At 46.0% G+C, this 126,448-nt stretch overlaps 1 protein-coding gene and 1 long non-coding RNA gene across 4 annotated transcripts; one reads left to right on the forward strand and one right to left on the reverse strand.

The window, feature by feature from the left end:
* Positions 1–50,300: 50,300 nt before the first annotated feature.
* hhipl1 (HHIP-like 1) lies at positions 50,301–113,779 on the forward strand (the record flags this gene model as incomplete). Of its 3 annotated transcripts, none has more annotated exons than XM_083791136.1 (17): positions 50,301–51,057; positions 58,779–58,940; positions 59,330–59,476; positions 71,969–72,115; positions 72,628–72,818; positions 73,178–73,321; positions 80,156–80,339; positions 80,714–80,906; positions 82,042–82,168; positions 102,868–102,922; positions 105,459–105,549; positions 108,746–108,827; positions 109,548–109,630; positions 110,916–111,084; positions 111,510–111,604; positions 112,495–112,637; positions 113,591–113,779. In XM_083791136.1, exons 1-17 carry the CDS (start codon positions 50,665–50,667, stop codon positions 113,777–113,779), a joined length of 2,595 nt encoding a protein of 864 aa, XP_083647262.1. In that variant the 5' UTR covers positions 50,301–50,664. The 3 variants fall into 3 exon arrangements, with proteins under 3 accessions (XP_083647262.1, XP_083647263.1, XP_083647264.1); XM_083791137.1 differs by having other exon boundaries at positions 80,762–80,906; XM_083791138.1 differs by lacking the exon at positions 58,779–58,940.
* On the reverse strand, positions 113,663–114,692 carry LOC310877319. Its single transcript, XR_014570799.1, has 3 exons — positions 114,645–114,692; positions 114,300–114,331; positions 113,663–113,761 (listed from the first exon to the last, which is right to left on the reverse strand). It is a non-coding gene; the product is annotated as an uncharacterized lncRNA (long non-coding RNA).
* Between the last annotated feature and the right edge of the window lie 11,756 nt (positions 114,693–126,448).

The raw sequence follows: 126,448 nt of genomic DNA on the forward strand, positions 1-126,448 counted from the left end.
TGTTTGATCCTTCCTCTTCGATGTCTCCCTTCTGACTGATTCCTGTCCAGTCTGCCGTCACCCAGGCGGATGCGTGCACACCACCTCGCCCTAGGATGGGGCCCAGGGCAGCAAGGTTTCTCCCAGACAACATACCCTAAGTATACAGTAGTGTTAAGTATCAGTAGGTGAAGTCTAAGTAGGTACAAGACGTGGACCGAAGCAGTTCTGACTGGGACAAAACACACAAGGCTATGCGATCCACTTTCATTTTTATTTTTGTATATGATGAAGTATAAAATTGTAGCACGTCAGGTCGCCTAAGGCTATTTTTATTTACAGATGTGCTTCACGGAATGAGGGGGACAGAAATTACAATAGGAATTAAAATAAGAATAAGGGGTAGATGACAGCATTAATAACAGTAAAACACTTCTCCCCTGTGTCTCCCAAACAATAATAAACAATAAGCAATAAACTCCCCATTGATGTCAGAACTGCAGACTCACTCAATCTCACCAACTATCACTTCACTTTATAGCCCCCTTTTGCTGTACAGGGAGCTGAGGGAGGGGACTCCTGTCTTTGTTCTATGACGTCGCACACAAATGCAGATCTACAAGCTCACTAGCTGCTTATGTCTTGCTCATTCTTGATCCTTCTGATGCAATTCAAATCCTAAATGGCATGTGTATATTAATGCTGTCGTTTGTCATTTGTTTGGTTTTGCACACAAATGGCCTTGAACACTGACTTTAGACATATTTGACCTGCATTTCAAGTTGTATTTAGTAATAATAATAATAATAATAATAATACACTTTATTTGTATAGCACCTTTCATACATAAATGCAGCTCAAAGTGCTTCACAGGGCAGGACACAACAATAGAATACAATAAAACACAAGACACAAGTTGTATTTAGTAAATGTTCTGTAATCTGTGGACTGTGGAAGCATGACGTCACACCAACATGTCACTTCATAAACCTTTGTATTGTGAGTCAGTGAGTGACGTCACTTCATAGACCTTTGTATTGTGAGTCAGTGAGTGACGTCACTTCATAGACCTTTGTATTGTGAGTCAGTGAGTGACGTCACTTCATAGACCTTTGTATTGTGAGTCAGTGAGTGACGTCACTTCATAGACCTTTTGTATTGTGAGTCAGTGAGTGACAAAGAAAATCTATTCTACAGATGTACTGAATCTGATGTCCACACACCAGGCCAGTAGGTGGCGCCATTGCACCATTCATTCACTTGGGTTCTAAGCATAGGACCGTCGTATCTGGATGATGTTACCGGCGCGGAGCAAAGTCTGTTGATAGATTTTACATCACAAAGTAGATCAATACTTCACCAATAACTTCACGGATCAATCGAATTCAACAGGATAATTGATTGCGTCTGGTTTAAGAAGGTACGTGATTTGATTTGACGAGATGAGATCAGTATAGATTAGCCCCGCTTGGAACCCTACGTACAGTTTGTTTACACTACACCACGAGCTTCTGATAGCAAGCTATAGCTAGCTGTAGGTGCTGCTAACATAACTCTGCTAGCTTTGTTACTGCTCTTGCTGCCGGAGCTAATGGACCAGAGCTAGCTGCTAAGCTTATAACTCATGGTTAGCTGCCTGCTAGCTATGCCTGTGTGTGTGTGTGTGTGTGTGTGTGTGTGTGTGTGTGTGTGTGTGTGTGTGTGTGTGTGTGTGTGTGTGTGTGTGTGTGTGTGTGTGTGTGTGTGTGGACTTTGCTGTTTAAACCTGTGGTTCTCCATCATTCTCTTGTCAAGGACCCCCAATTTAGGTATTTGTCCACAGACCCCCAACCCATATATTATGCCAGGGACCCCCATACACAAATCCATGTTTTTCCTTGTAATGAAGATGTTTTTTAAATTAGCATATCTACAAGCTCACAACACGTCACATCGCAACACTTTGTGAGTTTGTAGATCTGCTATTTCCAAATAGCCGATGTATTCAGACCTTTTCAGACCTATTCAGACCCTATCTATGGAACCATGTTCACGTGCCGAAAATAGACGATCTACAAGCATGACAGCGCTTGTAGATCGGCTATTATTATACTAATTATTATTATTGTGACCGAAGGTCGCGTTTACTAGTCACCCACGTCTTCATATATGGTATCGCGCCTCATGACATCATGGAGACACTTAGAACCATGTGGCTCAAGTTGTGTAGAGACGGCGCCCCTCCGTCATTGTCTATGGGAGGTGTTTCAGTGACTATGGGAGGTATTTCAGTGTCTATGGGAGATATTTCAGTGTCTATGGGAGGTATTTCAGTGTCTATGGGAGGTATTTCAGTGTCTATGGGAGATATTTCAGTGTCTATGGGAGGTGTTTCAGTGATTATGGAGTATTTTAGGGTCTATGGGAGGTATTTCAGTGTCTATGGGAGGTGTTTCAGTGACTATGGAGTATTTCAGTGTCTATGGGAGGTATTTCAGTGTCTATGGGAGGTATTTCAGTGACTATGGAGTATTTCAGGGTCTATAGGAGGTATTTCAGTGTCTATGGGAGGTATTTCAGTGACTATGGAGTATTTCAGGGTCTATGGGAGGTATTTCAGTGTCTATGGGAGGTGTTTCAGTGACTATGGAGTATTTCAGGGTCTATGGGAGGTATTTCAGTGTCTATGGGAGGTGTTTCAGTGACTATGGGAGGTGTTTCAGTGTCTATGGGAGGTGTTTCAGTGTCTATGGGAGGTGTTTCAGTGTCTATGGGAGGTATATCAGCTTCTATGGGAGGTATTTCAGTGTCTATGGGAGGTGTTTCAGTGTCTATGGGAGGTGTTTCAGTGTCTATGGGAGGTATATCAGCTTCTATGGGAGGTATTTCAGTGTCTATGGGAGGTGTTTCAGTGTCTATGGGAGGTATTTCAGTGTCTATGGGAGGTGTTTCAGTGACTATGTAGTATTTCAGGGTCTATGGGAGGTATTTCAGTGTCTATGGGAGGTGTTTCAGTGACTATGGAGTATTTCAGGGTCTATGGGAGGTATTTCAGTGTCTATAGATTCTCTATGGACATTATAGCTATAATAGCGTATATTTATTTGGGACTGTCACTCCAATATTGTGTGTGTGAGGCACGCACGTGCGTCAGATCAGCGGGCGCTCTGCATTGCGGTCTCCGTCCGTCCCTTGCATCCGAACAGCGTCTGTCTTTCTCTCTCGGTTCCTCGCTGTGCCGTTCCATACAGTACCTACTTACTTCATCCTCTTCGTCCCAGGTGGGACATAAGGCCTTAACCATCTTCCTCCATCGGGACCTGTCTTGTGCTGCATGTTGTGCCTCGCCCCATGTCAGGTTCATCTCCTTCAGCTCGGCTACCACAGTTCAGCCCCATGTCAGGTTCATCTCCTTCAGCTCGGCTACCACAGTTCAGCCCCATGTCAGGTTCATCTCCTTCAGCTCGGCTACCACAGTTCAGCCCCATGTCAGGTTCATCTCCTTCAGCTCGGCTACCACAGTTCAGCCCCATGTCAGGTTCATTTCCTTCAGCTACCACAGTTCAGCCCCATGTCAGGTTCATCTCCTTCAGCTACCACAGTTCAGCCCCATGTCAGGTTCATCTCCTTCAGCTACCACAGTTCAGCCCCATGTCAGGTTCATCTAGAGCCATATGGAATCCGTGTTAACGGAATCGCGGACGGAATCGCGGAAATGACCAATAAAAACGGAATTGGAATAAAACGCGGAATATTGCGGAATTGGGCTGAAATTCAGTTTTTGGGAGAAAATGGAATATGATTCAGGGGTCAGGTTTGTTCAGAAATCAAGTGAAGACGGCCGATTATTATATTTTGTCATAAATGCGCAAAAAACCACTCCACTCTCATTGAAAATCCGGTAGAGTACGGTTGTAAGGAGGTGTATAGCTTAGCTGCGTGCCTCTGTAACACCGAGGAGTAGACACAGAGCACAGCGCGCTCTCTCTGCCTGCTCCTCCCTCCCTCCCAGTTTCACACACACGGAGTAAAGAGAGAGAGGAGTAGAGGACCAGGGCTAGCACTAATACTATTACTAACCTTGTAACCAGTCCATAAGCATTGCTGTTTTCATCTTGCATTAACAAAAATAAAATCCACACTGAGAGGGACAGAAGGTGTAACAGTGTTAAACCTACAAGGCTACATTAGCCAACGCTAGCTCCTATGCTAACGCTGCAAACTTTACAGCACCTGTAAACGGTTCTTTGATTGTGTGTGTGTGTGTGCGCGCGCGCGCGCGCGCGCGTGCATGCATGCGAGCCAACTGAATGTTTTCTAAAAGGACAACTTTTTTCCCCCATCCTGACCAGCCTATTATTATTATTGCATTTTGGATGCAATAACTAACTGCAAGCCAATGAAGAATTAACCAATCAGTAGCATTGTCAGTATTTGTCTTAATTTCTAATTCATATTTATTTAGTTGACAATAATTTAACTGTAGGCCAGTGTTTTGAGACATACAAGGCTATTGTCTTGTATTGCTATAAAATTATGTGGCAAATTTCAGTGGTGGAGTAAAAACAACAAGGTCACATGGCTTTGGGGAGTTTGGGCAGCAGATCTACAAGCTCTCAACATGTCATGCTGCAATGTGCTGTGGGCTTGTAGATCACCAATTTGGATAAATAAACTGATTATTTTTCCCTGATTAAAAAAAAATGTTTTAAGCCTGTGCCTGCACCTCATACAGCACTATGTTCCATATTCTGCTACAGTACATGTTTGCAGTTTAATTAAATTAAAGCTGCAATTGATAGGGGGGGTTGTTACTGTAAAAGAAAATGCATAAAAAGCAAAATACCGAATTCAGAAATATTAAAACGGAAAAAACGGAATTTGGGAAAAAATAAAACGGAATTGGGAAAATAATAAAACGGATTTCATATGGCTCTAGGTTCATCTCCTTCAGCTACCACAGTTCAGCCCCATGTCAGGTTCATCTCCTTCAGCTACCACAGTTCAGCCCCATGTCAGGTTCATCTCCTTCAGCTACCACAGTTCAGCCCCATGTCAGGTTCATCTCCTTCAGCTACCACAGTTCAGCCCCATGTCAGGTTCATCTCCTTCAGCTACCACAGTTCAGCCCCATGTCAGGTTCATCTCCTTCAGCTACCACAGTTCAGCCCCATGTCAGGTTCATCTCCTTCAGCTACCACAGTTCAGCCCCAGGTTTATTTTGGGCCGACCTTTCTTCCTTTTCCCTACAGGAGTCCATCCTAGAGCGACCTTAGGCCTAACAAAAAAAAACGTTGGTTTCCGGTTGCCGACCGACTCTATTAAATATGCGCGACTCATATTATTTTATTGGCATTTGGTGAAAAAAAAAAAAAAAAAAAAAGAAGCTCAGAATGCGACCGAGTAAGAAAAATTAAAATTAAATTTATCTTTGATGAGACCATTGGGACGCGCAAAGTCAAAATAAAGTTTTCTTTCGTCTAAAATATCACGTGCGCAAATGTTTTGGAATGCGTCATCGCGAGGAGACGCACAACCCAACACAACACAACAGTGACAACATACAGCATGGACCTGTGCACGGTGTCTGTGACTGTCCACTGCCCGTGCAAAGCACCGCCACAGATCATACGATTGAAGACATAATTATAAGGAGGTGAAACCGTGCCGGTGTCGGTTTAAGTCCGCAGAAGGGAGACACGACCGAGCGGATAAATGGACTATCATCTCAGCCGACATACTCTCCCCCCCCACCCTGGAGCCTCTATAGGCGCCCAGGCTGGGTGCGTGCTGGGCATGTGTTTGACTTTCGGTATCTAGCCCTGAGATGCGAGGAGGAGGAAACCCATTCGGCTCATGCTTCTACCCCGTCAGAACGTTAGCTAACGTTAGCTTAGCCCCATATATGTGCCCTCTCCCTACGCTCATTCTGTAGCCCGAGCTACAGAATGAGCGTAGGGAGAGGAGAGGGCACATATGGGGCTAACGTTTATGTTTTTGTCTTTTAATAACTAGCACTATAGCTAGCTATGTTGATGCCAGCAACACGTTCTAACTTTTTATGTCAAAACATGAGCTGGAAAGCAGAGGTTGTTTTAAGTTAGGTGGGTTGTTGCTGACACCACCGTTACCTAAAACTGGATGGCCAATAAATGAAGTACGCGTGATTTCACAATGTTTACAACACAAGCATGAATATGCTACCCCAAAACACAGGCGCAACTAAATAAAATAGGGGGCTTGCAAATGTAGTCTTAGACCTGCCATGATTCCACAGTTCAAATGAACTGAGTTGCAGGCAGGAGGAGGTGCAGCAGTTTGACGTGACTGTGCATTTCATTACTGTCAGAGCCTTCTAGTTACTGTAAGACAGTACAATTTACAATTTAGACATTTATCAGACGCTCTTAATCCAGAGCGATTTACATTAAGCAAGAACAAAAATCATGGGAATACATCACATAAAAATAATTTATCATGAAACATGCGTATTAAGTATTCAACCAGTGTGTGGACATTCTATTCAAAGTTTTCAAATGTTTAGCTGTAGGCATGTAGTGTTGTGTACTCATTATTTAAAAGATGGTATTTCAGGCAAATATTGAAGTTATTAAAAAAGAAGCCTATCCATCATTGCCGTAGGAAAAAAAAAAGTTAAAAAAATCCTTGCTACCCATCCTTCCCATGAAAAAAAAAAAAAAAAAAAAAAATCCTTGCTACCCATCTTTCTCACGAAAAATAAAATAAAAAAATAAAATAAAATAAATTCCCTACCTACTCAGCCCAAAAATGACAGCCAATCGGAAACCAAAGTTTTTTTTTTTTAGGCCTTAGGTATAGACCGATTCACAGAGGGGTGCCCTGGGCGCGGCCATTACTGAGGTGTAATACATGGAGCAGGTGCTCTGTAGACCAGGTGTAGCTAATCAGTGCTGCTGCACTTAATGGTACACCTCAGTAATGGCCGCACCCAGGAAACCCTCTGTGAATCGGTCTATACGATCCTGTGCCATCCTGAACTCTGTGTTTGATCTCCATCACTACGCTGTTGCACTCGGTCATCCGGTGTAGCTCTACGTTAGATATCTTCTCAGGCCAGAAGATTCAGCAGACTTTCCTCAGCCATCGGTTGTGAAAGGCATCAATCTTCTTCATATCCTGAGTTGTGACTCGCCAACATTCTGATCCATAAGACAGCACTGACTTTACATTACTGTTGTAAAGTCTGATCTTGGTTCTTACAGTGTACTGCTTACACTTCCAAATAGATTGGAGCCTAACAAAAACACTGTGAGCCTTCCCTAGCCTTGCTCTGATGTCCTTTTGCGTTGCATTCTCTTTGCTGATCAGACTTCCCAGGTATGTGAACTCTTCTACACATTCAAGAGTGTGCTCGTTCACAGTGAGTGTGATTCCATACAGTAGCGATCCTGCGAGCAACTCGGGGAGGTTTCAGATTGGATCTTTGAACACTCACACTAGAAGATATTTATGCCACAGATTTGCTACCGATCTACAGTAGGCCCACTCTGAACTCTAGATGTGCAGGTTGGTGCCTTGAATGGTTTCCTCCGCCATTGGTGTATGAATGTGTGAATGGGTGAATGTAAAGCACAATCTATGTAAAGCTCTTAGGGGTATATAAATACACCATTTACCGTTTTATAAATGCACCATTTTACCATTTATCAGTCTGTAGTGCAGTTGGTGCAGCCACATGGAGAGACCATTTATCAGTCTGTAGTGCAGTTGGTGCAGCCACATGGAGAGACCATTTATCAGTCTCTAGTGCAGTTGGTGCAGCCACATGGAGAGAGGACTGACACAGGAGTGGAGGCTGCTTCACTCAGTTTACTCTACTGTCTCTTCAGACGCAGCAAGGAGACGTGTCTCTCCTCTCTTCAGCTAACGGTTGATGAAGGATTATTCATCATCACAATTTACAATGCAGTCATTTATCAGACGCTCTCAATCCAGGGAGATTTACAGTAAGAACAAAAACATGGTAATACAGGCCTACATAAAAATAGTCATGAATCATACGTAAGTGGAATATCTATATAATTAAACTATGCGTATATTCTATGCAGGGCTCCAGACTAACTTCTTCACAGGTAGCACTCGTGCCACCTACCTTTTCAGTTGGTAGCGCCACCACAAAAAACATGTTTTTATAAGCTTTTATGTAGCACCTTAAGAAATTAGGTGCCATATGCGACCTATTAAGTCACACACTGGAGCCCTGATTCTATTAGGGATGTCAGGGGTTAACCGGTTACCCGGTTACCCGACCGTTAAGAAACATCCGGTTATTTTTATCAGCTTTAACGGTTAATTTGCATAATAATAAATGCGTGTTCTGATCTTAAATCCCTTTATTTTAGATCGTTTTTAGTAATAGTACAACATAAACATTACAGAGACTGTAGTTGTCACTGTAGGCCTACAATACTTTAAAACAGTTTTCATGTTGCACACATGCCTAAAATTGCTATTTGCGCCGCCCAGCTTGTCGCACTCCAGGCTGCATGAACAGCGCTCGGGCTTTGTTTTCTGCCCCCTCAATGTCCCCGTTCTCTGTTGTACTTCAATGGCTAGTTGGCTACAAGTTACAACGGTAGCTTTGCGGTAGTCAAAATGTTAGCGAGTGACAGCGAGACGAGATGAACACATGTCGACCGTATCAATGCAGAGACCTACATTATTAAATCCATTATTGGCCATTTGGCCTGGAGGGAGAACGTTTACAGCCGCCGCTGCCTTCTCCTATCCGTCTCCACACTGGCACGGCTTACGGCTATCAAAAGTTAGCCATGTGCTATCGATGTTTGAGGGTTTTCTCGTCAGCGAAAAGTCAACAAACAGAACACGGTGACATGCATACTGATCTTCCTTAATAATAAAAAAAGGCTTAGCTCATGCGTCCAGTGGCTTTATAGGTATAAGTTGCTCAGTTCTGGACTGGATTTATTTATGTGTTGGACTAGAACGTCTATGACTAGAACCGGCGGACCTCTGTACTGTAGATGCGCAGAATCGCAGATGCATTCATCAGCATCATGCAGATGCGATGCGTTGTTTATTGACAACAATTTATTTATATTGTTAAATGTTGCTTTTTTGTTTGTCTTTTAAAAAGGAGCATAAATAAATGTATACCATTCGTCTACCAACTTTAATTATGTAGCCTATACAATACATGCATATTACATTTGGGGTAGCCTATTAAAAAAGCCTAAAAAAAAAAATCAACCACTATCCGGTAATGAACCGGTTAATCCTAACGGGTAACCGGTTGGGAAACTATCCGTTACTGACATCCCTAGATTCTATATAAGGCTATGTCTACATGAAATGCTATCTAAACTAGATAATTTGAGCCTTTGCGTTAGGGGTGTCCAACCGATAACCGTTAGCCGTTAGCCGTTAATTAATTGGTTACCGACAACACTAACGGCTAATGGTTTACCGATAAAAAAAAATATATTTTATTTTGAAGCGCCGAGAGCAGGCACCGCGGCCAAAGCACCAAGCCCCTCTTTCCACCTTTACTGTCAGTGCAACCAGTGACCACGCATGTGCCGTGACTTACTTCCCCCAAAACAAAAACACCAAAACAGCTGCATGTAGTGGACTGTGGAAGCAGGAGGGAAAAAGAAAAAAAGACGAACACACACACAGCATTGCACCGCTGCGCGCCCGCAGATCTGCCCTTCATGCAACGAACGTTGGTTCCTTAAACGGCAGATCGCGTTGTGGATCTGTCGTTTTATGGATCATAGAACGAACGTACCGGTATGCTGTTAGCTTGTTGCTAACGGGACGGACGGGACCCCCCCCCCCCCTCCCTCCCTCTCTCTCTCTCTCAAGCGCGTTAGAGAGACGCTCTCTCTAACACGTCTTTCTTTCTCTCTCTCTCTCTCTCTTCCTAATCCTTCCCGACCGGTCCGCGATACATGTGTGCGTATAGAAGACTGTAGCCTACGCAGTGCGCACTAGTGCACTGATTGACAGCAGGCCACGTGTAAACGGTGTATTTGTCTATTTTTTATGCGCAAAATAAGGCTTTTCTTTTCTTAACGGATAACGGTTAATTAGCCGGCAAGTCCTGGCGGTAACCGGTTAATACAATCTTTCCATTTGGCCACCCCTACTTTGCGTACACCTGTAAGGTCGTTGAGGCTAGGGCAAGTGCTACAGGCTATGATGGAGTCTGAAGAGGTGGGTTTTCAGCCTAGGGCGGAAGATTGGGAGTGAGCTCTGATTGCAATGGGAAGGAAGTGCATTCCATAGTTTGGAATGTGTGGTGTGTTATCCCGGCATTTTTATTTTTTATTTTTTAATAGGGGGACATACAGGAGGCTGACATGAAATGGGGAGAGAGATGGGGGGGGGGGGGGGGGTGATATGCAGTAAAGGCTGTCTGGATCGGGAGTCGAACCCGCGGCACACTGCCAGACTGGATTACCAGCCAAGGTGCCTGGACCGCTGAGCCACGGCCCAGGCCTGTACTGGTGTTTTTAGTGAATGTTCTTCCAGCTTCCCTGCGTTGCTGATCTGAGCGCCCGGGAGGGTTTGTAGAGTTCAATCAGACTTGAAATTTATGGGGGTGCCATGGAGGGAGCGGGGGAGGGGCAGCGACCGGGAGCCAATGGAGGGAGTGGAGAAGGGGGAGGGGCAGCGACCGGGAGCCAATGGAGGGAGTGGAGAAGGGGGAGGGGCAGCGACCGGGAGCCAATGGAGGGAGTGGAGAAGGGGGGAGACATGTGAGAATTTAGCCTGGTTGAAGACCAAGCGAGCTGCGGCATTTTAGATTAATTGGAGAGGCTTAAGTGCGCATGGCGGTAGGCCAGTAAGGAGGGAGTTACAATAGTCATGTTTTGACATTCAGTTGTTGTTTTTTTGTCACTGTGTTTTCCACAGACCACAGGGAGAGATTACGTTATCAGGAGATGGACTCACATTCATCCACATCAGAGGATCAGCGACAGATGGACCAGAGACATGGACCGCTTGATGCAAGACTCAACCCTGTAGTGAAGTTGTACAGGATATGTACAGGTATATGTACTTATGGTTTTTCTCCCCAATGTATTTGTTATGTTGACACTGCTTATTGCATCCTACTGACTCTGGTACCAGTGAGGAGCCCCCACCGGGAGGACGTAGAGAGCACATCAGGAGCAATTAGGGGTTCAGTGTCTTGCTCAAGGACACTTTGACTCTAACTCTGGGGGAGCCCACAGGGATAGAACCGGCAACCTTGTGGTCCCCATCCAGCCACTCTACCGCTGAGCCACTGCCGCCCCCTTGGGACGTGCAGTCCCAATTATCACCCTCCCCACCTGGCTTCCCTCCCGGGCCATGGGGGGCGTGTATAGCACAGCCCAGTCTTTGAAAAGACAAATATTAACAAATAAATACATTAAAATGTAACGCCTTTACAACCTCTGTTCCCTCTGTCATATTCCATCTTCATTTTCAACCCATGTCACATCAATCAAAGTCATTATTAAAGTCCTTATTCACGTCACAAAGTCCTCAGTATTAAAGTATTTATTGTATTCCTTCATTCCAGTCCAGTGTGTGGAGTCCAGTCTGCAGGTGAAGATCAGTTCTCCAGCCACGACTGGTTCTATTAAACAGGAACCTGAAGACCACCTTAAACAGGAACCCGAAGACCACCTTAAACAGGAACCTGAAGACCACCTTAAACAGGAACCTGAAGACCACCTTAAACAGGAAGCTGAAGACCACCTTAAACAGGAACCTGAATTCCACCTTAAACAGGAACCTGAATTCCACCTTAAACAGGAACCTGAATTCCACCTTAAACAGGAACCTGAATTCCACCTGGATCTCAGTAAGTTTAAAGCACTTCATTTATTTTATTGGTGATAGTGTGTCGGTACTGAGGGTGTAAAGATGAACCGATATGAATCTGTTATCGATTGTTAAAAAAAACAATAAAGTATTCTGAATGTGACGATGGTTTGGTTGTAAAAGTATTTATGGGTTCAGAGAAGCTTTTCAGTTAATTCTACCTCAGTATTAACTAACCTGCTGCAGAAGACTCACTGATCTAACATTTACAAGTCATTACTTTCTAAATAATAATGGCTACCTCTTATTCAGCTCGTCTCACATCTTCTATGAGAGCGCTGCAATGTAAACAAACAACGACCACACTATTTACAGCACAGAGCGCAGTCAGCGCACCGTCACATTTCAATGTTGGAACATGTGGACAGAGAGTAATCTGTTGATACTTCTTCCAGACACTACTCTGCACTGAGGTACAAGATTCAAACCTTTTATAGAGTCTCTTTGTATTATTTTTCCTAGACTTTCTGCACGTCCCTGTGTGTAAAGAGGAGGCTCCACCTGAAGAGGAGAGGAGCTCCAGTCTGGTCCAGGAGGAACCACAACCTCCACACATTAAAGAGGAACAGGAGGAGCTACTTCAAAGAGCGGAAGAGGCTGGTGGGTCAACGTTGACATTACTAGCAGTGAAAAGTGAAGATGATGACGATGATGAAAACAGAGAGACAGAGCCTGTAGCCGGCACCTCAACTGAACACATGAAAACACAAGCTGATGTAGAGGACTGTGGAACATCACAACCAACTAGTGATGAGCAGCTCCTCTCTTCACACTGTTCTGAATCTGACACTGAAGACAGTGATGAGTGGGAGGAGACTAGGGGAGATCAGTCAGCTTTAAACACACTGAAATCACAAAACACACAACATGTGGGTGGACAGCGCAAACTGTCCCAGGACCTGAAATCATCAAAACAACCTGAATCCATGAGGAGTCTTACAGGGAAGAAACCCTTTAGTTGTACAGAGTGTGGTAAAGTTTTTAATCGAAAGGAAACTCTGAAAACACACATGATGATTCATACAGGGAAGAAACCTTTTAGTTGTACAGAGTGTGGCACAATGTTTAGTCTTAAGGGAACTCTAAAAAGACACATGGTGATTCATACAGGTGAAAAGCCCTTTTCTTGTATAGAGTGTGGCACAATGTTTAGTCTTAAGGGACATCTAAAAAGACACCTGGTGATTCATACAGGGAAGAAATGTTTTAGCTGTACAGAGTGTGGCACAAAGTTTAATTGCAAGGCAGGTCTAAAATCTCACATGATGATTCATACAGGAGAAAAGCCCTTTTCGTGTACAGTATGTGGTAAAGGCTTTACTCAAACAGGTACTCTAAAAGAACACATGATGACTCATACAGGCGAAAAGCCCCTTTCGTGTACAGTTTGTGGTAAAGGCTTTACTACCACAGCTAATCTAAAAAGACACATGAGGACTCATACAGGAGAAAAGCCCTTTTCGTGTACAGTATGTGGTAAAGGCTTTACTCAAACAGGTAGTCTTAAAACACACATGGTGATTCATACAGGGAAGAAACCCTTTAGTTGTACAGAGTGTGGCAAAATGTTTTATCACCAGGGTAATCTAAAAAAACACATGATGACTCATACAGGCGAAAAGCCCTTTTCGTGTACAGTATGTGGTAAAGGCTTTACTCACACAACTACTCTAAAATCACACATGATGACTCATACAGGCGAAAAGCCCCTTTCGTGTACAGTATGTGGTAAAGGCTTTACTCACACAGGTGATCTAAAAAGACACATGATGACTCATACAGGCGAAAAGCCCCTTTCATGTACAGTATGTGGTAAAGGCTTTACTCACACAACTACTCTAAAATCACACATGATGACTCATACAGGCGAAAAGCCCTTTTCGTGTACAGTATGTGGTAAATCCTGTGTTAACACAAGTCATCTAAAATCACACATGATGACTCATACAGGAGAAAAGCCCTTTTCGTGTACAGTATGTGGTAAAGGCTTTACTCAAACAGGTGATCTAAAAAAACACATGATGACTCATACAGGCGAAAAGCCCATTTCGTGTACAGTTTGTGGTAAAGGCTTTACTATCACAGCTAATCTAAAAACACACATGAGGACTCATACAGGCGAAAAGCCCCTTTAATGTACAGTATGTGGTAAAGGCTTTACTCGCACAACTACTCTAAAATCACACATGATGACTCATACAGGCGAAAAGCCCCTTTAATGTACAGTATGTGGTAAAGGCTTTACTCACACAGGTCATCTGAAATCACACATGAGGACTCATACAGGAGAAAGGCCTTGTTCGTGTACAGTATGTGGTAAAGGCTTTACACTGAAATGTAATCTAGAAAGACACATGAGGACTCATACAGGCGAAAAGCCCCTTTCGTGTACAGTAGGCCTATGTGGTAAAGGCTTTACCCAAACAGGTCATCTAAAAAAACACATGATGACTCATACAGGAGAAAAGCCTTGACAATGAAGGGATTTTATGCCATAATGTGCCATTTACGTCATATTGTCTCTTTATTGTTAATGGTGTTTAATGTTTGTGTTTGCACTGTTTGTTTTACATCACCATCACATCACCTCATCAACATGAGGTAGACTTTAACTGAACACTTTGATTGCCCAGGATTATTTAATCCATTAAATCAGAGCCCAGAGATTTATAGCAGCGGAGCACTTTTACCGACGGACCGGATGTTATCCCGGATGTAGCTGAAGCAGCTAGATGTAGCTGAAGCAGCTAGATGTAGCCAAAACACTCTAGAGACGATCGACAACAACGGGAGGTATGGTTAAATCTACCGCGACTAGCGACTGGGCGGTGGGCCGTCTAACACATCATCTTTGCTCAGAATTGGACGGAATGATTTAGATCAAGAGGTATTAACGTTTTAAGATTTTCAGTCTCGACGCCTAAACGGGGGGAACGTTTTCGATGACGTCCCACTGTTGCACAACATCAATAATCTCCGTCTTATCAATATCTGTCCAGGGCATCGCACCGTACTAATTAATATGACGAAGACCTCTGTCTGGGGCCCCTAAACTGTTAATATTAGTGCCCCTCACTTCACACGTGTGTGATTTATTTTATTCTATTGTATCTTGCATTATGGCTCCAGTTCATTGGTAACTGGTACTGTAGAACAGTGGTTCTGATTGGTTACTGGTAGAATATAACCCATTTAGACCAGCATCTGTGTCGCCTCACAGCTTTTAACCATTATTTTAAACCTTAGCTGTTGGAAATAATATAATATGGTAGATTCTATTGTTACATTACCACAGTACAATATGGTAGATTCTATTGTTACATTACCACAGTACAATATGGTAGATTATATTGTTACATTACCACAGTACAATATGGTAGATTATATTGTTACATTACCACAGTACAATATAGTAGATTATATTGTTACATTACCACAGTACAATATGGTAGATTATATTGTTACATTACCACAGTACAATATGGTAGATTATATTGTTACATTACCACAGTACAATATGGTAGATTATATTGTTACATTACCACAGTACAATATAGTAGATTATATTGTTACATTACCACAGTACAATATGGTAGATTCTATTGTTACATTACCACAGTACAATATGGTAGATTCTATTGTTACATTACCACAGTACAATATGGTAGATTATATTGTTACATTACCACAGTACAATATGGTAGATTATATTGTTACATTACCACAGTACAATATGGTAGATTATATTGTTACATTACCACAGTACAATATGGTAGATTATATTGTTACTAATGCTGTCAAAGTAACGCGTTATTAATGCATTAACGCAACACCTTATTAACGGCACTAATTTTTTTATCGCATTAACGCAACAAAAAAAAACACAGCGATTGGCAGGCGGGATGTTGAGGAATACTGGTTCCTGCAATGCACTAACTTCCCAGACCCCTTGTTGGGATGTTTAAAGTGGAGTAACAGCCTTCCATTTACATTTCACAAAGGTTTTGCTCGTGTACGTTCCAGTCCAAAAAAGCTTGAGAAACCTGTGCAATTCATCCATCCAGACCCAAAGCAAAACCCCCGCTGTTAATTTAGCATCGCATACATTACCACAGTACAATATGGTAGATTATATTGTTACATTACCACAGTACAATATGGTAGATTATATTGTTACATTACCACAGTACAATATGGTAGATTCTATTGTTACATTACCACAGTACAATATGGTAGATTATATTGTTACATTACCACAGTACAATATGGTAGATTATATTGTTACATTACCACAGTACAATATGGTAGATTTCACAGTGTTTACATTCTACATAGTATTGTTTCCTTATAGCCTTAAACCCTTTTATAACTGGGAAAATGAATATTGGTAATGTTTGTGTTTGTTTTAATAAAGTTTTCAACACTACAGGTTCTCTATGTGTGCGTTATCAGCTTGTAGATCTGTTTTTTTGCTTGTTTTCTGTTCTACATTTCATTATTTCACAGTATGTAGAATGGGTACATTTCATTATATTTCACAGTATGTAGAATGGGTACATTTCATTATATTCCACAGTATGTAGAATGGGTACATTTCATTATATTCCACAGTATGTAGAATGGGTACATTTCATTATATTTCACAGTATGTAGAATGGGTACATTTCATTATTTCACAGTATGTAGAATGGGTACATTTCATTATATTTCACAGTATGTAGAATGGGTACATTTCATTATATTTCACAGTATGTAGAATGGGTACAGTTCATTATATTTCACAGTATGTAGAATGGGTACATTTCATTATATTTCACAGTATGTAGAATGGGTACATTTCATTATATTTCACAGTATGTAGAATGGGTACATTTCATTATATTTCACAGTATGTAGAATGGGTACATTTCATTATATTTCACAGTATGTAGAATGGGTACATTTCATTATATTTCACAGTATGTAGAATGTGTACATTTCATTATATTTCACAGTATGTAGAATGTGTACATTTCATTATATTTCACAGTATATAGAATGGGTACATTTCATTATATCACAGTATGTAGAATGGGTACATTTCATTATATTTCACAGTATGTAGAATAGATCAATACATGATTGATTGATTGATTATTTATTTAAGTGTCATGCTTCCGATGAAGCCCAGCCCATATGGACTTACAGGACACTTTTTACAGTTTACATAAACAATTACAATAAACCCACATGATGGTTTGCAAACAATGATCAAGTGAATACCAAACTGACACTCCAGATCCTTACGGGGCAGATTACATAATATACAACATCAAATCAAACACACCATTAGGCCTGTGACAGGAGACACATGTACCTACTTGAAGAGCTGGGATTGTCTTCTACTCCAGGCTCTAGAAACAAACTGGGCTGTCCTAAATACTTCATCATTAAATAACCAGTCTAACTTCTGTCCATCATCTTCCCACAATAGATCAGGATTTCTTTGTTGCATTGCCTCAAACAGTGGTAACCTCAAATCATCATACAGGTTACAATAAAACATAAAATTAAATTATTTTTCATTTTGAGTTCACACGGGTGTGATTTTTTATATTATTATTACACTACATACATTATAACCATTTCAGCCTTATTTAAACTTTGGCCATTTGCAAATAGCAGATCTACAAGCTCACAACGTGGCACAATGCAGCATATTGTGAGCTCATAGATCTGTTTTATATAGTAAAACAATAGTATGTGCTGCCTATCATTCTGCTAACACTGTGAATACAGTAGCATCTGAACGTCTACATAACAGTGAATTCTCAGATGAATTGAGTATGAACTGAAGGACCTCAATGGAAACAAGCCATAGGCTTTCTTTCCTGAGTTATAAATCCTCTTATTGTATTGAACTGTACTTTACTGTGCTTTTCTTTTTTCTCCTGCAAACTGTTAATAAAGTATTACGTCAATAAATTCAATTCAAAATAAAGCTGCATGCAGCGATGACCGGTCCCTCGCGCGTGTACGTTACAGGCAAATATCGACCAATCAGAACTGGGAGCAGAGCTAAGGAACTCTACTGAATGACAAGGATTCCCAACTGAGTCCAGTGAGGTGACTCATGACTCAGTTCAAAGGTTATGGCAAATCATAGGAACTATAACATATTGACCAATCAGAAGAGGGGGCGGGGCTAGGTTTCACCAGTGAAGGACAAGGACTCAAGGAACCAAGTCTGATGACATCACCCACAAGTCTGTATGACAAACCATTGAAAAGTTATAGCAGGAAATAGGAACTATCAAATATCAACCAATCAGCTGCTATTTTCACTTCCTGTTTGGCGTTGAAATTTGACGCGTCGCCACGGTCACGGCATTTTACGTGTTTTTAGGTCATGGCGCCGAGAGACTTTTTTATAAGTCGGGACATGATACAGGTGTGTACCGATTTACATACATGTAGGACATGATACAGGTGTGTACCGATTTACATACATGTAGGACATGATACAGGTGTGTACCGATTTACATACATATAGGACATGATACAGGTGTGTACCGATTTGCATACATGTAGGTGAAACATGATACAGGTGTGTACCGATTTGCATACATGTAGGTGAAACATGATACAGGTGTGTACTGATTTACATACATGTAGGTGAAACATGATACAGGTGTGTACCGATTTACATACATGTAGGTGAAACATGATACAGGTGTGTACTGATTTACATACATGTAGGTGAAACATGATACAGGTGTGTACTGATTTACATACATGTAGGTGAAACATGATACAGGTGTGTACCGATTTGCATACATGTAGGTGAAACATGATACAGGTGTGTACTGATTTACATACATGTAGGTGAAACATGATACAGGTGTGTACTGATTTGCATACATGTAGGTGAAACGGTATTGTGGGGTTTGAAGCACAAAGTTGTGTAGGGGGCGCTGTTGAGCCATTAGGCCACTCCCCTTTTTAAGACCTATAAACTCGTAATAATGTTCTAGATTGGTCTGGTCGCACGCACGCACGCACAAACACACACACACACACACACACACACACACACACACACACACACACACACACACACACACAGAGAGGTAGAAATAGTTTGCTGTCGTTTTTTCGGACTCTCGCCTAATGTGGACCGGCAATATGCCATGGACCAATCAGGGTCATCGAGTCGTTAAGCCTCTCCACCAACGGCAAGGTCACAGCAATGGGAGAGGGAGGTGGCCGTTGGGGGGGGGGGGGGTGTTACAGCGCCCTCTGCTGGCAGACGGCGGCCCTGCACCAGGGGGGCAGTCAGCCAGATATTTCGTGAAGCCTCATTTGAAATAGGTAGTTCATATAATGGCCTGTTGTGGCGCTGGACTGGACCCAAAAAGCCCCATAGCTCCATAGAGGCCCATGTATTTGGGCCCAACTTCACCTAGACTGTATTACCTTAATAAACATGGTCATGAATACTTTCTTCTTCCAGTCACTAGTTTAAAGTCTCATTTCTAATGTCATAATATTCTTTTTGGAAAATTATGGTCCCATTAATTAAAAAAATGACCATAAAGAAAAGAAACCATCGCATATGTTCTGAGGGGCGTGGCTACCGTTACAGTCTATGATCGGGATTCCCCTCCCACTCAAGAGTCTTCTCCTCCCACTCGAGTCAAAATAAAAACCAACGGAGAAGAAGGGGGGAAGTCCCGCCTCGTTGTCTGGGCAGCCAATGGCCAGCTGGTCCAAAACGGAGCCAGCCAATGGCCAGCTGGTCCAAAACGGATCTAGAAAGATGGCGACTTACATCAGGAATTAGCATATTATTACAGGCTTCATTTTACGTTCATGTTAGACCCGGGGAACGCTTTGTCCATATTATTTACAGTCTATGCCCTGCACAGAGGACAGCGTGCCAGGCTGCCAGCCTGTGCCAGCCTCTCGGCACAGAGGACAGCGTGCCAGGCTGCCAGCCTGTGCCAGCCTCTCGGCACAGAGGACAGCGTGCCAGGCTGCCAGCCTCTCTGCACAGAGGCGGCAGCAGCAGGCGTGTCCACTGGGCACGAAGACGGTAACAAGACTACTCGCCCCGTTTCTGTTTTCCTCCCAGAATGTTCCCCAGTGAGGTTGGGGAGAGGCTGGACAGTGAGGGGTGGGAGAGGCTGGACAGTGAGGGGTTAATGGGAGAGGCTGGACAGTGAGGGGTTAATGGGAGAGGCTGGACAGTGAGGGGTTAATGGGAGAGGCTGGACAGTGAGGGGTTAATGGGAGAGGCTGGACAGTGAGGGGTTAATGGGAGAGGCTGGACAGCAGACGGCTGGACTTTGAATTTCTCTAACTATAAACTTTCATGACAGCAGACGAGGTACCATTTGAGGGGGCAAAACCTTACATATACTAAATAATACTAAATTGTTTATAGGTTCAATATAAGTAAAATAATATAGCCTTTCCACAGGAGTATCTTTTTATATTTTCCAAAAAGAACACAAACAGCCAATAGCATATTACAAAGTTATCCCCCTCACTGGGGAAAATTCCGGGAGGAAAAACGGGCAAGCACCGGGGCGAGTTGTCCAGTATTCACGAAGACCACCTGAGGCCGGGCGTCCGTGCACACCACACACTGGAGAGGAGGAGAGGGGACCAGTGTTGTTTTTGGCAGCAAATTTCTATTTTAGTTTTAGTCATATAGTCTCTTGAATAGTTTTCACTGAAAATAGCAGATATACAATCTCACAGAGATTGTAGATCTGCTATTTTCAGCATGCAACCCAGCATAAAACTGGATCTCTTGTCCACTCGTCCCTTCCTAACATTTTAGTCTAGTTTTTATTTGTCGACGAAATTGTCAGTACATTTAGTCTTAAGTTTTAGTCACCATAGCATAGTTTTCATTTAGTTTTCATTTAGTTTTAGTCAGTGGAAAAAGGTAGTCGACGAACATTTTTCGTCTTAGTTTTAAGTAGACGAAAACAACAGTGGAGGGGAGCGGAGCTGCCGTCCGACCCACAGCCCAGCAGTGGTGTGGCTCACACTGCCCTTCACTCCCTCTCTGACCCACAGCCCAGCAGTGGTGTGGCTCACACTGCCCTTCACTCCCTCTCTGACCCACAGCCCAGCAGTGGTGTGGCTCACACTGCCCTTCCCTCTCTGACCCACAGCCCAGCAGTGGTGTGGCTCACACTGCCCTTCCCTCTCTGACCCACAGCCCAGCAGTGGTGTGGCTCACACTGCCCTTCCCTCTCTGACCCACAGCCCAGCAGTGGTGTGGCTCACACTGCCCTTCCCTCTCTGACCCACAGCCCAGCAGTGGTGTGGCTCACACTGCCCTTCCCTCTCCCTCTCTGACCCACAGCCCAGCAGTGGTGTGGCTCACACTGCCCTTCCCTCTCTGACCCACAGCCCAGCAGTGGTGTGGCTCACACTGCCCTTCCCACTCCCTCTCTGACCCACAGCCCAGCAGTGGTGTGGCTCACACTGCCCTTCTCCCTCTCTGACCCACAGCCCAGCAGTGGCGTGGCTCACACTGCCCTTCTCCCTCTCTGACCCACAGCCCAGCAGTGGCGTGGCTCACACTGCCCTTCTCCCTCTCTGACCCACAGCCCAGCAGTGGTGTGGCTCACACTGCCCTTCCCACTCCCTCTCTGACCCACAGCCCAGCAGTGGTGTGGCTCACACTGCCCTTCCCACTCCCTCTCTGACCCACAGCCCAGCAGTGGTGTGGCTCACACTGCCCTTCCCTCTCTGACCCACAGCCCAGCAGTGGTGTGGCTCACACTGCCCTTCCCTCTCTGACCCACAGCCCAGCAGTGGTGTGGCTCACACTGCCCTTCCCTCTCTGACCCACAGCCCAGCAGTGGTGTGGCTCACACTGCCCTTCTCCCTCTCTGACCCACAGCCCAGCAGTGGTGTGGCTCACACTGCCCTTCTCCCTCTCTGACCCACAGCCCAGCAGTGGTGTGGCTCACACTGCCCTTCCCTCTCTGACCCACAGCCCAGCAGTGGTGTGGCTCACACTGCCCTTCCCACTCCCTCTCTGACCCACAGCCCAGCAGTGGTGTGGCTCACACTGCCCTTCTCCCTCTCTGACCCACAGCCCAGCAGTGGTGTGGCTCACACTGCCCTTCCCACTCCCTCTCTGACCCACAGCCCAGCAGTGGTGTGGCTCACACTGCCCTTCTCCCTCTCTGACCCACAGCCCAGCAGTGGCGTGGCTCACACTGCCCTTCTCCCTCTCTGACCCACAGCCCAGCAGTGGCGTGGCTCACACTGCCCTTCTCCCTCTCTGACCCACAGCCCAGCAGTGGTGTGGCTCACACTGCCCTTCCCACTCCCTCTCTGACCCACAGCCCAGCAGTGGTGTGGCTCACACTGCCCTTCCCACTCCCTCTCTGACCCACAGCCCAGCAGTGGTGTGGCTCACACTGCCCTTCCCTCTCTGACCCACAGCCCAGCAGTGGTGTGGCTCACACTGCCCTTCCCTCTCTGACCCACAGCCCAGCAGTGGTGTGGCTCACACTGCCCTTCCCTCTCTGACCCACAGCCCAGCAGTGGTGTGGCTCACACTGCCCTTCTCCCTCTCTGACCCACAGCCCAGCAGTGGTGTGGCTCACACTGCCCTTCCCACTCCCTCTCTGACCCACAGCCCAGCAGTGGTGTGGCTCACACTGCCCTTCTCCCTCTCTGACCCACAGCCCAGCAGTGGTGTGGCTCACACTGCCCTTCCCTCTCTGACCCACAGCCCAGCAGTGGTGTGGCTCACACTGCCCTTCCCACTCCCTCTCTGACCCACAGCCCAGCAGTGGTGTGGCTCACACTGCCCTTCTCCCTCTCTGACCCACAGCCCAGCAGTGGTGTGGCTCACACTGCCCTTCCCACTCCCTCTCTGACCCACAGCCCAGCAGTGGTGTGGCTCACACTGCCCTTCCCACTCCCTCTCTGACCCACAGCCCAGCAGTGGTGTGGCTCACACTGCCCTTCCCACTCCCTCTCTGACCCACAGCCCAGCAGTGGTGTGGCTCACACTGCCCTTCTCCCTCTCTGACCCACAGCCCAGCAGTGGTGTGGCTCACACTGCCCTTCCCGATCCCTCTCTGCGTTGCCCAGAGGAGCGTGAAGTATATTTTCTCAGCAACTTAAAGAGAGAGAACGGACGACGGTGCACGCAGATGAGAGTTTCCAAGTCCATTTTATTGCAGATTGAGTAGAGTACAAAGAATGCAGATCACACAGCCATGCAGGGACATGGAGCCCCATGCATACACCCAGGCAGCCTGACGGCTTCTGGGAACTAACACATAAGCACACTCAGTTACATTTTCAGTGGGTCTTTATATAAATCAAGACAAAGACAACAAAGAGAAAAGGTGGTCTCAGGTTCCCCACCCCCACTGTCCCAAATGGTGGTGGTCACCAGGAAGCCCAGTAGGCTACTTGCTATCAATAGGTCTTTAGGGTCCCTGTAAACTTCTCCTGCAGCTGTGATCTATTTAGCATACAGGGACCCCTGTTCCTGTCCTGACATGTTTGTCACTCATGATAGAAACCAAGATCCATTTTAGTCTAAACATGATTATTTAAGCTATATTATTGTGAATTGTGATTCCAATATACATCAAGCGCCCGGCGCCGCAGGGACACCTGGGGCTCCAGGAGGGACTCCAAGCCCAGGCGGAACTTCAGTCTGAGGAAAGCTGCCTGGAGCCGAGCAGCGCATCCTGGACGCAGTGTTGTTTTTTGCAGCACGTTTCTATTTTAGTTTTAGTCCTATAGTCTCTTGAATAGTTTTCACTTATAGTTTTAGTCACATTTTAGTCACCTGGAATGTGTTGGTGTTAGTCTAGTTTTAGTCGACTAAATCTACAGGTGATTTAGTCGACTAAAATGTATTTTGGCGGGTCTTGATTGATGCCGTCGTAATGACTGTTTTTACACTTGCTGAAAATAGCCAATCTACAAGCTCACAACGCTGCGACGCGTTGTGAGCTTGTAGATCGGCTATTTTCAACATGCAACCAAGTGTAAAATGACTTATAGTGGATCTGTTGTCCACTAGTCCCTTCCTAACATTTTAGTCTAGTTTTTATTTGTTGACGAAATTGTCAGTACATTTAGTCTTAGTTTTAGTCACCATTGCATAGTTTTAATTTAGTTTCCATTTGGTTTTCGTCAGTGGAAAAAGGTAGTCGACGAACATTTTTCGTCTTAGTTTTAGTCGACGAAAACAACACTGCATCCTGGACCTTCAGTCTCTCTCACTCTGACTGGAGCAGATGTGAAGATGGAGACCAGTGGCGTGCACAGATAGACACTAGGGGGTGCTAGAGCTTACTTCCTGGACTACATGTGGTCTCAGTAAGACAGACCTCCCCTATCCACAAGGAGGAGCAGTGCACCAGTAGTATTATGGGAATTGTAGTCCAGGAAGGAAGTGAGCCCAGTGTCCATGACATCAGAGACACTGGGCTCACTGCTACAATCTAAAATATCTAAAACCACATATTACACACATAAAGACCCCCAGGAAAGTGTTCTAAAGCTTCTAAACGTGATTAACATATATTTTTTTGCAAAAAGGGTGAAGTGTCCCTTTAACACTGCGACGCAAAGATGACGTCGGTCGAGTGACGCGGGTCAACTGTGATTGGTCGACTCTGTGCTGCACAACTAGTCGTTTTGTTGACATCTCGTAACCCTGGTGGTTATTAATGTATGAGCGGTGAGTTCAAAGCTGTGTTTATTATTATTATTATTGTTGTTCATTTGTTGATAATAATGTTTGTCTGTGTATTCATTCGTCGCTGCTTCCGGCCGTTAGCCGCCGTTAGCATGCTAACGTTACAACGATGCAGTCTCCCGGCTAGCTTCTGATAGCAAGCTATAGCTAGCTGTAGGTGCTGCTACCATTATAACTCTATGGAAGCTAGCTAGCACCATGTTAGCTGCTATAGCTAACATTATGGTCAATAACCCGATGGTGCTAACTAGCCAGCTATGATAGCTAGTTAGCACCATAGAGTTTCTATGGTTAGCTGCTAGCTATGCTATTGATTGATTGATTGAAATATTTATTAACAGTTTGTAGAATTTACAGTACATTTTAAGCACAAACTCAATACAAAGACTGTCAACTGTGAGTGGACGACCCAATTAAGCATTACACTTGTTTACAACAGGGTCCACATTGTTCAATTCATCAAAACATTTAAAGACATACAACCATTTAGAGACATACAAATAGACATTTCTATGTAGCTAAAGAACAGAACAGGAATTCATCATATGGGAAGCAAAAAAGGGAAAATATACAAGCACTGGGAAAATATACAATATACAGTGAGGGAAATGGGGTGGGGGGGTGGGGGGGATTCAGATTTTACAGAGGCCAGTTTCGAATTGCAGCCATCCGTAGGTGCCCTTTGAGAGCGGTTTTGAAGGAGTCAAGGGATTCACATGTCTTAATGACTGTTGGTAGGGCGTTCCACATTTTGGTGGCATAGGAGCGAAAAGAATGCTATCGGCTCACCTTATGACTATGGTGTTAGCTAGCTAGCTGTGCTATTTACAGCTATATTCTATCGGCAGCAGATGGTGTAGCAGAGTGGCTCACAGCCTGATGGTGGCGCTATAGTGTAGCAGAGTGGCTCACAGCCTGATGGTGGCGCTATAGTGTAGCAGAGTGCCTCACAGCCTGATGGTGGCGCTATAGTGTAGCAGAGTGGCTCACAGCCTGGTGGTGGCGCTATAGTGTAGCAGAGTGGCTCAGAGCCTGATGGTGGCGCTATAGTGTAGCAGAGTGGCTCACAGCCTGATGGTGGCGCTATAGTGTAGCAGAGTGGCTCAGAGCCTCATGGCCTCAAGAGTCACAGGGATATCCCTTTGGTCTGGTGCCGAGTTCGAATCCCGGGCTGTGATGAATCAACCCTTGAGAAGCTTAATGTCTCACTTCATCATGCAGCTCAATTCTTAACGTGTTATACCATAATCTATTCTACTGACACACATTTAGAGCAGCGTGCATGCGTTTTAAGACGTTAATAGTTCATTTAGACGTTGTTCTGTTTTTAACCAGTGGTTCTCCATCATTCTCTTGTCAAGGACCCCCATTTTAGGTATTTGTCCACAGACCCCCAACCCATATAATTATGCCAGGGACCCCCATACACATACCATGTTTTTCCTCCTATTTCTTTTGAAATGAGCATTTCTACAAGCTCACAACAACACGTCACATCATCCACAACACTTTGAGAGTTTGTAGATCTGCTATTTTGAAATAGCCGATGTATTCTATACTATTAGTTTTAGTTTAGTTTATTTGCACATGAAAAAAGCAAAGGTAAAATCAAAAGGGAAGAAATACGTTTGTATGAAAATGTGTCAGTTTGTCACTTATTTGTGTGTGTGTGTGTGTGTGTGTGTGTGTGTGTGTGTGTGTGTGTGTGTGTGTGTGTGTGTGTGCGTGTGCGCGCATGTGTTTTTGACTAGAGAAGGCTTTAATGACGCGGCCATTAAATATACCAACCACTCCCCCATATACCAGACAGTGGTTTTCAACCTGCGGTCTGGGGACCACCAGTGGTCCTTGAGGGGGTTCCAGGTGGTCTGGGGACCACCAGTGGTCCTTGAGGGGGTTCCAGGTGGTCTGGGGACCACCAGTGGTTCTTGAGGGGGTTCCAGGTGGTCTGGGGACCACCAGTGGTCCTTGAGGGGGTTCCAGGTGGTCTGGGGACCACCAGTGGTCCTTGAGGGGGTCCCAGGTGGTCTGGGGACCACCAGTGGTCCTTGAGGGGGTTCCAGGTGGTCTGGGGACCACCAGTGGTCCTTGAGGGGGTTCCAGGTGGTCTGGGGACCACCAGTGGTCCTTGAGGGGGTTCCAGGTGGTCCCCAGTTTAATAAACTTAAATAATGGAGAGTTGGTAACCAAATGAACCCTTCCTTATTAGATCTTTAACTCTTGAGAGCGTAAAACGTATCCAAATGGACCGGCCCTGGTCCATTTGGTTTCATTTTATGCTCTCAAGAGTTAAATTATTGTTAAACATCTGCATTAGTTAATTTAACAGAAGTCTAGAGACTCTAGACAATTAGAGAATGTAGAAGAATTGTTTGGTTTTATCTTGGCCAGTTATCTTTCCTAATGGTTCCAACATCAATACAGCCTGTTATCTCTCCTAATGGTACCAACATCAATACAACCTGTTATCTCTCCTAATGGTACCAACATCAATACAGCCTGTTATCTCTCCTAATGGTACCAACATCAATACAGCCTGTTATCTCTCTTAATGGTTCCAACATCAATACAGCCTGTTATCTCTCCTAATGGTACCAACATCAATACAGCCTGTTATCTCTCCTAATGGTACCAACATCAATACAACCTGTTATCTCTCCTAATGGTACCAACATCAATACAGCCTGTTATCTCTCCTAATGGTACCAACATCAATACAGCCTGTTATCTCTCCTAGTGGTACCAACATCAATACAGCCTGTTATCTCTCCTAATGGTACCAACATCAATACAACCTGTTATCTCTCCTAATGGTACCAACATCAATACAACCTGTTATCTCTCCTAATGGTTCCAACATCAATACAACCTGTTATCTCTCCTAATGGTACCAACATCAATACAGCCTGTTATCTCTCCTAATGGTACCAACATCAATACAGCCTGTTATCTCTCCTAATGGTACCAACATCAATACAGCCTGTTATCTCTCCTAATGGTACCAACATCAATACAGCCTGTTATCTCTCCTAATGGTACCATCATCAATACAGCCTGTTATCTCTCCTAATGGTACCAACATCAATACAACCTGTTATCTCTCCTAATGGTACCAACATCAATACAGCCTGTTATCTCTCCTAATGGTACCAACATCAATACAGCCTGTTATCTCTCCTAATGGTTCCAACATCAATACAACCTGTTATCTCTCCTAATGGTTCCAACATCAATACAGCCTGTTATCTCTCCTAATGGTACCAACATCAATACAGCCTGTTATCTCTCCTAATGGTACCATCATCAATACAGCCTGTTATCTCTCCTAATGGTACCAACATCAATACAGCCTGTTATCTCTCCTAATGGTACCAACATCAATACAACCTGTTATCTCTCCTAATGGTACCAACATCAATACAACCTGTTATCTCTCCTAATGGTACCAACATCAATACAGCCTGTTATCTCTCCTAATGGTACCATCATCAATACAGCCTGTTATCTCTCCTAATGGTACCAACATCAATACAACCTGTTATCTCTCCTAATGGTACCAACATCAATACAGCCTGTTATCTCTCCTAATGGTTCCAACATCAATACAGCCTGTTATCTCTCCTAATGGTTCCAACATCAATACAGCCTGTTATCTCTCCTAATGGTACCATCATCAATACAGCCTGTTATCTCTCCATCCTTCCATATGTTGATCCTTCCCCATCCATCCTTCCATATGTTGATCCTTCCCCATCAATCCTTCCATATGTTGATCCCTCCATATGTTGATCCTTCCCCATCCATCCTTCCATATGTTGATCCTTCCATATGTGGATCCTTCCATATGTTGATCCTTCCCCATCCATCCTTCCATATGTGGATCCTTCCATATGTTGATCCTTCCATATGTTGATCCTTCCCCATCCATCCTTCCATATGTTGATCCCTCCATATGTTGATCCTTCCCCATCCATCCTTCCATATGTTGATCCCTCCATATGTTGATCCTTCCCCATCCATCCTTCCATATGTTGATCCTTCCCCATCCATCCTTCCATATGTTGATCCTTCCCCATCCATCCTTCCTGTTGGATGTCTCCCTGTTGACTGATGCGTGTCAGCCAGCGGAAGCTTGAGTTCTCAACAGGCCCCGAAAACTGTCCACCAAGACACTGCCCCGCCCCCGCTGCCCCCCTTAGATCTCCATATATGGAGCTGACCTGTTCTGACATTCCATATGTTGATCTGACCTCATCAAACCCTGTACACTCCTCAAGACACGCTCCATATATGGCCAGTACAGAATTCATCCCATTTGTTGATCTGACCCCCCCCCCCCCCCCCCATGCCAAAGCGCCAGTGCTCGCCCATGGGAATGTAACCGTGTGTGTGTGCGTGTGTGTGTGTGTGTGTGTGTGTGTGTGTGTGTGTGTGTGTGCGCAGATGTCTGCCAGTGACGTCCATCTATCCAGTCAGGACTCGGCAGCCCTGAGTGAAGACCTGAGCTCTGCTGCCCCCCAGTGGACTGCTGCCTGCATGACACCCATCTACAGCACTGACACTGAGAGGGCCTGTGAGTAGCACACACACACACACACACACACACACACACACACACACACACACACACACACTAGGGATGGGTCCGATTAATCGATTATCGTTGATAGGACTCGAAATCGATTATGAAAATGAATAATCGTTAATCGTTCTTTTTTTTTTTTTTTTTTCTTTTTTTTTTTTTTCTTTAAATGAAAATCTGTTGGAAAGGCAATATTGTCATCTAAACAGGACAGGGCTATAGGCCTCCCAAAGTGTGCCTGGGATGTGTCTGTGTAGCTGCATGACTGAGTGGAAATTGATTCCAATCAAGATACAGGTTTGGAGGATTTAGCAGGTGTTGGGAATTTACCTAATCAGGCCTAGGCTGGGGTTGCTATGGTGATCAATTGGATCAACAGTGGTCCAGGGACCACCAGTGGTCCTCATTTAAAAGATGGAGTTAGTAACCAAATGGACCCTTATTAACTCTCAAGAGTTACAATTATTGTTAATCAACTACATCAGGGGTTCCCAAACTTTTTTGACTTAGGTACCCCTTGGGGGGAAGATGTTTTATATTTGTAGGGTTCATAAAAAAAAATAAAAAAAAAGCCCCACCCCCAAACGATTAATCGATTAATCGTTAATATTGAATTATACAAATCGATTTTCATTTTGGACACATTTACACATCCCTAACACACACACACACACACACACACACACTAGGGATGTCAACAGTTGACCAGTTCTAAGAAATATCCGAATATGCTTATCGGCTTTGCGGTAAAATTTGCATAATATTAATGAATGCGTGTCCGCATTTTCCTGATGGTGTTATTTGACTAGACGTCATTATTCACAGCACACACAGGGGGGCGCCAGAGAGCAGTCTACGTCGTATAGAACACTCATAGGCCCTTTCTGAAAGCAGTCCCTTGACTTGAAGTGCTCTCGGGAGGTTCCCTCGTCAGGAAGTGCCCCTCCAGCTGAATCACGTTCCCTTGATTCGGGTTCTGGGTTTAAAAAACTGTTTGGAAATACACTCGCCCTCCTTGTGCAGAAACAGGAAACAGACACCATTCGTTGCCATGGTTACCATCATGCAATTGTGTTACCTGTTATTTTGTTTGTACAGTTATATTGCATTGCAATTTGCATCGTGTATGTTTGTGTGACATGGATTTCATTAATATGGAAAAAGGAAATACAGCGTGACTGTAAAAAATGACATGTCATAGGCCTATACAGCCATGGTGTTTATAAATCATTGTGTTAAAAGTTGTTTTGTTTGTGTGGTTTCATTTATAGTTTTTCACGGTGGGGTAAATATGAGCCCTTGTGAACATCAGTTGGGGCGTTGTCTATTCTGCATCAGATGAAGATTGTGAGGAGTTTATTTATCATTTATTTGTGGTGGTTCTTACATTTGTAGGTGGCGGTTTCCATGCGGACAGAGAGCAGGGCTGCACAAGGCTATGGAGTCTAGATCGGCACAGACTCGCTCTTGAGGGCTTTATAAGCCACTTCCACTCAAGGCTGCTTGGTTTCGGACGACACTTAATATGGCGCAGCCTCGCGTCAACGCGCATATCGAGGGAATGTGTGTAGGGCGAGTGGCGAGGAGCTGGTTTCAGAAAGGGGGATAGAGCCATATAACCCATTCAGGGCGGGAACACCTTTTGGTGTTGTTTATCACATTCTGACCTGTGATCAGATTCATACGAGGTTTCCACTGGACACACACTGGTCTGATTAACCCATTCTGACCTGAGATCAGATTCTAAAAATGTCAGTCGCTCTTCGATTTTTCAAAAATAGCAGACCTACAAGCTCATAGCGCGCCACTCGATGGCGCGCTATGAGCTTGTAGATCTGCTATTTTTCAATAGCTAAAGCATAACGTGATGCTATACACCAAAATGGGTTCCCGTTCAGAATGGGTTAAAGGAAGTCCAGTGATCGGCATGCATACTTTCTCAATGCTGGGACGTCTATTTTCTGAAAAGCAAATCATTTTTCAATTAATATTCTTGATTTGATTTTAAAACATGTTTTTTTTTTATCGATTAAGACCTGAGGCAAAACTGCTGTATCAGATGTGCTCAAACTATTGCATATGAAGAAACCCCAAACTTATTTGTAATTGGCCGTGACCCCAATCTGAAAACATTATGTTCCAGGGACCCCCAAGAAGCAAAGATTTGAGTTAAAAACATTCGCTCTGAAAGAATATATATTCAAAGATTTTTTGTTTTTTTGCAGATTTACAAGCTCGTAGCGCGGCACTCGGTGTCACGCTATGAGCTTGTAGATCTGCTATTAGCTAAAATACTTTAACATAATGTTTAATATACCAAAAGGGGTTAATTGTTTCATTGTGTAATCATCAGTAACTATTTAAAGTAAATAAATATGTGTCATAGCAATTTACAATTTAGGCATTTAGCAGACGCTCTTAATCCAGAGCGATTTACATTAAGCAAGAACAAAAAAGCATGGGAATACATCACATAAAAACATTTATCATGAAACATGCGTAAGCTAAGAAAGTAACAGTGGAATAGCTATATAATGAAACTATACATATAAACTAGTGGTGGGCATAGATTAATTTTTTTAATCTAGATTAATCTCACTGCAATTCTGGAGTTAATCTAGATTAATCTAGATTAAAATGGCTCATTTGAACTCTGCCGAAAGCATTGAAAATATGTGTGCGCTACCTAAATAATGACCAGAAGTAAATCCTTGAACGGGCCACGTGGCCCATTAGACCAGGAGCCCTATCATAATTGGTAATGAAAATATAATAATAATGTTCAATACGATGTACGTGTGTTATACATTGTTTATTCAGTTAAACACGAATAACCATAAACACGTTACCATACAGGCAATTTGAAACAGTGGGTGAAAGAACAAAGTACCCCCTTTTCTGGGATATGACATTAATTAAACTGTAAACCTAGAGGTGATGAAGAACTGTTTAGAGTCAGTAGCTTTGTGACATGATTTGAGTCCAACCTCTACCTCTCCTTCTTCCACCAGTCACTCAGACACACCAGCTTGTTCACATTAGTGCTGTCAGTTCACCTCTATAATCCAATTCGAATTTCATTGCTTCATTATTTGTAATATTCGGAAATATTCGAATATTTACATTGTTTATTTTAGCTCATATTTAGCCTATAATAATACACAGAATAACAACCCATTTTTTAATGCTTGCGCAAGTTGGTTACATTGTATTATTAGGCTACTGCCTACCGTCATTGCGACGCATTATCACGGGCCACGGCCCGGTTAAAAACGAGAATGATACACACCATGAACTGACCATAGACAATATCCCCTTTACAGCTCTCTCTTTAGCCTATTAACCAAATTAAAGTCGCCACAATCGCCAGCCTATACACGTAGGACTGGACAGAAAGAGAGTGCAGAGAGTACAGACAATAATATGCCATACTATTAGGCTGTTGCGCTGCGCTCCTAATGCCTTCTCCACGGCGCGCACCGTGGCACATGAACAATAACAACTCCACGTGGAGTGGACCCACGACGAACCACATATGAATTAGATAATTTATAAGAAATGGCACGGCGGCCATCCTTGCAGGCAGTGACAGAATGAGAATCCTTAGGCTGTAACCTGTTCATTTTGGGGGGCATCAAACAACAGCCTGTTGATGATGAATGATAGCCTACTATGAAACTTAACAATTAATTAACTAGTACTCACCTAATGACGCCGCCACGGAGGATATATACCATGTTTAACGTAATTCCAAAGTGTTTAGCCTACATTGTTTAAGTCATAGACGCATGCGGTTTTTATGAACTTTGGCTAAAAGCATGTTGTTGTTATTATTCCACTGCCACCCGCACCGGTAGACTCAAGACTGTCATGGTAGCTGGCTACAACCTGAAACAACTTCCTCTTCCTCTTCAAAATAAAAGCTGCTTGTAACAATACTTTTATTTCTTAAGTGAACTACAGGATGTAGTAGACGCAGAATGTATAGTGGATAAATCACACAGAAGGCAGGAGAAATAAACTCTGCAGGCAGTCGGGGCTTATTATTTTTAAATCTTGCCAACAGAATGAACTGGGATAATAAATGATAAAAGCTCCATTCGAATGGCAATTTGAAACGTGAAATTCCTAGTTTGCTCGCTTTATGCAGTCAATGCAGACCCAGCTCCCAGACCCAACTTTGAGAATAGATTAATGGCGATAATTTCTTTGACGCGCGATAATATTCTCGCGTTAACGCAGCACGTTAACGCCGATAACGGCCCAGCATTAATATAAACTATACATATTTACTACTATGCTATACATATGTACTATGGCGTGCTATGACTATATACAATACAATTATAGTGCTGTCTACATAACATGCTATAAGTCTGTATCAAATGCTATCTAAGCCAACAGAAATGCTATCTAAGGGGTTAAGGTAAGTGCTATGGGCCATGATGGAGTCTGAAAAGGTGGGTTTTCAGACTACGGCGGAAGGTTGGGAGTGATGCTGCAGTTCTGACTGCAATGGGAAGTGCATTCCACAGTTTTGGAGCCAGTAGGGAGAAGAGTTTGGGACGTGTGGAGCGTTGTTGTCCCGGCGTTTTTAGTGAGGGTACTTCCAGCTTCCCTGCGTTGGCTGATCTGAGTGCGCGGGAGGGTTTGTAGGGTTCAATCATACTTGTAAGATATGGGGGAGCCATACCTTTGGTTGCTTTGAATGCCAGCATCAGAGTTTTGTATTCTGTGCGTGCAGCGACCGGGAGCCAGTGGAGGGAGCGGAGCAGGGGGGAGACATGTGAGAATTTTGGCTGGTTGAAGACCAAGCGAGCTGCGGCATTTTGGATCAGCTGGAGAGGCTTAAGTGCACATGCTGGTAGGCCAGTAAGGAGGGAGTTACAATAGTCGAGTTTTGACAAGACTGTTGTCTGGATTAGGAGCTGGGCTGATTCCTGGGTGAGGAACGGTCGTAGTTTTTTTGCAGTAAACAGCATTTGACATTTCGTGGCAGCATAATACAACTTTTAACCCATTCTGACCTGAGATCAGATTCATACGAGGTTTCCACTGGACACACACTGGTCTGATGAAACCATTCTGACCTGACTGAGATCAGATTCTAAAAATGTCAGTCGTTATTCGATTTTTCAAAAAATGGCAGACCTACAAGCTCGTAGCAGATCTGCTATTTTTCAATAGCTAAAGCATAACATGATGCTGACACCAAAATGGGTTCCCGTTCAGAATGGGTTAAACACTGCCTTTGGTTAGTGGTTACTCATATTATATAATATTTACGTTGCTGGATTGCTAATTTTAAATAAATTACAGGCTGCAGATTTCGTGTCTCAGTCATTCAGATTCACGTTTTATTGTGCATGGTGGTGCAGCGCAACCCTATGGACGGGCCGCCACTGGATGGCTATATTTCATCTCGCTAGCATTGACGCTATTTATTTAGCATTAAGATGGACACCCAAAACAGGATGTCGCTCCTGTGTGCGCACCCTTAACATCGCCTGGGCAGTCTGAGGCTGGCTGTGCGTCCAGCAGCTGACCTCTGACCCCTGGGCAGTCTGAGGCTGGCTGTGTGTCCAGCAGCTGACCTCTGACCCCTGGGCAGTCTGAGGCTGGCTGTGCGTCCAGCAGCTGGCAGTGTATGAGTTAATGCCTAAATTGTTCTCTGCCGACATACCCTCTGCTCCTCCAATCAGAAAACACATTGAGTTGTTCTGTGCTGACATACCCTCTGCTCCTCCAATCAGAAAACACATTGAGTTGTTCTGTGCTGACATACCCTCTGCTCCCCCCCCCCCAGGTCCATCGCTCCTTCCTGTGTGTAAAGAGGAGGTTTCTCCTGAACAGCGGGAGAGGAGTCCTGGTCTGGTCCAGGAGAAGGAGAGGAGTCCTGGTCTGGTCCAGGAGAAGGAGAGGAGTCCTGGTCTGGTCCAGGAGAAGGAGGAAGCACAGATTAAAGAGGAACAGGAGGAGGAGGAGTTACTTCTAAATCCAGAGGATGCTGTAGCAGGGCCAGCGTCGACGAATGAAGACGAGGATGAAAGCGGAGAGACGGAGCCCGTAGCCGGCACCTCGACCGAACACATGAAAACACAAGCTTACATTCAGTACTGGGTACGATCGCAGACAACCAGCGGCGAGCAGCTCCTCTCGTCACACTGTTCCGAATCTGAAGACACTGAAGACGGTGGTGAGCGGGAGGCCGGTGAAAACGCACCGAACTCGCACGAGAAACAACGCGTGGCGGAAGGACAGGGATTGTCGCTGAGAGACGAGCCGTGCGACCAGGACCGGAACACATCTAAACGCCAAACGCCAGCCATGCCGTCGTCCATGACGAGTCAGACGGGAAAGAAGATCCTTTGTTGCACAAAGTGTGGCCAAGTCTTCCTGGGCTACCACAGGAAGCGTGATCTGAAAATACACCTGAGGACTCACGCTGGCTTTGCTTGTACAGTTTGTAGCAAACGCTTTAAGAAATCCGGACATCTGAGAGCACACGTGATGATTCACACAGGTGAGAGGCCCTTCGCCTGCACAGTCTGCACTCAGAGCTTTAACAAGTCTGCCAATCTCAAAGAACACATGTTCATTCATACAGGTGAGAAGCCCTTCGCTTGTACCGTCTGTAATCAAAACTTTCGACAGGATGGACATCTGAAAAACCACATGAATATTCACACCGGGGAAAGACCCTTCGCTTGCTCAGTTTGTAACAAAAGCTTTCGGCAATCTGGAAATCTGAAAAGACACGCGATGATTCATGCGGGTGGAAAGCCCTTTGCTTGTACAGTCTGTAGTCAAAGGTTTAACAGATCTGGACATCTGAAAGAGCACATGTTCAGTCATACAGGTAAGCAGCCCTTTGCTTGTGCAGTGTGCAACCAGAGTTTTACCACTAGTGGAGATATGAAGAAACACATGGTCATTCATACAGGGGAAAAGCCCTTTACTTGCACCGTTTGTAACAAAAGCTTTACTCAAGCTGGAACTCTGAAAACACACATGATGATTCATACAGATGAAAAGCCCTTTGCTTGCTCAATTTGTAACAAAAGCTTTACTCAAGCGGGGAATCTGAAATCACACATGATGATCCATACAGAGGAAAAGCCCTTCGCTTGCTCAGTTTGTAGTCAAAAATTTAATCGATCTGGAGCTCTGAAAACACACATGCTGATTCATACCGGGGAAAAGCCCTTCGCTTGTACAGTATGTAGCAAAGGCTTTACCACCAGTGGAAATCTGAAAGAACACATGATGAGTCATACCGGTGAAAAGCCCTTTGCTTGTACAGTCTGTAACAAAAGCTTTGCCACCAGTGGAGACATGAAGAAACACATGATGATTCATATGGGCGAAAAGCCCTTCGTTTGCAAAGATTGTAACAAAAGCTTTAGGCAAGCTGGACATCTAAAAAGACACGTGATGATCCATACAGGAGAAAAGCCCGTTGCTTGCGCCGTTTGTAGTCAAAGATTTACCCGAGCTGGAACTCTGAAAACACACATGAGGATTCATACGGGTGAAAAGCCCTTTGCTTGTACAGTTTGTAGCAAAGGCTTCACCACTAGTGGAAACATGAAGGCTCACATGAAGACTCATTCAGTAGAGCAGCTATTTTCAGCATGCAACCAAGAGTGAAATCAGGCATTTTGGCACCATCAACATTTTTATCCACAAAGTTAACTGTAGATCTTATGATATTTAGTCGACTAAAACTATTCAGATGACTAAAATGTGATTTAAAAGAAAATGAAATGTTATTCAATGACTAAAACTATATTTTAAACTTGCTGTCAAAAACAACACTAACACAAGCCCGCACAGCCACTCGCAGTTTGCGCACCTCGCTAACAAAACCTTCCGATCGACGCAGAGTTTCACAGCTTGAAATAACAGGAACCTTGATAAATGGTAAATGGTGCATTTATATAGCGCCTTTATCCAAGGCGCTTTACAGAGATTGTGCATTACATTCACCCATTCATACACCGATGGCAGCGGAAACCATGCAAGGCACCAACTAGCACATCGGGAGCAATTAGGGGTTCAGTGTCTTGCTCAAGGACACTTCGACAGTAACTCTGGGGGAGCCCGGGTTCGAACTGGCAACCTTACAGTTACCATCCAGGCACTCTACCCCTGAGCCACCGCCGCCCCTAGTTTACTATGCACATCAATGGTGGCGGTCCGGTGTCTCGACCTGTAGTTTACTGAAGGAGTCTGACGGTCTGTAGTTTACTGAAGGAGTCTGACCGTCTGTAGTTTACTGAAGGAGTCTGACGGTCTGTAGTTTACTGAAGGAGTCTGACGGTCTGTAGTTTACTGAAGGAGTCTGACGGTCTGTAGTTTACTGAAGGAGTCTGACGGTCTGTAGTTTACTGAAGGAGTCTGACGGTCTGTCGGATGTAGACTATAGAGTTGGATAAGAGGCTGATGGATTCATGAACTAATTCAATTACAGAGACGTTTGCAGGTTTAATGCATAATCATGACGACACATTCAAGGTTTAATGCATAATCATGACGACACATTAAAGGTTTAATGCATAATCATGACGACACATTCAATTTCCCTCATTATGGAAGTAAGTGGAATAAAATGTGACATACAGTATATTGTGTGTTAATAAATAGGCCTACATTAAGGAAGTTATTTAAACCGGTGGTCACCCGCGAGCACGTGCGCGAGCGCACGACGTAGCCCCACTCGTTAAATCAAAGCATCCCTGGACGGGGAATCATTTCATTGTCGCACCAGAGTGGAACCCGGGCGTTGCCTAGCGACGAGGACGCTGCTGGATATCAGCGAGAGTCTGCGAGACGGGCAAAGAGAGAGTTAACACATTGAGACGGGCAAAGAGAGAGTTAACACATTGAGACGGGCAAAGAGAGAGTTAACACATTGAGACGGGCAAAGAGAGAGTTAACACATTGAGACGGGCAAAGAGAGAGTTAACACATTGAGACGGGCAAAGAGAGAGTTAACACATTGAGACGGGCATAGAGAGAGTTAACACATTGAGACGGGCAGAGAGAGAGTTAACACATTGAGACGGGCAGAGAGAGAGTTAACACATTGAGACGGGCAGAGAGAGAGTTAACACATTGAGACGGGCATAGAGAGAGTTAACACATTGAGACGGGCAGAGAGAGAGTTAACACATTGAGACGGGCATAGAGAGAGTTAACACATTGAGACGGGCAGAGAGAGAGTTAACACATTGAGACGGGCAAAGAGAGAGTTAACACATTGAGACGGGCAAAGAGAGAGTTAACACATTGTCTTCCAGTTAAAATGAATATCAAGTCAATCTAAATAGTGAATCAAGCAACTTAAAACAACAGTCTGGGGTGAGTAGAATGACCCCAAACATGTTGGAAAGTGAAATAAATGATGCCTTTTAAGTGTTATGTCGAATACAGTGTGCCTCTTCCCTCTCAAACAGCTTGAGTTTACTATAATAATGTATCATTATTTGTTGATTTACTAAATCTAGCTTTTTTTTCTTTTTGCTGTGGGTTTAGTGTTTTAAACAACGAGGCAACGAGGGCATGAGCAGCCACTCAGCAGGCAGAGAGTTAACGAGGCATGGAGGGCTGCAGCCACTCAGCAGGCAGAGAGTTAACGAGGCATGGAGGGCTGCAGCCACTCAGCAGGCAGAGAGTTATAATCATGTCTTTCTTTGTGTATGCCAGTAGCTGTTCTTCTTTCCTGCCTTTAACCCATGCTAGACGGGAACCCCTTTAACCCATGCTCTACAAGCTCGTAGCGCGCCACCGAGTGGCGCGCTACGAGCTTGTAGGTCTGCTATTTTTTTTAAATCATGAAAATGCGGCACAAATCTTTGAATATATATATTCTTTCAGAAGACTTTTTATTTTTTAACGTCAGGCCTAAATGGGTTTAAATGAAATAACAAAGGATATACAACACGGCCATGGTCAGAGTCTTAAATGATAAATATACAACACGGCCATGGTCAGAGTCTTAGCACGCTTATGGCAACAAACTATCATGTTGTCCCAGGTTCCCTCTCTCCGCAGAGCTCTGAGGCTGAATGTTCTCTCTCTACAGAGCTCTGAGGCTGAATGTTCTCTCTCTACAGAGCTCTGAGGCTGAATGTTCTCTCTCTACAGAGCTCTGAGGCTGAATGTTCTCTCTCTCTACAGAGCTCTGAGGCTGAATGTTCTCTCTCTACAGAGCTCTGAGGCTGAATGTTCTCTCTCTCTACAGAGCTCTGAGGCTGAATGTTCTCTCTCTACAGAGCTCTGAGGCTGAATGTTCTCTCTCTACAGAGCTCTGGGGCTGAATGTTCTCTCTCTCTACAGAGCTCTGAGGCTGAATGTTCTCTCTCTCTACAGAGCTCTGAGGCTGAATGTTCTCTCTCTACAGAGCTCTGAGGCTGAATGTTCTCTCTCTCTACAGAGCTCTGAGGCTGAATGTTCTCTCTCTACAGAGCTCTGAGGCTGAATGTTCTCTCTCTCTACAGAGCTCTGAGGCTGAATGTTCTCTCTCTACAGAGCTCTGAGGCTGAATGTTCTCTCTCTCTACAGAGCTCTGAGGCTGAATGTTCTCTCTCTACAGAGCTCTGAGGCTGAATGTTCTCTCTACAGAGCTCTGAGGCTGAATGTTCTCTCTCTACAGAGCTCTGAGGCTGAATGTTCTCTCTCTACAGAGCTCTGAGGCTGAATGTTCCCTCTCAACGCAGAGCTCTGGGGCTGAATGTTCTCTCTCTACAGAGCTCTGAGGCTGAATGTTCTCTCTCTCTACAGAGCTCTGAGGCTGAATGTTCTCTCTCTCTACAGAGCTCTGAGGCTGAATGTTCTCTCTCTCTCTACAGAGCTCTGAGGCTGAATGTTCTCTCTCTCTCTACAGAGCTCTGAGGCTGAATGTTCTCTCTCTACAGAGCTCTGGGGCTGAATGTTCTCTCTCTCTACAGAGCTCTGAGGCTGAATGTTCTCTCTCTCTACAGAGCTCTGAGGCTGAATGTTCTCTCTCTCTCTACAGAGCTCTGAGGCTGAATGTTCTCTCTCTCTCTACAGAGCTCTGAGGCTGAATGTTCTCTCTCTCTCTACAGAGCTCTGAGGCTGAATGTTCTCTCTACAGAGCTCTGAGGCTGAATGTTCTCTCTCTACAGAGCTCTGGGGCTGAATGTTCTCTCTCTCTACAGAGCTCTGAGGCTGAATGTTCTCTCTCTCTACAGAGCTCTGAGGCTGAATGTTCTCTCTCTACAGAGCTCTGGGGCTGAATGTTCTCTCTCTCTACAGAGCTCTGAGGCTGAATGTTCTCTCTCTCTCTACAGAGCTCTGAGGCTGAATGTTCTCTCTCTCTCTCTACAGAGCTCTGAGGCTGAATGTTCTCTCTCTCTACAGAGCTCTGAGGCTGAATGTTCTCTCTCTACAGAGCTCTGGGGCTGAATGTTCTCTCTCTCTACAGAGCTCTGAGGCTGAATGTTCTCTCTCTCTCTACAGAGCTCTGAGGCTGAATGTTCTCTCTCTACAGAGCTCTGAGGCTGAATGTTCTCTCTCTCTGCAGAGCTCTGGGGCTGAATGTTCTCTCTCTCTACAGAGCTCTGAGGCTGAATGTTCTCTCTCTCTACAGAGCTCTGAGGCTGAATGTTCTCTCTCTACAGAGCTCTGAGGCTGAATGTTCTCTCTCTACAGAGCTCTGAGGCTGAATGTTCTCTCTCTACAGAGCTCTGAGGCTGAATGTTCTCTCTCTACAGAGCTCTGAGGCTGAATGTTCTCTCTCTACAGAGCTCTGAGGCTGAATGTTCTCTCTCTACAGAGCTCTGAGGCTGAATGTTCTCTCTCTCTACAGAGCTCTGAGGCTGAATGTTCTCTCTCTCTACAGAGCTCTGAGGCTGAATGTTCTCTCTCTACAGAGCTCTGAGGCTGAATGTTCTCTCTCTCTACAGAGCTCTGAGGCTGAATGTTCTCTCTCTCTACAGAGCTCTGAGGCTGAATGTTCTCTCTCTCTGCAGAGCTCTGGGGCTGAATGTTCTCTCTCTACAGAGCTCTGAGGCTGAATGTTCTCTCTCTCTACAGAGCTCTGAGGCTGAATGTTCTCTCTCTCTCTACAGAGCTCTGAGGCTGAATGTTCTCTCTCTCTCTACAGAGCTCTGAGGCTGAATGTTCTCTCTCTACAGAGCTCTGAGGCTGAATGTTCTCTCTCTCTACAGAGCTCTGAGGCTGAATGTTCTCTCTCTCTACAGAGCTCTGAGGCTGAATGTTCTCTCTCTACAGAGCTCTGAGGCTGAATGTTCTCTCTCTGCAGAGCTCTGAGGCTGAATGTTCTCTCTCTACAGAGCTCTGAGGCTGAATGTTCTCTCTCTACAGAGCTCTGGGGCTGAATGTTCTCTCTCTCTACAGAGCTCTGAGGCTGAATGTTCTCTCTCTCTACAGAGCTCTGAGGCTGAATGTTCTCTCTCTCTACAGAGCTCTGAGGCTGAATGTTCTCTCTCTCTACAGAGCTCTGAGGCTGAATGTTCTCTCTCTGCAGAGCTCTGAGGCTGAATGTTCTCTCTCTCTACAGAGCTCTGAGGCTGAATGTTCTCTCTCTCTACAGAGCTCTGGGGCTGAATGTTCTCTCTCTACAGAGCTCTGAGGCTGAATGTTCTCTCTCTGCAGAGCTCTGGGGCTGAATGTTCTCTCTCTACAGAGCTCTGAGGCTGAATGTTCTCTCTCTACAGAGCTCTGAGGCTGAATGTTCTCTCTCTCTACAGAGCTCTGAGGCTGAATGTTCTCTCTCTCTACAGAGCTCTGAGGCTGAATGTTCTCTCTCTACAGAGCTCTGAGGCTGAATGTTCTCTCTCTCTACAGAGCTCTGAGGCTGAATGTTCTCTCTCTCTACAGAGCTCTGAGGCTGAATGTTCTCTCTCTCTACAGAGCTCTGAGGCTGAATGTTCTCTCTCTACAGAGCTCTGAGGCTGAATGTTCTCTCTCTCTACAGAGCTCTGAGGCTGAATGTTCTCTCTCTACAGAGCTCTGGGGCTGAATGTTCTCTCTCTCTACAGAGCTCTGAGGCTGAATGTTCTCTCTCTCTGCAGAGCTCTTGGGCTGAATTTAGTCCCAGGTTTTGTTTTTGTCAACAATTAACCCATTCTGACCTGAGATCAGATTCTAAAAATGTCTATTACATCCTGACAGTTTCATTATCAACCCATTCTGACCTGAGATCAGATTCTAAAAGTGTCTTTGATTTTTCAAAAATGGCAGACCTACAAGCTTGTATCGCGCCACTCGGTGGCGCGATATAAGCTTGTAGATCTGCTATTTTTCAATAGCTAAAGCATAACATGATGCCAACACCAAAATGGGTGCCCGGTCAGAATGGGATAAACTAGACTAAAATGTCAGGAAGGGACTAGTGGACAAGAGATCCAGTATAAGTCATTTTACACTTGGTTGCATGCTGAAAATAGCAGATCTACAAGCTCACAACGCGTCGCGCTGTGTGCTTGCAGATCGGCTATTTTCAGCAAGCTTAAAATCTGCCATTGCGACGGCATCAAGGCCCGACAAAATGCATTTTAGTCGACCAAAAACAACTAGATTTAGTCGACTAAAATCGTGTGACATTTAGCCGAGTAAAAGTAGACTTTAACACTAAAGCATTTCAGATTACTAAAATGTGACAAACTAAATTCAATTTTACTCAAAAGACTGATATATGTATAGTTTTATAAAGACTATGATATATGTATAGTTTTATAAAGACTATGATATGTGTATAGTTTTATAAAGACTATGATATATGTATAGTTTTATAAAGACTATGATATGTGTATAGTTTTATAATCTGAAGGTCGTGACGTTCAGCCTTTTCTGTAACGTTGTGTCTATTGAATGATTATTTCTCACCCCGTGTTTACTTAATAAATAATGTCAATTAATAAACGTTTGGTTTCCTTATTTTTATTAAATGAAAATATGAAGTTATGTATGTAGATGAGAGCACCCCTCACTTCACATGAGTGTGATTTTTAGTGTGTGTGTGTGTGTGTGTGTGTGTGTGTGTGTGTGTGTGTGTGTGTGTGTGTGTGTGTGTGTGTGTGTGTGTGTGTGTGTGTGTGTGTGTGTGTGTGTGTGTGTGTGTGTGTGTGTGTGTGTGTGTGTGTGTGTGTGTGTGTGTGTGTGTGTGTGTGTGTGTGTGTGGGGAAAACGGTTTCTAGTAGCCTACAGTTACAATGCATCAAATGCAAATATATATAATAATATAAACATTTTCAAAGTGACAGATCTACAAGCTCACAATGCTTCACAATGTGACGCGTTGTGAGCTTGTAGCTCTGCTATCTTCAAATAGCCGATGTGTGTAGATAGGATTAAAGACTGTCACAGGTACTGTGCGCAGTTACGTGTTCTCAACACTAGAGTGTGCTGTTGGTTAAACTTAAAGGTAGGAACAAGTTCCCCGAATTGGAACTACCGTCACCACCGATGGAAAAACAGGAGTAGGCCTAGTACGTTCCATTTTCCATTCCTTTCTGCCTGTGTCTTTGATTGATTGATTGAAATATTTATTAACAGTTTGCAGAATTTACAGTACATTTCAAGCACAAACTCAATACAAAGATTGTTAACTGTGAGTGGACGACCCAATTAAGCATTACACTTGTTTACAACAGGGTCCACATTGTTCAATTCATCAAAACATTTAGAGACATACAAATAGACACTTCTATGTAGCTAAAGAACAGAACAGGAATTCATCATATAGGAAGCAAAAAGGGAAAAGATACATTATACAGTGAGGGGAAAGGGGGGGGGGATTCAGATCTTACAGAGGCCAGAGACTTGTTTCTAGCTCATTTCTTTGTACAGTAGGTTATACATGCAGGCCACTGTCAGGGGCGGCCTTAGGAATCTGGAGGCCCGTTTCAAGACCAAATATAAGGCCCCCATATACCTATGACATCATTTTGTTGATACAGCCGTATATTGATACGAATAGTTTGACTGTTCAATATCACACGCAGCCATTACTCTCGACAATTAGCAACAACACCTTTCCTCATCCTGTCGTCCCTTCACAATTAAGTGTCTCCCCTTTACCCCCCAATGCTGCACATTTTACCATGTTATTTACATAAAATAGGTGTAACTTTACTAACTTAACATTAACATTGTGGGAGAGAGCAAGGCAGTGAGTGAGCGAGAGAGAGAGAGAGAGAGAGAGAGAGAGAGAGGGCCAAGAGTGGCGGCGGTTGACTGAGGGGACTTCAGTGCACTGTACACTCTTGCTTCGTGTCCCAGGTTAGCTTGGTGTGGAATGTGATAATTTGTCCCCTATATTCAAAGTCTGATTTCCATTGATTGTTGGCTGTGTTTAGCATGTATATGGCTGTGGAGTTTTGGTACAAAATCAAAACAACTTGTCTAATATTTTGGCATGTTTAAACCTCCAGGAAAATCCGTGTTGAGGTTCTTGATCCATTGTTTAACATTAAAACAGATTGTGTTGAAGTCCAGATACTTTTAGAGCTTCAATGCCATGTGCCATGTAATGTTGAACAATCCTTTTAGTTGTCTTTTTTGCATTGTTAATATTGTATTTGTGTTGTCTCAGCCTTGCAGCTATTGTTTTACTCGCTTCTCCGACATATTGTAAGCCACATTTTCCACATGTGATTAAATAAACACAGTTGCTGGTGCTGGCTGTTATCTGTTGTTTAATCTCCAATATGCGTTTGTAGTTCTATTTTTAACTATTTGTTTGGGTTTGAAGTATTCTGCTCTCTGGCGTGCTGGTGTGTTGATTCCTTTTAGCTTGCTGTGTACCAGATAAAATGGTAAATGGTGCATTTATATAGCGCCTTTATCCAAAGCGCTTTACATAGATTGTGCATTACATTCACCCATTCACACACACATTCATACACCGATTGCGGCGGAAGCCATGTAAGGTACCAACCAGCACATCGGGAGCAATTTGGGGTTCAGTGTCTTGCCCAAGGACAATTCGACATGTAGACAGGAGGAGCCGGGATTCGAACCGGCGACCCATGGATCATTGGACGACCTACTCTACCTCTTGAACCACAGTCGCCCTTAAGAGTTTTGCTTTTTCTGTAGACCAAGTTTCGCGATATATTTTTTGGCAGAAGGAGAAGGAAAAAAAAAATAACAATAACCATAAAGGACCAAGTCCTTTCAGGACTGCTTGGTCCTTTAAATAAAATAAATAAATAAATATACAATAAAGAGAGTTCCACCGTGTTCAGTTTGGAACATACAGACACAGGTTTGTGTTTCCACCGCATTGTGTTGGACGGAACAATTGTCATTGTTTGATGCCTAGCTGAATGGTTAGAGAGCCTGTCTGGAGAGAAGGAGTCTCCTGAGGTTTGAATCTCAGTAAGTGATGCTGAGAGGTGGCTCACCATCAGGTGGGATGAGATGTTGATCCATAATTTCTTGATCTTTCTGCTGTTCCTTCGTCTGGAATGTGGTCTTGGTTGTTGTTATTGTTGTCGTCTGTTGTCGTTGGTTGCCATGGCTGTCAGTTCCCACCTGATGTCGTGTGGGAGTTCTGATTGGTCCAGAGCGTACTGAATAACTTCTAGCTTACATAACGTCTTAAGACAAGGACTCAAGTCTAAGATGAACAGCTTATCAGAGATAGTGTAGTGATCTCCTTTGTATCCTCCAAAGAGGATGATATGATCTCCCACAATGCAACAGCACATACCATACATTGGACATGGTCCTTTCCACTTGGGCTCAACCTTCTTCCAGGAGAAGTTCTCTGGACTGAATTTCCACACATCATTGAATTTCTGGTTACCGTTCCAGCCACCAAATATGTACAGCTCTCCATTGTAGGTAAAGGATAAATTATCCTGTCGTCCTTCTGGTAGAAGTTGTGCAGAAGGTGTGTTCAGCCAGACGTTGGTCTCTGTGTCAAACACTCTGATGGTGTTGTAGCCCCCCTGGGGCCTCCAGCCCCCGAATACAAACATCTTTGTCCCGATGACGGTGACAGAGTGACAGTATGTAGCAGGAGGTGGAGTTCCTCTGCTGTTAATTAAAGACCAGACCATTGTGCTGGTGTCCAACTTGTACATGTCATTAGTGTATCCAATCAGCTCGGTGTGTCCTCCATGGATAAACATGACCTTCTCCAGCACACAGGCTGAGTGGAAGATCCTCTCCTCTGGAACAGTCCCAGAAACCCTGGGTTGGAACCATCTGTGGGCGTCAACATCAAATGCATAAAGCACATTGCAGTAAGGCTCCCCTCCCCAGATGTAGACTGTATCTTCAACCAACACAGCTGTGTGGCCGAAGCGCTTGGATGGAACCTCAAGGTCACCGTCTCCTCTTCCTGGTTTCACTGGAGGTAACTTCTTCCAGCATAAAGACACTGTGTTGAAGACATGGACATCCATCTGTCCTATGTTGTTGAAGGTCCCTCCATCACAGCGGCCTCCAAAGGAATACAGTTTGTTCCTCACTGCTACAGCAGCATGATAGACACGCTTTGGTCCTCCTGCTTTGGAAACGGTCCAAGACAACATCACCCTGTCTGTCTGTCTGTCTGTCTGTCTGTCTGTCTGTCTGTCTGTCTGTCTGTCTGTCTGTCTGTCTGTCTGTCTGTCTGTCTGTCTGTCTGTCTGTCTGTCTGTCTGGCTCTCTTCTCTCTCTCGACGTCTACAGTCATTTTCAACACGGTGCATCATCTCATATCTTCTGGTGTGACATCACACAATACACAAACTGTTGCCATGCACGCCTTAACGACGTCAATTAGTGCAGCTGTTCTTCATCTGCACCCTTTGAACTCTATTGCTATATTTATTACTTCATTGCGGCTACGTTGGGGTCTATGGATCTATGGGTCTATGGGTCTACCACACGTATAGCATAGTATAGTATATATTTATAGTTTATAATATAGTTTCATTATATAGATATTCCACTGTTACGTTCTTAGCTTACGCATGTTTCATGACGAATGCTTTTTATGTGATGTATTCCCATGCTTTTTTTGTTCTTGCTTAATGTAAATCACTCTTGATTAAGAGCGTCTGCTAAATGCCTAAATTGTATTGTATTTTGTGGCTGTGTGTGTGTGTGTGTGTGTGTGTGTGTGTGTGTGTGTGTGTGTGCGCGTGCGTGCGTGCGCGGAATGTGCTCAAGCTGACTGGCTGAGCACGGAATGTGATGTATGGTGATAACAGTGCCGCTCACGTCACGCGGGTGTGATATTTTTCTCCATATCGCTGTGTGAGAGACAGTCCACTGAGCAACTCAAAGTGAGGCTGAATGACAAGCATTTTGCATTCTGGCTCTTTGAGGGGAGCTAGCGCCCCCCTATGGCCAGCTTGGTGTGTTTGTGTGTTCTCAGGGGCGGCCTTAGGAATCTGGAGGCCCGTTTCAAGACCAAATATGAGGCCCCCATATACCTATGACATCAATATTTTGTTGAGGCCCCCCTGAGGGTGGAGGCCCGTTTCAATTGAAACTGGTGAAACATACTTAAGGCCTCCTATGGCCACTGTTGTCACGTTTACTTCCAGTTTATACACAAAAAAACACTGGCTTGTTACCAGTGGGGTTCTTCATATTCAATTCATCAGAAGGTTTGATTGATTCGTTTATTAACAGTTTGCAGAGGATAAAGCGGCTACAGATCATTACTAACCCTTCCATTGTGGTTCTTATATGTCAATTACTAATAAATAATGTATTTGTGTATTATACACGATTGGTGCTGTCTAATTGTCTTTTCTTTTTTTTTCTTATCCCACGATTTTGTAACCCAGTTTTCTTTTCACCCAGTGCCAATTATCTAATGTAATCCTGGGCGCTACACTTCCTCTGCCAACCTGGGGGGGGGGGGCAGCGGACTGACCTCATGCCTCCTTCTATGCATGAGGAGTCCAAGCTGCTTCTTTTCACCTGACAGGGGGGAATTTCCCCGGCCGGACGTAGCGCGTGGAGGGAACACGTTATTCCGACCAGTTCCTTTCCCCTCCATCAGGCGCCCCGGCTGGCCAGGGGGAGGCAGTTTAGAGACCAGGATTACTGCATGTTTTTGTGAGGGTACCTACCCTAGGGGACACGGGGAGAACATGTGAGGGTACCTACCCTAGGGGACACGGGGAGAACATGTGAGGGTACCTACCCTAGGGGACACGGGGAGAACATGTGAGGGTACCTACCCTAGGGGACACGGGGAGAACATGTGAGGGTACCTACCCTAGGGGACACGGGGAGAACATGCAAACTCCACACAGAAAGGCCCCTATCGCCAACCCCGCCTCGGGTATGGGCACTGCCAGCCCCAGCGGGAATCGAACCCAGGACCTTCTAGCTGTGAGGCGACAACACTACCGACTGTGCCACCGTGCCCCTAATTAAAGATATTCCATATTGTTACAATATAGATACAACATCATACAAGTCTATATCAAACTGCCCATGTACAGTGGGAGTGATGGGGACCCCTGGATCCTCCCTCAAGGACCCCCAGTGGGTCCCCGGACCCCACTTGACAATACAAAAAAATAAATCTCCATGACAACCAAACCCATTAACCAGCCAATCACAGGCTGGCGGAGCGTCCCTCCGGGCAGTGGGACCTGTTGGCTAGTTGAGAGCAGTGTTGCCACGTGGGCCTTTTATAAGCAACTTTGGGTCGGGATTTCTTTTTTCTTGTAAAGCTTTTTGGGGGGGGGGGGCTTAATTGTTTATAAAGTGTAGTTGTTTATTTAGGCTTGCTTCATAAATGTTTTTTAAAGCAGTGTTTCTCAAGAACCCCCGTCCCTCATCATCATGTATTCTGAAAATGTTTTGTAATCCTGATGCATACCAGACTTTTGTTTGTGTTTTTACTTTTTATGATTAGCTTTTTATTTTTATTTATTTTTAAATAACCGATCTACAAGCTTCTAACGCGTTGCGGTAGGTCGGTTCTTCTTTTGGTCCATTTTACAGTCTTTAATATGTTTTGGTCTTGTTGTTTTCATATAGAGAGACCCCGGTCCGGGCGCTCATTTCTGTCCCAACATCTGGCAACACTGGCAGCGTGTATTCAGAGCAGAGAAAGAGCTCCGTGGACCCGGCACTCTGTCACTGCTGTGTCCGAGGAAACACCACTGTTCTCCGGGTGGAACCTCCTCTCCTCCCCCGGCCCTCTGTCACTGCTGTGTCCGAGGAAACACCACTGTTCTCCGGGTGGAACCTCCTCTCCTCCCCGGCCGGCACACTGACACAAATAGTACACACAACAATGAATTGGGGATTAGTAGCCTATAGTATACGATGCCAAAAGGACCTTATTGTTCCCATGGTGGTCCTGTCCGTGTATTATTGAATTCATATATAGTGAATATAAGTCACTGAACTGGCCCTTTAAAAAAAAACGAACTCACTGCCTTGACTAACTCAACATGCATGCTGAGAGAGAGAGAGAGAGAGAGAGAGAGAGAGAGACACAGAGAGGGAGAGAGAGAGAGAGAGAGAGGGGGAGAGAGAGAGAGAGAGAGAAAGAGAGAGGGGGGGGAGAGAGAGAGGGGGGGGGGAGAGAGAGAGGGGGGGGGGGAGAGAGAGAGGGGGGGGGGGAGAGAGAGAGGGGGGGGGGAGAGACAGAGAGAGAGAGAGCGAGAGACAGAGGGAGAGAGAGAGAGTTCTGCTCTTCAACCAGTAGGTGGGACTGGGACACGCGCGCGCACCCACACACACACACACACACACACGGTGAGTAATCAGTCAGCAGAGCTCAGCCTCTGTCAGACTATAGCTGTAGGTTCATCTCCTACTGAAGGAATTCGACGGAACTTCTATAAACTCATACATCATGCAATAATAATAATAATAATAGTAATAATAATAATAGGCTACTCATGCATTAATATAAATAACAGCACAGGGCCGACGTGACGTCAGCCATGATGACGGCAGCAAACAGTCTGCTGTGCAGCAGAGGAGGACAAAGTTGATGATTACTTTAAAGAGTGGAGCAAAGTGCAAAGGGAGAGAGAGAGAGAGAGAGAGAGAGAGAGAGAGAGAGCTAACTGTCCTTAAACTGCTGCGGAGTTTAACTGTCTGTCTGTCTGTCTGTCTGTCTGTCCGGACGCTCCAGACATCAGGACGGGACGGCGGTGTTTGTTTGTTGCTGTGTTTTTAAACAACAGCATCCGTTTTTTTAACTCTCGCTTTTTAAAATGGAATAAAGGGTTTTTCTACTGGAAGTATAGAGCATATAGCTACTGAACAGACCCAGCTGCCGTTTGGAATTGGACATTCATCTTTGCGTTCGCCGCCATCATTTAAAAAAACAAACACACACTCTCCAAAGAGCACCTGACCCACGGGGGTAACAGGTAGGCCTACCGTCGCCCAGAAAGGTACGGATATCCCGCCGGTAAAGGTGGGTCGCCCTCAAAGAGGGGCGAGTTGGTAAATGAGCGCTCCTCTTTTTTTCCCGGAACTCCTGCACAAGCCCTCGTTGTGACAACTAAATAATCCCTGATTGACAATGCGTGGGTATTACTCCAACGTCCTGGGTCACGTGTGGCACTCTCCCTTCACAACGACATGCGTGTCCAAACGTCCGTCCGTCTTCAACCGCTTATCCGTGGTCGGGTCGCGGGGAGCAAGAGCATGCCGTTGCTCTCATGTGTTGTTGTTGTTGTTTTGTGTGGCGGTCTGCCTGCCGCCCCCCGCGGCCTCCCACCCTCAGTGTCTGGACTTCAAGCCTCCGTTCGCGCCGGACCGGCCGCTGGCGTTCTGCCAGCAGTACGGGGCGTTCGGCTGCTGCGACGCGGACCGCGACCGCCAGCTCCGCGAACGCTTCTACCGCGTCATGGACCACGCCGACTACCGCGGCTACGCGCAGTGCGCCACCTACGTGCAGGACATGCTCTGTCAGGTAAGACTCTGGTCGGCCCCAACCAGGCCACGATGACACAATATCTGCCAAGCCCGCAAAATATCGGGTTTCTTTAATGTCATTTAATCCAGAATGTATGTAAGGGATAATGTCTGGCTAGGTGGTCGTTGTAGGGAGATAATTCACCTCCTTTATGTAAGGGATAATGTCTGGCTAGGTGGTCGTTGTAGGGAGATAATTCACCTCCTTTATGTAAGGGATAATGTCTGGCTAGGTGGTCGTTGTAGGGAGATAATTCACCTCCTTTATGTAAGGGATAATGTCTGGCTATAGGTGGTCGTTGTAGGGAGATAATTCACCTCCTTTATGTAAGGGATAATGTCTGGCTATAGGTGGTCGTTGTAGGGAGATAATTCACCTCCTTTATGTAAGGGATAATGTCTGGCTATAGGTGGTCGTTGTAGGGAGATAATTCACCTCCTTTATGTAAGGGATAATGTCTGGCTAGGTGGTCGTTGTAGGGAGATAATTCACCTCCTTTATGTAAGGGATAATGTCTGGCTATAGGTGGTCGTTGTAAGGAGATAATTCACCTCCTTTATGTAAGGGATAATGTCTGGCTATAGGTGGTCGTTGTAGGAGATAATTCACCTCCTTTATGTAAGGGATAATGTCTGGCTATAGGTGGTCGTTGTAGGAGATAATTCACCGACAGGGTAATTGACAACCGACACATTTGTACCGCCTGTAGGCCCTCAGACCGGCCGTTGACAAACACTTATGGGTAAATCAGGTATGAAGTTAACTTTCCTGTGATTATAAAATGATTCAGATCTTTACTGTGCAGCTTGACTGACACACACACACACACACACACACACACACACACACACACACACACACACTCACTGACTAATCTAAAACCAGCATAAAGAACACTGTAATCTAATTAGTTGTTAATTACATTAGATTAGACTTGTATTGCCCCAGACTCTGGGGGCCCTTCCTTCTTGGACACAGACATACTGTAAGTACAATAAATATCAAACTAAATCAACACGGTGCAGCTCCCCTAGCACGCAATATTGTCAATGGAAATGTAAACAAGACTTCAACACACAACACAGCCTTGATTATATCATCATTTAGACATAATGCAATTAATTTGAAGCCCACCACACACCGGCTGTGTCCGCCGCGCGTCGCCGCGCGGCGGACACAGCCGCCTCCATTATTTCAATGAACCTATCGCACACCGGCTGCGTCCGACGCGCGCTGGCGCGCGGTCACGCCTCGCCTGCCGCGCCGATGCACCGCTGTTCTATTATCCAGGCGTTGCCGCGCGGCCTCCACCCGGCTATCCGTGGGCGTGGCAATGGAATATAGTCAACAGAACTCCCCAGCCGCGTGGCAGCGCGCCGCGTCCTGTTGGTGTTGCCGTGCGGCTATGGCGCGCGGCAATACTGTGCCGCGGCGGTACGCGCGGCGGTCGCAGACGGTGTCTGTCGGGCTTCATTCAACAGAGCTTTATAGGCATGAGAAAGCACTCGTAGAACGGTTCACACAGAGACTGGACCTATAGAGACTAGACCTGAACGGTTCACACAGAGACTGGATCTATAGAGACTAGACCTGAACGGTTCACACAGAGACTGGATCTATAGAGACTAGACCTGAACGGTTCACACAGAGACTGGATCTATAGAGACTAGACCTGAACGGTTCACACAGAGACTGGACCTATAGAGACTAGACCTGAACGGTTCACACAGAGACTGGATCTATAGAGACTAGACCTGAACGGTTCACACAGAGACTGGATCTATAGAGACTAGACCTGAACGGTTCACACAGAGACTGGATCTAGAGACTAGACCTGAACGGTTCACACAGAGACTGGATCTATAGAGACTAGACCTGAACGGTTCACACAGAGACTGGATCTATAGAGACTAGACCTGAACGGTTCACACAGAGACTGGATTTATAGAGACTAGACCTGAACGGTTCACACAGAGACTGGATTTATAGAGACTAGACCTGAACGGTTCACACAGAGACTGGATTTATAGAGACTAGACCTGAACGGTTCACACAGAGACTGGATTTATAGAGATAGACCTGAACGGTTCACACAGAGACTGGATTTATAGAGACTAGACCTGTACGGTTCACACAGAGACTGGATCTATAGAGACTAGACCTGTACGGTTCACACAGAGACTGGATCTATAGAGACTAGACCTGAACGGTTCACACAGAGACTGGATCTATAGATAGACCTGAACGGTTCACACAGAGACTGGATCTATAGAGACTAGACCTGAACGGTTCACACAGAGACTGGATCTATAGAGACTAGACCTGAACGGTTCACACAGAGACTGGATTTATAGAGACTAGACCTGAACGGTTCACACAGAGACTGGATCTATAGAGACTAGACCTGAACGGTTCACACAGAGACTGGATTTATAGAGACTAGACCTGAACGGTTCACACAGAGACTGGATTTATAGAGACTAGACCTGAACGGTTCACAGAGAGACTGGATCTATAGAGACTAGACCTGAACGGTTCACAGAGACTGGATCTATAGATACTAGACCTGAACGGTTCACACAGAGACTGGATTTATAGAGACTAGACCTGTACGGTTCACACAGAGACTGGATCTATAGAGACTAGACCTGAACGGTTCACACAGAGACTGGATCTATAGAGACTAGACCTGTACGGTTCACACAGAGACTGGATCTATAGAGACTAGACCTGAACGGTTCACACAGAGACTGGATCTATAGAGACTAGACCTGAACGGTTCACACAGAGACTGGATCTATAGATACTAGACCTGAACGGTTCACACAGAGACTGGATTTATAGAGACTAGACCTGTACGGTTCACACAGAGACTGGATCTATAGAGACTAGACCTGAACGGTTCACACAGAGACTGGATCTATAGAGACTAGACCTGTACGGTTCACACAGAGACTGGATCTATAGAGACTAGACCTGTACGGTTCACACAGAGACTGGATCTATAGAGACTAGACCTGAACGGTTCACACAGAGACTGGATCTATAGATAGACCTGAACGGTTCACACAGAGACTGGATTTATAGATAGACCTGTACGGTTCACACAGAGACTGGATTTATAGAGACTAGACCTGAACGGTTCACACAGAGACTGGATTTATAGAGACTAGACCTGAACGGTTCACACAGAGACTGGATTTATAGATACTAGACCTGAACGGTTCACACAGAGACTGGATCTATAGAGACTAGACCTGAACGGTTCACACAGAGACTGGATTTATAGAGACTAGACCTGAACGGTTCACACAGAGACTGGATTTATAGAGACTAGACCTGAACGGTTCACACAGAGACTGGATTTATAGAGACTAGACCTGAACGGTTCACACAGAGACTGGATCTATAGAGACTAGACCTGAACGGTTCACACAGAGACTGGATCTATAGAGACTAGACCTGAACGGTTCACACAGAGACTGGATTTATAGAGATAGACCTGAACGGTTCACACAGAGACTGGATCTATAGAGACTAGACCTGAACGGTTCACACAGAGACTGGATCTATAGAGACTAGACCTGAACGGTTCACACAGAGACTGGATTTATAGAGACTAGACCTGAACGGTTCACACAGAGACTGGATTTATAGAGATAGACCTGAACGGTTCACAGAGAGACTGGATTTATAGAGACTAGACCTGAACGGTTCACACAGAGACTGGATTTATAGATACTAGACCTGAACGGGCCCGTCGGCCACTGGCCTACTTGGGAACCTAATAATACCCGTTTGTCAACTTGTCACAGCACCCGTTTGCCAATTGGCTGAGGCAGAGGCTGGAAATTGCACAGGTGTGGGGATTTAAGCCGGTTAGGCCCACTGGCAGAGCCTGAGCAGAGCCTTTTCTTTGTTGTTGTTATCAAATGTTTTTTATTTAAGACAATAAATCACAATAAGACACGTTAACACCATGAATGACTAAAGAAAACAAAACACATATAAAAACAAAAGCAAGGAACACAAAAACAAACAAACAATCCCACCCACCCCTCCCCCCGGGACCAAAGATGCCACAAAACTCCTACTACTGTGCAATGGAAACAAAAAACAAACAAAAAATAATAATAATAATTACTAAACCATGCCCTTAACCAAATCTGCAATACCAGACCAAATCTCAATGTTTTCCTCTTTTGCACCATGCAATCTTGCTGTAGACATTTCTAGATAAATTATATCTAGAAAGGTCAAAGGCCATTGGCGAAATGACAATGTATGAGGCGGTTTCCAGCGCGAAGCAACCATCTTCTTTGCGGCCGTTACGCCAGCAAAGAAGACACGAATACGGGTGTTATTTAATGGCAACTGGGATACATCATTTAATAAGAATAGAGATGGGGAGGGTGTGATGTTAATTTGTAGAATAATAGAAAGATTAGCCTGAGCAGAGCCTTTTGTGGCGGTTCTGGAGAACCGTGGGTCCGACCGACTCGAGTCCAGGCACTGCACTCCCTGTGGGGGGGGGGGGTGGAACGCGTTTGTCGAATGTGAAGTCGGTGGGGCGAACGGTTCTCGAGTTACGTGCATTACAACCGTACACACACACACACACACGTACGCACGCAGAGACGTGGTGCATTTATAGATGACTAGACCTGTACGTGCCACTGGCCTACTTGGGAACGATGCAACTTGGGAACCTAATGATAGACGTTGTCATAGCACCCGTTTGTGTGTGTGTGTGTGTGTGTGTGTGTGTGTGTGTGTGTGTGTGTGTGTGTGTGTGTGTGTGTGTGTGTGTGTGTGTGTGTGTGTGTGTGTGTGTGTGTGTGTGTGTGTGTGTGTGTGTGTGTGTGTGTGTGTGTGTGTGTGTGTGTGTGTGTGTGCCTGAGGGTGTGTGTGTGTGTGTGTGGGCAGACTGCAAACTGAACAGTGTATTATGCAATCGATTCGGCCCACTGGCAGAGCCTGATTGGTTGAGCCTCAATTGGCTGAGGCCGTGTGGCGGCTCACAAACGTGTTCATCTGCTGTTATAAATAATAGTTAAAACGTTATATCTCCATATTTACAGTGTGTAAGTTCAATAACTCCCCACTTCAATCATAATAAAAGCGTCACACACACAAAGCATCACAAGTAGCAGATCTACAAGCTCTAAGCGTGGTGCGAAGCGTCACGTTTAGGGCTTGTAGATCTGCTGTTTTTGAATTTGAATCCTGAAAAGAAACGGTAGAATTACAGTAGATAGCATTTTATACAGACTTATAGCATGTTACGTAGACGGCACTAGAATAGCTTTTTATGAAGTCATAGCACTTTATAGTATATCTGTATATGGTATAGTATAGTATATTGTGTATAGTTTATACATATAGTTTCATTATATAGATATTCCACTGTTACGTTCTTAGCTTACGCATGTTTCATGATAAATGTTTTTATGTGATGTATTCCCATGCTTTTTGATCTTGCTTAATGTAAGTCGCTCTGGATTAAGAGTGTCTGATAAATGACTACATTGTAAATAGTTTTGGACATAATGAGGTTTCAACAGATATTATACAATATTATACACGGGTATAGATCTCTATAAAGTTAGGTTTCTTTGCATAAAACGCTTTGGGGACAAATTGTGGGGGTCCCTGGCACGAAACATGCTCAGATGGGAGGTCTGTGGTCAGAATATATATATATATCAATGTGGGGGTCTTTGACAACAAAACAAAAACAATGTTTTCCACAATAACTGACATAATTAACTCTTCCTTCCTCTGCAATTTACAATTTACAATTTAGGCATTTAGCAGACGCTCTTAATCCAGAGCGACTTACATTTAAGCAAGAACAAAAGCATGGGAATACATCACATAAAAGCATTTATCATGAAACATGCGTAAGCTAAGAAAGTAACAGTGGAATATCTATATAATGAAACTATACATATAAACTATACTGCATGTCAATTTACAATTTACAATGTAGGCATTTATCAGACGGTCTTAATCCAGAGCGATTTACATTAAGAACAAAAAAGCATGGGAATACATCACATAAAAGCATTTATCATAAAACATGCGTAAGCTAAGAAAGTAACAGTGGAATATCTATATAATGAAGCTATACATATAAACTATATACACATGTCTTATTCATATTTAACTCTGTGCTCTGCGTCCGGCTTCCTTCCTGTTCCTCCAGGAATGCTCTCCCTACGAGGCCCATCTCGCTTTGATGAAACCATCCTGTTACAATTTACAATGTAGGCATTTATCAGACGCTCTGAATCCAGAGAGACTTACATTAAGCAAGAGCAAAAAGCATGGCAATACATCACACACAACAAGTAGTTATGAAACATGCGTAAGCTAAGCACCTAACAGTGGAATATCTATATAATGAAACTATACATATTTACTATAAAGTGCTATATGACCAGAGCCTTAGATATAGACAGAGTTACGCAAACTGCGTTCACTGTTCATGGGGCTTCAGTCCAATGGAGGCTCTCCTACATAGACTTCTATTGGCTTCAGTCCAATGGAGGCTCTCCTACATAGACTTCTTTTGGCTTCAGTCCAATGGAGGCTCTCCTACATAGACTTCTATTGGCTTCAGTCCAATGGAGGCTCTCCTACATAGACTTCTACTGGCTTCAGTCCAATGGAGGCTCTCCTACATAGACTTCTATTGGCTTCAGTCCAATGGAGGCTCTCCTACATAGACTTCTATTGGCTTCAGTCCAACGGAGGCTCTTCTACATAGACTTCTATTGGCTTCAGTCCAATGGAGGCTCTCCTACATAGACTTCTATTGGCTTCAGTCCAATGGAGGCTCTCCTACATAGACTTCTATTGGCTTCAGTCCAATGGAGGCTCTCCTACATAGACTCCTATTGGCTTCAGTCCAATGGAGTCTCTCCTACATAGACTTCTATTGGCTTCAGTCCAATGGAGGCTATCCTACATAGACTTCTATTGGCTTCAGTCCAATGGAGGCTCTCCTACATAGACTTCTATTGGCTTCAGTCCAATGGAGTCTCTCCTACATAGACTTATATTGGCTTCAGTCCAATGGAGGCTCTCCTACATAGACTTCTATTGGCTTCAGTCCAATGGAGGCTCTCCTACATAGACTTCTATTGGCTTCAGTCCAATGGAGGCTCTCCTACATAGACTTCTATTGGCTTCAGTCCAATGGAGGCTCTCCTACATAGACTTCTATTGGCTTCAGTCCAATGGAGGCTCTCCTACATAGACTTCTATTGGCTTCAGTCCAATGGAGGCTCTCCTACATAGACTTCTATTGGCTTCAGTCCAATGGAGGCTCTCCTACATAGACTTCTATTGGCTTCAGTCCAATGGAGGCTCTCCTACATAGACTTCTATTGGCTTCAGTCCAATGGAGGCTCTCCTACATAGACTTCTATTGGCTTCAGTCCAATGGAGACTCTCCTACATAGACTTCTATTGAGAATGGGGACAACCATACAACTGTGAATTAATCAGACCAGTGTGTGTCCAGTGGAAACCTCGTATGAATCTGATCTCGGGTCAGAATGGGTTAATCAGACCAGTGTGTGTCCAGTGGAAACCTCGTATGAATCTGATCTCGGGTCAGAATGGGTTAATCAGACCAGTGTGTGTCCGGCGGAAACCTGGTATGAATCTGATCTCAGGTCAGAATGCGTTAATGACTGAACTCCTTCCAGGAGTGTTCCCCGTACGCTGCCCACCTGTTCGACGCTGAGGACCCGTCCACCGCGCTGCGCTCGCTGCCCGGCCTCTGTCCGGACTACTGCGCCCCCTTCTGGACAACCTGCAGGACCATGGTCCCTCACCTGACCTCTGACCCCACGCTGACCGCACTACAGGTAGGGTCACACACACACAGACACACACACACACACACACACACACACACACACACACACACACACACACACACACACACACACACACAGACACACACACACAGACACACACACACACACACACACACACAGACACACACACACACAGACACACACAGTCACACACACTCACACACACACACACACACAGACAGTCACACACACAGACACACACAGACACACACACACACACACAGACACACACACACACACACACACACACACACACACAGTCACACACACACACACACACACACACACACACACACAGTCACACACACACACACACACACACACACACACACACACACACAGTCACACAGTGCTGTTGTGTCTCCTCCCTCCGTCAGGAGGACCAGACGGCGTTCTGTCGCCACCTGGAGCTGGAGGACAGCGACTACTGCTACCCGGGCCTCCTGTCCAACGCCCAGCTGAGCCAGAACCTGGGCCGGGTCACGGCCGACCCGCACGGCTGCCTGCAGCTCTGTCTGGAGGAGGTGGGCGGGCGTGTGCGTGTGCGTGTGCGTGTGTGTGTGCGTGTGCGTGTGTGTGTGCGTGTCGGTGTGTGTGCGTGTGCGTGTGCGTGTGTGCGTGAGTGCATGCGTGTGCATGTAGGTGTGCGTGTGCGTGCGTGTGCATGTATTATGGATACAGTTCTGTCTTCATGTCTTCATGATGTAGAATGTATTAAGATACAGTTCTGTCTCCATGATGTAGAATGTATTCAGATACAGTTCTGTCTTCATGATGTAGAATGTATTTAGATACAGTTCTGTCTTCATGATGTAGAATGTATTCAGATACAGTTCTGTCTTCATGATGTAGAATGTATTCAGATACAGTTCTGTCTTCATGATGTAGAATGTATTCAGATACAGTTCTGTCTTCATGATGTAGAATGTATTTAGATACAGTTCTGTCTTCATGATGTAGAATGTATTCAGATACAGTTCTGTCTTCATGATGTAGAATGTATTCAGATACAGTTCTGTCTTCATGGTGTAGAATGTATTTAGATACAGTTCTGTCTTCATGTCTACATGATGTAGAATGTATTCAGATACAGTTCTGTCTTCATGGTGTAGAATGTATTTAGATACAGTTCTGTCTCCATGATGTAGAATGTATTCAGATACAGTTCTGTCTCCATGATGTAGAATGTATTCAGATACAGTTCTGTCTCCATGATGTAGAATGTATTTAGATACAGTTCTGTCTCCATGATGTAGAATGTATTCAGATACAGTTCTGTCTTCATGATGTAGAATGTATTCAGATACAGTTCTGTCTCCATGATGTAGAATGTATTCAGATACAGTTCTGTCTTCATGATGTAGAATGTATTCAGATACAGTTCTGTCTTCATGATGTAGAATGTATTCAGATACAGTTCTGTCTTCATGATGTAGAATGTATTCAGATACAGTTCTGTCTCCATGATGTAGAATGTATTCAGATACAGTTCTGTCTTCATGATGTAGAATGTATTCAGATACAGTTCTGTCTTCATGATGTAGAATGTATTTAGATACAGTTCTGTCTCCATGATGTAGAATGTATTCAGATACAGTTCTGTCTCCATGATGTAGAATGTATTCAGATACAGTTCTGTCTTCATGTCTACATGATGTAGAATGTATTTAGATACAGTTCTGTCTTCATGATGTAGAATGTATTCAGATACAGTTCTGTCTTCATGATGTAGAATGTATTCAGATACAGTTCTGTCTTCATGATGTAGAATGTATTTAGATACAGTTCTGTCTTCATGATGTAGAATGTATTTAGATACAGTTCTGTCTTCATGATGTAGAATGTATTCAGATACAGTTCTGTCTTCATGATGTAGAATGTATTTAGATACAGTTCTGTCTTCATGATGTAGAATGTATTCAGATACAGTTCTGTCTTCATGTCTACATGATGTAGAATGTATTCAGATACAGTTCTGTCTTCATGATGTAGAATGTATTTAGATACAGTTCTGTCTCCATGATGTAGAATGTATTCAGATACAGTTCTGTCTTCATGATGTAGAATGTATTCAGATACAGTTCTGTCTCCATGATGTAGAATGTATTCAGATACAGTTCTGTCTTCATGATGTAGAATGTATTCAGATACAGTTCTGTCTCCATGATGTAGAATGTATTCAGATACAGTTCTGTCTTCATGATGTAGAATGTATTCAGATACAGTTCTGTCTTCATGATGTAGAATGTATTTAGATACAGTTCTGTCTCCATGATGTAGAATGTATTCAGATACAGTTCTGTCTCCATGATGTAGAATGTATTCAGATACAGTTCTGTCTTCATGTCTACATGATGTAGAATGTATTTAGATACAGTTCTGTCTTCATGATGTAGAATGTATTCAGATACAGTTCTGTCTTCATGATGTAGAATGTATTCAGATACAGTTCTGTCTTCATGATGTAGAATGTATTTAGATACAGTTCTGTCTTCATGATGTAGAATGTATTTAGATACAGTTCTGTCTTCATGATGTAGAATGTATTCAGATACAGTTCTGTCTTCATGATGTAGAATGTATTTAGATACAGTTCTGTCTTCATGATGTAGAATGTATTCAGATACAGTTCTGTCTTCATGTCTACATGATGTAGAATGTATTCAGATACAGTTCTGTCTCCATGATGTAGAATGTATTCAGATACAGTTCTGTCTCCATGATGTAGAATGTATTCAGATACAGTTCTGTCTTCATGATGTAGAATGTATTTAGATACAGTTCTGTCTTCATGATGTAGAATGTATTTAGATACAGTTCTGTCTTCATGTCTACATGATGTAGAATGTATTCAGATACAGTTCTGTCTCCATGATGTAGAATGTATTCAGATACAGTTCTGTCTCCATGATGTAGAATGTATTTAGATACAGTTCTGTCTTCATGATGTAGAATGTATTTAGATACAGTTCTGTCTTCATGTCTACATGATGTAGAATGTATTCAGATACAGTTCTGTCTTCATGATGTAGAATGTATTTAGATACAGTTCTGTCTTCATGTCTACATGATGTAGAATGTATTCAGATACAGTTCTGTCTCCATGATGTAGAATGTATTTAGATACAGTTCTGTCTCCATGATGTAGAATGTATTCAGATACAGTTCTGTCTCCATGATGTAGAATGTATTTAGATACAGTTCTGTCTCCATGATGTAGAATGTATTTAGATACAGTTCTGTCTTCATGATGTAGAATGTATTTAGATACAGTTCTGTCTTCATGATGTAGAATGTATTTAGATACAGTTCTGTCTTCATGTCTACATGATGTAGAATGTATTCAGATACAGTTCTGTCTTCATGATGTAGAATGTATTCAGATACAGTTCTGTCTTCATGTCTACATGATGTAGAATGTATTCAGATACAGTTCTGTCTTCATGATGTAGAATGTATTCAGATACAGTTCTGTCTTCATGATGTAGAATGTATTCAGATACAGTTCTGTCTCCATGATGTAGAATGTATTTAGATACAGTTCTGTCTTCATGATGTAGAATGTATTTAGATACAGTTCTGTCTTCATGATGTAGAATGTATTTAGATACAGTTCTGTCTTCATGTCTACATGATGTAGAATGTATTCAGATACAGTTCTGTCTTCATGATGTAGAATGTATTTAGATACAGTTCTGTCTTCATGATGTAGAATGTATTCAGATACAGTTCTGTCTCCATGATGTAGAATGTATTCAGATACAGTTCTGTCTCCATGATGTAGAATGTATTCAGATACAGTTCTGTCTCCATGATGTAGAATGTATTCAGATACAGTTCTGTCTCCATGATGTAGAATGTATTTAGATACAGTTCTGTCTTCATGATGTAGAATGTATTTAGATACAGTTCTGTCTTCATGTCTACATGATGTAGAATGTATTCAGATACAGTTCTGTCTTCATGATGTAGAATGTATTTAGATACAGTTCTGTCTTCATGTCTACATGATGTAGAATGTATTTAGATACAGTTCTGTCTCCATGATGTAGAATGTATTTAGATACAGTTCTGTCTTCATGATGTAGAATGTATTTAGATACAGTTCTGTCTCCATGATGTAGAATGTATTTAGATACAGTTCTGTCTTCATGATGTAGAATGTATTTAGATACAGTTCTGTCTTCATGATGTAGAATGTATTTAGATACAGTTCTGTCTTCATGATGTAGAATGTATTTAGATACAGTTCTGTCTTCATGATGTAGAATGTATTTAGATACAGTTCTGTCTTCATGATGTAGAATGTATTTAGATACAGTTCTGTCTTCATGATGTAGAATGTATTCAGATACAGTTCTGTCTTCATGATGTAGAATGTATTTAGATACAGTTCTGTCTTCATGATGTAGAATGTATTTAGATACAGTTCTGTCTTCATGATGTAGAATGTATTTAGATACAGTTCTGTCTCCATGATGTAGAATGTATTCAGATACAGTTCTGTCTTCATGATGTAGAATGTATTTAGATACAGTTCTGTCTCCATGATGTAGAATGTATTTAGATACAGTTCTGTCTCCATGATGTAGAATGTATTCAGATACAGTTCTGTCTCCATGATGTAGAATGTATTTAGATACAGTTCTGTCTTCATGATGTAGAATGTATTTAGATACAGTTCTGTCTCCATGATGTAGAATGTATTCAGATACAGTTCTGTCTCCATGATGTAGAATGTATTCAGATACAGTTCTGTCTTCATGATGTAGAATGTATTTAGATACAGTTCTGTCTTCATGATGTAGAATGTATTCAGATACAGTTCTGTCTCCATGATGTAGAATGTATTCAGATACAGTTCTGTCTTCATGATGTAGAATGTATTCACTATTCAGATACAGTTCTGTCTTCATGATGTAGAATGTATTCACTATTCAGATACAGTTCTGTCTTCATGATGTAGAATGTATTTAGATACAGTTCTGTCTTCATGATGTAGAATGTATTTAGATACAGTTCTGTCTTCATGATGTAGAATGTATTCAGATACAGTTCTGTCTCCATGATGTAGAATGTATTCAGATACAGTTCTGTCTTCATGATGTAGAATGTATTTAGATACAGTTCTGTCTTCATGATGTAGAATGTATTTAGATACAGTTCTGTCTTCATGTCTACATGATGTAGAATGTATTCAGATACAGTTCTGTCTCCATGATGTAGAATGTATTTAGATACAGTTCTGTCTTCATGATGTAGAATGTATTTAGATACAGTTCTGTCTTCATGATGTAGAATGTATTTAGATACAGTTCTGTCTTCATGTCTACATGATGTAGAATGTATTCAGATACAGTTCTGTCTCCATGATGTAGAATGTATTCAGATACAGTTCTGTCTCCATGATGTAGAATGTATTCAGATACAGTTCTGTCTTCATGATGTAGAATGTATTTAGATACAGTTCTGTCTTCATGTCTACATGATGTAGAATGTATTTAGATACAGTTCTGTCTCCATGATGTAGAATGTATTTAGATACAGTTCTGTCTTCATGATGTAGAATGTATTTAGATACAGTTCTGTCTTCATGTCTACATGATGTAGAATGTATTCAGATACAGTTCTGTCTCCATGATGTAGAATGTATTCAGATACAGTTCTGTCTCCATGATGTAGAATGTATTTAGATACAGTTCTGTCTCCATGATGTAGAATGTATTTAGATACAGTTCTGTCTTCATGATGTAGAATGTATTTAGATACAGTTCTGTCTCCATGATGTAGAATGTATTTAGATACAGTTCTGTCTTCATGATGTAGAATGTATTTAGATACAGTTCTGTCTTCATGATGTAGAATGTATTTAGATACAGTTCTGTCTTCATGATGTAGAATGTATTTAGATACAGTTCTGTCTTCATGATGTAGAATGTATTTAGATACAGTTCTGTCTTCATGATGTAGAATGTATTTAGATACAGTTCTGTCTTCATGATGTAGAATGTATTCAGATACAGTTCTGTCTTCATGATGTAGAATGTATTTAGATACAGTTCTGTCTTCATGATGTAGAATGTATTCAGATACAGTTCTGTCTTCATGATGTAGAATGTATTCAGATACAGTTCTGTCTCCATGATGTAGAATGTATTTAGATACAGTTCTGTCTTCATGATGTAGAATGTATTTAGATACAGTTCTGTCTCCATGATGTAGAATGTATTCAGATACAGTTCTGTCTTCATGATGTAGAATGTATTTAGATACAGTTCTGTCTTCATGATGTAGAATGTATTTAGATACAGTTCTGTCTCCATGATGTAGAATGTATTCAGATACAGTTATGTCTCCATGATGTAGAATGTATTCAGATACAGTTCTGTCTTCATGATGTAGAATGTATTCAGATACAGTTCTGTCTTCATGATGTAGAATGTATTCAGATACAGTTCTGTCTCCATGATGTAGAATGTATTCAGATACAGTTCTGTCTTCATGATGTAGAATGTATTCAGATACAGTTCTGTCTTCATGATGTAGAATGTATTTAGATACAGTTCTGTCTCCATGATGTAGAATGTATTTAGATACAGTTCTGTCTTCATGATGTAGAATGTATTTAGATACAGTTCTGTCTCCATGATGTAGAATGTATTTAGATACAGTTCTGTCTTCATGATGTAGAATGTATTCAGATACAGTTCTGTCTTCATGATGTAGAATGTATTTAGATACAGTTCTGTCTTCATGATGTAGAATGTATTCAGATACAGTTCTGTCTCCATGATGTAGAATGTATTTAGATACAGTTCTGTCTTTATGATGTAGAAGTTATTTAGATACAGTTCTGTCTCCATGATGTAGAATGTATTCAGATACAGTTCTGTCTTCATGATGTAGAATGTATTCAGATACAGTTCTGTCTCCATGATGTAGAATGTATTCAGATACAGTTCTGTCTCCATGATGTAGAATGTATTCAGATACAGTTCTGTCTCCATGATGTAGAATGTATTTAGATACAGTTCTGTCTCCATGATGTAGAATGTATTCAGATACAGTTCTGTCTTTATGATGTAGAAGTTATTTAGATACAGTTCTGTCTCCATGATGTAGAATGTATTCAGATACAGTTCTGTCTCCATGATGTAGAATGTATTCAGATACAGTTCTGTCTTCATGATGTAGAATGTATTCAGATACAGTTCTGTCTCCATGATGTAGAATGTATTCAGATACAGTTCTGTCTCCATGATGTAGAATGTATTCAGATACAGTTCTGTCTCCATGATGTAGAATGTATTTAGATACAGTTCTGTCTCCATGATGTAGAATGTATTCAGATACAGTTCTGTCTCCATGATGTAGAATGTATTCAGATACAGTTCTGTCTCCATGATGTAGAATGTATTCAGATACAGTTCTGTCTCCATGATGTAGAATGTATTCAGATACAGTTCTGTCTCCATGATGTAGAATGTATTTAGATACAGTTCTGTCTTCATGATGTAGAATGTATTTAGATACAGTTCTGTCTTCATGATGTAGAATGTATTTAGATACAGTTCTGTCTTCATGATGTAGAATGTATTTAGATACAGTTCTGTCTCCATGATGTAGAATGTATTCAGATACAGTTCTGTCTCCATGATGTAGAATGTATTTAGATACAGTTCTGTCTTCATGATGTAGAATGTATTTAGATACAGTTCTGTCTTCATGATGTAGAATGTATTTAGATACAGTTCTGTCTCCATGATGTAGAATGTATTTAGATACAGTTCTGTCTTCATGATGTAGAATGTATTTAGATACAGTTCTGTCTTCATGATGTAGAATGTATTCAGATACAGTTCTGTCTCCATGATGTAGAATGTATTTAGATACAGTTCTGTCTTCATGATGTAGAATGTATTTAGATACAGTTCTGTCTTCATGATGTAGAATGTATTTAGATACAGTTCTGTCTTCATGATGTAGAATGTATTTAGATACAGTTCTGTCTCCATGATGTAGAATGTATTCAGATACAGTTCTGTCTCCATGATGTAGAATGTATTTAGATACAGTTCTGTCTTCATGTCTTCATGATGTAGAATGTATTTAGATACAGTTCTGTCTTCATGCCTCCATGGTGTAGAATGTATTTAGATACAGTTCTGTCTTCATGTCTTCATGATGTAGAATGTATTTAGATACAGTTCTGTCCTCATGCCTCCATGGTGTAGAATGTATTATGGATATATGGTGTGTATGTACACCATGGATGCCTCCATGGTGTAGAATGTGCCAAATCTTCTTTCCTAAAGGCCCAAATGACTCACTCTGCTGCTGCTCTGCCTACAAATTCAAGCCCCTTTAACCCATTTTGACCTGAGATCAGATTCTAAAAAGTGTCAGTGGTTTTTAAAAAATAGCAGACCTAACAAGCTCGTATCGCGCCACTCGGTGGCGCGGTACGAGCTTGTGGATCTGCTATTTTTCAATAGCTAAAGCATAGCATAATGCTCACACCAAAAGGGGTTCCCGCCCCAAAATGGGTTAAAAGAGGTGGCACCGTTTCAAAGTGAAAGAAACAGGCTTTCCAACGGGATGAAGTCAATGCCAGATCAAATTAACATTCTCAGGACACACTGGGACGAACAAAGACGCAGTATTTACTATTTGTCCTTCTTTCCCCCAGTCTTTAACACTTACAGCACGTAGGACGCCTGAGAACGTCATAGAGTAGAGTAGAGTAGAGTTCTAAGGACGCCTGAGAACGTCATAGAGTAGAGTAGAGTAGAGTTCTAAGGACGTCTGAGGACGTCCTAGCGACATCCCAGCGATGCGGGGCGAGATATTAATATTCAGAATTTTTCCTATTTATTTTTTTGGCATTTCGCTTTTCGCTTGCCGTATGCTCTAACGCTCAGTGCAACTATTAGCTTATTATTGACTCCCACGTTAGCGAGACGGAAAGAATGACTCGTAGCTCCTAATCCAGGGCGCTCTCCGTGGTGATGAATAGAGCGATATGCTGGCGCTTATTTTCTGCTCCTCATCCGTCTCTCCCGCAAAATATGAACGCTTTTTGGAGCGTAAAACAATATATTAAGATGATCGGGGATGTTGAGGTCACTTTGTAAAGTCAACTTTTTTAGGAAAGTGTTTCCGGTTCATGGCTTTCAAAGTAAAAGCGATCAGACACCTCCGGTATTCTATAGCCTATATTTTGAAGGCAGTCGGCGTACTCAATGTGTTTTAATGGCTCAGGGGCCATTTAACTCATCGATTGCGCAAAACGCTCTAAAGCGTTTTATTAATCTCGAGCGCCGTCTGCGCATCACGCTCTAAAGCGTTTTATTGGTGTTTTTACTGTATACTGTACATCAACTTCTCTGACGCCCGGACAACACATAATGTAACACTGATCATCTCCAGAAAGATCCGCTGTGAGATCCGGGAGTTTAAAGCCCCCCACCTCCTGAAAAGAGGCCTGGTCTAACCACATTCCAGGCATGCCGTATCCATTACGACGTACTGGGGAGGCGGCATCGCCGTCCTGCACACGGCATAGACCAACGCAGATCAGGGGATCTAAAATGGAGCTACCCATTTTCTAGTGTGTGTGAAATTTGTGAATACACTCGATTACCCTTCCCCTCCTGTTTCTACATGGTTTCTCCCGAGGCATCTCTCCATCGCATTACAGTTTCTTCCCCCCCCCCCCACTCATTCACACAGATCCACTCGACACAGCCCTCTCTAATTCTTTCCAACGACAACTCACCGGTCTGCCGCCTCATTCTCGGAAATATAAACCCGTATATAAACCAAGAATAATCTCCAACGGTCGATCGCCATTTCACGCACAGGTATACGCGAAACGAATGACGTATTCTCGAAGGACCGCCATAGGAGAAGCAGTATACATCTGACCAACTGTCTTTTTTTCGCCGTCGCGTCAGCCATGTTTGGACAAAGAAGCAGTATACTAGGCTAGCAGATATCACACCGTGGAACCCCCCCCACACTGCGAGTTGCGATCGATCGTTTTGCAGTTTGCAATGCTACTCTCATTCTCGGAAAAAAGATTCTCGGCAGTTGATCACCATAATCGCCATAGCGCCTTCGCCAGCCAATTGCAGTGATAAGGCGTCTGGGACGTAATCGACCCGTTTGTAATGGATAACTAACTAAGCTAAATCCTAAGCTGCGGAAGCCATCGTGTTGTCTGTCATTTTGTCGAAATCACAGCCAGCCGGGCTACGCTTATCGCTCCTGTGGTTCATGTCCAGACATGTCGTGGAACCCCCCCCCCCCACTGCGAGTTGAGTCGCTCCTGTGGTTCATGTCCAGACATGTCAACCTCTCAAGTCACTGTTATGCTATCAAACGATCTGTTGATTTTGTTTACTGAGACAATGATCACATATGTGCATAGAATCATCATCATCATGACGTTATCATGACAGGCAGATATAAACATAAATAAATTATCATATACATACTACACACTGAATGAAAGCCCTAAATGTCTAATTTTAGGAGGAAAACAAATAAAATACACATATCCCATATACTGTTTGTCAATACTAGACTATTGAATCCATTTCATTTATAAAATTCTCTTTTTCAGAGAGAACTTTAGCCCATTCTGACCTGAGATCAGATTCATACGAGGTTTCCACTGGACACACACTGGTCTGATTAGAGAAAGCATGGACCTATAGAACTATTATTCACAAAATAAGGCATATAGCGACATGTACATACTATATACCGTATGAAACAGAAGACTCTCTGCTTTCATAAGAAAAAAACTAATACTGTAATAATAATAAAAATCACACCCATGTGAAGTGAGCAGTGCAATGTTGTGAAGTGAGCAGTGCAACATTGCACTGCTCACTTCACAGGGGTGTGATTTTCATTATTATTACAGTAGAAGTATTTTTCTTATGAAAGCAGAGAGTCTTCTGTTTCATACGGTATATAGTATGTATAGGCCTTATTTTGTGAATATTTAGTTGTCAGTTCCTTGTCTTAATAATAAAAATCACACCCATGTGAAGTGAGCAGTGCAATGTTGTGCAACATTGCACTGCTCACTTCACAGGGGTGTGATTTGTATTATTATTACAGTAGAAGTATTTTTCTTATGAAAGCAGAGAGTCTTCTGTTTCATACGGTATATAGTATGTACATGTCGCTATAGGCCTTATTTTGTGAATAATGGTTCTTCAGGTCCATGCATTTTCTGAAATCCTCTCTGGTGGGCGCAAGCTGCATTCAACAGCCAATTACTGACAAACTATACATGGGACCATGTGTATTTGTTTTCCTCCTAAAAGTAGACATTCAGGGCTTTCATTCAGTGTGTAGTATGTATATGATATTATTTGTGTTCATTTTTATATCTGTCTGTCAATGTCTGTCAACTTCAACCTTCCATATCTCTGCTGTTTTTTCAAAAGAGCAGCGTGCAGTGAAAAGCAGGTTTTAGAAAAAGGTCAATATCTCCAGAATGGAAGATGGTAGAATCATATTTTTTTTTTTAAATTGAAGTGGACTAGTTTGGCTTCCTTTTGATTTATGCAATGTGCGATGTGCTATAAGAGGCCCCTCGCTGTGGGCCCCTAAAAAGTTAAAAAGTCCAATGTTAATCGCTTAGCAGAAGCAATCCTGAGTAGAATTTCAAAAGTTAGCAATCAATGTGTTAAAGGACCACTCACCTTGAGATGGCTCAGGGGCCACTCACCTTGAGATGGCTCAGGGGCCACTCACCTTGAGATGGCTCAGGGGCCACTCGCCTAGCTACATGTTTAAGCATTTATTTCATATTTACATGTCTTCTGTGGACTCTAACATTACACCTATAGCTACATGTTTAAGCATTTATTTCAGATTTACATGTCTTCTGTGGACTCTAACATTACACCTATAGCTACATGTTTAAGCATTTATTTCAGATTTACATGTCTTCTGTGGTCTCTAACATTACACCTATAGCTACATGTTTAAGCATTTATTTCATATTTACATGTCTTCTGTGGACTCTAACATTACACCTATAGCTACATGTTTAAGCATTTATTTCATATTTACATGTCTTCTGTGGACTCTAACATTACACCTATAGCTACATGTTTAAGCATTTATTTCAGATTTACATGTCTTCTGTGGACTCTAACATTACACCTATAGCTACATGTTTAAGCATTTATTTCATATTTACATGTCTTCTGTGGTCTCTAACATTACACCTATAGCTACATGTTTAAGCATTTATTTCATATTTACATGTCTTCTGTGGTCTCTAACATTTCACCTATAGCTACACGTTTAAGCATTTATTTCATATTTACATGTCTTCTGTGGTCTCTAACATTACACCTATAGCTACATGTTTAAGCATTTATTTCATATTTACATGTCTTCTGTGGTCTCTAACATTACACCTATAGCTACATGTTTAAGCATTTATTTCATATTTACATGTCTTCTGTGGACTCTAACATTACACCTAGCTACATGTTTAAGCATTTATTTTTTATTTCAGACATGCTCTAGTTTGTGAAGTGTGCTATTTACTCATTTTGGATTAAAAAAAATAATACATTCAGGCTGTATATAATAATGTGTTGTTCCTCTGATCCTCCACCAGGAGGCCTACAGGCTGTATATAATAATGTGTTGTTCCTCTGATCCTCCACCAGGAGGCCTACAGGCTGTATATAATGTGTTGTTCCTCTAATCCTCCACCAGGAGGCCTACAGGCTGTATATAATAATGTGTTGTTCCTCTGATCCTCCACCAGGAGGCCTACAGGCTGTATATAATAATGTGTTGTTCCTCTAATCCTCCACCAGGAGGCCTACAGGCTGTATATAATAATGTGTTGTTCCTCTGATCCTCCACCAGGAGGCCAACAGGCTGTATATAATAATGTGTTGTTCCTCTGATCCTCCACCAGGAGGCCTACAGGCTGTATATAATAATGTGTTGTTCCTCTAATCCTCCACCAGGTGGCCAACGGGCTGCGGAACCCTCTGGCCATGGTCCACGCCAACGATGGAACTCATCGCTTCTTCGTGGCGGAGCAGCTGGGTCTGGTGTGGGTGTACCTGTCTGACCGCTCTAAAGTCCATAGACCCTTCCTCAACATCACTAAGGTACAGTACAGTACAGTACAGCTGGGTCTGGTGTGGGTGTACCTCCCTGACAGGTCTAAAGTCCATAGACCCTTCCTCAACATCACTAAGGTAGAGTACAGTACAGTACAGCTGGGTCTGGTGTGGGTGTACCTGTCTGACAGGTCTAAAGTCCATAGACCCTTCCTCAACATCACTAAGGTACAGTACAGTACAGCTGGGTCTGGTGTGGGTGTACCTGTCTGACAGGTCTAAAGTCCATAGACCCTTCCTCAACATCACTAAGGTACAGTACAGTACAGTACAGTACAGTACAGTACAGTACAGTACAGTACAGTACAGTACAGTACAGTACAGTACAGTACAGTACAGTACAGTACAGTACAGTACTACTCCCCGGACCACCAGTGACATGCCCAAGATACTGTTCCATCAAAAAACATGCAACATTATTCAACGTTAACATTATCTGTTATCATCAAATGAATGTATAAGTTGGACTAACCCCCCCCCCCCCCCCCCACTCCCCCCAGGCGGTGCTGACCTCTCCGTGGGAGGGCGACGAGAGGGGCTTCCTGGGATTGACCTTTCACCCCTCGTACAAGTACAACGGCAAGCTGTTCGTCTACTACTCTGTGGAGGTGGGCTTCGACGAGAGGATCCGGATCAGCCAGTTCAGAGTGTCCTCCACCGACATGAACATGGTGGACCACAGCTCAGAGAGGTGAGAGGGCAGAGGTCATGACCCTGCTGGACCACTCCTCAGAGAGGTGAGAGGGCAGAGGTCATGACCCTGGTGGACCACTCCTCAGAGAGGTGAGAGGGCAGAGGTCATGACCCTGGTGGACCACAGCTCAGAGAGGTGAGAGGGCAGAGGTCATGACCCTGGTGGACCACAGCTCAGAGAGGTGAGAGGGCAGAGGTCATGACCCTGCTGGACCCACAGCTCAGAGTCCAATCAGATCCGTTGTTTCTTTGTTTACCTTCCATTCCTCCAATAGGAGGACAGACAGTATTGTAATGACAACAGGAACATCCACTAGGAGATTCAGACTAGCTTAACGCAGGTCATCGTCTCTGCAGGATAATCCTGGAGGTCGACGAGCCAGCGTCCAATCACAACGGAGGACAGCTGCTGTTTGCCGACGACGGTTTCCTGTACATCTTCACGGGAGACGGAGGCATGGCGGGGGACCCGTTTGGAACGCACGGCAACGCACAGAACAAGTAAGACCCTTTAGCAGCACACAGAACAAGTAAGACCCTTTAGTAGCACACAGAACAAGTAAGACCCTTTAGCAGCGCACAGAACAAGTAAGACCCTTTAGCAGCACACAGAACAAGTAAGACCCTTTAGCAGCGCACAGAACAAGTAAGACCCTTTAGCAGCACACAGAACAAGTAAGACCCTTTAGCAGCGCACAGAACAAGTAAGACCCTTTAGTAGCAGACAGAACAAGTAAGACCCTTTAGCAGCACACAGAACAAGTAAGACCCTTTAGCAGCACACAGAACAAGTAAGACCCTTTAGTAGCACACTGAACAAGTAAGACCCTTTAGTAGCACACAGAACAAGTAAGACCCTTTAGTAGCACACTGAACAAGTAAGACCCTTTAGTAGCAGACAGAACAAGTAAGACCCTTTAGTAGCGCACAGAACAAGTAAGACCTTTTAGTAATAATAATAATAATAATAAACTTTATTTATATAGCACCTTTCATACATAAATGTAGCTCAAAGTGCTTTACAGAGCAGAAAAGATAATAAAAACAAAAGCAAAACAAAACAGCATTAACAGTTTCCGTGCCGCGAATGGATTACTCCAGGTTAATGTCGCTGCCGTATCGGACATACCCGCCTTTTGTTTTATGTGTTTAATCCGCCGTAATGTAATGAATCAAAAGAAAATCCGTCTTCGTCGCGGAGTATGAGACTGGATGGCTTCGCTGTGATGACGAAACCGGAAATCGTCACATGCTGTGGGCTGCTAGGGCTTCTGGGAAATTGAGGCCAATGGAAATGCATTGGTTGCAACGCCTCATTGAAACCAATCTTGTGTGCGTCTTCCGGGTGCACCAAGATGGTGGATGCTACACACAGATCATAACAAACCACGGGAGCTTTTTTTGATGGATTTTCGCGGATTAAAAGCCCAAATAATTCAGCGTATGCTCTAAAGGTAATACAACAATCTCGGCAGTGAAGGGGGGTTGATTAAAATGCGGGTTAATCGTAAAAAACAGTCAAACTGTTAAAACAGGCATGCAGTTAAAAGAATAGAACAATAACGCAGTGTCAGATCAGGAGAAGGCAGTGGTACAAAGATAAGAAGAGATAAAATAAGGAAACGACATTAAAAAACAAGCAGTAAAACAATACAGTGAGGACGTGAATAACAAAAAATAAAAGATCACTTAAAAGCAATGTTGTAGAGGTGGGTCTTGAGCTGAGCTTTAAAAATGTCTACAGAGGCTGCCTGACGAAGGTACAGTGGGAGCTTGTTCCATGCCGACGGCCCGTAGAAGCAAAAAGCTGCTTCCCCGTATTTTTTAGTTGCCATTTTTTTAGGCAAAGCACAAAGAACAAGTAAGACCCTTTAGCAGCGCACAGAACACGTAAGACCCTTTAGGTTCAGGTTGAGGTTCAGGTTCAGGTTTATTTGTCATGTGTATAGATACAGAGTATAAATACAATGAAAATTATTTTTGCTCAGAGCACTCTCAGGCTTACATACACAGGACACAAACAACATCTATAGTGCAAGAAAAAGACAAACAAACAGAAAAAAGTGAAGTGACAAAACAGTGCAATACAGTTGAAGGTCAGCTGTTCAGCAGCCTGACTACCTGGGGGTAGAAACTGTTACTGAGACGGGTGGTACGAGATTTGATGCTCTGGTAGCGTTTTCTTTGTAGCGCACAGAACAAGTAAGACCCTTTAGCAGCGCGCAGAACAAGTAAGACCCGTAAGCCGGCGTTTTCAGAATAAAAGCTCCCTCATCTGGCTGGCAGAGGCTGCCCGTTATTCTGAAAGATTCAGTGGCACCAGAAGTGTTAGGTCCTGGCAAGCCAATTCTACGATATGCCTTCATTGTAAACCAGCAGTTGTTGTTTTTTTTGCTTCTAAAGACTCTAAGTGTGTAGGGTAAGGTTTAGGTTGAGACTGGCTCATGGACTATCACATCCCCATGGTACCATCGGTCAGAATATAGAGACAAGGAGAGTTCTGTTTAAGCCTTTATTTTCCTTTGCAAAGCATTTGAGTTGAGCAAGGAGGAGGTGAGGCTTCACGGTTATGGTTTTTATTCAGTGACGCATAACCAGGGCCTGAGGCTCCAGGACAGAACCAGGGCCTGAGGCTCCAGGAGGACAGAGGGCTCTCAGGGGGTGGAGTTGTTGTTACTGCTGCTGACAAACACTGACTGCATGGACAGGCACTCAGGCAGTATATATAGCTGGCCACTGATTGGACAGGCACTCAGGCAGTATATATAGCTGGCCACTGATTGGCCAGGCACTCAGGCAGTATATATATATATAGCTGGCCACTGATTGAGGTGTGAGGGGGAGCAGGTGAGATCACTGATTGAGATGGAGGGAAGTGGGTGGGTCCAATCCATGAGTAGGCCAGGGGGAGGGTTGCTGTTGATAGCTAGGATGACTCTTTTCTACGGGTGCAGTACTTAGTTTAGACAGTTTTTGGTTTAGACTAGTCATTGGTTAGACCAGTCATTAGTCCTACATCTACAACCTATCTCAAACCCTCACCCTAAACCTAACCTCCCACGAGGCAGCACACCTAAACCTAACCGTAACCCATGTCTAACCAATGCTATGTCTAACCAAAGTATGCCTCCCTTTTCTACACTTAGCGAGTGATTAGTCCGGACCCCACGACCACCGGGGTGCATACTTAGTTTAGACTAGTCATTGGTTAGACATGGGTTAAGGTTAGGTTTAGGGTGCATACTTAGTTTAGACTAGTCATTGGTTAGACATGGGTTAAGGTTAGGTTTAGGGTGCATACTTAGTTTAGACTAGTCATTGGTTAGACATGGGTTAAGGTTAGGTTTAGGGTGCATACTTAGTTTAGACTAGTCATTGGTTAGACATGGGTTAAGGTTAGGTTTAGGGTGCATACTTAGTTTAGACTAGTCATTGGTTAGACATGGGTTAAGGTTAGGTTTAGGTGTGCATACTTAGTTTAGACTAGTCATTGGTTAGACATGGGTTAACATTAGGTTTAGGGTGCATACTTAATTTAGACTAGTCATTGGTTAGACATGGGTTAAGGTTAGGTTTAGGGTGCATACTTAGTTTAGACTAGTCATTGGTTAGACATGGGTTAAGGTTAGGTTTAGGGTGCATACTTAGTTTAGACTAGTCATTGGTTAGACATGGGTTAAGGTTAGGTTTAGGGTGCATACTTAGTTTAGACTAGTCATTGGTTAGACATGGGTTAAGGTTAGGTTTAGGTGTGCTGCCCCGTGGGAGGTTAGGGTTAGACTAGTCATTGGTTAGACATGTGTTAAGGTTAGGTTTAGGTGTGCTGCCCCGTGGGAGGTTAGGTTTAGACTAGAGTCATTGGTTAGACATGGGTTAAGGTTAGGTTTAGGTGTGCTGCCCCGTGGGAGGTTAGGTTTAGACTATTCATTGGTTAGACATGGGTTAAGGTTAGGTTTAGGTGTGCTGCCCCGTGGGAGGTTAGGTTTAGACTAGTCATTGGTTAGACATGGGTTAAGGTTAGGTTTAGGTGTGCTGCCCCGTGGGAGGTTAGGTTTAGACTAGTCATTGGTTAGACATGGGTTAAGGTTAGGTTTAGCTGTGCTGCCCCGTGGGAGGTTAGGTTTAGGGTGAGGGTTTGAGATAGGTTGTAGTTGTAGGACTAATGACTGGTCTAACCAATGACTAGTCTAAAGCAGGACTAATAATGACTATAGTCTAACCAATGACTAGTCTAAACCAGGACTAATGACTGGTCTAACCAATGACTAGTCTAAACCAGGACTAATGCCTGGTCTAACCAATGACTAGTCTAAACCAGGACTAATGACTGGTCTAACCAATGACTAGTCTAAACCAGGACTAATGCCTGGTCTAACCAGTGACTAGTCTAAAGCAGGACTAATGACTGGTCTAACCAATGGGTCAAAGGTCACCCCGGCCACCTTCACCATTGCTCTTGTCGGTAGAGGAGGAGACGGAGTCTTCTTCTACAGACAAACAGAATGGCGGTTGCTGAACTATCGGCGCCCCCTGCTGCTGGGGAAGGTCCTTAAAGGTCAAAGGTCCTCTCTGTCCTGTAGGTCTGCTCTGCTGGGGAAGGTCCTTAAAGGTTAAAGGTCCTCTCTGTCCCGTAGGTCTGCTCTGCTGGGGAAGGTCCTTAAAGGTTAAAGGTCCTCTCTGTCCCGTAGGTCTGCTCTGCTGAGGAAGGTCCTTAAAGGTTAAAGGTCCTCTCTGTCCCGTAGGTCTGCTCTGCTGAGGAAGGTCCTTAAAGGTCAAAGGTCCTCTCTGTCCCGTAGGTCTGCTCTGCTGGGGAAGGTCCTTAAAGGTCAAAGGTCCTCTCTGTCCCGTAGGTCTGCTCTGCTGGGGAAGGTCCTTAAAGGTCAAAGGTCCTCTCTGTCCCGTAGGTCTGCTCTGCTGGGGAAGGTCCTTAAAGGTTAAAGGTCCTCTCTGTCCTGTAGGTCTGCTCTGCTGGGGAAGGTCCTTAAAGGTCAAAGGTCCTCTCTGTCCCGTAGGTCTGCTCTGCTGGGGAAGGTCCTTAAAGGTCAAAGGTCCTCTCTGTCCCGTAGGTCTGCTCTGCTGGGGAAGGTCCTTAAAGGTTAAAGGTCATCTCTGTCCCGTAGGTCTGCTCTGCTGGGGAAGGTCCTTAAAGGTCAAAGGTCCTCTCTGTCCCGTAGGTCTGCTCTGCTGGGGAAGGTCCTTAAAGGTTAAAGGTCATCTCTGTCCCGTAGGTCTGCTCTGCTGGGGAAGGTCCTTAAAGGTTAAAGGTCCTCTCTGTCCCGTAGGTCTGCTCTGCTGGGGAAGGTCCTTAAAGGTTAAAGGTCCTCTCTGTCCCGTAGGTCTGCCCTGCTGGGGAAGGTCCTTAAAGGTTAAAGGTCCTCTCTGTCCCGTAGGTCTGCCCTGCTGGGGAAGGTCCTTAAAGGTTAAAGGTCCTCTCTGTCCCGTAGGTCTGCTCTGCTGGGGAAGGTCCTTAAAGGTTAAAGGTCCTCTCTGTCCTGTAGGTCTGCTCTGCTGGGGAAGGTCCTTAAAGGTCAAAGGTCCTCTCTGTCCCGCCCTGCTGAGGAAGGTCCTTAAAGGTTAAAGGTCCTCTCTGTCCCGTAGGTCTGCCCTGCTGGGGAAGGTCCTTAAAGGTCAAAGGTCCTCTCTGTCCTGTAGGTCTGCTCTGCTGGGGAAGGTCCTTAAAGGTTAAAGGTCCTCTCTGTCCCGTAGGTCTGCTCTGCTGGGGAAGGTCCTTAAAGGTTAAAGGTCCTCTCTGTCCCGTAGGTCTGCTCTGCTGGGGAAGGTCCTTAAAGGTCAAAGGTCCTCTCTGTCCCGTAGGTCTGCTCTGCTGGGGAAGGTCCTTAAAGGTTAAAGGTCCTCTCTGTCCTGTAGGTCTGCTCTGCTGGGGAAGGTCCTTAAAGGTCAAAGGTCCTCTCTGTCCCGCCCCAGGTCTGCTCTGCTGGGGAAGGTCCTTAAAGGTTAAAGGTCCTCTCTGTCCTGTAGGTCTGCTCTGCTGGGGAAGGTCCTTAAAGGTCAAAGGTCCTCTCTGTCCCGCCCCAGGTCTGCTCTGCTGGGGAAGGTCCTTAAAGGTCAAAGGTCCTCTCTGTCCTGTAGGTCTGCTCTGCTGGGGAAGGTCCTTAAAGGTTAAAGGTCCTCTCTGTCCCGTAGGTCTGCTCTGCTGGGGAAGGTCCTTAAAGGTCAAAGGTCCTCTCTGTCCTGTAGGTCTGCTCTGCTGGGGAAGGTCCTTAAAGGTCAAAGGTCCTCTCTGTCCTGTAGGTCTGCTCTGCTGGGGAAGGTCCTTAAAGGTTAAAGGTCCTCTCTGTCCCGTAGGTCTGCTCTGCTGGGGAAGGTCCTTAAAGGTCAAAGGTCCTCTCTGTCCCGTAGGTCTGCCCTGCTGGGGAAGGTCCTTAAAGGTCAAAGGTCCTCTCTGTCCCGTAGGTCTGCCCTGCTGGGGAAGGTCCTTAAAGGTTAAAGGTCCTCTCTGTCCCGTAGGTCTGCTCTGCTGGGGAAGGTCCTTAAAGGTCAAAGGTCCTCTCTGTCCCGTAGGTCTGCTCTGCTGGGGAAGGTCCTTAAAGGTCAAAGGTCCTCTCTGTCCCGTAGGTCTGCTCTGCTGGGGAAGGTCCTTAAAGGTTAAAGGTCCTCTCTGTCCTGTAGGTCTGCTCTGCTGGGGAAGGTCCTTAAAGGTTAAAGGTCCTCTCTGTCCTGTAGGTCTGCTCTGCTGGGGAAGGTCCTTAAAGGTTAAAGGTCCTCTCTGTCCCGCCCCAGGTCTGCTCTGCTGGGGAAGGTCCTTAAAGGTTAAAGGTCCTCTCTGTCCCGTAGGTCTGCCCTGCTGGGGAAGGTCCTTAAAGGTCAAAGGTCCTCTCTGTCCTGTAGGTCTGCTCTGCTGGGGAAGGTCCTTAAAGGTTAAAGGTCCTCTCTGTCCCGTAGGTCTGCTCTGCTGGGGAAGGTCCTTAAAGGTTAAAGGTCCTCTCTGTCCCGTAGGTCTGCTCTGCTGGGGAAGGTCCTTAAAGGTCAAAGGTCCTCTCTGTCCCGTAGGTCTGCTCTGCTGGGGAAGGTCCTTAAAGGTTAAAGGTCCTCTCTGTCCTGTAGGTCTGCTCTGCTGGGGAAGGTCCTTAAAGGTCAAAGGTCCTCTCTGTCCCGTAGGTCTGCTCTGCTGGGGAAGGTCCTTAAAGGTTAAAGGTCCTCTCTGTCCTGTAGGTCTGCTCTGCTGGGGAAGGTCCTTAAAGGTCAAAGGTCCTCTCTGTCCCGTAGGTCTGCTCTGCTGGGGAAGGTCCTTAAAGGTCAAAGGTCCTCTCTGTCCCGTAGGTCTGCTCTGCTGGGGAAGGTCCTTAAAGGTTAAAGGTCCTCTCTGTCCCGTAGGTCTGCCCTGCTGGGGAAGGTCCTTCGCATCGACGTGGACGACAACGACCGCGGTCCTCTGTACCGCATCCCGCACGACAACCCCTTCGTGGGCGAGCGAGGGGCGCGGCCCGAGGTGTACGCATATGGCGTACGCAACATGTGGCGCTGCTCGGTGGACCGAGGGGACCCCTCAACCAAGGAGGTAACTATTAGATTAGTGGACCCAAGGAGGTAACATTTAGATTAGTGGACCCCTCAACCAAGGAGGTAATCATTTAGATTAGTGGACCGCGGGGACCACCAAGGAGGTATAGTCAAGCAATATCAATGAAATATGTAAATAAATGCCGTACCAATATATTTCTTCACCAATGTGTGTGTAGAGGTGTCGTCTAGCAGGAACACATCTCTGTGTTCTGTTCTGTCCTAAAGGGAAAGGGGCGTCTGTTCTGTTCTGTTCTGTTCTGTTCTGTCCTAAAGGGAAAGGGGCGTCTGTTCTGTTCTGTTCTGTTCTGTTCTGTCCTAAAGGGAAAGGGGCGTCTGTTCTGTTCTGTTCTGTTCTGTTCTGTCCTAAAGGGAAAGGGGCGTCTGTTCTGTTCTGTTCTGTTCTGTTCTGTCCTAAAGGGAAAGGGGCGTCTGTTCTGCGGAGACGTGGGCCAGAACAAGTACGAGGAGGTTGACATCATCGAGAGAGGACGGAACTACGGCTGGAGAGCCAAGGAGGGTTTCAGCTGCTACGACAAGAAGCTGTGTGCTAACTCTACGCTGGGTGAGTTAACGTTATAACTACGACAAGAAGCTGTGTGCTAACTCTACGCTGGGTGAGTTAACGTTATAACTACGACAAGAAGCTGTGTGCTAACTCTACGCTGGGTGAGTTAACGTTATAACTACGACAAGAAGCTGTGTGCTAACTCTACGCTGGGTGAGTTAACGTTATAACTACGACAAGAAGCTGTGTGCTAACTCTACGCTGGGTGAGTTAACGTTATAACTACGACAAGAAGCTGTGTGCTAACTCTACGCTGGGTGAGTTAACGTTATAACTACGACAAGAAGCTGTGTGCCAACTCTACGCTGGGTGAGTTAACGTTATAACTACGACAAGAAGCTGTGTGCCAACTCTACGCTGGGTGAGTTAACGTTATAACTACGACAAGAAGCTGTGTGCTAACTCTACGCTGGGTGAGTTAACGTTATAACTACGACAAGAAGCTGTGTGCTAACTCTACGCTGGGTGAGTTAACTATAGTTATAACTACGACAAGAAGCTGTGTGCTGACTCTACGCTGAGTGAGTTATAATTCTCATGTGAACACCCAGACAGTTTTATATGCGCACTCAGATCAGCCAACGCAGGGAAGCTGGAAGTACCCTCACTAAAAACGCCGGGACAACAACGCTCCACACGTCCCAAACTCTTCTCCCTTCTGGCTCCAAAACTGTGGAATGCACTTCCCATTGCAGTCAGAACTGCAGCATCACTCCCAATCTTCCGCCGTAGTCTGAAAACCAAACCTTTTCAGACTCCATCATGGCCCATAGCACTTACCCTAACCCCTTAGATAGCATTTCTGTAGACTTGGATAGCATTTGATACAGACTTATAGCATGTTATGTAGACAGCACTATAATTGCATTGTATATAGTCATAGCACGTCATAGTACATATGTATAGCATAGTATAGTATAGATGTATAGTTTATATGTATAGTTTCATTATATAGATATTCCACTGTTACTTTCTTAGCTTACACATGTTTCATGATAAATGCTTTTTATGTGATGTATTCCCATGCTTTTTGTTCTTGCTTAAGAGCGTCTGATAAATGCCTAAATTGTAAATTGTAATATGAATCAATTCACACGGGTGTGTTGATTCTCTGTGCGACGCTTCCTTCCAGACGACGTGCTGCCCATCTACGCCTACCCTCACAAGATGGGCAAGTCTGTGACGGGAGGCTACGTGTACCGCGGCTGTGAATACCCCAACCTCAACGGCATGTACATCTTCGGAGACTTCATGAGCGGGTAGGACTTTAGCCCATTCTGGGGCGGGAACCCCTTTTTGGTGTTGGCGTCATGTTGTGCTTTAGCTGTTGAAAAATAGCAGATCTACAAGCTCCTTTGAAAAATCGAAGAACGACTGACATAGAAACATAGCTTTTTCAGAAAACTGTCAGGATGTCAAGAAGACATTTTTAGAATCTGATCTCAGGTCAGAATGGGTTAGTTCAGGGGTCGGCAACCGGCGGCTCAAGAGCCGCTTGCGGCTCTTGAGCACTCCCCTAGTGGCTCCCTGTAGCATTACAAAAAAATCTATGAAAATGTATAATGTTTATTTTTTCACATTTTTATTTTTCATTTATGGTTTCTGTAGGAGGCCAAACGTGACAGAAACATTCTTAAGTTTCCCAATTTTGTAAAAATGTGTAGAATAAATATTATGATGGATTGTCTGTATGCTTAATCTGCAGTAGGCTATAGCCCTGAAACATGACTGTCAGTCATGACGCAACAGCAGCCTGTTTTACGCAATCGCAGTCCATAAACATTCCGATTTAAAATTTAAAGTCCTCGACACATGTGCCACGGGAGTTAGAAATGTGCTGGTACAGCGATTAGCATTGCTGCATCCCGCGTTGTTTAATAAAAAGCATTTTTATCCGAGCGCCCCTTTTCTCAAACGGGGTTGGGAAACAGTTGCACACCGGGTGGGGGCGCGTAGTTGAAAGCCAATGGCAAAATAACAGCTCGGATAAAAATGCTTTTTATTAAACAACGCGGGATGCAGCAATGCTAATCGCTGTACCAGCAACATTCTAACACCCGTGGCACATGTGGCGAGTACTTTATATTTAGAATCTGAATGTTTATGTACACGTTTACAATGTAAATGTAGCGATTGCGTAAAACAGGCTGCAGTTGCATGACGCACCATGGCTAAATCTGCAGTGACAAACTATCAAACAATAAATAAAACGTGGCAAGCCATTCACAGACGGAAAACATGGAATGCTCTTCCAGACAATTATGTGAACATGAAGAAACTCGCATCTGGAGTATTATCCATCTTTGGATCAACGTACTTTTGTGAGCAGATATTCTCAAACATGAACTACATTAAATCCAAATACCGCACACGCCTCACCGATGAGAGCTTGCAATCGTGTGTGAAGATTAAAGTGACATTTTACGTGCCCAATGTTGAGAAGCTCTCCAGCGATGTCCACACACAGAAATCACATTAAACGGGTAAGAACACAATGCAAAAAACATGGCATAATAATGGAGGGTGCGTTGACTGCGTTCGGAAATGCGCACCGCGGGAGCGCACTCGCCTATTAGTTTGCATTGCACAGTGCACTCAGTGCGCTATTTCCGAACGGGCTTAAACCATAGCGCACTTTTTATTTTGATAGATAGGCTAATATCCACTTGCAGCCCTGTTGTCTTCATTATATAAGCATTTTAAGGCTTAAAAATCTTTTGCGGCTCCAGGTAGATTTTGAATTAATTTTTTTGGTTGAAAATGGCTCATTCAACATCTTGGGTTGCCGACCCCTGGGTTAGTTGAACCCACCAGTGTTGATTTAATCGACTAAAACTAAAGACAACATTTTTTTGTCGACTACCTTTTTTCACTGACGAAAACGAAGCTACGACGACTAAAACTAAGACTAAATATATATTGACAATTTCGTCAACAAATAAAAACTAGACTAAAATGTTAGGAAGGGACAAGTGGACATGCAGATCCAGTTTGAGTCATTTTACACGTGGTTGCATGCTGAAAATAGCAGATCTAGATCGGCTATTTTCAGCGAGTGTAAAATCAGCCATTACGACGGCATCAAGGCCCGCTAAGACCGGCTAAACACATTTTAGTCGACTAAATCAATTGTAGATTCAGTAAAACATTCCAGGTGACTAAAATGTGACTTAAACTAAATGAAAACTATTCAAGAGACTAATGACTAAAACTAAAATCGAAATGTTCTGCCAAAAACCTCACTGGAACCCACTAGAGCAGAGGAGAGGGCCCTTCCTTCTAGAACCCTCTAGAGCAGAGGAGAGGGCCCTTCCTTCTAGAACCCTCTAGAGCAGAGGAGAGGGCCCTTCCTTCCTTCTAGAACCCTCTAGAGCAGAGGAGAGGGCCCTTCCTTCCTTCTAGAACCCACTAGAGCAGAGGAGAGGGCCCTTCCTTCCTTCTAGAACCCTCTAGAGCAGAGGAGAGGGCCCTTCCTTCTAGAACCCACTAGAGCAGAGGAGAGGGCCCTTCCTTCCTTCTACAACCCTCTAGAGCAGAGGAGAGGGCCCTTCCTTCCTTCTACAACCCTCTAGAGCAGAGGAGAGGGCCCTTCCTTCTAGAACCCTCTAGAGCAGAGGAGAGGGCCCTTCCTTCCTTCTAGAACCCACTAGAGCAGAGGAGAGGGCCCTCCTTCCTTCTATAGAACCAACCCTCTAGAGCAGAGGAGAGGGCCCTTCCTTCCTTCTAGAACCCACTAGAGCAGAGGAGAGGGCCCTTCCTTCCTTCTAGAACCCTCTAGAGCAGAGGAGAGGGCCCTTCCTTCCTTCTAGAACCCACTAGAGCAGAGGAGAGGGCCCTTCCTTCCTTCTATAGAACCAACCCTCTAGAGCAGAGGAGAGGGCCCTTCCTTCTAGAACCCTCTAGAGCAGAGGAGAGGGCCCTTCCTTCTAGAACCCTCTAGAGCAGAGGAGAGGGCCCTTCCTTCCTTCTAGAACCCTCTAGAGCAGAGGAGAGGGCCCTTCCTTCCTTCTAGAACCCTCTAGAGCAGAGGAGAGGGCCCTTCCTTCCTTCTAGAACCCACTAGAGCAGAGGAGAGGGCCCTTCCTTCCTTCTAGAACCCTCTAGAGCAGAGGAGAGGGCCCTTCCTTCCTTCTATAGAACCCACTAGAGCAGAGGAGAGGGCCCTTCCTTCCTTCTAGAACCCACTAGAGCAGAGGAGAGGGCCCTTCCTTCCTTCTAGAACCCACTAGAGCAGAAGAGAGGGCCCTTCCTTCTAGAACCCACTAGAGCAGAGGAGAGGGCCCTTCCTTCCTTCTATAGAACCCACTAGAGCAGAGGAGAGGGCCCTTCCTTCCTTCTAGAACCCACTAGAGCAGAGGAGAGGGCCCTTCCTTCCTTCTAGAACCCACTAGAGCAGAGGAGAGGGCCCTTCCTTCCTTCTATAGAACCCACTAGAGCAGAGGAGAGGGCCCTTCCTTCTAGAACCCACTAGAGCAGAGGAGAGGGCCCTTCCTTCCTTCTATAGAACCCACTAGAGCAGAGGAGAGGGCCCTTCCTTCCTTCTAGAACCCACTAGAGCAGAGGAGAGGGCCCTTCCTTCCTTCTAGAACCCTCTAGAGCAGAGGAGAGGGCCCTTCCTTCCTTCTATAGAACCCACTAGAGCAGAGGAGAGGGCCCTTCCTTCCTTCTAGAACCCTCTAGAGCAGAGGAGAGGGCCCTTCCTTCCTTCTAGAACCCTCTAGAGCAGAGGAGAGGGCCCTTCCTTCCTTCTAGAACCCACTAGAGCAGAGGAGAGGGCCCCTCCTTCCTTCTAGAACCCTCTAGAGCAGAGGAGAGGGCCCTTCCTTCTATAGAACCCACTAGAGCAGAGGAGAGGGCCCTTCCTTCCTTCTAGAACCCACTAGAGCAGAGGAGAGGGCCCTTCCTTCCTTCTAGAACCCACTAGAGCAGAGGAGAGGGCCCTTCCTTCCTTCTATAGAACCCTCTAGAGCAGAGGAGAGGGCCCTTCCTTCTAGAACCCTCTAGAGCAGAGGAGAGGGCCCTTCCTTCCTTCTAGAACCCACTAGAGCAGAGGAGAGGGCCCTTCCTTCCTTCTAGAACCCTCTAGAGCAGAGGAGAGGGCCCTTCCTTCCTTCTAGAACCCACTAGAGCAGAGGAGAGGGCCCTTCCTTCCTTCTATAGAACCCTCTAGAGCAGAGGAGAGGGCCCTTCCTTCTAGAACCCTCTAGAGCAGAGGAGAGGGCCCTTCCTTCCTTCTAGAACCCACTAGAGCAGAGGAGAGGGCCCTTCCTTCTAGAACCCACTAGAGCAGAGGAGAGGGCCCTTCCTTCTAGAACCCACTAGAGCAGAGGAGAGGGCCCTTCCTTCCTTCTATAGAACCCTCTAGAGCAGAGGAGAGGGCCCTTCCTTCTAGAACCCTCTAGAGCAGAGGAGAGGGCCCTTCCTTCCTTCTAGAACCCACTAGAGCAGAGGAGAGGGCCCTTCCTTCTAGAACCCACTAGAGCAGAGGAGAGGGCCCTTCCTTCTAGAACCCACTAGAGCAGAGGAGAGGGCCCTTCCTTCTAGAACCCACTAGAGCAGAGGAGAGGGCCCTTCCTTCTAGAACCCACTAGAGCAGAGGAGAGGGCCCTTCCTTCTAGAACCCACTAGAGCAGAGGAGAGGGCCCTTCCTTCTAGAACCCACTAGAGCAGAGGAGAGGGCCCTTCCTTCTAGAACCCTCTAGAGCAGAGGAGAGGGCCCTTCCTTCCTTCTAGAACCCACTAGAGCAGAGGAGAGGGCCCTTCCTTCCTTCTAGAACCCTCTAGAGCAGAGGAGAGGGCCCTTCCTTCTAGAACCCTCTAGAGCAGAGGAGAGGGCCCTTCCTTCCTTCTAGAACCCACTAGAGCAGAGGAGAGGGCCCTTCCTTATAGAACCCTCTAGAGCAGAGGAGAGGGCCCTTCCTTCTAGAACCCTCTAGAGCAGAGGAGAGGGCCCTTCCTTCCTTCTAGAACCCACTAGAGCAGAGGAGAGGGCCCTTCCTTCCTTCTAGAACCCACTAGAGCAGAGGAGAGGGCCCTTCCTTCCTTCTAGAACCCACTAGAGCAGAGGAGAGGGCCCTTCCTTATAGAACCCTCTAGAGCAGAGGAGAGGGCCCTTCCTTCTAGAACCCTCTAGAGCAGAGGAGAGGGCCCTTCCTTCTAGAACCCTCTAGAGCAGAGGAGAGGGCCCTTCCTTCCTTCTAGAACCCTCTAGAGCAGAGGAGAGGGCCCTTCCTTCCTTCTAGAACCCACTAGAGCAGAGGAGAGGGCCCTTCCTTCCTTCTATAGAACCCTCTAGAGCAGAGGAGAGGGCCCTTCCTTCCTTCTAGAACCCACTAGAGCAGAGGAGAGGGCCCTTCCTTCTAGAACCCACTAGAGCAGAGGAGAGGGCCCTTCCTTCCTTCTAGAACCCTCTAGAGCAGAGGAGAGGGCCCTTCCTTCCTTCTAGAACCCACTAGAGCAGAGGAGAGGGCCCTTCCTTCCTTCTAGAACCCACTAGAGCAGAGGAGAGGGCCCTTCCTTCTAGAACCCTCTAGAGCAGAGGAGAGGGCCCTTCCTTCCTTCTAGAACCCTCTAGAGCAGAGGAGAGGGCCCTTCCTTCCTTCTAGAACCCTCTAGAGCAGAGGAGAGGGCCCTTCCTTCTAGAACCCACTAGAGCAGAGGAGAGGGCCCTTCCTTCTAGAACCCACTAGAGCAGAGGAGAGGGCCCTTCCTTCTAGAACCCTCTAGAGCAGAGGAGAGGGCCCTTCCTTCCTTCTAGAACCCTCCAGAGCAGAGGAGAGGGCCCTTCCTTCCTTCTAGAACCCTCTAGAGCAGAGGAGAGGGCCCTTCCTTCCTTCTAGAACCCTCTAGAGCAGAGGAGAGGGCCCTTCCTTCCTTCTAGAACCCTCTAGAGCAGAGGAGAGGGCCCTTCCTTCCTTCTAGAACCCACTAGAGCAGAGGAGAGGGCCCTTCCTTCTAGAACCCTCTACAGCAGAGGAGAGGGCCCTTCCTTCTAGAACCCTCTAGAGCAGAGGAGAGGGCCCTTCCTTCCTTCTAGAACCCTCTAGAGCAGAGGAGAGGGCCCTTCCTTCCTTCTAGAACCCTCTAGAGCAGAGGAGAGGGCCCTTCCTTCCTTCTAGAACCCTCTAGAGCAGAGGAGAGGGCCCTTCCTTCCTTCTAGAACCCACTAGAGCAGAGGAGAGGGCCCTTCCTTCTAGAACCCTCTAGAGCAGAGGAGAGGGCCCTTCCTTCCTTCTAGAACCCTCTAGAGCAGAGGAGAGGGCCCTTCCTTCCTTCTAGAACCCTCTAGAGCAGAGGAGAGGGCCCTTCCTTCCTTCTAGAACCCACTAGAGCAGAGGAGAGGGCCCTTCCTTCCTTCTAGAACCCTCTAGAGCAGAGGAGAGGGCCCTTCCTTCCTTCTAGAACCCTCTAGAGCAGAGGAGAGGGCCCTTCCTTCCTTCTAGAACCCTCTAGAGCAGAGGAGAGGGCCCTTCCTTCCTTCTAGAACCCTCTAGAGCAGAGGAGAGGGCCCTTCCTTCCTTCTAGAACCCTCTAGAGCAGAGGAGAGGGCCCTTCCTTCCTTCTAGAACCCACTAGAGCAGAGGAGAGGGCCCTTCCTTCCTTCTAGAACCCTCTAGAGCAGAGGAGAGGGCCCTTCCTTCCTTCTAGAACCCTCTAGAGCAGAGGAGAGGGCCCTTCCTTCCTTCTAGAACCCTCTAGAGCAGAGGAGAGGGCCCTTCCTTCCTTCTAGAACCCTCTAGAGCAGAGGAGAGGGCCCTTCCTTCTAGAACCCTCTAGAGCAGAGGAGAGGGCCCTTCCTTCTAGAACCCTCTAGAGCAGAGGAGAGGGCCCTTCCTTCTAGAACCCTCTAGAGCAGAGGAGAGGGCCCTTCCTTCTAGAACCCTCTAGAGCAGAGGAGAGGGCCCTTCCTTCCTTCTAGAACCCACTAGAGCAGAGGAGAGGGCCCTTCCTTCCTTCTAGAACCCACTAGAGCAGAGGAGAGGGCCCTTCCTTCCTTCTAGAACCCTCTAGAGCAGAGGAGAGGGCCCTTCCTTCCTTCTAGAACCCACTAGAGCAGAGGAGAGGGCCCTTCCTTCTAGAACCCACTAGAGCAGAGGAGAGGGCCCTTCCTTCCTTCTAGAACCCACTAGAGCAGAGGAGAGGGCCCTTCCTTCTAGAACCCACTAGAGCAGAGGAGAGGGCCCTTCCTTCCTTCTAGAACCCTCTAGAGCAGAGGAGAGGGCCCTTCCTTCCTTCTAGAACCCACTAGAGCAGAGGAGAGGGCCCTTCCTTCCTTCTAGAACCCTCTAGAGCAGAGGAGAGGGCCCTTCCTTCTAGAACCCTCTAGAGCAGAGGAGAGGGCCCTTCCTTCCTTCTAGAACCCACTAGAGCAGAGGAGAGGGCCCTTCCTTCCTTCTAGAACCCTCTAGAGCAGAGGAGAGGGCCCTTCCTTCCTTCTAGAACCCTCTAGAGCAGAGGAGAGGGCCCTTCCTTCCTTCTAGAACCCTCTAGAGCAGAGGAGAGGGCCCTTCCTTCCTTCTAGAACCCACTAGAGCAGAGGAGAGGGCCCTTCCTTCCTTCTAGAACCCACTAGAGCAGAGGAGAGGGCCCTTCCTTCCTTCTAGAACCCACTAGAGCAGAGGAGAGGGCCCTTCCTTCCTTCTAGAACCCTCTAGAGCAGAGGAGAGGGCCCTTCCTTCTAGAACCCACTAGAGCAGAGGAGAGGGCCCTTCCTTCTAGAACCCACTAGAGCAGAGGAGAGGGCCCTTCCTTCTAGAACCCTCTAGAGCAGAGGAGAGGGCCCTTCCTTCCTTCTAGAACCCTCCAGAGCAGAGGAGAGGGCCCTTCCTTCCTTCTAGAACCCTCTAGAGCAGAGGAGAGGGCCCTTCCTTCCTTCTAGAACCCTCTAGAGCAGAGGAGAGGGCCCTTCCTTCTAGAACCCACTAGAGCAGAGGAGAGGGCCCTTCCTTCTAGAACCCTCCAGAGCAGAGGAGAGGGCCCTTCCTTCCTTCTAGAACCCTCTAGAGCAGAGGAGAGGGCCCTTCCTTCTAGAACCCACTAGAGCAGAGGAGAGGGCCCTTCCTTCCTTCTAGAACCCTCTAGAGCAGAGGAGAGGGCCCTTCCTTCTAGAACCCTCTAGAGCAGAGGAGAGGGCCCTTCCTTCTAGAACCCTCTAGAGCAGAGGAGAGGGCCCTTCCTTCCTTCTAGAACCCACTAGAGCAGAGGAGAGGGCCCTTCCTTCTAGAACCCACTAGAGCAGAGGAGAGGGCCCTTCCTTCTAGAACCCTCTAGAGCAGAGGAGAGGGCCCTTCCTTCCTTCTAGAACCCACTAGAGCAGAGGAGAGGGCCCTTCCTTCCTTCTAGAACCCACTAGAGCAGAGGAGAGGGCCCTTCCTTCCTTCTAGAACCCACTAGAGCAGAGGAGAGGGCCCTTCCTTATAGAACCCTCTAGAGCAGAGGAGAGGGCCCTTCCTTCTAGAACCCTCTAGAGCAGAGGAGAGGGCCCTTCCTTCTAGAACCCTCTAGAGCAGAGGAGAGGGCCCTTCCTTCCTTCTAGAACCCTCTAGAGCAGAGGAGAGGGCCCTTCCTTCCTTCTAGAACCCACTAGAGCAGAGGAGAGGGCCCTTCCTTCCTTCTATAGAACCCTCTAGAGCAGAGGAGAGGGCCCTTCCTTCCTTCTAGAACCCACTAGAGCAGAGGAGAGGGCCCTTCCTTCTAGAACCCACTAGAGCAGAGGAGAGGGCCCTTCCTTCCTTCTAGAACCCTCTAGAGCAGAGGAGAGGGCCCTTCCTTCCTTCTAGAACCCACTAGAGCAGAGGAGAGGGCCCTTCCTTCCTTCTAGAACCCACTAGAGCAGAGGAGAGGGCCCTTCCTTCTAGAACCCTCTAGAGCAGAGGAGAGGGCCCTTCCTTCCTTCTAGAACCCTCTAGAGCAGAGGAGAGGGCCCTTCCTTCCTTCTAGAACCCTCTAGAGCAGAGGAGAGGGCCCTTCCTTCTAGAACCCACTAGAGCAGAGGAGAGGGCCCTTCCTTCTAGAACCCACTAGAGCAGAGGAGAGGGCCCTTCCTTCTAGAACCCTCTAGAGCAGAGGAGAGGGCCCTTCCTTCCTTCTAGAACCCGTTAGAGCAGAGGAGAGGGCCCTTCCTTCCTTCTAGAACCCTCTAGAGCAGAGGAGAGGGCCCTTCCTTCCTTCTAGAACCCTCTAGAGCAGAGGAGAGGGCCCTTCCTTCCTTCTAGAACCCTCTAGAGCAGAGGAGAGGGCCCTTCCTTCCTTCTAGAACCCACTAGAGCAGAGGAGAGGGCCCTTCCTTCTAGAACCCTCTAGAGCAGAGGAGAGGGCCCTTCCTTCTAGAACCCTCTAGAGCAGAGGAGAGGGCCCTTCCTTCCTTCTAGAACCCTCTAGAGCAGAGGAGAGGGCCCTTCCTTCCTTCTAGAACCCTCTAGAGCAGAGGAGAGGGCCCTTCCTTCCTTCTAGAACCCACTAGAGCAGAGGAGAGGGCCCTTCCTTCTAGAACCCTCTAGAGCAGAGGAGAGGGCCCTTCCTTCCTTCTAGAACCCTCTAGAGCAGAGGAGAGGGCCCTTCCTTCCTTCTAGAACCCTCTAGAGCAGAGGAGAGGGCCCTTCCTTCCTTCTAGAACCCACTAGAGCAGAGGAGAGGGCCCTTCCTTCCTTCTAGAACCCTCTAGAGCAGAGGAGAGGGCCCTTCCTTCCTTCTAGAACCCTCTAGAGCAGAGGAGAGGGCCCTTCCTTCCTTCTAGAACCCTCTAGAGCAGAGGAGAGGGCCCTTCCTTCCTTCTAGAACCCTCTAGAGCAGAGGAGAGGGCCCTTCCTTCCTTCTAGAACCCTCTAGAGCAGAGGAGAGGGCCCTTCCTTCCTTCTAGAACCCACTAGAGCAGAGGAGAGGGCCCTTCCTTCCTTCTAGAACCCTCTAGAGCAGAGGAGAGGGCCCTTCCTTCCTTCTAGAACCCTCTAGAGCAGAGGAGAGGGCCCTTCCTTCCTTCTAGAACCCTCTAGAGCAGAGGAGAGGGCCCTTCCTTCCTTCTAGAACCCTCTAGAGCAGAGGAGAGGGCCCTTCCTTCCTTCTAGAACCCTCTAGAGCAGAGGAGAGGGCCCTTCCTTCTAGAACCCTCTAGAGCAGAGGAGAGGGCCCTTCCTTCTAGAACCCTCTAGAGCAGAGGAGAGGGCCCTTCCTTCTAGAACCCTCTAGAGCAGAGGAGAGGGCCCTTCCTTCCTTCTAGAACCCACTAGAGCAGAGGAGAGGGCCCTTCCTTCCTTCTAGAACCCACTAGAGCAGAGGAGAGGGCCCTTCCTTCCTTCTAGAACCCACTAGAGCAGAGGAGAGGGCCCTTCTTCCTTCTAGAACCCTCTAGAGCAGAGGAGAGGGCCCTTCCTTCCTTCTAGAACCCACTAGAGCAGAGGAGAGGGCCCTTCCTTCTAGAACCCACTAGAGCAGAGGAGAGGGCCCTTCCTTCCTTCTAGAACCCACTAGAGCAGAGGAGAGGGCCCTTCCTTCTAGAACCCACTAGAGCAGAGGAGAGGGCCCTTCCTTCCTTCTAGAACCCTCTAGAGCAGAGGAGAGGGCCCTTCCTTCCTTCTAGAACCCACTAGAGCAGAGGAGAGGGCCCTTCCTTCCTTCTAGAACCCTCTAGAGCAGAGGAGAGGGCCCTTCCTTCTAGAACCCTCTAGAGCAGAGGAGAGGGCCCTTCCTTCCTTCTAGAACCCACTAGAGCAGAGGAGAGGGCCCTTCCTTCCTTCTAGAACCCTCTAGAGCAGAGGAGAGGGCCCTTCCTTCCTTCTAGAACCCTCTAGAGCAGAGGAGAGGGCCCTTCCTTCCTTCTAGAACCCTCTAGAGCAGAGGAGAGGGCCCTTCCTTCCTTCTAGAACCCTCTAGAGCAGAGGAGAGGGCCCTTCCTTCCTTCTAGAACCCTCTAGAGCAGAGGAGAGGGCCCTTCCTTCCTTCTAGAACCCACTAGAGCAGAGGAGAGGGCCCTTCCTTCCTTCTAGAACCCTCTAGAGCAGAGGAGAGGGCCCTTCCTTCCTTCTAGAACCCTCTAGAGCAGAGGAGAGGGCCCTTCCTTCCTTCTAGAACCCTCTAGAGCAGAGGAGAGGGCCCTTCCTTCCTTCTAGAACCCTCTAGAGCAGAGGAGAGGGCCCTTCCTTCCTTCTAGAACCCTCTAGAGCAGAGGAGAGGGCCCTTCCTTCCTTCTAGAACCCACTAGAGCAGAGGAGAGGGCCCTTCCTTCCTTCTAGAACCCTCTAGAGCAGAGGAGAGGGCCCTTCCTTCCTTCTAGAACCCTCTAGAGCAGAGGAGAGGGCCCTTCCTTCCTTCTAGAACCCTCTAGAGCAGAGGAGAGGGCCCTTCCTTCCTTCTAGAACCCTCTAGAGCAGAGGAGAGGGCCCTTCCTTCCTTCTAGAACCCTCTAGAGCAGAGGAGAGGGCCCTTCCTTCTAGAACCCTCTAGAGCAGAGGAGAGGGCCCTTCCTTCTAGAACCCTCTAGAGCAGAGGAGAGGGCCCTTCCTTCTAGAACCCTCTAGAGCAGAGGAGAGGGCCCTTCCTTCCTTCTAGAACCCACTAGAGCAGAGGAGAGGGCCCTTCCTTCCTTCTAGAACCCACTAGAGCAGAGGAGAGGGCCCTTCCTTCCTTCTAGAACCCACTAGAGCAGAGGAGAGGGCCCTTCCTTCCTTCTAGAACCCTCTAGAGCAGAGGAGAGGGCCCTTCCTTCCTTCTAGAACCCACTAGAGCAGAGGAGAGGGCCCTTCCTTCTAGAACCCACTAGAGCAGAGGAGAGGGCCCTTCCTTCCTTCTAGAACCCACTAGAGCAGAGGAGAGGGCCCTTCCTTCTAGAACCCACTAGAGCAGAGGAGAGGGCCCTTCCTTCCTTCTAGAACCCTCTAGAGCAGAGGAGAGGGCCCTTCCTTCCTTCTAGAACCCACTAGAGCAGAGGAGAGGGCCCTTCCTTCCTTCTAGAACCCTCTAGAGCAGAGGAGAGGGCCCTTCCTTCTAGAACCCTCTAGAGCAGAGGAGAGGGCCCTTCCTTCCTTCTAGAACCCACTAGAGCAGAGGAGAGGGCCCTTCCTTCCTTCTAGAACCCTCTAGAGCAGAGGAGAGGGCCCTTCCTTCCTTCTAGAACCCTCTAGAGCAGAGGAGAGGGCCCTTCCTTCCTTCTAGAACCCTCTAGAGCAGAGGAGAGGGCCCTTCCTTCCTTCTAGAACCCACTAGAGCAGAGGAGAGGGCCCTTCCTTCCTTCTAGAACCCACTAGAGCAGAGGAGAGGGCCCTTCCTTCCTTCTAGAACCCACTAGAGCAGAGGAGAGGGCCCTTCCTTCCTTCTAGAACCCTCTAGAGCAGAGGAGAGGGCCCTTCCTTCTAGAACCCACTAGAGCAGAGGAGAGGGCCCTTCCTTCTAGAACCCACTAGAGCAGAGGAGAGGGCCCTTCCTTCTAGAACCCTCTAGAGCAGAGGAGAGGGCCCTTCCTTCCTTCTAGAACCCTCCAGAGCAGAGGAGAGGGCCCTTCCTTCCTTCTAGAACCCTCTAGAGCAGAGGAGAGGGCCCTTCCTTCCTTCTAGAACCCTCTAGAGCAGAGGAGAGGGCCCTTCCTTCTAGAACCCACTAGAGCAGAGGAGAGGGCCCTTCCTTCTAGAACCCTCCAGAGCAGAGGAGAGGGCCCTTCCTTCCTTCTAGAACCCTCTAGAGCAGAGGAGAGGGCCCTTCCTTCTAGAACCCACTAGAGCAGAGGAGAGGGCCCTTCCTTCCTTCTAGAACCCTCTAGAGCAGAGGAGAGGGCCCTTCCTTCTAGAACCCTCTAGAGCAGAGGAGAGGGCCCTTCCTTCTAGAACCCTCTAGAGCAGAGGAGAGGGCCCTTCCTTCCTTCTAGAACCCACTAGAGCAGAGGAGAGGGCCCTTCCTTCTAGAACCCACTAGAGCAGAGGAGAGGGCCCTTCCTTCTAGAACCCTCTAGAGCAGAGGAGAGGGCCCTTCCTTCCTTCTAGAACCCACTAGAGCAGAGGAGAGGGCCCTTCCTTCCTTCTAGAACCCACTAGAGCAGAGGAGAGGGCCCTTCCTTCCTTCTAGAACCCACTAGAGCAGAGGAGAGGGCCCTTCCTTATAGAACCCTCTAGAGCAGAGGAGAGGGCCCTTCCTTCTAGAACCCTCTAGAGCAGAGGAGAGGGCCCTTCCTTCTAGAACCCTCTAGAGCAGAGGAGAGGGCCCTTCCTTCCTTCTAGAACCCTCTAGAGCAGAGGAGAGGGCCCTTCCTTCCTTCTAGAACCCACTAGAGCAGAGGAGAGGGCCCTTCCTTCCTTCTATAGAACCCTCTAGAGCAGAGGAGAGGGCCCTTCCTTCCTTCTAGAACCCACTAGAGCAGAGGAGAGGGCCCTTCCTTCTAGAACCCACTAGAGCAGAGGAGAGGGCCCTTCCTTCCTTCTAGAACCCTCTAGAGCAGAGGAGAGGGCCCTTCCTTCCTTCTAGAACCCACTAGAGCAGAGGAGAGGGCCCTTCCTTCCTTCTAGAACCCACTAGAGCAGAGGAGAGGGCCCTTCCTTCTAGAACCCTCTAGAGCAGAGGAGAGGGCCCTTCCTTCCTTCTAGAACCCTCTAGAGCAGAGGAGAGGGCCCTTCCTTCCTTCTAGAACCCTCTAGAGCAGAGGAGAGGGCCCTTCCTTCTAGAACCCACTAGAGCAGAGGAGAGGGCCCTTCCTTCTAGAACCCACTAGAGCAGAGGAGAGGGCCCTTCCTTCTAGAACCCTCTAGAGCAGAGGAGAGGGCCCTTCCTTCCTTCTAGAACCCTCCAGAGCAGAGGAGAGGGCCCTTCCTTCCTTCTAGAACCCTCTAGAGCAGAGGAGAGGGCCCTTCCTTCCTTCTAGAACCCTCTAGAGCAGAGGAGAGGGCCCTTCCTTCCTTCTAGAACCCTCTAGAGCAGAGGAGAGGGCCCTTCCTTCCTTCTAGAACCCACTAGAGCAGAGGAGAGGGCCCTTCCTTCTAGAACCCTCTAGAGCAGAGGAGAGGGCCCTTCCTTCTAGAACCCTCTAGAGCAGAGGAGAGGGCCCTTCCTTCCTTCTAGAACCCTCTAGAGCAGAGGAGAGGGCCCTTCCTTCCTTCTAGAACCCTCTAGAGCAGAGGAGAGGGCCCTTCCTTCCTTCTAGAACCCTCTAGAGCAGAGGAGAGGGCCCTTCCTTCCTTCTAGAACCCACTAGAGCAGAGGAGAGGGCCCTTCCTTCTAGAACCCTCTAGAGCAGAGGAGAGGGCCCTTCCTTCCTTCTAGAACCCTCTAGAGCAGAGGAGAGGGCCCTTCCTTCCTTCTAGAACCCTCTAGAGCAGAGGAGAGGGCCCTTCCTTCCTTCTAGAACCCACTAGAGCAGAGGAGAGGGCCCTTCCTTCCTTCTAGAACCCTCTAGAGCAGAGGAGAGGGCCCTTCCTTCCTTCTAGAACCCTCTAGAGCAGAGGAGAGGGCCCTTCCTTCCTTCTAGAACCCTCTAGAGCAGAGGAGAGGGCCCTTCCTTCCTTCTAGAACCCTCTAGAGCAGAGGAGAGGGCCCTTCCTTCCTTCTAGAACCCTCTAGAGCAGAGGAGAGGGCCCTTCCTTCCTTCTAGAACCCACTAGAGCAGAGGAGAGGGCCCTTCCTTCCTTCTAGAACCCTCTAGAGCAGAGGAGAGGGCCCTTCCTTCCTTCTAGAACCCTCTAGAGCAGAGGAGAGGGCCCTTCCTTCCTTCTAGAACCCTCTAGAGCAGAGGAGAGGGCCCTTCCTTCCTTCTAGAACCCTCTAGAGCAGAGGAGAGGGCCCTTCCTTCCTTCTAGAACCCTCTAGAGCAGAGGAGAGGGCCCTTCCTTCTAGAACCCTCTAGAGCAGAGGAGAGGGCCCTTCCTTCTAGAACCCTCTAGAGCAGAGGAGAGGGCCCTTCCTTCTAGAACCCTCTAGAGCAGAGGAGAGGGCCCTTCCTTCCTTCTAGAACCCACTAGAGCAGAGGAGAGGGCCCTTCCTTCCTTCTAGAACCCACTAGAGCAGAGGAGAGGGCCCTTCCTTCCTTCTAGAACCCACTAGAGCAGAGGAGAGGGCCCTTCCTTCCTTCTAGAACCCTCTAGAGCAGAGGAGAGGGCCCTTCCTTCCTTCTAGAACCCACTAGAGCAGAGGAGAGGGCCCTTCCTTCTAGAACCCACTAGAGCAGAGGAGAGGGCCCTTCCTTCCTTCTAGAACCCACTAGAGCAGAGGAGAGGGCCCTTCCTTCTAGAACCCACTAGAGCAGAGGAGAGGGCCCTTCCTTCCTTCTAGAACCCTCTAGAGCAGAGGAGAGGGCCCTTCCTTCCTTCTAGAACCCACTAGAGCAGAGGAGAGGGCCCTTCCTTCCTTCTAGAACCCTCTAGAGCAGAGGAGAGGGCCCTTCCTTCTAGAACCCTCTAGAGCAGAGGAGAGGGCCCTTCCTTCCTTCTAGAACCCACTAGAGCAGAGGAGAGGGCCCTTCCTTCCTTCTAGAACCCTCTAGAGCAGAGGAGAGGGCCCTTCCTTCCTTCTAGAACCCTCTAGAGCAGAGGAGAGGGCCCTTCCTTCCTTCTAGAACCCTCTAGAGCAGAGGAGAGGGCCCTTCCTTCCTTCTAGAACCCACTAGAGCAGAGGAGAGGGCCCTTCCTTCCTTCTAGAACCCACTAGAGCAGAGGAGAGGGCCCTTCCTTCCTTCTAGAACCCACTAGAGCAGAGGAGAGGGCCCTTCCTTCCTTCTAGAACCCTCTAGAGCAGAGGAGAGGGCCCTTCCTTCCTTCTAGAACCCTCTAGAGCAGAGGAGAGGGCCCTTCCTTCCTTCTAGAACCCTCTAGAGCAGAGGAGAGGGCCCTTCCTTCCTTCTAGAACCCACTAGAGCAGAGGAGAGGGCCCTTCCTTCCTTCTAGAACCCACTAGAGCAGAGGAGAGGGCCCTTCCTTCCTTCTAGAACCCACTAGAGCAGAGGAGAGGGCCCTTCCTTCCTTCTAGAACCCTCTAGAGCAGAGGAGAGGGCCCTTCCTTCTAGAACCCACTAGAGCAGAGGAGAGGGCCCTTCCTTCTAGAACCCACTAGAGCAGAGGAGAGGGCCCTTCCTTCTAGAACCCTCTAGAGCAGAGGAGAGGGCCCTTCCTTCCTTCTAGAACCCTCCAGAGCAGAGGAGAGGGCCCTTCCTTCCTTCTAGAACCCTCTAGAGCAGAGGAGAGGGCCCTTCCTTCCTTCTAGAACCCTCTAGAGCAGAGGAGAGGGCCCTTCCTTCTAGAACCCACTAGAGCAGAGGAGAGGGCCCTTCCTTCTAGAACCCTCCAGAGCAGAGGAGAGGGCCCTTCCTTCCTTCTAGAACCCTCTAGAGCAGAGGAGAGGGCCCTTCCTTCTAGAACCCACTAGAGCAGAGGAGAGGGCCCTTCCTTCCTTCTAGAACCCTCTAGAGCAGAGGAGAGGGCCCTTCCTTCTAGAACCCTCTAGAGCAGAGGAGAGGGCCCTTCCTTCTAGAACCCTCTAGAGCAGAGGAGAGGGCCCTTCCTTCCTTCTAGAACCCACTAGAGCAGAGGAGAGGGCCCTTCCTTCTAGAACCCACTAGAGCAGAGGAGAGGGCCCTTCCTTCTAGAACCATCTAGAGCAGAGGAGAGGGCCCTTCCTTCTAGAACCCTCTAGAGCAGAGGAGAGGGCCCTTCCTTCTAGAACCCACTAGAGCAGAGGAGAGGGCCCTTCCTTCTAGAACCCTCTAGAGCAGAGGAGAGGGCCCTTCCTTCCTTCTAGAACCCTCTAGAGCAGAGGAGAGGGCCCTTCCTTCCTTCTAGAACCCTCTAGAGCAGAGGAGAGGGCCCTTTCTTCTAGAACCCTCCAGAGCAGAGGAGAGGGCCCTTCCTTCTAGAACCCTCTAGAGCAGAGGAGAGGGCCCTTCCTTCTAGAACCATCTAGAGCAGAGGAGAGGGCCCTTCCTTCTAGAACCCTCTAGAGCAGAGGAGAGGGCCCTTCCTTCCTTCTAGAACCCACTAGAGCAGAGGAGAGGGCCCTTCCTTCCTTCTAGAACCCTCTAGAGCAGAGGAGAGGGCCATTCCTTCCTTCTAGAACCCACTAGAGCAGAGGAGAGGGCCCTTCCTTCTAGAACCCTCCAGAGCAGAGGAGAGGGCCCTTCCTTCCTTCTAGAACCCTCTAGAGCAGAGGAGAGGGCCCTTCCTTCCTTCTAGAACCCACTAGAGCAGAGGAGAGGGCCCTTCCTTCCTTCTAGAACCCACTAGAGCAGAGGAGAGGGCCCTTCCTTCTAGAACCCTCTAGAGCAGAGGAGAGGGCCCTTCCTTCCTTCTAGAACCCTCTAGAGCAGAGGAGAGGGCCCTTCCTTCCTTCTAGAACCCACTAGAGCAGAGGAGAGGGCCCTTTCTTCTAGAACCCTCTAGAGCAGAGGAGAGGGCCCTTCCTTCCTTCTAGAACCCACTAGAGCAGAGGAGAGGGCCCTTCCTTCCTTCTAGAACCCTCTAGAGCAGAGGAGAGGGCCCTTCCTTCTAGAACCCTCTAGAGCAGAGGAGAGGGCCCTTCCTTCCTTCTAGAACCCTCTAGAGGAGAGGAGAGGGCCCTTCCTTCCTTCTAGAACCCTCTAGAGGAGAGGAGAGGGCCCTTCCTTCCTTCTACAACCCTCTAGAGCAGAGGAGAGGGCCCTTCCTTCCTTCTAGAACCCACTAGAGCAGAGGAGAGGGCCCTTTCTTCTAGAACCCTCTAGAGCAGAGGAGAGGGCCCTTCCTTCCTTCTAGAACCCACTAGAGCAGAGGAGAGGGCCCTTCCTTCCTTCTATAGAACCAACCCTCTAGAGCAGAGGAGAGGGCCCTTCCTTCCTTCTAGAACCCTCTAGAGCAGAGGAGAGGGCCCTTCCTTCCTTCTAGAACCCTCTAGAGCAGAGGAGAGGGCCCTTCCTTCTAGAACCCTCTAGAGCAGAGGAGAGGGCCCTTCCTTCTAGAACCCTCTAGAGCAGAGGAGAGGGCCCTTCCTTCCTTCTAGAACCCTCTAGAGCAGAGGAGAGGGCCCTTCCTTCCTTCTAGAACCCTCTAGAGCAGAGGAGAGGGCCCTTCCTTCCTTCTAGAACCCTCTAGAGCAGAGGAGAGGGCCCTTCCTTCTAGAACCCACTAGAGCAGAGGAGAGGGCCCTTCCTTCCTTCTAGAACCCTCTAGAGCAGAGGAGAGGGCCCTTCCTTCCTTCTAGAACCCACTAGAGCAGAGGAGAGGGCCCTTCCTTCCTTCTAGAACCCTCTAGAGCAGAGGAGAGGGCCCTTCCTTCCTTCTAGAACCCACTAGAGCAGAGGAGAGGGCCCTTCCTTCCTTCTAGAACCCACTAGAGCAGAGGAGAGGGCCCTTCCTTCCTTCTAGAACCCACTAGAGCAGAGGAGAGGGCCCTTCCTTCCTTCCTTCTAGAACCCACTAGAGCAGAGGAGAGGGCCCTTCCTTCCTTCTAGAACCCACTAGAGCAGAGGAGAGGGCCCTTCCTTCTAGAACCCTCTAGAGCAGAGGAGAGGGCCCTTCCTTCTAGAACCCACTAGAGCAGAGGAGAGGGCCCTTCCTTCCTTCCTTCTAGAACCCTCTAGAGCAGAGGAGAGGGCCCTTCCTTCCTTCTAGAACCCTCTAGAGCAGAGGAGAGGGCCCTTCCTTCTAGAACCCACTAGAGCAGAGGAGAGGGCCCTTCCTTCCTTCTAGAACCCACTAGAGCAGAGGAGAGGGCCCTTCCTTCTAGAACCCACTAGAGCAGAGGAGAGGGCCCTTCCTTCCTTCTAGAACCCACTAGAGCAGAGGAGAGGGCCCTTCCTTCCTTCTAGAACCCTCTAGAGCAGAGGAGAGGGCCCTTCCTTCCTTCTAGAACCCTCTAGAGCAGAGGAGAGGGCCCTTCCTTCCTTCTAGAACCCACTAGAGCAGAGGAGAGGGCCCTTCCTTCCTTCTAGAACCCTCTAGAGCAGAGGAGAGGGCCCTTCCTTCCTTCTATAGAACCCACTAGAGCAGAGGAGAGGGCCCTTCCTTCCTTCTAGAACCCACTAGAGCAGAGGAGAGGGCCCTTCCTTCTAGAACCCTCTAGAGCAGAGGAGAGGGCCCTTCCTTCTAGAACCCACTAGAGCAGAGGAGAGGGCCCTTCCTTCCTTCTAGAACCCACTAGAGCAGAGGAGAGGGCCCTTCCTTCTAGAACCCACTAGAGCAGAGGAGAGGGCCCTTCCTTCCTTCTAGAACCCACTAGAGCAGAGGAGAGGGCCCTTCCTTCCTTCTAGAACCCTCTAGAGCAGAGGAGAGGGCCCTTCCTTCCTTCTAGAACCCACTAGAGCAGAGGAGAGGGCCCTTCCTTCTAGAACCCACTAGAGCAGAGGAGAGGGCCCTTCCTTCTAGAACCCTCTAGAGCAGAGGAGAGGGCCCTTCCTTCCTTCTAGAACCCACTAGAGCAGAGGAGAGGGCCCTTCCTTCTAGAACCCTCTAGAGCAGAGGAGAGGGCCCTTCCTTCTAGAACCCTCTAGAGCAGAGGAGAGGGCCCTTCCTTCTAGAACCCTCTAGAGCAGAGGAGAGGGCCCTTCCTTCTAGAACCCACTAGAGCAGAGGAGAGGGCCCTTCCTTCTAGAACCCTCTAGAGCAGAGGAGAGGGCCCTTCCTTCTAGAACCCTCTAGAGCAGAGGAGAGGGCCCTTCCTTCCTTCTAGAACCCTCTAGAGCAGAGGAGAGGGCCCTTCCTTCTAGAACCCACTAGAGCAGAGGAGAGGGCCCTTCCTTCCTTCTAGAACCCACTAGAGCAGAGGAGAGGGCCCTTCCTTCCTTCTAGAACCCTCTAGAGCAGAGGAGAGGGCCCTTCCTTCCTTCTAGAACCCTCTAGAGCAGAGGAGAGGGCCCTTCCTTCTAGAACCCACTAGAGCAGAGGAGAGGGCCCTTCCTTCTAGAACCCTCTAGAGCAGAGGAGAGGGCCCTTCCTTCTAGAACCCTCTAGAGCAGAGGAGAGGGCCCTTCCTTCTAGAACCCACTAGAGCAGAGGAGAGGGCCCTTCCTTCCTTCTATAGAACCCACTAGAGCAGAGGAGAGGGCCCTTCCTTCCTTCTAGAACCCTCTAGAGCAGAGGAGAGGGCCCTTCCTTCCTTCTAGAACCCTCTAGAGCAGAGGAGAGGGCCCTTCCTTCCTTCTAGAACCCTCTAGAGCAGAGGAGAGGGCCCTTCCTTCCTTCTAGAACCCTCTAGAGCAGAGGAGAGGGCCCTTCCTTCCTTCTAGAACCCACTAGAGCAGAGGAGAGGGCCCTTCCTTCTAGAACCCTCTAGAGCAGAGGAGAGGGCCCTTCCTTCCTTCTAGAACCCACTAGAGCAGAGGAGAGGGCCCTTCCTTCCTTCTAGAACCCACTAGAGCAGAGGAGAGGGCCCTTCCTTCTAGAACCCTCTAGAGCAGAGGAGAGGGCCCTTCCTTCCTTCTAGAACCCTCTAGAGCAGAGGAGAGGGCCCTTCCTTCCTTCTAGAACCCACTAGAGCACAGGAGAGGGCCCTTCCTTCTAGAACCCTCTAGAGCAGAGGAGAGGGCCCTTCCTTCCTTCTAGAACCCACTAGAGCAGAGGAGAGGGCCCTTCCTTCCTTCTAGAACCCACTAGAGCAGAGGAGAGGGCCCTTCCTTCTAGAACCCTCTAGAGCAGAGGAGAGGGCCCTTCCTTCTAGAACCCTCTAGAGCAGAGGAGAGGGCCCTTCCTTCCTTCTAGAACCCTCTAGAGCAGAGGAGAGGGCCCTTCCTTCCTTCTAGAACCCTCCAGAGCAGAGGAGAGGGCCCTTCCTTCCTTCTAGAACCCTCTAGAGCAGAGGAGAGGGCCCTTCCTTCCTTCTAGAACCCTCTAGAGCAGAGGAGAGGGCCCTTCCTTCCTTCTAGAACCCTCTAGAGCAGAGGAGAGGGCCCTTCCTTCCTTCTAGAACCCTCTAGAGCAGAGGAGAGGGCCCTTCCTTCCTTCTAGAACCCTCTAGAGCAGAGGAGAGGGCCCTTCCTTCTAGACTAACACTAAATGTAATTAGTTACTGTAACGTTGTTTTACAGGCGTCTGATGAGTCTCCAGGAAGACAGGCAGACATCTGGATGGACGTACAACCAGGTGTGTATGGGCGTGCGCGGCTCAGTGACGTGTTGTATAGGTGTGTATGGGCGTGCGCGGCTCAGTGACGTGTTGTATAGGTGTGTATGGGCGTGCGCGGCTCAGTGACGTGTTGTATAGGTGTGTATGGGCGTGCGCGGCTCAGTGACGTGTTGTATAGGTGTGTATGGGCGTGCGCGGCTCAGTGACGTGTTGTATAGGTGTGTATGGGTTATATGTGTTGTTATGTTGTGTTGTTATATTGTGTTGTTATGTTGTGTTGTTATGTTGTGTTATATTGTGTTGTGTATATATAGGTGTGTATGGGCGTTGGTCAGACCTGTGTTGTGTTGTTATATTGTGTTGTGTGTGTATAGGTGTGTATGGGCGTAGGTCAGACCTGTGTTGTGTTATATTGTGTTGTTATATTCTGTTGTGTGTGTATATGTGTGTATGGGCGTTGGTCAGACCTGTGTTGTGTTGTTATATTGTGTTGTTATATTGTGTTGTGTATATATAGGTGTGTATGGGCGTAGGTCAGACCTGTGTTGTGTTGTTATGTTGTGTTGTTATATTGTGTTGTTATATTGTGTTGTTATGTTGTGTTGTTATATTGTGTTGTGTGTGTATAGGTGTGTATGGGCGTAGGTCAGACCTGTGTTGTGTTATTATATTGTGTTGTTATGTTGTGTTGTTATATTGTGTTGTTATATTGTGTTGTTATATTGTGTTGTGTATATATAGGTGTGTATGGGCGTTGGTCAGACCTGTGTTGTGTTATATTGTGTTGTTATATTGTGTTGTGTGTGTATATGTGTGTATGGGCGTTGGTCAGACCTGTGTTGTGTTGTTATGTTGTGTTGTTATATTGTGTTGTGTGTGTATAGGTGTGTATGGGCGTAGGTCAGACCTGTGTTGTGTTGTTATGTTGTGTTGTTATATTGTGTTGTGTATATATAGGTGTGTATGGGTTATATGTGTTGTTATGTTGTGTTGTTATATTGTGTTGTGTATATATAGGTGTGTATGGGCGTTGGTCAGACCTGTGTTGTGTTGTTATGTTGTGTTGTTATATTGTGTTGTGTATATATAGGTGTGTATGGGCGTAGGTCAGACCTGTGTTGTGTTGTTATGTTGTGTTGTTATATTGTGTTGTGTGTGTATAGGTGTGTATGGGCGTAGGTCAGACCTGTGTTGTGTTGTTATGTTGTGTTGTTATATTGTGTTGTGTGTGTATAGGTGTGTATGGGCGTAGGTCAGACCTGTGTTGTGTTGTTATGTTGTGTTGTTATGTTGTGTTGTTATATTGTGTTGTGTTGTATATATAGGTGTGTATGGGCGTAGGTCAGACCTGTGTTGTGTTATTATATTGTGTTGTTATGTTGTGTTGTTATATTGTGTTGTTATATTGTGTTGTGTATATATAGGTGTGTATGGGCGTTGGTCAGACCTGTGTTGTGTTGTTATATTGTGTTGTGTGTATAGGTGTGTATGGGCGTTGGTCAGACCTGTGTTGTGTTATATTGTGTTGTTATATTGTGTTGTGTGTGTATATGTGTGTATGGGCGTTGGTCAGACCTGTGTTGTGTTGTTATGTTGTGTTGTTATATTGTGTTGTGTATATATAGGTGTGTATGGGCGTAGGGCAGACCTGTGTTGTGTTATATTGTGTTGTTATGTTGTGTTGTGTATATATAGGTGTGTATGGGCGTTGGTCAGACCTGTGTTGTGTTGTTATATTGTGTTGTGTGTGTATAGGTGTGTATGGGCGTTGGTCAGACCTGTGTTGTGTTATATTGTGTTGTTATATTGTGTTGTGTGTGTATAGGTGTGTATGGGCGTTGGTCAGACCTGTGTTGTGTTGTTATATTGTGTTGTGTATATATAGGTGTGTATGGGCGTAGGGCAGACCTGTGTTGTGTTGTTATATTGTGTTGTTATATTGTGTTGTGTGTGTATAGGTGTGTATGGGCGTTGGTCAGACCTGTGTTGTGTTGTTATATTGTGTTGTGTGTATATATAGGTGTGTATGGGCGTTGGTCAGACCTGTGTTGTGTTGTTATATTGTGTTGTTATATTGTGTTGTGTGTGTATAGGTGTGTATGGGCGTTGGTCAGACCTGTGTTGTGTTATATTGTGTTGTTATATTGTGTTGTATATATAGGTGTGTATGGGCGTTGGTCAGACCTGTGTTGTGTTGTTATATTGTGTTGTGTGTGTATAGGTGTGTATGGGCGTTGGTCAGACCTGTGTTGTGTTGTTATATTGTGTTGTTATATTGTGTTGTGTGTGTATAGGTGTGTATGGGCGTTGGTCAGACCTGTGTTGTGTTGTTATATTGTGTTGTGTGTGTATAGGTGTGTATGGGCGTTGGTCAGACCTGTGTTGTGTTGTTATATTGTGTTGTGTGTGTATAGGTGTGTATGGGCGTAGGTCAGACCTGTGTTGTGTTATATTGTGTTGTTATATTGTGTTGTGTGTGTATAGGTGTGTATGGGCGTTGGTCAGACCTGTGTTGTGTTATATTGTGTTGTTATATTGTGTTGTGTGTGTATAGGTGTGTATGGGCGTTGGTCAGACCTGTGCGTTTCCTGGAATCATCAACAACTACCATCCTTACATCATCTCCTTCGCTGAGGATGAAGCAGGTAACATTTATACTCCTTTATTTACCATACATGTATTTATGTTAATTATGGAATGGAGCATTTCCCGTCAGTCAGCGTAGTTCCAAACATTGGAACTATCCCATTGAGATAGAATGAGCACTTCCGCATTCCATTGTTACAGGCGGAGTCAACACGAATGTCGCCACTCTTACTAGATTACGCTGAATGCCGCTCTGATTGGCCGAAATTAGCTCAGCTGTTTCAAGTCAAAGTTGCAAGTCCACAATGACTCACGGATGGACGCGTTGTGAGCTTGTAGATCTGCTATTGTTTATGTGCAAGACCGTTCTACGGAGCAGCATAGCATGTTAAGTTGTTCACACAATGTTTTGGAGAGTGGAGACTGGAGCGGGGAGGAGGAGGAGGAATGAACCATGCAATGTTTTTCATACAACCCTAAATGTTCAACAACAAGTTACAACCACAGTTCCTTTGGTTTTTAGAAGGCGCTACAAGCTAGGGGGAGGTTTACTAGCTAGCAGGCTGCCATGCTATGAATCAGATGAATAAGATGATCAACTACTTAACTCCATCGCAAGTCTTTTGCGACTATTAGAACTATGATCGTGCGGCATAGCCGTTTGTTTTTAATAATGCCACACGCGGCACGCCTGGACTTTTGTTGGATAAGCATGAAGAAACATGAAATCACGGCAAGAGCTACTGTAGTTTGACTGTCACCAAACTGGATAATATTGGGCAGAGTGAGGAGGAACTCCTGCTATACTTTACTGTACCGGACGACGACGACACATCTCCAATCTAACTTGTTGAACAAACTACAGTAATAAACTCACCAATAGTAAAAGTATTTACACACTGTAGTTGTCCCCATTGATCTTATGAGCCTATGAGGCATATCGCATTATGCTTTTCCCAAAGAAAATCTGTCTTGAATGCTGCTATAGTGCCACCGCCGCCCACCGCACCTACACGAGTGAGGGTGACGGCAAAACCCACGTACAGTAGGCTTGTGTATGATAAAACCCACGTACAGTAGGCTTGTGTATGATAAGACCCACGTACAGTAGGCTTGTGTATGATAAAACCCACGTACAGTAGGCTTGTATATGATATGAAAACAATCAGCCAGGAATGGATTAGTACTGAAGCTGGCGAACTACCAACAAAACAACAGAGCTCACAGCTGCATGCCTGCATGTCTGCTGTAGAAAAGAAAAGAAAAAAAGAAAGAAAAGAAAACCTACAAAATATTAAAAATAATATTAGCGAATAATCTGATGTCAATTAACAGTGTTGTTAGGTTATAAAGTTCAACTGGAGCCACAAACCACCAGGAAACAGGATTTTTGTATTATCCAGTTTTATTAGGATAATAAACGTTGACATTGATCAACTGTTGACGTGGACATTGATGATGATTGCCTTGATGGTTCTATAAATAAACAAAGGAAATAAAATAGTTATAGTATCTTTCTACATAAACATTAAATTATAAAGTATGGCCTTTAGTTCATATTTATACATTTCCTATTGCATATTCAAATAATAATTAGCCACATATCTAGTATAAGTTCATAATATAAATCAGAATATAAGTATAAATCAAATGCATCAGTCTTAAATATAACCCACATCATGGTGACTTACATTGAAACAAGTTCAAAGACGCATAGGGAATCATCTGGTCATGCACACAGCAAACAAGGGTGTGGCTGTGTGGTTGGGGGTAAGGGTGGGGTTGGGGATAAGGGTGTGGCTGTGTGGTTGGGGATAAGGGTGTGGCTGTGTGGTTGGGGGTAAGGGTGGGGTTGGGGATAAGGGTGTGGCTGTGTGGTTGGGGATAAGGGTGGGGTTGGGGATAAGGGTGTGGCTGTGTGGTTGGTGGTAAGGGTGGGGTTGGGGATAAGGGTGTGGCTGTGTGGTTGGGGATAAGGGTGTGGCTGTGTGGTTGGGGGTAAGGGTGGGGTTGGGTATAAGGGTGTGGCTGTGTGGTTGGGGATAAGGGTGGGGTTGGGGATAAGGGTGTGGCTGTGTGGTTGGGGGTAAGGGTGGGGTTGGGGATAAGGGTGTGGCTGTGTGGTTGGGGATAAGGGTGTGGCTGTGTGGTTGGGGGTAAGGGTGGGGTTGGGGATAAGGGTGTGGCTGTGTGGTTGGGGATAAGGGTGGGGTTGGGGATAAGGGTGTGGCTGTGTGGTTGGTGGTAAGGGTGGGGTTGGGGATAAGGGTGTGGCTGTGTGGTTGGGGATAAGGGTGTGGCTGTGTGGTTGGGGGTAAGGGTGGGGTTGGGGATAAGGGTGTGGCTGTGTGGTTGGGGATAAGGGTGGGGTTGGGGATAAGGGTGTGGCTGTGTGGTTGGTGGTAAGGGTGGGGTTGGGGATAAGGGTGTGGCTGTGTGGTTGGGGATAAGGGTGTGGCTGTGTGGTTGGGGGTAAGGGTGGGGTTGGGGATAAGGGTGTGGCTGTGTGGTTGGGGATAAGGGTGGGGTTGGGGATAAGGGTGTGGCTGTGTGGTTGGTGGTAAGGGTGGGGTTGGGGATAAGGGTGTGGCTGTGTGGTTGGGGGTAAGGGTGGGGTTGGGGATAAGGGTGTGGCTGTGTGGTTGGGGATAAGGGTGTGGTTGGGGATAAGGGTGTGGCTGTGTGGTTGGGGGTAAGGGTGGGGTTGGGGATAAGGGTGTGGCTGTGTGGTTGGGGATAAGGGGACAAGTGAGCATCCAGGCCTGCTTTATTGAGAGGAAGTGGGGGGGAGGAAGTGAGGGAGGCAGTGGGGCACTGCCACAAGTCCTTCCTGATCCATTGTGGGGTCTCCTTGTGGAGCGGAGGGGAACTTGCCCTTTACAGTTTGTGACAAGTGTCGACTAGTGTTTTGCTAGTCGACTAGTCGACTATTCGATTATTATGTTAATGCCCTAACGTACAGTACATACATTAATATCCACTAGTGCTACCCAAAAGGTGAAGGCAGAAGCCGAGGCTTATTGCGCCTACCCTAGTTTGAACATGACTCAGAATACACTAAGCAGAGTATAATGAAGGTACAGGTTGTAATTTGGGGAGTTGTACTTCATGTTGTACTTCATACTTGATGCTGTACTTCATGTACTTCATGTTGTACTTCATGTTGTACTTCATACTTGATGCTGTACTTCATGTACTTCATGTTGTACTTCATGTAATTCATGTACTTCATGTACTTGATGTTCTGTGTTTCAGGAGAGCTGTACTTCCTGTCGACAGAGATCCCCAGCGCCACCTCTCCCTCTGGAGTGGTCTACAAGGTGGTGGATCCTTCACGGTGAGAATCTATCTATCTATCTAATCTATCTATCTATCTAATCTATCTATCTATCTATCTATCTAATCTATCTATCCTTCACGGTGAGGATTCACCTGTTCATTAAACTGTCCCTCCGTCCGCCCGCCGACTCTCTCTCTCTCTCTCTCTCTCTCTCTCTCTCTCTCTCTCTCTCTCTCTCTCTCTCTCTCTCTCTCTCTCTCTCTCTCTCTCTCTCTCTCTCTCTCTCTCTCTCTCTCTCTCTCTCTCTAACTAACTTCACCTAGTCTGTATTACCTTAATAAACATGGTCATGAATACTTTCTGCTTCCAGTCACTAGTTTAAAGTCTCATTTCTAATGTCATAATGTTCTTTTTGGAAAATTATGGTCCCATTTAGTCGCGTATGTCGCGTATGTTCTGAGGGGCGTGGCTACCGTTACAGTCTATGATCGGGATTCCCCTCCCACTCGAGTCAAAATAAAAACCAACGGAGAAGAAGCGGGGAAGTCCCGCCTCGTTGTCTGGGCCAGCCAATGGGCCAGCTGGGCCCAAACGGATCTAGAAAGATGGCGATGTACAATTCAAGGACTGACAGGCTTCATTTTACGTTCATGTTAGACCCTGGGAACGCTTTGTCCATATTTTTTACAGTCTATGATATGTATATATATATATTGTTATATATTGTATATATATATTGTTATTGATATGTATATATATATTGTTGTGTATTTCCAGACGGGCTCCTCCCAGACAGTGTCACTATGACCCTCGTCCAGTCTGGGTGAAGAGCAAACTCATCCCATTCGTTCCTCAGGAAAGTAAGTCTGTCTGTCCGCCCAATCACAACCTACCATAACTCTGTCCAATCACAACCTACCATAACACTGCCCAATCACAACCTACCATAACTCTGTCCTATCACAACCTACCATAACACTGCCCAATCACAACCTACCATAACACTGCCCAATCACAACCTACCATAACACTGCCCAATCACAACCTACCATAACACTGCCCAATCACAACCTACCATAACACTGCCCAATCACAACCTACCATAACACTGCCCAATCACAACCTACCATAACACTGCCCAATCACAACCTACCATAACTCTGCCCAATCAAAACCTACCATAACTCTGTCCAATCAAAACCTGACTAGCTGCCCTCCCGGCATTTGCACCTATAATGTCAGCCTCTCCAAATGATCCAGAATGCCCATTGGCCCATTGCAAGCTGCTGTACTCTGTCGTCAACCCTAAGCCATTCCCGCCTATTGAAATGGACGGGTAGAGGGGATCCAGAATGCTGCAGCTCGCTTGGTCTTCAACCAGCCACTGATGAAATGATATATCACCATGTGTTGTTGTAGCTTACTGTAAATCGCTCTGGATTCAGAGCGTCTGATGAAATGATATATTACCATGTGTTGTTGTAGCTTACTGTAAATCGCTCTGGATTCAGAGCGTCTGATGAAATGATATATCACCATGTGTTGTTGTAGCTTACTGTAAATCGCTCTGGATTCAGAGCGTCTGATGAAATGATATATTACCATGTGTTGTTGTAGCTTACTGTAAATCGCTCTGGATTCAGAGCGTCTGATGAAATGATATATTACCATGTGTTGTTGTAGCTTACTGTATATCGCTCTGGATTCAGAGCGTCTGATGAAATGATATATTACCATGTGTTGTTGTAGCTTACTGTATATCGCTCTGGATTCAGAGCGTCTGATGAAATGATATATTACCATGTGTTGTTGTAGCTTACTGTATATCGCTCTGGATTCAGAGCGTCTGATGAAATGATATATTACCATGTGTTGTTGTAGCTTACTGTAAATCGCTCTGGATTCAGAGCGTCTGATGAAATGATATTTTACCATGTGTTGTTGTAGCTTACTGTAAATCGCTCTGGATTCAGAGCGTCTGATGAAATGATATATTACCATGTGTTGTTGTAGCTTACTGTAAAATGCTCTGGATTCAGAGCGTCTGATGAAATGATATTTTACCATGTGTTGTTGTAGCTTACTGTAAATCGCTCTGGATTCAGAGCGTCTGATGAAATGACTACACTGTAAACTGTAACTCAGCGTTCACGGGCGTGGAACCAGCAACCAAGCACACGGGAGAGCCAGCTGAGCCTACGGAGGCCCCCGAGGGCCAAACTAAAGACTGGCTCCAGGAACTGATGGACCTACTGGGGGTCCCAGAGCCCCCCACGGCCGCCCCCTCCCCCACCTCCACCACCAGACCACCCAGGTACGTGTTGATGTCCTCCACTAATACATACACGTGGCCCCTGGTGGTCCGGGGGCCACGTGTGGCCCCCGGACCACCAGGGGCCTGGGGGCCACATATGGGGGGCCACATGTGGGCCTGGGGGCCGCCAGGGGCCTGGGGGCCACAATTTGGAATTGGATTCCCTTCGGACTATTTTCATGGTATGCACAGTGCTTCAGACCGGAAAGGGGAGTGTCCGCTCAGATTCTGAGCGCAACGTACTTCCCTCACAGGGATACGGTCCTTTTTTCCCAGAAGTCTTTCTCGCCCGCCTAGTGGCGAAAAATAAAACTTCTGGGAACTCAGATTAAACTAAACTAAACTCTAACTGTGTGTACCGTGCGCCCGCCCAGGAATACCAAACTAAACTAAACTGTAACTGTGTGTACCGTGCGCCCGCCCAGGAATACCAAACGGAAAGGCCGACGGAGGAAAGGCAAGCAGCGGACGGAGGAACCTCGCGACGGAGCGGTGCGCCTGGCCGGGGGGGACGAGCACGGTGAGGGGCGTGGCCCAATTATTAAAATAAATAATGTGACAGTTACTGACCGAGGCTAAGTCATTGAATTTATTTTATTGTTTTCGTTTTTTCCTGTCATGTTATGAAAGCAGGGAATCATAGCTTCAAATTGACATATTGGTTGTTCAGTTTGACCCACCAGTTTTGGAGATATGGCTTATAGAGTAATGTCTGGCAGAGAAACAGAGAGTTGAGAAAACAGGCTTGAAAAAGGTTCACTTCTGTGGTCTCTAACATTACACCTATAGCTACATGTTTAAGCATTTATTTCATATTTACATGTCTTCTGTGGTCTCTAACATTACACCTATAGCTACATGTTTAAGCATTTATTTCATATTTACATGTCTTCTGTGGTCTCTAACATTACACCTATAGCTACATGTTTAAGCATTTATTTCATATTTACATGTCTTCTGTGGACTCTAACATTACACCTATAGCTACATGTTTAAGCATTTATTTCATATTTACATGTCTTCTGTGGACTCTAACATTACACCTAGCTACATGTTTAAGCATTTATTTCATATTTACATGTCTTCTGTGGTCTCTAACATTACACCTAGCTACATGTTTAAGCATTTATTTCATATTTACATGTCTTCTGTGGTCTCTAACATTACACCTAGCTACATGTTTAAGCATTTATTTCATATTTACATGTCTTCTGTGGTCTCTAACATTACACCTAGCTACATGTTTAAGCATTTATTTCATATTTACATGTCTTCTGTGGTCTCTAACATTACACCTAGCTACATGTTTAAGCATTTATTTCATATTTACATGTCTTCTGTGGTCTCTCCAGTCTCTCCTCAACAGTTAGTCTTGTTTTCTCCTCCCCCCCCCCCCCTCCCTCTCTATAGAGCGCGGTGGTGGGGGCCTCAGCGACCGCGGCCGGGTGGAGGTGTTGGCGGGGGGGGAGTGGGGCACGGTGTGTGACGACCTGTGGACCACCAGCAACGCTGCAGTGGTCTGTCGACAGCTGGGCTTCCCCTACGCCCTGAAGGTACTGCCCTAAACCCCTAACCCCTAACCCCCTACGCCCTGAAGGTACTGCCCTAAACCCCTAACCCCTAACCCCTAACCCCCTACGCCCTGAAGGTACTGCCCTAAACCCATAACCCCTAACCCCCTACGCCCTGAAGGTACTGCCCTAAACCCCTAACCCCTAACCCCCTACGCCCTGAAGGTACTGCCCTAAACCCATAACCCCTAACCCCTAACCCCCTACGCCCTGAAGGTACTGCCCTAAACCCCTAACCCCTAACCCCCTACGCCCTGAAGGTACTGCCCTAAACCCCTAACCCCTAAACCCCTACGCCCTGAAGGTACTGCCCTAAACCCCTAACCCCTAACCCCCTACGCCCTGAAGGTACTACCCTAAACCCCTAAACCCCTAACCCCCTACGCCCTGAAGGTACTGCCCTAAACCCCTAACCCCTAACCCCCTACGCCCTGAAGGTACTACCCTAAACCCCTAACCCCCTACGCCCTGAAGGTACTGCCCTAAACCCCTAACCCCCTACGCCCTGAAGGTACTGCCCTAAACCCCTAAACCCCTAACCCCCTACGCCCTGAAGGTACTACCCTAAACCCATAACCCCTAACCCCCTACGCCCTGAAGGTACTACCCTAAACCCCTAACCCCCTACGCCCTGAAGGTACTACCCTAAACCCCTAACCCCCTACGCCCTGACATTTTGATAAAAAAGATAGATTCACTCGTATACCAAAATCGGTTTTAATTGGAAAGGAAAAAATGCTTCTCAGGTCAAATATTGATATGCGATTAATTTCCATCAATTAATTGCAATGCCTCTAATTAATTAGAATATTTTCCATCTTGATTGAGTCCCAGTTGTTAAACACAGAATGTGTTACAGTAACACTGACTGTGTTAATGTAACACAGTCAGTGTTACAGTAACGTTACAGTAACGTTGTGTTTCCGACCCTGAAGGCCTCCAAGAACGCAGAGTTCGGCGAGGGGAGTGGCCTGAGGATCCTATTGGACGACGTGCAGTGCCAGGGCGTCGAGGCCAGCCTATTGGACTGTAGCCACGCCGGGGTGGGAACGCACAACTGTGCTCACTACGAAGACGCTGGTGTCATCTGTGGAAACCACCAAGACCTCCTTATAGAGGTCTAACACAACCACCAAGACCACTACAACCACCAAGACCACTACAACCACCTGGACCACTAAAACCACCAAGACCACTACAACCACCTGGACCACTACAACCACCAAGACCTCCTTATAGAGGTCTAACACAACCACCAAGACCACTACAACCACCAAGACCACTACAACCACCAAGACCTCCTTATCGAGGTCTAACCCACCACCAAGACCACTACAACCACCAAGACCACCTTATGAAGGTCTAACCCACCACCAAGACCTCCTTATAGAGGTCTAACCCACCACCAAGACCTCCTTATAGAGGTCTAACCCACCACCAAGACCTCCTTATAGAGGTCTAACCCACCACCAAGACCACCTTATAGAGGTCTAACCCACCACCAAGACCACTACAACCACCAAGACCACTACAACCACCAAGACCTCCTTATCGAGGTCTAACCCACCACCAGGACCACTACAACCACCAAGACCACTACAACCACCAAGACCACCTTATGAAGATCTAACCCACCACCAAGACCACCTTATAGAGGTCTAACCCACCACCAAGACCTCCTTATAGAGGTCTAACCCACCACCTGGACCACTACAACCACCAAGACCTCCTTATAGAGGTCTAACCCACCACCAAGACCACTACAACCACCAAGACCACTACAACCACCAGGACCAATTCAACCACCAAGACCACCAAGACCACTACAACCACCAAGACCACCTTATAGAGGTCTAACCCACCACCAAGACCACTACAACCACCAAGACCACCTTATAGAGGTCTAACCCACCACCAAGACCACTACAACCACCAAGACCACCTTATAGAGGTCTAACCCACCACCAAGACCACTACAACCACCAAGACCACCTTATAGAGGTCTAACCCACCACCAGGACCACTACAACCACCAAGACCACTAAAACCACTGTGGGCTGTGGGCGGTTCAGCAACCAGTCTGTGTCTCATAGGAGGGCTGTGGGCAGTTCAGAAACCAGTCTGTGTCTCATAGGAGGGCTGTGGGCAGATCAGCATCCAGTCTGTGTCTCATAGGAGGGCTGTGGGCAGATCAGCATCCAGTCTGTGTCTCATAGGAGGGCTGTGGGCGGTTCAGAAACCAGTCTGTGTCTCATAGGAGGGCTGTGGGCAGTTCAGAAACCAGTCTGTGTCTCATAGGAGGGCTGTGGGCAGTTCAGAAACCAGTCTGTGTCTCATAGGAGGGCTGTGGGCAGTTCAGAAACCAGTCTGTGTCTCATAGGAAGGCTATTGGCAGTTCAGAAACCAGTCTGTGTCTCATAGGAAGGCTGTGGGCAGTTCAGAAACCAGTCTGTGTCTCATAGGAAGGCTGTGGGCAGTTCAGAAACCAGTCTGTGTCTCATAGGAGGGCCGTGGGCAGTTCAGAAACCAGTATGTGTCTCATAGGAATAATAATAATAATAATAATAATAATAATAATAATAAAACTTTATTTGTATAGCACCTTTCATGACATCAAATGCAGCTCAAAGTGCTTTACAGAACAATGGAGAATAAAATAAAAGCAAAGCATAAAAGAAAAGCAAGGCAACGACATTAAAAAACAAGCAGTAATGCAATACAGTGAGGACATGAATAACAAAAAATATAAGATCACTTAAAGGCAATGTTGTAGAAGTGGGTCTTGAGCTGAGCTTTAAAAATGTCTACAGAGGCTGCCTGACGAAGGTACAGAGGGAGCTTGTTCCATGCCGATGGCCCGTAGAAGCAAAAAGCTGCTTCCCCGTATTTTTTAGTTGCCATTTTTTTAGGCAAAGCGAGCAGGCCAGCAGTGGAAGACCTTAGCGGGCGGTTTGGGACATATTTAGGCAAGCAGTCATGTAGGTAGGAAGGTGCGAGACCATTGAGGGCTTTATAGACAAGTAAAAGAATTTTAAAATCAATCCTAAAAACAACCGGAAGCCTGTGCAGTGATGCCAAAACTGGAGTAATATGTTCTCTCATCTTAGTTCTAGTTAAAACTCTGGCTGCTGCATTTTGGACAAGTTGTAATCTGTCAGTTGTTTTCTTAGGCAGTCCTGAAAAAAGTGCATTGCAGTAATCAAGCCGAGAGAAAACAAAGGCGTGGATTAGCGTTTTTGCATCGTCCAAGGACACATAGGCTCTGATTCGTGCAATATTTCTAAGGTGAAAAAAGGCAATCTTGGTAACATGATTAATGTGTGAATTAAAATTCAATTCGGAATCAATAATAACCCCCAGGTTCTTTACTGTACTGTTACTGTCTACAGTCAGGTTGCTTAATATGGATTCTTTCTGCTCACTAGAGCCGATTATGAGAACTTCTGTCTTGTCCTCATTTAGCTTGAGAAAGTTCTCACTCATCCAACATTTGATGCTAGACAGACAGGTAAGCAGCGGGTCTAAAGCACAGGGATCATCTGGAGCCACAGATAGATATAATTGGGTATCATCAGCATAGAAATGAAAATTGACTCCGTGATTGGCAATGAGTTCGCCCAGTGGCAGTATGTACAAGGAGAAAAGCAGAGGGCCAAGAATCGAGCCCTGTGGAATACCAGAACTGATGTCGTGTTTGTCTGAGTCAAACTCGGCTAGATTGACAAAGTAACTTCTGTTTGATAGGTAGGAGGAAAACCAGGACAGGGCCGTACCAGACAGGCCTATCCAGTGCTCCAGACGCTGTATTAAAATTGAGTGATCAATCGTGTCAAATGCAGCCGTTAAATCTAGAAGTAAGAGAACGGATACATGTTTCTTGTCAGCAGACACCCTCAGATCATTCATTACTTTTACAAGTGCTGTTTCTGTGCTGTGGCCTTTCCTAAAGCCAGATTGGAATTTGTTGTGCACATTATTGTTCTGTAGAAACACATCCAATTGATGAAAGATACATTTTTCTAAAACCTTGCCCAGAAAGGGTAGATTTGAAATGGGTCGATAGTTACCCAAAACAGAGGGATCAAGATTGTGTTTCTTGAGAAGGGGCTTAACTACAGCAGTCTTCAGTGAGTCTGGGAAGACGCCTGATTGTAGAGAGCTGTTTACAATTTTTAGGATATCTCCAATCACACTGTCTAAGACTTCTTTGAGAAAGTTGGTGGGAATTGTATCTAATGAACAGGAGGATGATGTCATCTGTGATATAGTTTTGCGGAGTTCGTCTTCCTCAATTTCGCAGAACGATGATAGGCTCCCCCTGGAGAGATCTACCCTGGGACCATTTGCTGCTGTTTGACGGTTTGCGCTAGCAGCAGCACCATTCATAATATCAGCTCTAATGTTTGAAATTTTGTTGTCAAAAAAGCATGCAAACTCATTACACTTAGCTTTAGAGGCCGGGAATGACTGCTTGTAGGACTGGGGGGGGTTTAAAAGTCGATCAATGGTAGAGAATAGGACTCTAGCATTTTTCTTGTTCTCGTTAATAATGCCAGAGAAATATGCCTGCCTTGCTAAACGCAAGGCTTTGTTATAGGCGACTGTTGACTTTTTAAGAATCTCTAGGTGGATGGTGAGTTTGTTTTTTCTCCAAGCTCGCTCAGCTCTTCGACATTCTTGCTTCAGTGAGCGTGAAAGCTCATTTATCCAGGGTGTTACTCTGGTATTATGTTTCTTTTTTGTTTTCAAAGGAAGGAAGGCTGTGGGCAGTTCAGAAACCAGTCTGTGTCTCATAGGAGGGCTGTGGGCAGTTCAGAAACCAGTCTGTCTCATATATTGGGCCTGTGGGAAATCAGAAACCAGTCTGTGTCTCATAGGAGGGCTGTGGGCAGTTCAGAAACCAGTCTGTGTCTCATAGGAGGGCTGTGGGCAGTTCAGAAACCAGTCTGTGTCTCATAGGAGGGCTGTGGGCAGTTCAGAAACCAGTCTGTGTCTCATAGGAGGGCTGTGGGCAGTTCAGAAACCCGTCCACCAGTGACATCATCAATGGGGAATCTAAATTAATCTAAGCTGCAGGTTTTCTGTGCCTGAAAAGTTGCAATGCGATACTGGAAGCCATCGTTCTCAGGATAATACAAATAGAACTATAAAACTCCCTCCTGTCAGGTGAAAAGAAGCAGCTTGGACTCCTCATGCATAGAAGGAAGCATGATTTTATGTCTCATACATTTCTCGTTGCAGAATTGATTTATAGCCTAGTTTTTATTTTTTACTTTGCAAGTTTCGCAAAATGCTAAAATGATGTACAAGTAGCCTATAGGACTACAGTAGGCTATAGGACTACAGTAGGCTATAGGACTACAGTAGGCTATAGGACTACAGTAGGCTATAGGACTACAGTATACTATAAGACTACAGTAGGCTATAGGACTACAGTAGGCTATAAGACTACAGTAGGCTATAGGACTACAGTAGGCTATAGGACTACAGTAGGCTATAAGACTACAGTAGACTATAGGACTACAGTAGGCTATAGGACTACAGTAGGCTATAGGACTACAGTAGGCTATAAGACTACAGTAGGCTATAGGACTACAGTAGGCTATAGGACTACAGTAGACTATAGGACTACAGTAGGCTATAGGACTACAGTAGGCTATAGGACTACAGTATACTATAAGACTACAGTAGGCTATAGGACTACAGTAGGCTATAAGACTACAGTAGGCTATAGGACTACAGTAGGCTATAGGACTACAGTAGGCTATAAGACTACAGTAGACTATAGGACTACAGTAGGCTATAGGACTACAGTAGGCTATAGGACTACAGTAGGCTATAAGACTACAGTAGGCTATAGGACTACAGTAGGCTATAGGACTACAGTAGACTATAGGACTACAGTAGACTATAGGACTACAGTAGGCTATAGGACTAGCTATAGGACTACAGTAGGCTATAGGACTAGCTATAGGACTACAGTAGGCTCTAGGACTAGTGTCCAACAGCTGAATGTCATTCATGTGTTTGAATATTAATGAGGACATGAATGTGTTTGAATATCAATGAGGACATGAATGTGTTTGAATATTAATGAGAACACAAATGTGTTTGAATATTAATGAGGACATGAATGTGTTTGAATATTAATGAGAACATGAATGTAATTTAACAGTGAACAACCCTCTGAATGGATGCATGAATGAATGAATGTCAATGGATGGATGGATGAATTAATTAATAGGGACTTTAAGCAACGACTGTTTTCAGGACGGCTCCGCTAGGCGGAAGTACAGCGGCTATGACGCCGTCACCGTAGCGGTCAAAATCGTTAAGCAAACAGCCGTCGGTGACATTGACGACATTGACGACGCGTCTATGCAGCATTATGTCAAACATAAACACTTTTTTTTAAAACACCCCGTCTGCGCGTCAGCTAACTTGCCGATATTGCTTAATTCTTACATGCTCTGGACATGATCAGCAGTGGAAAGAGGAAGGCGCTGCATGGAGCAATCTGTTATTCTAAAACCGTTTTAATAAACCTGGTTAATAATGGTTTTAGTGTTATTCCTTCATCCAGAGCATGCCAACACATCGGTGTAAATGTATGACAGCTATAATTCCAATAAACACGGTTCTGACATGGCGTTGTAGACGCTAGTGTAGGTTCTGCCGCAGTAGAAAGGGCTGCGACGGAGAGCAGGTTTAGGTATCGAGCACTGATCCTTTTCCGGTTGCCGGAGCCGACTGCCGTAGCCGTCGTTGCTTAAAGTCCCTAATGTCATGACAATGCCTCTTCATGTCGCCGTCAATCTTATGAATTAAATATAAATGTCATTGTTGAAAATCTTTTCTTTGTGTCGTTGTATAGTTCTATGTTAAAGGAGAATTCCATACTAGAAGGCTTTCTTACCTTTCTTTGTAGTAACCCTAACCCCCACCAAAGAGGTCCAGGTGTTATTTTGTGCAAAAGCTCCTTATTGGCTATTTCCCCTACCATAAGCCCTAAATGAATTGCATTGAATTGAATGGGGCTATGGGGTGTTGTGCTAATTCGCTTATTTCCATCGCTCAAAATTATAATTTCTTTGTATATATCCTATCTTCATAATGTAAATAATATCCCAAGCGGCACACTTTACTACTTCTTTCGATGGAAATAAGCAAACTAGCATAACACCATTCATTGAGGGCTTATGGTAGGGAAAATAGCCAATAAGGAGTTTTTGCACAAAAAAACACCTGGACCTCTTTGGTGGGGACGTAACAACTACAAAGAAAGGTAAGAAAGATAAGAAAGCATTCTAGCATGGAATTCTCCTTTAAATCTTGTCTCTGTGTCGCCGTTTAGAGTCTAAACGGTCTTCCGGGTGGTCCCCAGCTAAAGGACCGAGGGGTGGTACCCTCTAAACGGTCTACAGGGTGGTCCCCAGCTAAAGGACCGAGGGGTGGTACCCTCTAAACGGTCTACAGGGTGGTCCCCAGCTAAAGGACCGAGGGGTGGTACCCTCTAAACGGTCTACAGGGTGGTCCCCAGCTAAAGGACCGAGGGGTGGTACCCTCTAAACGGTCTTCATGGTGGTCCCCAGCTAAAGGACCGAGGGGTGGTACCCTCTAAACGGTCTACAGGGTGGTCCCCAGCTAAAGGACCGAGGGGTGGTACCCTCTAAACGGTCTTCATGGTGGTCCCCAGCTAAAGGACCGAGGGGTGGTACCCTCTAAACGGTCTTCATGGTGGTCCCCAGCTAAAGGACCGAGGGGTGGTACCCTCTAAACGGTCTACAGGGTGGTCCCCAGCTAAAGGACCGAGGGGTGGTACCCTCTAAACGGTCTACAGGGTGGTCCCCAGCTAAAGGACCGAGGGGTGGTACCCTCTAAACGGTCTACAGGGTGGTCCCCAGCTAAAGGACCGAGGGGTAGTACCCTCTAAACGGTCTTCATGGTGGTCCCCAGCTAAAGGACCGAGGGGTGGTACCCTCTAAACGGTCTTCATGGTGGTCCCCAGCTAAAGGACCGAGGGGTGGTACCCTCTAAACGGTCTACAGGGTGGTCCCCAGCTAAAGGACCGAGGGGTGGTACCCTCTAAACGGTCTACAGGGTGGTCCCCAGCTAAAGGACCGAGGGGTGGTACCCTCTAAACGGTCTTCATGGTGGTCCCCAGCTAAAGGACCGAGGGGTGGTACCCTCTAAACGGTCTTCATGGTGGTCCCCAGCTAAAGGACCGAGGGGTGGTACCCTCTAAACGGTCTACAGGGTGGTCCCCAGCTAAAGGACCGAGGGGTGGTACCCTCTAAACGGTCTACAGGGTGGTCCCCAGCTAAAGGACCGAGGGGTGGTACCCTCTAAACGGTCTACAGGGTGGTCCCCAGCTAAAGGACCGAGGGGCGGTACCCTCTAAACGGTCTACAGGGTGGTCCCCAGCTAAAGGACCGAGGGGTGGTACCCTCTAAACGGTCTTCATGGTGGTCCCCAGCTAAAGGACCGAGGGGTGGTACCCTCTAAACGGTCTTCATGGTGGTCCCCAGCTAAAGGACCGAGGGGTGGTACCCTCTAAACGGTCTACAGGGTGGTCCCCAGCTAAAGGACCGAGGGGTGGTACCCTCTAAACGGTCTTCATGGTGGTCCCCAGCTAAAGGACCGAGGGGTGGTACCCTCTAAACGGTCTACAGGGTGGTCCCCAGCTAAAGGACCGAGGGGTGGTACCCTCTAAACGGTCTACAGGGTGGTCCCCAGCTAAAGGACTGAGGGGTGGTACCCTCTAAACGGTCTACAGGGTGGTCCCCAGCTAAAGGACCGAGGGGTGGTACCCTCTAAACGGTCTACAGGGTGGTCCCCAGCTAAAGGACCGAGGGGTGGTACCCTCTAAACGGTCTTCAGGGTGGTCCCCAGCTAAAGGACCGAGGGGTGGTACCCTCTAAACGGTCTACAGGGTGGTCCCCAGCTAAAGGACTGAGGGGTGGTACCCTCTAAACGGTCTACAGGGTGGTCCCCAGCTAAAGGACCGAGGGGTGGTACCCTCTAAACGGTCTACAGGGTGGTCCCCAGCTAAAGGACCGAGGGGTGGTACCCTCTAAACGGTCTACAGGGTGGTCCCCAGCTAAAGGACCGAGGGGTGGTATACCCAAATGGACCCTTTATAGATCGTTAACTCTTCCGTGTAAAGTGACACCAAATGGGTTTCATTGTACGCTCTCAAGAGTTAAATTATTGTTAAACATCTGCATTACTTAATTTACAAGAAATATATATATTAGAGAATGTAGAATAATTGTTATTTTGATCAACGTTTGCTTGTTATCTCTCCTAATGGTATCAACACAGCTTGGAATTGTGGACAGAAGCTATATCTCAAATGCTGAATAATTAAATAATTTGGACCTTGACGAACGCGCTGCTCTAAAGTCCCTGAAACACAGTCGGGGTTCCAATTAATTTACTGCTGGTGTTTATACAGGTTAATTATCACTTCCTTGGCCTCCCTCTCTTCCATTATAATGTTCTCATTTTGATCATAACACCCACTTACTGAATGTATTATTTTATTAAGACACGTTAACTGGTTCTCAGACGGACCCATTTACAAGGACCCCCCCCCCCCGGCCTTAACTCAAATAATTTGGTTCCATTTGAACACTCAAGAGTTACAGAGCTGTCATTGATTGATTGATTGAAATATTTATTAACAGTTTGCAGAATTACAGTACATTTCAAGCACAAACTCAATACAAAGACTGTTAACTGTGAGTGGACGACCCAATTAAGCATTACACTTGTTTACAACAGGGTCCACCTTGTTCAATTCATCAAAACATTTAGAGACGTACAAATAGACACTTCTATGGTCAGATTCTCACCTAATACTTCGGTAGACTCAGATCCGTATGGGCGGGGAAATTAGAATCTTGCATATTTAATTGGCTGCGGTTTGCCTTCACACTGTCATTCGCAGCAATTGGAAACGCAGCAGGGGGGACCTTTATCAATGTGTTCCATTCATAAACTAGCCTACACAGTGAAATCTATGGTGATAGAATTACACTTATAACGTGCATGTGTCGTGCCGTCTGGGACCCCCCCCCCTCTCTCTCTCTCTCTACGCACGCAGCCGCCACACACTGTTCTTTTGGGCATGAGGCACAGCGCTGCTTGAGCGCACTGATATAACTCCCCAGTCCCACACAGTGACAGCACTCCATGTTTACGGCACGCACAGACAGACAGACAGACAGAATATTATGTAGGCTATAATACACTGCAGTGTTTTTATGGGCTTATGGATCAGGGCTTCAGTCTCCTTATTCGACCACGTCTATCCACAGTAACGGGACATCTTTGCGCTGCGTAAAATATGCCTTCTCCGTCTCCAACTGTGTTCAGCTCCTCACCCGCCACATTATGTTTGCTTCATTTCCTTTATTTACTGCGGATTGCATTCACACCTGCGCCGAATCGTAGTCAAGTGCGATTCGAAGCGAAGCGAAACCCACGTTTTTGGGCGGAGTAAAATGCGGTTATTTGCTGCGCATTAGGATTCGAATGAGCCTTCACACCTGCCAAACGAAGCGCACTTTCTGACAATGCGCAGCAGGATTCGTTTTAATCGCAGCAAAGATCTCTGGTATGAGGTTTCGAATTGCAGCCGTCCGTAGGTGCCCTTTGAGAGCGGTTTTGAAGGAGTCAAGGGATCCACATGTCTTAATAACTGTTGGTAGGGCGTTCCTATCTATTCCTGTGTTTCTGGTATTATTGTCCACTCATTACATTTTATATGTCTGTGGCAAAACAAATGTTGACAAAAATGTCCACCAACCCAATTTAAAGACATAAAAATGTGAAGCTTAACATATATATATATGCAAGTTAGCATCCGGCAGTTTATACTACATAGAAGTGTCTCTAAATGTTTTGATGAATTGAACAATGTGGACCCTGTTGTAAACAAGTGTAATGCTTAATTGGGTCGTCCACTCACAGTTAACAGTCTCTGTATTGAGTTTGTGCTTAAAATGTACTGTAATTCTACAAACTGTTAATAAATATTTCAATCAATCAATACATGCTGGGGACCCATACTCAACATTTATTATAACACTAGAAAAAGTGCCCTTCTGGGCACAGGTCTCCACCAGGATTCTTCCTCAGCCTAGTGGGAATATGCGTGCACAGTTTCATCGCAATGAGGAGGAGTTGTGGCGATTTGTACAAAGCGGGCTACTCCTGAAAACTGTAGGAGCCAATCGTGGCCAATCAGGATGGAATATGAGAAATCAAACAAACCTGTCTTGATCACATGACTATGGAGATCATGTGTACCGATTTGCGTGAAATTTGGATAAAATCTGAAGGAGTAATAATAGAAAATGTGTTTTACATATGTCGGCCTCCTGGTGGCGCAGATGTGAAAAATTCCAGACAAAGGTTTTTCCTTGGCCTCTAGGGAGTTGGCATACAAAGTTATCCACAGATCCGTGCAGTTAGAGGTAAAAACACTTTTCGGCCAGTTATAGCGCCACCTTGAGGCTGAGTTGAAATTGTTCATGTGGCATTTCGTCCTCGGCCTAGTGGGAATGTGGGTGCACAATTTCAGGGAAATCACGCGATGTGTTCATGATTTGCAGCATTTTGTTTGAAACTGAGCACTCCTGTGAACTTTGGAAGCCAATCTTAACCAATCAGGATGGAGTCTGAGAAATCTGAAAGACCGGTTTCGTTGAATGGCTCTAGAGAGACTGTGTACCAATTTGCGTGATGTTTGGACAAAATCTGTAGGTGTACTGTGCAAAAACTTGTTTTGCACAAAGCGGCCTCCTGGTGGCGCTATAACAGGCCGTTCTGGAAAGTTTGGGGCAGAGGTTCATCGTTGGCATCCAGGGAGTGTGTGTGCAAAATTTGGCGTTAACAGTGGCCGAGATTAGCTGCTCACGGACACACGGACGGACGGACACACGGACACACGGACGGACGGACGGACGGACGAACACACGGACGGACGGAGTGCAAAACATACTCTCCCCCCATGCCTTCGGCCTGGTGGAGATAATAAAACCTTGGTGTACTCAATGTCCGGGTTCACAATGTGGCTGTATGGGCTGGCTACTAGACTAAAATGTCATCAGATGGTGGTCCGTGGCTCAGATGGGTCTGAGAGGCTAAATGTCATCAGATGGTTGTCCGTGGCTCAGATGGGTCTGAGAGGCTAAATGTCATCAAACGGTGGTCCGTGGCTCAGATGGGTCTGAGAGGATAAATGTCATCAAATGGTGGTCCGTGGCTCAGATGGGTCTGAGAGGCTAAATGTCATCAAATGGTGGTCCGTGGCTCAGATGGGTCTGAGAGGCTAAATGTCATCAGATGGTGGTCCGTGGCTCAGATGGGTCTGAGAGGTTAAATGTCATCAGATGGTGGTCCGTGGCTCAGATGGGTCTGAGAGGCTAAATGTCATCAGATGGTGGTCCGTGGCTCAGATGGGTCTGAGAGGCTAAATGTCATCAGATGGTGGTCCGTGGCTCAGATGGGTCTGAGAGGCTAAATGTCATCAGATGGTGGTCCGTGGCTCAGATGGGTCTGAGAGGCTAAATGTCATCAGATGGTGGTCCGTGGCTCAGATGGGTCTGAGAGGCTAAATGTCATCAGATGGTGGTCCGTGGCTCAGATGGGTCTGAGAGGCTAAATGTCATCAGATGGTGGTCCGTGGCTCAGATGGGTCTGAGAGGCTAAATGTCATCAGATGGTGGTCCGTGGCTCAGATGGGTCTGAGGCTAAACCGTGGTCCGAGGCTTTAAAAGACCATCTGTCGGCCGTGGTGTCGCGGACCGGCTCCATAGCTCAGTGGTTAGAGCACTGGTCTTGTAAACCAGGGGTCGCGAGTTCGATCCTCGCTGGGGCCTTACTTTATCACCCCTTAAAAACATAGAAATAAATAACCTTTTCAACAGAGGAATGAATTTGATGTTTTGAATACCTATTATATTATATTATTACATTATGTGTATTTTATTAATAACTACTAGTCTAGTAGTGATTAAATTAATGCGTCACTCTAGAAAGAAGCTTTTTCTGTTGTGTTTGGCTCAACTGAAAAGAAAACCGAGACTTGGCTCAAGCCTGACATCTTGTGGCACACCACGGAAGTTGCACAAGAAAGAGAACGACGTTCCCTCGCAGCTCTCTCTCCGTCTCTCTGAATAAAATACTATTGCTTTATTTTATGTTTTATTTTTGCACAGCAACACAACGCCAGTGAAACAGTTGAACTAACTTCTGTGGCCCGTTCGTGGTGCCGGTATCCCCCTTCCTTTGTTATACTGGCTGTAAACAATCAAGTTATTGAGCTTAGTCCAGTAACAGTTACCCTGGGTAAACATGGTACCTTTCCTTTCCTTAGTCCAGTTACCCTGAGTAAACATAGTACCTTTAGTCCAGTTACCCTGGGTAAACATAGTACCTTTAGTCCAGTTACCCTGGGTAAACATAGTACCTTTCCTTTCCTTAGTCCAGTTACCCTGGGTAAACATAGTACCTTTCCTTTCCTTAGTCCAGTTACCCTGGGTAAACATAGTACCTTTAGTCCAGTTACCCTGGGTAAACATAGTACCTTTAGTCCAGTTACCCTGGGTAAACATAGTACCTTTAGTCCAGTTACCCTGGGTAAACATAGTACCTTTAGTCCAGTTACCCTGGGTAAACATAGTACCTTTAGTCCAGTTACCCTGCAGGGTAAACATAGTATACCTTTAGTCCAGTTACCCTGCAGGGTAAACATGGTACCTTTCCTTTCCTTTTATACAATT

The sequence above is a fragment of the Protomyctophum parallelum genome (genome assembly GCF_964188405.1).
Source record: "Protomyctophum parallelum genome assembly, chromosome: 20".
Taxonomy (NCBI): Eukaryota; Metazoa; Chordata; class Actinopteri; order Myctophiformes; family Myctophidae; genus Protomyctophum; species Protomyctophum parallelum.